General features: G+C 38.1%; 2 protein-coding genes and 2 long non-coding RNA genes across 6 annotated transcripts; 2 read left to right on the top strand and 2 right to left on the bottom strand.

The window, feature by feature from the left end:
• Nucleotides 1-26,166: 26,166 nt before the first annotated feature.
• Nucleotides 26,167-117,450, top strand: LOC149593696 (uncharacterized). 2 transcript variants are annotated; one of them, XR_016379522.1, is made up of 4 exons: nt 26,167-26,258; nt 26,323-26,505; nt 26,580-26,807; nt 117,335-117,450. It is a non-coding gene; the product is annotated as an uncharacterized LOC149593696 (long non-coding RNA). The 2 variants fall into 2 exon arrangements; XR_016379521.1 differs by lacking the exon at nt 117,335-117,450 and having other exon boundaries at nt 26,580-26,845.
• Nucleotides 80,711-83,353, bottom strand: LOC149593699 (uncharacterized). The gene is made up of 4 exons (XR_016379527.1): nt 83,234-83,353; nt 82,580-82,677; nt 81,016-81,110; nt 80,711-80,951 (listed from the first exon to the last, which is right to left on the bottom strand). It is a non-coding gene; the product is annotated as an uncharacterized LOC149593699 (long non-coding RNA).
• On the top strand, nt 86,310-92,206 carry LOC149593698 (uncharacterized). The gene is made up of 3 exons (XM_089861669.1): nt 86,310-86,710; nt 86,776-87,015; nt 92,047-92,206. Exons 1-3 carry the CDS (start codon nt 86,418-86,420, stop codon nt 92,204-92,206), a joined length of 693 nt encoding a protein of 230 aa, XP_089717795.1. The 5' UTR covers nt 86,310-86,417.
• On the bottom strand, nt 108,349-113,363 carry LOC149593697 (uncharacterized). Of its 2 annotated transcripts, XM_089861672.1 has the most exons (9): nt 113,006-113,363; nt 110,410-110,602; nt 110,116-110,331; nt 109,900-109,995; nt 109,802-109,843; nt 109,090-109,717; nt 108,949-108,990; nt 108,783-108,839; nt 108,686-108,724 (listed from the first exon to the last, which is right to left on the bottom strand). In XM_089861672.1, the coding sequence occupies exons 2-6, from the start codon at nt 110,600-110,602 to the stop codon at nt 109,257-109,259; spliced, it is 1,008 nt and encodes a 335-aa protein (XP_089717798.1). In that variant the 5' UTR covers nt 113,006-113,363; the 3' UTR covers nt 108,686-108,724; nt 108,783-108,839; nt 108,949-108,990; nt 109,090-109,256. The 2 variants fall into 2 exon arrangements, with proteins under 2 accessions (XP_089717797.1, XP_089717798.1); XM_089861671.1 differs by having other exon boundaries at nt 108,349-108,839.
• Nucleotides 117,451-144,179: the final 26,729 nt, after the last annotated feature.

Genomic DNA, 144,179 nt, shown 5'->3' with positions numbered 1-144,179 from the left:
TGCGAGTGCTGACAACCGATGCTGTAACAGAGTATATACAGATTAAGCTCTCGTTCGAGACAGGGCCGGAAATAAGCACAGGACACTGGACATTGTCCAATAAAATTTTAAAATGTCCCATAATTTTTTTGTAAAATAAGGGGGTCACTGGACAGTATGACCAATAAATTTTCAGAAGTTTTGATAGCTTGACTATGGAGATTCGACGCTATTTTTCACACTCCAGTGGGCAATGTCCTATAAATTTTCAAGTCAAACAGGGGGTCACTGGACGCATGTCCTATAAGAATTTTTTCTTATTTCCAGCCCTGGTTCGAGATAGGGAGTTGCCGATCCTATAGGTGAAAACCAGATTGGGAAATAGGGATATTTTTTAAACTAGTCCTTTGGACCAGTGACACCCTAGTGTCTGAAATCATTTACTGGTCTTCGGACTGGTCCCAGCCTTTGCTCTCCAATAGATTTGCAATTAATAAACTGGTCCCGAGGACCAGTAATCCCCACTTCTTGAATTAAAAAACTAGTCCAAGCAATTAATAAACTGGTTTTGGACCAGAGGAAGTGTGCTATTTCCCAGCCTGGTGAAAACCAACCGCGAAATACCAGCCAGCGTGGGAAATAAGGCGTTGGCACAGGGCAAGTGACCAGTTTAAAAATTGCGTGGATCAGTTTAAAAATTAAATCGCAGGGGGTCAGTGGTCCACAGGACCACTAAGAAAATTCAAAGGTTTCCAGAGTCCAGACATTAGCTAATATATTGTAATTATCCACTTCTTCAATTTAGCAGACGACGCGCCCTGGTCAGTGGTCATGCAAATAGAGCTTTGCGATTTTAAGGACCTTGGGCTAGAGCGATCGCTGGCCCAATGTCCAGTTTAAAAAAATCCTTATTTCCCACCCTGATACCAGCAATCTTGTTTTCCCAGTTACGACGTCATAAAGGGCACTTAAATTCCTTTTTTGATTGGTTGTTTGGTAATAGGAGAATAGGGAGCTAACAGTTCTGACCCTGAAACGTCACACCCTTCTATCTCTTAGTGTAGTTTCATCCCCCTAACGGTTGGAAACAGTATTCTACGCGCAAAAATGCCAACCAGAAGGGGGCTGCGTGACGTCAGACTATCTCTTCCCCCTTGCCAGCTGTTAGCTCCAGACTTAGAAATAAGGATAATTTTTAAACTAGTCCTTGGGACCAGTGACCCCCCTAGTGTCCTAAATAATAAACTGGTCTCCGGAGTGGTCCCAGCCTTTGTTCTCCTATAGATTTGCAGGACCAGTTAACCCCCACTTTTTGAATTAAAAAACTAGTCCAAGCAATTAATAAACTGGTTTTGGACCAGTGGACGTGTGCTATTTCTAAGTCTGGTTAGCTCCCTATTTAGGGAACTCTCGATCTGTCTGGGAAGTAAGGATAATTTTTAAACTAGTCCTTGGGACCAGTGTCTCCCCTAGTGTCCTAAATAATAAATTGGTCCCCCCACTTTTTGATCAGGCTTTTTATTTTATAACGCTGTTTAAGGAATTTCGCTAAGCCTCGGTCAAAATAGCGTTATGATAATCATGTTGATGTTGTTGTTATACGATAGGCAACATCAACTTCACTTATTTGGGATAAAAGCCAGTCATTAAGATTACTGTAGGTAGGTTAAAATAAATTATAAACAAATTAATCATTAATCTTACTGGTAGATGAATCAATTACTACATTGTTTTCTGTGACAGCTACGACACATTAATATAAGCTGTAAAGGTTACACCTCCGCTGCCGAAACTTTGGCGATAACTTTTCAAGGGAAATTATGACAAACAGAACTGTATAGATTATTTCATTTAATAACATTTTACATTTGCATTATTTACATTAAAATTCTTCATTCAAGGTAAAAATTATTGCGGTTTATTGAGTTCCCAGTTAGTTTTATACTCAGTGCCACCACACGGAATGAAATCAATTAAATAAATTTTTATTTTAAATGCAATTTTAAGTTTTTAACGGTAGTAAAAAGCACATTATAGCTTGGAAATTACGCATGACGTTCATGATGGATTTCCTATAAGCTTAACGATACAAACAAATATAACATTTCTACTCAAATTTTTGTGTTGAATATCAAAGATATTGTAGTTTTCTAATTAATCATTAGAAACACATTATATTTAAGAACATGTTTTATTAAACATTACAATGATTAACTAATGTTGAATTAATATATAAAATTGGTGTAAATCATTATAAAACTGCACACCATTCCCCCCCCCGCGTATGAATTAAGAAATTGGAATAATAGACCAAATTTAAATGATTAATAGAAAACGGATTTAGTAATTTTTCTAATTTTAATACAATGTAATTTTTTTACAACAATGTAATTTTAATAATTTTAAAAAAAATGTAATTTTTATAATTTTAAAACAATGTAATTTTAATAATTTTAAAACAATGGAATTTTAATGATTTTTACAAAATAAAATTAAAAAAAAACCGGTGAATAATGATCCTATATAAAACCAGAAGAAAAATTATAGTCTAAGAAGAATTTTATTGGAACACAGGAAATTAAATTAACCATATAATACTGGTAGAAAAGCCGGTAACAACTAATTATAAGGCTAGTTTGAAGTTTAAATTTTCGCGCGTATTAGCAACAGGTCCCTTCATTGTCACCCACAACGTCCTGGCTAATCCATAACTATGAGACTTTACTCATAATAGTACATTTTAGCCCTAACCAAAGTTTTGCCTATTCTGGAGAAATATGCTCAGAGTTTTAGGGCTTAAGAAGCTATATTTCGTCATTCATTATATTTGTACCTAAATTTTTTAATATGTTATATGATATTCATGTCTAACACATTAAAAACTGTTAACATTTTTTCCAGTGTCCCAGTTTAATATAATTCTTTACATTATTTCTAAGAACTTTAATTATTTATTTTACTTACAAAAAAAAAAATTAAACTGACTGTTTGGCGACAGCCTCCTCCTCCATTTGGATGACGACATCCTGGGGGGCGTTCTTTGACGCCCCCTCTCCTTTCTCCTTGCCCTCCTCCTTTTTTTCTTTTCCAATAATATAAATAGGCTATTAACTATCTTTATTGAATTTAGACTATCTGTTTGTTTACTAAGTCATTCATTTGGTCTAACAATTATTAAACACAAGGAGGATTCATACCATTTACACCTGAAGGCCAGGAGGCGCCTGGAGGAAAAAATGTAAAAGGGGTTTTTGTCTTCCAGGTAGCCTGCCCTCGTGGCGTAAATGGTATGAATCCCCCATATGTGAAAACTAAATATAGTTTAGGAACTAGAATTTGGATAAAAAAGGCCCAGTGTTTACAATTAACTAGTCATGAGAGATAGTGTTGTGCTGCCAGTCTTGCAACCACGGAGTTGTATCATTTCTTAAAATACATGCTGGTAGTATCAAGAGCAGGGTGGGAAATAAGGATTTTTTGAAACTGGACATGGGGCCAGCGACCCCCCTGGCCTGGAATAAATAAACTGGTCCATGACCATTGACCAGGACGCGTCGTCTGCTAAAATATCTAAGTGGATAATTCAAGCAGTTGAGATAATGTCTGTACTCTGGTTACCCTTGAATTTTATTAGTGGTCAAGTGGACCACTGACCCCCTCCGATTTAATTTCTAAACTGGTCCAGGCAATTTTTAAACTGGTCATTTGCCCTATGCCACCGCCTTATTTCCCACGCTGATCAAGAGTGAATTGATCTTATTGATTAATTGGCTCTAACTTGTTATAATATTTAAATGACACATATAGGGCAAATAATTAACTATATGTCTCGGACGACAGCTTATTCTGTATTATACTCTGTTACAGCAACGGTTATCAGCACGCTCAAAACTAGGTCTCTATGTATCGTAGCTTTGTACGTAATGTTAAGAGACGAAAGATTTCAGTAACTTCACGTTTAAAATATGCGCGAGACGCGAGTTCCTTACTTCCAGTGCACGCCGTCGCCTGCACGGACCTTTAGGCCTTGGTTTCAAATACGTGTGAAATTGCCTAAGGCCTAGAGGTCCATGCACTCGAGCTAAAAAAATTCGCGGATATTTTAAATCCTGAAGATTCTTATTTTCCTCGTCTCTTGTCAACGCGTAAAAAGCTACGTTACATATTGAGACTTAGCTTTTCGCGTTCTGACAACCGTTGTTGTAACAGAGTATATACAGAATAAGCTGTCGTTCGAGATAGAGGGTTGCCTATCCTATAGCGTGAAAACAAATTCCCTCACGCGCATTCTTTATTCATGGTCAAACTAACAGCTTCTAAAAAAAGGATCCCTACCTTTGAGGGCAGGGCAATTTCTAATTATATGCCCTGCTTCTTTGCAGAAATAGCATATGCGCGGACGCCCCCCACGTTTACCGCGACCGCCTCGACCACCGCGACCGCCTAGACCACCACGACCGCCGTCATTATTTGTAACATAAACGTTACCGGTTATATGCCAACTGTCCATTTTATAAGCCTTGGCCGGTTAACAAGGAATTAAAAAAAAATCACAATTAACGTTAGAAAGTGCTTACTATCTATTTTCAAACTAATTCATATAAATAAACCTTCAAGTTGTTAAATATATGACTTAGCTTAAAAACAAATAAAAGAAAATTAATTCTTAAATAAATTTTGGCATAGAACTCACTTTCGTTCCTTAAAATTTGAAAGTTGAGACACTGACTATAGCCCACTCGATCACGCACTCCTCCGTCGTGGAGCGCGTGATCGAGTGGGCTATGCACTGACAGTGTAAAATAAAAGAGGAATAATAATAATGATTAAAAATTTAAATATTTGTGTGAATGCCGAGCTCCATAAAGGAGCCGCCCTGTGTTTTTAAAACTATTATGGGACATTTTAAAATTTTATTGCACAATGTCCAGTGTCCTGTGCTTATTTCCGGCCCAGCCTATAAATGTTCTTGTGCTTATTTTCGGTCCTGTACACAACTTTGACTTTTTAACTAAGCCTTTTTTATGTCGCCACGTTTTCGGGCGCCTTCCGGTGTTTTGGACTTTTGGTACGTATTCTCCAACACATTTTCCTCTGACTTACAATTAATTTCATTTCTAATTAATCTTTTAAGGGTTAATAACTGCTTTTATTAGTTACATTACGTCCGTATTAAATTATTTACATTTTTTCTCTTTTTTAATTTTTATTCTTTTTTCCCTTCACGTTAAGCCTAATACTTTTTATTACATTTCACTGTATGTTGTTTTTATTTAAGAGTGTATATAATTGTACTTCTTTGTGGTTCCAAAGTGTTCTTTGTGCAACGCTTTATTGGATAGCTTTGTGGTTCCAAAGCGTTCTTTGTGCAACGCTATATTGGATTTCTTTGTGGTTCCAAAGCGTTCTTTGTGCAACGCTACATTGGATTTCTTTGTGGTTCCAAAGCGTTCTTTGTGCAACGCTTTATTGTATTTCTTTGTGGTTCCAAAGCGTTCTTTGTGCAACGCTATATTGGATTTCTTTGTGGTTCCAAAGCGTTCTTTGTGCAACGCTTTATTGTATTTCTTTCCGGATCAAAGGTGTTCTTTGTGCAACGCTATATTGGATTTCTTTCAAAGGTGTTCTTTGTGCAATAACTAATTTGGGTTCTTTGCAAACACAAGTTGAAAATTACTGTGTGGAATTAAGATCTGTTTCAAAAATACAGAACTGTGTTATATTTCTTTACGAATATTCGAAATGGTTTCTCGAGAAGAACAAAAGAAAATATATATGCGCTTAGTAATGCAAAAGAAAAGAGCGGAAGCCAAGTTAAAATCTCAAGTTCAGAGTAAATCATTGAAACATGGTAAAACTAACAAACTTAAGTGTAAACAGTACTATCTTTAAAACAAGGCGTTGTTTAAGAGAAATAGTGCAAAAAACTATGTGAAGCGTAAATCTCTACTTGAGACAGGGAAAAAACCTAAGATAACTATGCCGCCAGGTGGAGACGCTAATTTGCGCTCAAAAAATAGAAAAGCAAATAAACGGGATAAATTTGTCTTTGCGAAAAGACTCCTTAATGCGGGGATTTTCAAGACGAAAAACAAGAAATTTATAGCCGAAAGTTACAAACGGTTTCTAGTCACACGTTTAACTGAAAAGCTGGCAGTATTGAAGTCTTTTGACGGTGAGACTAGTAAAAGATGCACCAAATTTGTCTCTTACAAGCTAAAATGCCAATTGTTAGCTGGTAAAATATTGCATTTGAAAAGGCAAATGTATTCGGCATACCACGCCCAACTATCAGGGATGGTTAGCGAATTTAAGGATTTTGTCAAAAAAATCAAAGAAATTGGGTCAGTCACTTGTGACAATTTGACGGAAGTTGTGGGTGGGAAAAGGCTTCACAGTAGCCTAAAAGAAGCCTATTTTCATGAAATTACCTATTATGCAATTGGAAATAATGGCAGAATACTGAAAAATGACGAAGAGTCACGCTATACCAAAATTTTTCAATTGAATTCTGATGGTAGTGTACGAAAGGTTCTGAGAGACCGTGCTTCCAATTCGACTAAAGAACTGTTTGTTGATGAAATGGGAAATTTCGTTGAAATAAGAACAATGACAAAACTCATGTCATTGAACGAGTCTTACAAATTAATGAGTCGGGGGTTGTTACGAATCTTTTCAACGTTGTTGAGAATGAGGAGAAGAACCCCAAAGCAAATTTAGTGATCAACGAAGATGGGTTCATTGAAACCCAACCCAAAACAGTTTATTGGGAATGCAGTCATATTTGTAAAGTTAGAAATCAAGCCATTTCAAAAGTACTAGCTTTCGTAAACACAGTTGCGACTGCCAATGAAAAATCTTTGACTAATATTTTTGAGTCAGATTTGGACCTTTGCGAATTAAGAAAACAGTTTTGCGCAAAATCAAACGTGTCTATACCACCAGATGGGGACGAAATAGTCGTGAAAATAGTTCCGTTTCTAGGACACACTGCTTACTGCGCTGATAGCGAAGAGTGCCAAAGTCATTTGCGTTCTTTCGCTGAACTCGCTCCTCATTATTCGGGAATTAGAACTATTCTGAATAATATTTATCGCGTCAAAGCGTTGCTCAACGCTTTAACTAAAATTTCAACTGAAATTGAACATGGTGATTACGAGTCTCTGACAAAAGTCATGGCGGAATTGAGAAAAATCCTTGTCACACGTGGAAAAAATTTGAATAAGGAACAAAACGATGCTCCTACAGGAAGCGTTAACGCTCCTCGGCCGAGTCTCGATGAAAGTGAAATCTTGAGTCTTTACGAGAATCAATTCGCTCGGGCAATGCTACATACCAACGAATTTCACGATACACCCTGCGACTGCTGTTTAAGATTACTGAAAAAATCTGATTTAAGAGCGGTAGAAAAACTGGTAAACAGTGCCGTTTTTGATAACGAGGCCTATTTGATTTTAAGGGCTGGTTGGATAATGAATAATTCCGACACGAGAGAAGCAGATATGCTTCTATGTCGTTACTGCGCCACGGATTTGGGAAAGGGTAAAGTTCCCATTAGATGTTTTCTGAACAACTTGGCCGTTGACAATCCTCCGCCAGATGTCACCAATTTAAATATGTTTGAGAAAGTTTTAATTCAGCTTGTGAAGCCGTTCCACACTGTGGTGCGGTTAGGCACCAAAACCAATTCCAACATGCAGTTTGGTACGGTTAAAGCTTTAAAGGGAAGAGTAATTTATCTTCCAATACCCGTGGAGAAAAATTTGAAGATGATTCCTAAGACGTTGCCCACAAATCACGAACTGCATATCTTGGTAAATGGCGTTCCCACTGCGGACAAAAAAGTTTGGCAGCAGGTTGTTTGCCTCGAAAAAGTGTTGAAAGCATTCAGTGTGCTAAAAAAAATTAATCCATTTTACAAAGACATTGATATTTCGGCAATGAATCTGGATTATATTTGTGGGACGCAAAATATCGATGGCGGAGAAAATTCATTGACTCCCGATGAATTACTGAGCGTGACAGATCCACTAGCGCTGATCAACGATGGCTGTGATGCGGTGCCACGTGCTCCCGCTGCGCTTCCAATGGAAGCGGTGAATAGCGGGCACGACATGCAAGCTGGCCAAAACGCTTCAAATATGGGCGTGCAGGGTGAAAATCACTTGAACCTTGCAGCAGACGACGCCTACGCAATTTTAACGCAGCCCGATGCTTTGTTGCGAAAACTTTCCGAATACGAAGCCAATGATCTGTACGATCACTACTCTATTCATCCGGTGAACGTCCAACCACCGAAGGATTTATTGGGTACTTACCAAATGAAGCGCGTCGAAGCCGAGCCGGTTAGCACTTGGGACAAAAAACTGGAATACATGAGCTTCGTTCATTTGTTCCCTCAGGGTCGCTTTGGCAAGCACGATGGTAGACCATTTGGAAAAATAACGGAAACCGAGTATCGTTTATCCCGTCTTTTGAACAAAAGTCCAATTTTTAGACGAGATTACGCCTATTTGTTTCATTCTTATCAAGAATGCGAAATGAAAGCGATTTCTAACAGTTTGAACTACGTTCTTCGTGTTAAAAAACCCATGCCAATTGGAGTTGAAAATTTGCTCAGTCGGGTTGAATCTGGCGATAAAGAACTTGAGAGTAATTTAGCTACTTTCTTGGGCCATATTCGAGGTACTAAGGACTACTGGTATAAAGTCCTTAGATCCGTTCTAGCGATGATTCGAGAATTTGGCCCTCCAACCTGGCTCTTGACTTTTAATCCGGCCGAATATGATGACGTGGAACTGCACGATCACTTGAGAAAAGTGAATTCAGACGTTCCAGGAGTAGAGTCGATGACGGTGGCTGAATTGTTGAATTTTGATCCACTTAGCGTCAATTTGCACTTTCACAACAAAGTGCGGTCGCTGTTAAACAACTTTGTCTTGTGTAAGCAAAATCCAGTTCTTGGCATGATAGAACATCATTTTTGGCGGGTTGAATACCAATTTCGAGGTTTACCTCACTACCACATGCTTTTGTGGGCCAAGGACGCTCCAAAGATTGGAACTTCTTCGGCCGAGACTATTTTGGATTACGTGCAAAAACACGTCACGTGTTCGATGCCAAGCGCATCAGTGAGTCCGGAGCTGCACCGGCTGGTAAAAAAATTTCAAACTCACAAATGCACCTCCAGTTGTTATAAGAAGGTGAAAAATTCTAAAAAGGGATCAAAAGTGTGTCGTTACGGTTTCCCTCGAAACGTAACAAACGTTGCCACTATGAATTCCGTCAGATCAGTTACTCGTCATCGTAAGATGAAAAAGGTGCAGAAACGACTGTACAACTTGCCGAGAAAACAGCACGAAGAGTTAATAAATGATTATAATCCCACGCTTCTTTTGGCTTCCAAAGCCAATATGGATTTGCAATTTGTCGCTGACAAATCGGAAATTGTGGCAAACTATGTCACTGCGTACGTGACAAAGGGAGACCGAGCTGACATGGACCAAACTTTTGCCGAGTTAGGGAATGAAAGTTTGTCCAAAAAATTATTTGCCTATAGATTGAAATCTTTGACGTGCAAGCAAATAGGAATTTATGAAGCTCTTGATATGATGCTGGGCCAAGATCTTTACAACAAGTCCGACAGCACTAAATTTATAAACACTAACTTGAAAGAAAACCGATCGAGAATTTTGAAAGGTTACAAGGAACTCGCTCGTTTGAGGGAAACTGACCCCGAAAGCAAGGACACTTGCCAAAAAGGGTTCGTCGACGACAAGTATCCGAATCGTCCCGACAGCTTGGAAAATCTTAGTTTGCGGGAATTTGGTCAGTTTTACGATTACGCGAAGCACTCTGAAGGTGTCGAGAAAAATGCGAATGTAATCGAGTTGAAAAACAATCTGGGTTTCATGAGAAAGAGAATTAAGCCCTACATAGTGGAGCACTACATTCACGACCCGATAGAGGAGAAAGAAAAGTATTGTCACGCTCTACTGATCCTCTTCAAACCGTGGCGTGACGACACTGAACTATTAGGCGAGTTTGAAACTTACGCGGATGCTTTCGAAAACTCGCTTTCGGTTTTAAAAGATATGAGAGAATATCACGAGAAACTCTCGGTTTCCAAAGAAGTTGAAAAGAAACGCGAGGCTTCTAAAAAGGCGAAAGAGCCAGAAACCGTAATTTCGGAAGCAGAAAGTGACGACGATGAAAATGCGTTGCAAGGGAAGGAAATTGTTATTGAAGTTGAGAATGCGATGGCTGATGTAGAAGCTGCCATGGAAATGAATTTCGAGACTGATGTTGACAATGTGGCGTTACTAAACTCGGATCAAAGGCGAATATATGATCACATCATGGATCACTTCTCCCAAGAGGGGGAAAAATCTGGAAACAAGTGCCTTTTTGTGTCGGGACCTGGTGGCACTGGCAAATCGTTTCTTATCGACACTCTCGCCAACGCCGTAAGGCGACGCTTTCAAAATCCTGCTAGCGTGGCAATTGCCGCGCCAACGGGTTTGGCAGCGTTGAATGTTAATGGCGTAACATTACACAGATTACTAATGTTGCCGGTAGATCATGGGCGTATTGCCGAATACCATTCCCTAAGTTCTGACAATATGAGCATTATGAAAGAAACTTTGGGAAATTTAAAACTGTTAATTATTGATTCAATTGCATCGGAGGAAGTGATCTTTGGAAGTTTTTTAAATACGATGAACTAACGCAAAATGTTAGACAAGCCAACGACCAAAGTTACAGCGACATTTTAAGCAGAGTTAGAATTGGAAATATTTCCGAAGCTGATGTTGCAACCTTAAAAAGTAGATTGGTTGCTGACGGACAACACATCGAGGTGGCTATGGACCTTTTCATAAAGCTGTCCAATGAAGGGTTTCACCCAATTTGTTTGATGCCTAAATTAGCCATGTGCGAAAAATTCAACTGTGAAATGCTGCGAAAAAACGGCGAGAAAGTTGAAGTCATTCCTTGCCAGGATAGACTCGCTGACTACGGCAAAAAAATGAATAAAAACATTCTCAGGAGACTGCAAAGGCTAGAAAACGAACCGTCCAAAACGGGTGGGTTGGAGAGCAAATTATTTCTGTGCGTTGGCTGCCACATAATGGTCAGAAGGAATATCAGTTTTGAAGAAGGCGTTGTAAATGGTACGATGGGTTTCATAACTGAATTTAAGAAGGACGAACAAGGAAACGTTATTGGTATTTTTCTCAGAGTAGATCGCGAACCGAATAACGACGACGCTAACACTGACTTTTTAGTTGAGAAAATTTGCGTCAAATTTTTGCTCATGGCAAACATTTACGTTAAGCGCTCGCAGTTTCCCGTCATCCTTGCTTACGCTATTACGATACACAAAAGCCAAGGAATGAGTTTAAAATGCGCCATTATGGATTTGGGTCCAAATTTATTTGGAACGGGCATGGCGTACGTCGCTTTATCGAGAGTGACGACCTTAGCCGGACTCCATCTATTACAGTTCGATCCGACAAAAATTAAGGCGGATGGACGAGCCATAATGGAGTATAACAGGCTTCGCAAAAAATATAGGCCAGATCTGCCTGTTTTGGAAATAACGGAGTCGAAAGAAAGGCGCGGTGGGAAAAGAAGTGCGCCTACACTATCTAAAAGCCTTTTAGAAGGCGAGGAAGAGAGATGTGAAGAAACACCGAAGAAGAAAAGGAAAGCCCAACAGAGTTTGGATAGTTTTCCCTTGAAGGGTTTAGCTAACGATGATCAAGTAACGTGCTATTCTAATAGCGTTTTGCAACTGCTTTTATTAGTGCCGGAATTAAGAGAATTGGTTAAGTCTTACAATGGATCGTTCGTTGAAAAACCAGTTTTACGGTGCCTTCATAACACGATAAACGACATCGAGAGTTCTCAAGGAAGTTTCAGTCGTAAAGGGTTGGAACTGAGAATGGCTGTTGGAAATCATTTTACGCAAAACGATCAACAAGACGCCAGTGAATTTTTGATGATGCTCTTGACGACACTAAGCCAAGAAATGGAAGCCGATTACTCTAAGGCTCTAAAAGATCTTTTTTGGTCAAAGTCGCGAAACGTTACCAAATGCCCCGAATGTCAAGTTGAACAAAATTCGGAGAATATTGTTGAAAGCAACATTTTCAATCTTCCACTAGAAAACCGAGATAAAATTGATTGGAAATCTCTAGAAAAAAGGAGGGGATTAACAGAGGTGCCATGCGTATTTTGTAACAACCCAAAAATACAAGAGCGTGATGTATTGATATCCAGCGGGAAGTACGTATTTTTGTGTCTTCTCCGTGGCGATTACAAAGATGGTCGTCCAGTTAAGATTTCCACCAAAATATCAAGTTTTGAAAATCAAAATGTCACTTTGAGCAAGATGCTTTTTAAAACTAAAGGGGTGATTATTCATAAAGGTCAATCGTTAGCCGAGGGACATTATGTGAACTTTGTGAGAAAAGACAACAGCTGGTACGAGGTCAGTGATGCAATGATCAGAAAAAGGGAGAGATTCGTCAGTAACTTGACTGACGTGACTGTTCTGCTCTTGGAAAGGGTCCAGACACATTAAAGGGAATCTAACGTGCTTGAAGAATCCATATCAAATTTACCCCGCGTAAAGTCCAAAATTTCAATATTCGTACCAGAAAGGAGCATCATATCTGTCAAAGATATACTAATAGTTTCATATTCCCTTTAAAGTAATTTATGACTGGGTAAGATTGTTAATCCTAGAGGAAGTTTAAGGTTAACGATGGTTCTGGAGTAATTTTGATGTTGCCTACTATAATAACCGTGAAAGGGAGAGGAGGGAGGATTGTAGGGCCATGATATTGTTACGAAAAAAGGCGATGATTCTTGCATTCATTTTAGAATTTTCTAGTGAAGGGTTTTTAGTACTCTGTATTAGTCTTGCCCCAATGGTGTTTTATGTAAAAAACACGCTAAAAACGTAACCCCTGTTGGTAATGCTATGTGATTAAATATAATTCTTTAATAAGCTGGTGAAACTATTGAGACAAACTCATCCTATTAGTTAACATTGAACAGATTTTTTGAACTGAGATTTAGACACTCATATCCAAATTTTAAATAAATACTGATTAAAATTAATATATTCAAAGAGTTTTCTAAATATCAGTTCCGCATCTTCCATTTTTTTCTCTTTTAAGCGCGCTATTTTTTTTTTAAATTAAGACGCCAATAACTTTTTTACATTAACAATTTAAAAATATTCAAAAACATTAAATTAAATTAATTTAATCTAATATTATCCTGTTACAATATCAAAGATTAGCAAAGCTTTTATGTTTAAATATTATCTATTAATATAACCTTTTCTTTGTATAACTTATCAATAATGTGTACCCGACCCAATCTAATACCACTTACAAAAATCCATTTTTAAAACTATTTAATGGCCATATGAACTAATTAATTTGTCCCACTAACTAATATCCTACTATTGTTGGAGAATTTGTTTTTATAAAGTTTGAGAATTATTTCCCCAATTGCGTTTACCAATATATATATATATATTACCCTTGTAAATAAAATAACTAAACCATTTTTTTACAATTAATATTCCAAGAAGTTTTGCATATTCTCTATGTGTTTCTCACCAGCTGGAGTAGTCTGAGTGACGGGTGCCATTGAGTAAAACCAACAGGGGTAGAATTTGCAAAACTTCTGGAATAGGTTTTTTTCTTCAAAATTTAATAACCTTTTCATTGTCCCTTTGGTAACCCACGCGCAAAACAATAATTCTCATGTTCTAGCAGCACTGTTTCCAAACTTAAAGCTAAGAGTTACCTGATAAAATTTAAAAAAATTGACCCTCAAAATCTCATATATAAATGAACATATAATAGCCAGTAAATGGTAAAGTTTTCTTTCGCCTCTTCCCCCTCCGCCCCTTTACATATAACGAAGAACAAAATTATTTCGACATAAATGCTACAAGCAGTGCATATTTTCAAGTTTGAAACATGCAATTTAAAGACTATTTTCGTACAACTACAAGCGTATTGTATCAACACGTGCCAGCTGCTAAGCTTCAACAGAAAGATAATTCATCATAGCCTTTACCAGTATAATGAAAGGTTAAAACTACACAGCTAAAAAAAATTATCATCATCATTATAAAAAACAACACCACAAGACTTCGATAGACAGATCAAGAAATAAAATATTCAACTTCTATGCCGAAATAACAGACACTTTAGACTGGCGTGTGCAAAGAATGAGAGCGACTTTGGATTAAAAACAGCAAAGATATTCAAAGAAATAACCCTCGTATTTGTTGAGTGAGTGTCTATAGAACGTCAAGGTGTACCAAGGCCAAATAATACATGTCAATTATTTGATTTCCCTGCATTTATATAACGGCTTGGCAAGCCTTGCCTTCAAGTTCATCAACACAATAGAAGTTCATAATAGATATGAATTCGCCAAAAAAAACTTTTTTGAACAAAAGTTGCTTCAACGTTATTAAAATTTAGAACAGCAATGGTTTGTTACTAAAATTATGTACTTCACTATGTTGGGAGTTTGGGCGCACTCCTGTAAGCCAATTTTGAGGGAATAAGGGACTTGTCAGCATGCCTACCCTACAGGAACTGACTACCCCGTGTCCGCGGCTGGTGAAATACCCCAAATCCCCCCTCTTTCACCACCCGATTAAACCTCAAGTACTTCACTCATAACTCTAAAAACCCAACTGTGATTAACCACCTAATCACTTTGGACTTCAATTTAAATTTCCATCAAAACGCCTTATGAACGTTATTTTACGGACGTTTGCCAAACAAAACAAGCTCGATGGAATAAGTAAAATAAAGCTGCCAATTAATGACGTTAAGCAGTAATGCTATCTGAGTTCAAACGTAATAAAATAAAAAAAAATAAAATGGACTGGAGATGTCGCTACCAAACACAAGACACATCATTAACTCTCTGAACTAAATTGCAGATTCTACATTAACAAAACAAAATCACGCGTGATGGAGCTAGTAAAAAAGCTACCGATTAATGACATTAACCACTAACGCCATCTTAGTTCAATAGTGAAACACAAGGCTCCTCATTAACTGTGAACTAAACTGCAGACTCTACATCAATAAAACAAAACCAAGCGCGATGGAACCAGTAAAAAAGCTACCAATTAATGACATTAACCACTAACGCCATCTTAGTTCAATAGTATTAAATATAGAAAAAAAAATAAATCAACTGGATTGAAGATGTCACTAACGAAATACAAGGCGCTTCATTAACTCTCTAAGCTAAACTGCAGATTCTACACCAACAAATCACTACCCTTTTTAAAAAGGATCTTTAAGTATATTAGCAGTATTTTAACAAACTCCCCCTTCCCTTTTTTATACCTAAAATAATTTAACATTAAAACCCATGCTTACTATTTTTCTGGCTATTATATATTCTCAATTTTACAGTCCTAGGATTAAATGTGTATAAATATTTTTTCATTGAATTATTCACTTGAGAGATTAACAAAATGATTAACGTTTATGTTGAACTTTTCACACTTTTTAAATCCAACCTTCACGTATGACTGTCTTTGAACATTTTTTAATCCATCTCATGTATTCATAGTGAAACTTACATTTTAGATTCAGTTAAAATTAATTATAGTTATTCATAGCTTTTCCCTGTTAAGGTCTATTTTTTGACAGTTAGGACGCTATCACTAATTATTCTCAAAAGCCTTTCTGGTGTCCAAAATAATTTTCCTTATAAAGTTATGAATGAAACCCTTTAAAAAATACGCAACTATTAGCTTTAAACGTGAAAAACAAAATTTTTATTTACTGGAAAATAATTATAATGAATACCATAAATAAATAACAACCAGGGAAATATAACTCCAAATTGCATGCTATATATAAACGTAGCAATTATCAAACCAAATGTGTTTTTAAAATAATTTAGCACATTCCAATAAAATATAATCATGCGTGTTTTAACTTTTAAAAAAAGTTTAACTTAAATATTCTTAAAGCAATTTATTGTTTTAATGATTTAAAAGTAATTATTGAACAGCCATAACCTTAAAAAATTACAATTTATATATTATAAAATAAATAATACTATTAACCCTAACTTTTGTAATCAATAAACTACTGTAACTCTCATTTGACTTTATCAAAGGTAAAATAGTTACCGTTAGTTTCATAAATACTACTAAATAATTTGTTGATCCTATTATTTCCTATATTCAATGATAAATCTAAGCACAGTTCCATTGCCAGACTCCCGTAGTACGCTGGCTAATCATTTTTCATCTATCCCAATGGCTAAATCCAATTAAAATTGTACTTAAGGACAGAGCGAAAAATAAAATATGCCAAACTACCACACTATACGGAATAGAAAATCTTTTTAAGACGCGTTATATTTATATTATATAATTATTATGATATTGCCAGCTTTTCCAAAATACTACAAAACTGTATTTCTTTTCCCTCGATATATTGCCAAATTATTGCTAGTTGTCTTATTTAATGCCATTTTTAACAAAAAAATTACTATTTTAGTTTCTTAAATTAGGTTAAAGTTAATCACAAAAGATGGTATTCTATATGTTGAATCTCGTGTAAAGGTTAAGAGAAATATCCGTTCTGAATAAGATCTTATTGACACAATTACATTGGAAATGGGGTTCAAAATTAGCGTGGAAGCAACTGGTATATTCTGGTCTGGGTTCATCAGAAATAGACGAACTAAAATCTTTGTCATGACTTCACACCCTCGTATATCTACGAATTTCATCAGCTTAAATTAAGACTAAAAATATTGATGTGACGTCCCCTTAGCTACTAACTCTCAGTCTATTTAATCACAAACTATTTCCTTTTCTGCAGCTAGCGGGAATGAGCACTGAAATAAATTAATCACCACCGCATGTACGCAAAATTAATAAAAATTAAGACCGATGTAACAGATATTAATCAAAACGCGTCTTGGATTTAACCAAGACCTAAAAAGTATCGATAAGAACATGGTTAATCACTTGACTGAATGAGCAGATATTGAAACTTTTTTTTTAATTAAATCTTACATGCTTAAGAAAGTAATGTTCCATCACCCTATTCCATTGAATAAACTTATTTTACTGGTAGTAAATATTTTCCCTCTCAATAATTTGAAAAATTTACTTATCTCGGGTTTTCGAGCACAATTCCATTCCCCGAAAACATTTTATAACTACATTTATTATCACTTTTAAGAGTTTTCGTGTGGAAAATACCATATAACTACAACATAACAATGACAAAACGATTTAGTCGTAGTCTGCTTTAGCCTCTGCTGCGCCCGATACGAACAAGGAGGATGTATAGTTGTATACCCCTCTTGATAGAAGTACGCCTTGTGCCATTCTCATGCCTTGTCTTTCGCTGGCCTCGTTACCAAGGCAATAGCCCACTCAATTACGCATTAAACTGCTCGAGAATTCTGTGTGAATTACTTTTAAGGTATTCGTCAGCAAATAGTAATTGTTTTTGAGAGCATTCCTCGCCTTGAAATAGGACAACTACGAAATAATTCGACCAAATTGAAGTTTAAATATTCGAAAAAATTTTATTTTATAAATATCTTCTACCATTTCAATATCTATAAAACTGTTCTACCAAATGCATACAGAGTGCTACTAGAAGTCTCTGGGGCTACTAGAAATACTACATTTTCTATAGGAAGATTCGCAGCGGCAAGTTTATAAATCCCATTTTCCTTTAAAAACCGTTAATACATGTTCCTTGTTCCTGAAAATATACAGACTAAGTAGCGGAGTCGAGCCACAGCGTCCTAGATCACGCGACTCGGTGAACGCAGGCTATATTGCAAAATAACCAAGTCAGAATTTTCAGGCTACGACCGTGCTTAAGTTAGCAATTGCAACAAAGAAAATCAAAAAATTACGAATATCATGGACGCCCCTACTGCTTGCGAACCATAGAAACGCCATGGCATAGAACCGTGTGACCATTGTCTGTCGTACCGCTGCTACAGACCCTTTCTACGTAAAAAAAAGAGATGCCAATCCTCAGTATCGGGACATACCGGGGGGGGGGGTTTGACCCCTCGCCGTCTCTGCTCTATTTATGATCTTTCCATCGAGCGAGTTTGAAGGCTAAGTTTTACCCCCGTGTCTTTCCCTCTAAGATATGTCAAAGTGGTCTATTACATAATTCAGTTTAACCAAGAGCAAAAATCATAACGTCCCCATTGAATGTGCTGCCATTGTTGAAATTTGCACTAAAATTAACAAAAAGTTTCACTATGGAGCGTACAGGGCATGAACGGGGGGATATGTTAGCAACCTATTAACGACACAATGTCATACACGTACTCTCTTAAAAGTGATAATAAATGTAGTTATAAAATGTTTTCGGGGAATGGAATTGTGCTCGAAAACCCGAGATAAGTAAATTTTTCAAATTATTGAGAGGGAAAATATTTACTACCAGTAAAATAAGTTTATTCAATGGAATAGGGTGATGGAACATTACTTTCTTAAGCATGTAAGATTTAATTAAAAAAAAGTTTCAATATCTGCTCATTCAGTCAAGTGATTAACCATGTTCTTATCGATACTTTTTAGGTCTTGGTTAAATCCAAGACGCGTTTTGATTAATAATGTTTCATTACATCGATATAGGTTATATATATTATTGTAGCCGATTTTGAATCAATTCTCGCGAAGGTGACAACATGTTTCCCAGATGCGTCACTATCATCGACAACTGCTTTGGCGTTGCATAAGGCGTGTGGTTTTTCATACGCAAAAGTTGGACCAACCGGTAAATTCTAGACCCCCCCCCTAAACGGAATAACCGGTTATCTTACAAATATTCATGCTATCATAGGAAACCTCGTTAAACACGAAGTATACAGAGGGGTTGACGGAGCGATGAAATTTTTGAAAATGCTGTTGGTCGGATCTGATATTATTGTTAAAAAACTCAAGGAGAACATACCAATGCAGTTAACAGCAGTCGAGGAAGCTTCACATGAAGCTGCGACTCGTTGTTACGTATGTGAAGAATCCTTTACGGCTACTATAATCAAAACACGCGACCATGACCACTACACTGGAAAATATAGAGGGGGTGCGTGTCAAAGCTGTAATTTGAAATAACAAGCACCCAAATTCATTCCAGTCGTGATGCATAATCTCAGCAGGTAATTTAAGTAGTCATGTCTAATTAGACTTGATTATTAACTATCAATCACCGGATAGGTACGATGCGCATCTAATTATGCAGCAAATTGCGGTGATTCGTAAAAAAAGGATTGACTGTATAGCAACCAATAGTGAGACATACATTTCATTCACACTGGGAAATCTGCGTTTCGTGGATAGTATCCGATTCCTGCCTGCATCCCTCGAATCGTTGGTTTCAAATGTTGCGAAAGGGGGATCAGAGAAATTTCCGCTATTAAACGCGGTTTTCAATCCAACCGAAGTCAAGTTACTTCTTCGGAAAGGTGTATACCCATACACTTACATGGATTCAGAGAAAAGCTTTTCTGAAAAGCAACTACCATCAATTGAGAGTTTCCACAACGATCTCACGGATGAGCCACTCAAACCGGATGATTACGCCCACGCTCAAAACGTATGGCAATCACTCAACATTCGGAATTTGGGTATGATCATGATAACACACACTCGAGATGAATAATTACTAATATCAGTATTGTTTTTAAAGGAGGGTACCACGATTTGTATGTCCTGTCCGATATTCTACTCCTAGCGGATGTTTTCCAAAACTTCCGCAAAATGTGCATGACCCTGCACACTCATACACATTACCTGGTTTTGCCTGACAAGCCGCGCTATGTATGACAAAGGTACACCTAGACTTGCTATTGGATGAGAACATGCACCTCTTCATCGAAAAGGGGATTAGGGGAGGGGTATCCATGATAAGTCATCGCTTCGCGACGGCGAACAACAGATATCTAGATAATTACGACGCATCAAAACCGGAAAGTTGCATCTGTTATCTAGGTAGGATATACAGGATATCCTGAACTCATTTTCAAATAGTAACAATCAATTACAATTGATTGCAACAACCTTTATGGGACGGTCATGTGTGACGCTATGCCCATGAGAAATTTCCGGTCGGAGGAACCCAACCCCAACTCCGAGCGAGAGATTCATAGTTGTCCAGACGACTCACCGGTGGGTTATATCATCGAAGTGGATATGGAGTACCCTGAAACACTACATCATGAACATAACTGCTACCCACTGGCTCCAGAATCCATGCCAATAAAACCCCAGATGCTTTCGGAATACTCCAAGAACCAAATGACTTTGTTGAACATCAAAATCAAGGAATCCTTACCCAAATTAGTCCCCAACCTCTTAAACAAGGAACGATACATAGTTCATTGTCGCAATTTAAAATATTACGTGTCAATGGGGCTAAAAATCAGCAAAATCCGCAGAATTTTGAAGTTTGAACAAGGAGCATGGTTAAAGGGGTATATAGAATTTAACACTGAGAAGAGGACGAAAGCAACTGACGATTTCGAGAAGGATCTCTTCAAATTGATGAACAATGCGGTGTTTGGTGTGTAATTATAAATTAGAATAATAAAAAAAATTGGGATTAATTATGATTTCCTTTCCCCAAGGCAAAACCATGGAGAACCTTCGGAATCGCCAGCATTTCAAGCTCGTGGCCACTGCCGAAAAGGCCGTCAAAAAAGCTAGTTCACCGGCCTTCGAACGGTTTACAATTTTCCACAACGAACTAGTTGGAATTCATTCTGCCAAGAAGAAGCCGGTCCTAAACCGGCCAATATACACGGGGTTTGCCATACTTGATCTATCAAAACTCTTGATGTATAAATTCCACTATGACGTAATCCGGAAACAATATGTTGACAATGCTAAACTCCTTTTTACAGACACGGGTACGTTTCATGTGAATACATAACATCTACCTATAATAACCTTATGTAAAATTATAGACAGCCTCGCCTATCACATTGAGACTCTGGATTTATACGAAGACCTCGCCGCTCAAGCGGACAAGTATGATTTCTCAGGCTATCCACGTGACCATCCACTTCACAGTGACGAGAATAAAAAACGTCTGGGGAAGTTTAAAGATGAATTGGACGGCACCCCGATCATAGAGTTTTGCGGTTTAAGACCAAAGATGTACAGTATCTTGTCGAACAAGGGGGGAAAGAAGACGTGCAAGGGAGTTTGCAAGCGCGTCGTGCAGAAACGCGTCCGGCACGCGCATTACCGCGAGTGCTTGTTCAACCGCGAGCTGACCACCGCGGAGATGGTTAGAATTTTCAGAGACAAACATATTTGAAAAACTGTAAGACAAACCAAACTGTCTTAACCCTTGCGACGATAAACGTTTTATTTTAAATGATGGTGTTTCGACACTGGCCCACGGGCATATAAATACAAAATAAAGAGAAAAATTATGACAAATTTACTGAGTAATTCTTATACGTATAATCCGCAATGATACGATCATTAACATTTTCATTTTTAGAAAATCGTTTTATTATATCAAACTTTTTAACTCCCCTACATCTACACAATGAAAAGTAAATGCAATATCCACCACAAGTTTGACTTAATTCCCCCTGTAGTTGGCGTGAATTAAACGTAACAGTTAGGCTGTTTCGCTCTACAAAATCATAAAATTTAAATTAATCTGGAGGATTTCCATAGCTTTCAAAGAATTCAGTATTCTTTTTCCTCGAAATGTATATAACCGTCCAATGTTCTCCTCCCCCATTAGACGTATCAGTGTTCACAATAAACAGCGATGGAAATGTTTTAACAGTTAGTGGTAGTTTATCCGCCGAAAATATTCCTCGGAATAAATTCCTAGTGTATGGGTCACGCCTTAATATTCTCCCAAGTTGTCGAGAGTCCATTATGAGCTTTGATCGAATAAAACGGCTCGGTGTTTGTCAATTTCAATCAAAGATTGAAATTCAGAATAGTAAACGACGGCAATTGTAGCCGATAGCGCTTCGGCAAATATTAACTCCAATCGGACACTACCGTTCTTTATAAAGTTGAAACTTTCAGTCGAACTACCATTCAGGTCGGGGATCAAGTCGAATACTAAAAGAGCATTACCATTGGCGAACTCGTCACGGTCAATGAAATTACCCTCGTCGATATTCCATTGTCCGGTTTGAAGAAAGATCTCATACATAGGTTATTCTTAAAGTTGGGGTTTAAGGGTTTATGGGGTACGCTAACCCCATCAACGGATAAGGTGATTTGACTCAGCGCTTCATTTTTAAAATTAAAAGGCGACATTTTATAATCACCCAAAAACGCGTTCTGATCTACAAATCCAATTACAACTTTATTCGGTTGTTGACCGCTAAATAAATTGTCTTTGACTGCTATCTTACTTTCTTGAGATATGGAAAACGTATTACATTCCGTACGTGTTATGGGGTATTTCATCGTGGCCAATTCTAGGGTTTTCGCGTGTGATATCATAATCTCGGGGGTTAGTTTAACTCTTCTTATGAAAAACGAAGCGTGGGTAAATATAACTTTCGCTTTAATTCCATCCGCATGTAAGCAGAATTCGTTGGGACTTTTGATAAATTTAAAATTCCCATCGACCAGACTGGGGATGAAGCGATTTTGCTGACATATATCGGCGTGTACGACACCAATCAAGTCTATAACCCCATTTTGGGCGAATTTACTCCGTTTCTCAAACCCTTCATTATCGTAAAAGTCGTCAAAATGTCCCGCCGTATCTTTGTAGAATAGTGCCCCGGTCAAAAAACTCTTTTTCGCTGGACCACCGAATGTCAATAGCGTTTGAATCATGCTCTTGAATGCGTATTGTTGAGGACATGATGTAACTGATCTATAAATTTCTACATAATCCAGGTTACTTATCGCGGTGTCAAAGTTCATAGAAACACGCAATTTCCCATCCATTTAAACAAACTTGTTGAGTTTGGGAGGGGTGGTCAAGACTTCATCCGTAACAGCATTTACGGATGTTTGATTTCAATTGTTCTACATTACATTTTCTTAATAATGTGCGCACCCGATCCGCCTCGTTAAGAAATGTGACTACGTCTATATACGTATATATTAACGTCTTGACAAGGTAGTGTCCAACGGCGAATCCCTTCTTTGTCGGGAAGAACTTGCCGTACATAGCACCTGTTCCAGGGTATAGTTCCCTGATGTCTATAATCTTACGGTCTCGATATGTTCGCAACTCCACACGCTTCGTTTCGGAACCGGTAAAGAACCATGATGTCTCCGGGGCGTCGTTGGTTTATTTCTTGAATATTTCATCCTTCCTGTTGTATAGCTCATTTAATTCAGACTCTTGTAAAATTAGTCCCGTTGAACTTTCTTTGAACCCTAGTCGTACGTCTAACTTCGGGGTAACCTCAATTACTTTCTCATCTGATAGGGGAAATAGTACTACGGCAGACATTCTGTCAAATAGAAAAAAAACTAAGGTTTACTTTCAAACTATAATTTTAAAAATAACAAGTACACAGAAACTATACTTACATTGTACTTGGTGGCTGTTCCTTCCTTCCTCGTCGAGCTTGAGTGAGATTGTGATGGTGCCCGTACAAAAAATTACGGCTGCATTTTGCTCTTATTTAGATTTTTTAGAATCTGCAATATATTGCAAATAAACTGGAATATTCTGGAAAAATACTGGAATAAACCTGAAAAAGGTTCAACTTCAGACAAAATTAAGATGCATTCCAGAGAGCAATGCAGAACATTTTAGACGTTTTGCAGAAAAAATATCTTCCGTTGGAAAACTCAGTACAGCAGTATACAAAATTTAGCTACTCTAGAGTCATAAAATAGCTACCTTACAGCTAGAAAACAGAAGGGAAATAGTAACTACCGTAAGAAATCAGGATGTTTGTAGGCTCATTACAGGTACTGTACCTTCCAGATATATTGTATGCATGTTACAGTCAGAAATTGCTAAGTTTGTAGGATAATGGCAGGCGGGTTTCGGATACTTTTTAGGATAATTGCAGGTGCGTTTCATATACTTTGTAGGAAAGTTGCAGGCGCGTTTCAGATACTTTTTTAGATCATTGCAGGCGCGTTTCAGATACTTTGTAGGATAAGAGCAGGTGCATTTCCGATTCTTTGTCGGATAATTGCAGGTGTGTTTCAGATACTTTGCAGGATCATTGTAGGCGCGTTTCAGATACTTTGTAGGATAATTGCAGATGCGTTTCAGATACTTTGTAGGATCATTGCAGGCGCGTTTCAGATACTTTGCAGGGTCATTGCAGCTGCGTTTCAGATACTTTGTAGGATAATTGCAGCCGCGTTTCAAATACTTTGGAGGATCATTGCAGCCGCGTTTCAGATACTTTAATTTGTACGATAATTGTAGGTGCTTTTCAGATACTTTTAAGGATAATTGCAGGCGCGTTTCAAATACTTTGCAGGATCATTACAGGTGCGTTTCAGATACTTTAATTTGTACGATAATTGCAGGTGCTTTTCAGATACTTTGTAGGATAATTGCAGGCGCGTTTCAGATACTTTGTAGGATAATTACAGGCGCGTTTCAGATACTTTGTAGGATAATTGCAGGTGATTTTCAGATAATTTTTAGGATAATTGCAGGCGCATTTCAGATACTTTGTAGGAAAATTGCAGACGTGTTTCATATACTTTGTAGGCAAATTGCAGGTGTGTTTCTGGTACTTTTCAGGATCATTGCAGGCGCGTTTCAGATACTTTTTAGGATAATTGCAGGCGTGTTTCAGGTACTTTTCAGGATCATTGCAGGCGCGTTTCAGGTACTTTTTAGGATAATTGCAGGCGCTTTTCATATACTTTGTAGGCAAATTGCAGTCGCGTTTCAGATACTTTTCAGGATCATTATTGGCGCGTTTCAGATGCTTTGTAGGATCATTGCAGGTGCTTTTCAGATAATTTTTAGGATCATTGAAGCCGAATTTCAGATACTTTGTAGGATAATTACAGGCGCGTTTCAGATACTTTGTAGGATAACTGCAGGTACTTTTCAGATATTTTTAGGATAAATGCAGGAGCATTTCATATACTTTGTAGGATAATTGCAGGCGCTTTTCATATACTTTGTAGGAAAATTGCAGGTGCTTTTCATATACTTTTTAGGATCATTGCAGGCGTATTTCGGATACTTTGTAGGATAATTGCAGGTGCTTTTCAGATACTTTGTCGGATCATTGCAGCCGCGTTTCAGATACTTCGCAGGATCATTGCAGGTGCATTTCAGATACAGAATGGTTCACCCATAAACGTTTTTTGCTGTAATCCCTTTAATTACACCCAAAACCAAGATTTCGAGAGTTGAAAAAATTTTACATTAAGTATATTTTAAATTAAATCAGAAAAACTAATTGCATTGAGGACCCTATAGCGCCTGTATGGTGCTTTTCCGCAAAGCCAGAGAGAGTACGATACGTCACTCTCATATATTTATTCAGTCCTCCATCTTATTGGCCGAGGTATCAATAGGACAAGCTTCTACTAAAAAGTAAACTCGACTATTACGCGGTTGAGCGCTAGACCGGCGACAAGGTACGTTGGCAGCGCCCGTAGAGAGAGCCGTAGTCAAGCCCTTAGCAAAGGCCTAGCTAGTACACTAGGGAATCTGGCATATCGTAACCATTTTAATGCACTATAAGGGTACTTACAGTGATCGGGAACAGTATAAAAACTAACCGCACACCTAGTGTTAACAATGACAGTCTTTTATAATACAACTTGGCATTTTGGCAATTAATTTTGATTCAAATTGATCAACGAAACGACTAACGACGAGAGTTTAACATACTTGAAGACGAAATTGTCAGAGTCAGACTCAAAAAAAACCCGACCTAAATTCTTCTGCTTAGAGTGCTAAAATCTCATTGGCTAAACGCTATTTAAACCAGCCAGTCATCTGGCAGGTCTGGAAAAGCACGACAGTGAAGTTTAGAGATAGGGGTTAAGGGTTTTGTCCATATAAAATTTTATTTTAATTATAAAATGAAAACTATCGCTAATAATTTAATTTCAGTAGTACCACTATCTTTATAAAAGTACTATTGACGCTAAGAGACAAAAAAAGTTTATGGGTGAACCATTCCTTTAAAGAGGCTTACGCTTGAGTTCAAACGTCAACAATAGCTATGTTTAAAATTATTTTAGGAATAAAGTTCCTTAAAACGATTTAACTAGAATTAAGGTAAATTAATGACGATTAAATTAATAAATATCAATTATATTTTTTTTTTAATATTTAAAAATAGCCTCTAAATTGCGTCTCGACTTGGAGAGGTTTATTTTGGATTCCCAACTTGTACTCATCCCTTACAAAAATATTAAGCTGTAATTTATCTGAATACACGCTTTTCTGACTTGCTAAATTAACATCTGAGATGGTCCAACTGTTTAGGTACATGTACAAGTTCTTACCACATCTAGCTAAAAAGGTCTTTTCGTCTATCTAACATCCACAACATACACACTCACAGAACATAATCAAAAAAGTCTTTAAAACTTGTAGCTAAAAACCGATTACAACTGAAGGGAAGGGTCCCGACAGGCTTGTTTTACGTCTATTCGCAACCAGGAAAACTGCTGTAGACTTATATGATAGCGCTAAAGTACTTTGGTTCGCAATTTCCTTCACATTTCGAGCGCCATGGTGATAGTAGATCTTGTCTTAATCGGTGAAGTTGGACTGCAAAACCGAGTGTATTCAATTCTCGAGTCATTCTCGAACTAGCTCTCAGTAAGTCTCTAGCATTACGAAGTATAGGCAGTGTCATACTTATTGAAATATATGCTGATAAACTTTTGATAACTGTATATACAATACTGGCCCTTTTATGACCAAAAATGTTTCAATTTTCTATCTTTTATGGTGGTTTAAATATTTTTAGGATCGAGACGTGACAGTATTAGATCAAAAGATCTTATTGAGATGAATGAGTAAAGCTTTTTAAGATGCCTTTTTAGGCCTAACCAATTGTTTATTCAAAGTTTAGGAAAATAAAAGCAGTAATATTAATGCCTAACAGAAGCAGATAAAAATTTATGGAGCGCTCGAAGTTGACTTCCCCATACAAAAATTTTAAGCTGTAATTCATCTGCATACGCGCTTTTTTATCGCTACCACGCTGTAATAGGTATACATTAAGGCTACATTTCTGCAGCTAAAAAAACGGGAAAATTTCACAGCAATTCTAGAACTGCAAATTGACTGCCGTTTCTACATTTTCTGTTTGTTAACTGTTAACTGTCTAGCCTGGCAGAAATATGCAGCGCAATGCAATTCTGCAAACGCTATGCAAAAGTAGAAATACCAGCTGTTAGTTTAAAACTGTAATTTGACCGTTTTTATAGATATGTTACAGGTCTGAAAAAGTGATGGAAAAGTAGAAATCCGGCTGCTAATTTAGAACTGTAATTTGACCGTTTCAATAGACATGTTACAGGTCTGCAAAAGTGATAGAAAAGAAGAAATACAGCTGCTAATTTAAAACTGCAATTTGACCACATTTATAGACATGTTACAGGTCTGCAAAAGTGATAGAAAAGTAGAAATCCAGCTGCTTATTTAAAACTGCAATTCTACCATATTTATAGACATGTTACAGATCTGCAAAAGTGATGGAAAAGTAGAAATGCAGCTGCCAATTTAGAACTGTAATTTGACCATTTTATAGACATGTTACAGGTCTGCAAAATTGATAGAAAAGTAGAAATCCAGCTGCTAATTTATAACTGCAATTTGACCACATTTATAGGCATGTTACAGGTCTGAAAGAGTGATTGAAAAGTAGAAATCTAGCTGCTAATTTAAAACTGCAATTTGACTACATTTAAAGACATGTTACAGGTCTGCAAAAGTGATGGAACAGTAGAAATACAGCTGCCAATTTAAAACTTTAATTTGACCTAAATTTGCCATTTTTATACACATGTTACAGGTCTGCAAACGTGATGGAAAAGTAGAAATTCAGCTACCAACTTAAAACTGTAATTTAACCACATTTAGAGAGATATATTGCAGGTATTCAAAAGTAGGAAATTCTACTTTTGAATACCTGCAATATGTCTATAAATGTGGAATAGTTACAGTTTTAAATAGGCAGCTGGATTTCTACTTTTCCATCACTTTTTCAGACTTGTGACATGTCTATAAATATGGTCAAATTACAGTTTTAAATTGGCAGCTGGATTTCTATTTTTCCATCACTTTTTCAGACTTGTAACATGTCTATACATGTAGTCAAATTACAGTTTTAAACTAGCATCTGGTATTTCTACTTTTCTATCACTTTTGCACACCTGTAACATGTCTATAAAAATGGCCAAATTACAGTTTTAAATTGGCAGCTGGATTTCTGCTTTTCCATCACTTTTGTAGACCTGTTACATGTCTATAAATTTGGTCAAATTTCAGTTTTAAATTGGCAGCTGAATATCTACTTTTCCATAAGTTTTGCAGACCTGTAACATGTCTATAAATGAGGTCAAATTACAGTTTTAAATTGGCATCTGGATTTCTACTTTTCCATCACATTTGCAGGCCTGTAACATGTCTATAAATGTGGTAAAGTTACAGTTTTAAACTAGCAGCTGGTATTTCTACTTTTTCATCACTTTTGCAAACCTGTAACATGTCAATAAATATAGCCAATTGCAGTTTTAAATTGGCAGCTGGATTTCTACTTTTCCATCACTTTTGCAGATCTGTAACATGTCTATAACTGTGGTCAAATTACAGTTTTAAACTAGCAGCTGTTATTTCTACTTTTGCATCGCGTTTGCAGAATCGCGCTGCATATTTCTGCCAGTACAGATATTAACAGATAATAAACAGAAAATGTAGAAACGGCAGACAATTTGCAGTTCTGGAATTGTTGTTAAATTTTCGCGTTTTTCGAGCTGCAGAAAATGTAGCCTTAATGTATACCTATTACAGCGTGATAGCGATAAAAAAGCGCGTATGCAGATGAATTACAGCCTAAAATTTTTGTACGGGTATGCTATGGCTTGAACATCCTGTTTTTCTGATCGTAATGTTTTACTACTGAGCTATGTTGATGATATAGATGAAATAAGTAATCGTTAGGCTTATTTGTCAATGTTTTTAACGTCTCGTTTTTTGTCATAACTTTTGGTTTTCTGAACCGATGTTCAATTTGAAAACAGTTTTGGATTCTACGGGACAAAACGCGTGCAATGATAGCATTGTTGATCCATTTTAAGCATTATTTCATAATGTCGTTATCGGGGGGGGGGGCTTTACTATTTCCGCTATGGCTAACGCCCTATTAGCGCCACAGTGTCATTTTTAATTTTAAAATAATTTTGAGAAGTCAGCCTATTTAGAAAGTCCTATTTTGTTACTCTAGCTCAAATAGGAACAAAATGGCAGCCAAATGAAAATGTCCAGAAACTTTTGTCCGGGACTGTACACATAATGTCGGCAGCATTTTTTTAAATTTTTCCTTCAATTAAAATAATAAATCTAATTGACCTTGGTCTCAGAATTTTAATATGACAGGCTAAATATTTTTTTAAAACAAATTTAAGCTATTCCAAGTGAAAAATCAAACTTGCCAAATTTTCGCAAGTAAAATACAACTGATACCTGACTATCAAGGGTTCGCCTCCAATTTTGATTGAAATATGGATTCTTTGAATTTCTATCAAACTGAGTAGTAGGCGCCATCTACCATAAAGATAAAGGCAAAAGTAAGTAAAAAATGCCAAATGGTGGAATTTGAAAAAAAAAACTGTTTCTTAGTTTTGAAAACGGTTTTTAATAAAATTTGAACTTTAGATTTAGATTTAGTCCTTATCTCATTTTCATTGGGAAAAATTAATTTTAAGTATGTTTAGCTTTTATTTTTCAAACGTGACCGGATCTGCGAAGTTCAGTATGAATTATCAAAACCTTGAAAATACATACATATATTTTACATTTATTTATCAATTTCCGTTAAAATGTTTAGCGCGGTCACTGCAATAAAAAAATATATAAATTATTCTTTCAAAACAATGAAATATACTCAATGCCATAAGTAGCATAAAACAATAAGTATGACACTTAATGAAATTTGTTAAGGTTGATGCGTTTCCAGGTATAATCCAGTTTTGAAAAAAACAATACTTATAACAAGGATACAAACATTCTTTATGAAAACGTGTATTATCAGATTTACCTTACTTATGATAATTTAATCTTTTAATTAAGAAATTACGTATCGCGTCCAATAAAATTATTAACGATATAGACGAACAAACAAATTTAAGCTACTGATAAATTGAAAGTATTATTTACATGTGTGTTAATTATGAGAAATATAACATACAGGGTGGAAAGCTTGGCCAACAACCTCCTACTTCGTAGATGTAATGCAGGTTTAAAGGGTAGTGGATTTACAGGCCCTGTTAAGGTAATTAAACGAGTAGTTGAAATACTTCTAATTTGCATATGAAAACTACGAGAAAGCAATGTGAGTTTGACTGGGCGTTGATAGTCCAGTCAAGTACAGATAATCAAATTTTCAGATTTGAAGACATGATTAAAAACCGTGATGTATTTGAAAAAATTCTTATCATAGTTTTTTTAATCATAATTTCATTTCCTCAACATTGTTTCAACATGTATTTTGCTCTGAATGGTAGTTCTAGAAAAAGTTGCGTCTTCAAAAATTTTTAAAGGGTACTAGTGTTATACTAGCAAAAACGGATCTATGCAAGAAGAACGTTGAACGTAGCCAATTCCCTACCCATCCTAGACTACTTTATAAATTTTGATGGGAGTGGCTTTTAGTTTAACTCGCGCTCGCCATCTATCGACATTATCCTCTTATATTTTAGGCTTTAAATATAGATACTGCATAAGGCAAGTAAATAATAATAATAAGTTTTAATTGCCGTACAATAATAATTATAGTACAAAGAAATAAAAACCAGTACTTAAAGAAAATATTTAAATAGACATCAATTATATATATTCTTAACTTTGAAACTTAATTCCACTAAATCGGGAGTTATATCGCTTTGTTGTCCACTTAACTTTTTTACCACCGGCGCAATTTCGGAAAAAAATATCTTACCACGAAAATAGAGATAAAAATGACGAGAAGTCGCTATATACAAAATTTGTAGGTGGAGTCAAAATATAAGCAGACGAAGTTTCTCAATAAAGTATGCGAGGATGGTACCAGAGGCTAAAGCTATGATCCGACGTTCTTAGTACATAAATCCGTTTTTGATACTAGGTACTATTTTAGACAAACATTCGTTATTAGGGGGTTCAAATACTCGGATATCTAAAAAGTTGAGCTTGATTAGTTAAAATGTTTACGTTAAAAAATCGGAAATATTGCGAAGCGGAAAATTACATAGGCTGTTTTACTGCGATATAGTTATTAGTGTTCGAAAAGATCTGTAGGTTAATCGTGATCTTTTGTGAGCTATCAACGAGATTCTGTCCATTCGGCCCGAGATTCGCTCACAACTGGTCTGTATAGAGCGACAGATCGCTCGCTAAATCTGTAAAGACGCTTAGGTGAAAAAGAACAAACTTTTAAGCAGCTCCGGAAATGATGCGTATTATATTTCCAGAGCAGTCTGTGAACGATTGCTGGCGGATTATATTATTCAGTAGAGTAAATTGCGACCAGTAAACGATACACGCCATAAGTTGCGTACTATTTTCTAAAATAGTGGATATGATCGCTTCCGTTTTTTTGAGGCTGTGGCACCTTGAACTGAAAGTTCCGCTACCAATACGAGAAACGCCAAAGCATTTCCGTAAACCAGAATCTTGAATACAGCCTCCAAGGTTTTCAGGCTAAATCCTTTCACTTCGTCTGGTGGCATTTTCCAGAAAAACTGTCGCAGTTTGTAATTGAATTCGAAATCCATGGAGCCGAGTGGGACAGTTTCAAAGTTGTGAGCGCTCCTAATAAAACGTTAAACATTTATTTAAACTATAATAACTGGTGTTTTCACAAGATGGAACACTTGCAACTTCATGGAGAAGATTTTGTTATTTGAATGTTCTAAAGGTAATAATTAAACTCCAAGGGACGAGTCAACCTTTTTGTCAAAAAACTCTATTTCAAAAAGCTGCAACGTAAAGATCGCGAAGATCCGCAACAGATTATAAATAGAAAAAATTCCATGCCAGAACGCAGCTTTATCAATAATCTCTTTGAAGAATAATTGTAATTAACTCAGCCCAGGAGAGCAGCAAATAGAGACATGTACGAATCGGGTCATATCTAACATTCATTGCCACAAAAATGTCTTCGTATAACCGAAACATAAAATAGGGGTGAAATTGAATATAAGTAGTACAGAATTAGAGGTGTTCAAATCCGCTCACTCTACAGAGAATAAATTCGGCCTTGCCCTAGGCTCTTTATGTTTTTATTATCATTTGAGATGAAACATTCGACCAGAGAGAATTTATAATAGCGAGTAGAAGCACTTGTCCTTAACAGTGCTAAATACTATGTTGCTCATATTTCCGGTTACGTGACGCTCCTAGAATTTTTTAAGTTTGCCCTCAATCACTGTTGGTTGTACAATTTCCTAATAAGGGTTTGCGATTTCGAGTGCGACTGGCGCCACTTGAAGTTATTTTAGATCAGATGTTTCGCTTTCCCTAAAAAGGTAGTGTCCATCTCCCCTAGAGACCCTCCCGCATCATTCTAGAACCGCCCTAGAGGGAGGGGTCACAAACAATTATACTGGCCAGTTTTGTGGATCACGTGATTTCTGAGCTAGATAATACTCCTCAGTTTCCACTCCCTATTATAAATTCTCTCTGATTTGACCCAATGCCTTTAGCCGTACCACATCAAGTTGTATGATCGAAGTTGTGTTATTATCAAGTGGTATGCATTATTCCTAAATTATATTGAAAAGGTAAACAAATCCATATACCGGGTTACTATTTTATTGCGTTCAACAACTCACAACGGACGCAGCACTCAGCGTAACGGTGTAAGTATTTCTATAAAAAATAATTTACATTTCCGATTTGACGTCACTGTGCTTATCGGATCGTCAACGCCATAAACGGTTTTGTGATTACATTATTTTGTTTCACATCTGTTTTATTACGTCATTTGAAATGGAGACTAAAATTTTGTGGAGGATAATTCATGAAGTATTTCCAAAATTTACTGAATTTTGAAAGAGCTTTTATTAAAGAAATCAATCTAATTGGCTCTCAAAAATGTTTCGCCAAATTCTTTCAAAAGTGAATTTAATTTTAAAGAAATTCGTTAAAAATTGGTTCTCTGCGAGCTGTTTGAAAATGATGCAGCAGACGCCATTTGAATCGAAACTCAAACGCACCAAAAATGCATTGCAGAACTTCATGACGTAGTGTTGCCAAAATGAACGAAACTGTATTTTACCGTTGAGGGTTGTTGAACGTAGCCCTTTATCTTGAAATACCGAATCACTCTAGAGCTAACGATATTGTCATTATCTAAGAGTTTTGACTATTGAGTTACGATTTCAGACTTCTGATATTGAAAATTAATAATGAAGTGGGAAAACAAGTTATTATTAGTTTCCAGTAGGTCAGAAAAATATTGCAACTCACATAATGTTAAACGTTTCACGAAGTTTGTAGTCGTGATCGTCAGCGAAGGGATAGGTCATAACGAACACATACGAATTTGTGTTTAAAGCGGTTTCACTCATGTAGATCTTCCCAAAATTCTTTTGATCTATCTCTCCATCTTTATAAATAATTTTACTCCATGTTAATTTGAACTCACTAAGTTAACGTCGGTAATGAGGATCGAAGAGCGTTTTCGTTATTGTACACAAGAATAAGACTACTTAACTAAAAGAAAGTGCTAAAGTACCTTTTTAAAATTTATATGTAAAAGATAAAATATTTATTTATATTTCAAATTTGAAGTCATATTATCATCTGTAATATTTACGAATATACGAACAATTAAATTCTCTTATAATACCCTACATGTTAGACCTGTGTCCAAAAAATTACAAGAGAGGACCACAAAACTCTAAACAGTTAGGTGGTACCAGAAGTAGAATAAGGAACTAGAAGTATCGAGGTATACAAATTCTTCACTAGGCGAAAGTGAATATTCTTGATAACACACCACAGGTTGGCCCTCTGGTAATAGTGTCTGAATTTTCCCCCCAAAACGTGAGACACTCGCGGCGGTAGACGGCCGAACTCGATTCAAGCACCGGCGTCCGTGTTCCGCGGCTTTAGGTTCAGGGGAAGGGGGTAGGAAATATTTTTGCAACTCGACCAATTTTTTTCTCTCTAGTGTAGGCGCAATGTAAGTGGCATAAAATCCTCAAATTTGTTTCCTAGTGCCAGGATCTATTACCAATTGAGTAATGGCAGTACTTCGTATGCAAACGTCATACCCTTCTATCTCTTTGCTCAGTGTCACCCCCCTACTGGACGCGTGCAGTATCTCCTCTTATAAGAGTGCGCCCAGATGAAGGGATGGATACACAGTCTACGCCCCTCTCAAGCTACTAGTTTAGTCTATGCTAGAGCACTTTACTCCTAGTCCCTTATCTTACTTCCGGTGGTAATAGTAGTTTATGATCATCTGTCGTTGTCATCGTAGAATAATTTCTATTATCGTTTTTAAATTTTTAAACATACATATGGTTCTTATTTAAAATATTCATTATTCAATATTTCTTTCAAAAAAATAAATTAGACTGAAATTCCTCTAACTTTCGAATTTCTCCAAACCTTACCCTTGACCATGTATCCCAATGAAAGCATGATTAACTGGTAGATTGAAGCCAATACTCCTTTCTCTTCAAGTATGGTGTTCAAGTAAAGGTCTTGTCCGAGAAAATCAGGGACACTAATATAGCCTCCCTTTTTTTCACTTCGATCAATCAGACCCGTTATACGGGAATCAAATGGTTCCTATTAATCAATATGAATTATATTTTTAAAATAATTAAAAAATATTCAGAACTATTTTCTTAAACCACGTCGGAAACGTGCTTAATTGCAATACATTTGTCTGAAAATACTAACTCCATAACAATATATAATAGTATATTTGATCTTTTACTTTTTCGTTCGGTTATAAGTGACATAAAAATAATAAGTATTTCCGCAGCGCAAAATTTGTAAACAAGGGTAGTGCCGTGAAAATGACATGTACAATTGGTTACAGGATGTTACTGCTTTATGTTTACACCTATTGGCTTTGGCTTAACCTCTCTTAACGAGTTTCATTTTTATTGTTCTTTATTTTACTTATGGTTAGGATTTGGGTAAAATCTTGGTAGCTTATATTTCTTGCGCTTCTTTGGTTAGGATCTACGATCGAAATTCATGTTCAGCTAGCTAATTGGACCAAGTCACCTTGCGACTTATTGCCACTTATCTAACGCCTTTACAATGCATAGAGGGGTGGTGGCTAGCCCCTATGCCACAGCTAACCGACAGCGCCCTATACTAACTATTACCGTTAACCTCTGCAAGTTTTGATGGAAAGAAAAAACCGGGTTAGACCGCGGAGGAAAACTCCTTTAACAAGCGGGGAGATAACTTGCAAACTCTACGCAGAAGGATTTCTTCCCTGAATTTTCACCCGGTGCCACAGTCCGGGATCGAACTCGGGATCCTCTTGCTGCGAGGCGAAAGCGCTAACCGCAACGCCACCCCAAATTTCAAGACTTGAGTTTGTTAAGAAATGAAAGATTTGATACCTTGGAGATGTATTATTACCTGGGTTTTCAAATAGCGAATCTCCTGTGAGTTCTCAACGAAAAGCCCATGAAGATCCTTTTGTTCGATCAAATCGTCTAAAGTATCCACTTTAATGTATTCGATTGACGAAAATTCAGATTTCATGGTACTTCCTAGCACAATAACGAAGAAAAGTATGAAGGTAGACCAGAAACCGAGAATTATTCGCCTCGATATCAAAATCGGATTTCCAAGCATAGCTGAAAATATTGAACGAGGGTCGGTAAAAATTCTAGTAAACTTATGAATTAATTAACACCATTTGCTTCTTTCATAAAATAATTTTGTTGGAGTTACAACGAAAGACGAGCATTAAAATAATGTTAACAGTTTCTATTTTTCACATAACCATTCACTGAAAATTTTAAACAGCTTTTTCGTTTATTGTTTCGTTTACAATTTGAAAGTAACGAATTATTTTAATGTATTAACATAATATTCCCTAGCTCGTGCTGTTGACTTTACATTGACAGAGTCCAATTTTCCTATAGTTTATAGTATCCGTGGGCGTCTTACAAGACAAGAACTTTTACGCCCAAAATAGCTTATAGGATATTCTCTCAGAAACGGTTTTAATTATCGCAAAACTCAAAAAAAAATTTAAACTCCAAAATGCTTTGCTTTAACGATTATGGCTCTAATGAAACAAATACTAACGTTCGGAGAAAAAGAAGCACAAACATCTCCAACTAGTGTCGCAAATCGAGTATGAGAAGGATTTGAATGTCTTCCTGTTATTGGTATGAGTCATCTTCGGTTCATAGATGTAGCTCGGTATCATCCAGATTAACGATGTTACAATCAAAACAGATGGAATCATTATTGAAACCTTAAGAAGTTCAGAGAAAATAGCGCTATTTAATCCATTACCTTATCGACATGCGCTAATTATTGACTTTAAAAATGTAGTTTGCGAAAGAGAAATGGAAATAAAGAAAATACTCAAGATGGGGAATAATCATGTGAGCGAACCCCATAATAGTGGTTCTCATTACCGTGGTTCCCCAAACCGGGAATTAACAAGATGGCCCAAGGGCTGGGCCTTAATAGTAGCCACATCCTTATCTATTTAATAAGCACATAAATAAAAAGAAAAGAAATATAAAGACCAAAACACACAATTTCAAAAGTATCCGACCCCATTTATAAGTAGAGCCCTCCCTCATTCCCGACCCTTTAGAGATATATTAGAGGAAGAAAACTAGCCTCTTCTGTCTAGCCATCGTGGTACAGTGGTGTGTTACTACTGCGTGAGCGACCGGGGTTCAAATCCCGGCTGCGAGAAAATAGAATTTTAATTAAAATAAAATCTCTAACCGAGCTCAGCTCCCCCTATGAGTGGGGTACTATCGAATTCCTTTTAAGCTAAAATCTAACGGTAACGAAAGCGAACACCCCGACCACTACTACAACTACTACGGCTCGGGTCAAACTAAGAGCCTATCGTATACTACGATGTGGCTAAAAAGAAATAGTCGTTTATGATGGTGTAATTTGAGTTATTTGAACTAAAGGAATATTAAGTCAGGTAAGGTTAATTAGGTAAGTTTTAGATGTACTTGATAGGTAAGCTTAGGTTCGTTTGTACTTGACAGTAAAGGTTAGGCTGGGTTGTACTTGATAGGTTATGGTTTTTTATACAAAATAGAGAAGGTAAACTGTAAGTCTAATAATTTTTCAACTACTGATTCCCCAAACATCAGCCGCTATTTCCAATTTAGCATTTTTGCTTAAAACCGCTCTTTTTTAGAATCCCGGTTGTTATTTCGGGAACTCCTGTTACATGGTACACCCTTTAAGACGTACTCGAGGTCTTTCTTCATAGTCTTTTTTGGTCGACCAAACAGACCTCTACTTTGATATTACGTTATAATTTTCCTCTCTTCGATGAAAACTGATGGAATTTTCAGGCATATTGGTTGATTGAATATTTCTGATTGTATGTATGATAGTTTTTGTAGTCGCAACCTTGGAAAGGTATTTCGGTTGGCCTGTCTACTCGGTATTCATCCAATAGTTTTCACCTAATATACCACAGGGGCCAGAAATATTTTCCTTTGGCTGACGGACAACGAGAGTCATACGTAGCCCACCCTTTCCTTACAGCCTCACTTTCTGGTATTTCTGTTTGCCTTATATGAAGTGTTATAAATGTTTTGAACGACTTTATGTAAGGGTAGATGCTGCAAGTGTTTTACCGATGTTTGAAAAGTGATGACTTCAGATGTAGTTTTCACAATCTTCTCAGGTGTTCTGGAAAAAAAGTAGGTGTCGCTACTGCCATACACGTGACTGGGACACCAAGGGTACAATTTAGGCAATAGTGACAATTCAAATGGCGTTATAAAAAAGTCCACTTTCTGAAATTCAAATATTTTTTTAAATTGTAAGAGATAGTATTCTATAACTGATTTATTCAAGACCTAAACATCAAAATAAGCAATTTTTTCTATGTGAAAATTTTACCCGGCGAGCAGACTCTCCATACTTATCCTAACGCTTTTGATGTAATGGAGGGATAATTTGTAATGGATGAATAGCAGAAACATCTTATATATAGATGCTTGTACGTTCGCTTTTATGTTTATTCTTTATGCACACTCACAATTCGATACCGAATTTGAATGATAACAGTTACACCATAAGATCATAAGATATGTTCCATAAGTTTGTTACTGCTAACTGAGAGCTTGTAATGAAGTGATGTCGGTTAGGAAGATGGACCGCAAAACCAAGTATAGTCGATTCTCGCGCCGCTTTCGAACTAGCTCTCAGTAAGTCTCTAACACAAAAAAGTACAGGTAGTGCCATACTTATGGAATGTACGTTATAAACCTATGGTAACACTAAGTGACCGTTATGCAAGTCGTTTGGTTGAATTATTCTCAACGTTGGCTCCGCAAACCCCTAGTCATTAAGCCTCCCAAAACGTCATATCCTAGACCAGTAAAAGTTTAGGTTTATGATTAATTTCAAATTAGAAATCGGTTTAGAGATTTTCATAGTTTAAAAAAAAGTTCTTCCTTAATATGAAAAAACATCAATAGGTACAAACAGTATTTAATTTTTACTGTCTACATAGAAGGGAAATTCTTCCCGGTTGGTTGCTTAGCGAGTGTCTTTAATAGAAAAAACCACATGATCCAAACACATTTATACCCGGAAATAATGTGTTTTTAACACATTATATTCATTGTTTCTTAATGCCGTTCATATTCAAGCTTAATTTTACAGCTTAGTTTCAGTCGTATTTTACTATATTATAAAGAGTAAACAAGAAAACAAGAGCAACCTTTTGTGTTGATTGAAGAACTTTATTAAACCTGTACTGCGATATTTGATGGAACAGAATTGAACTGATCCCATAGCATTTAGAGGTATTTACTTCTACTCTCTCGAATTGCGCATGTAAATCCCGTACAAATTACCCTGCATATCACCAACGCTTTAGGACTCGGAGAAGCAATGAACGCAAACAGATACTCCCTTTGAGAAGTTTGAAAACTGGTCATAGGAAATAAAGTTCTCTGTCCCGTATTATAATATAGTAGAAAAACTTAGGGTTCATGTTCTGGAAAAACTCGTAGTTAACGGGTTCAAGATGAATACTGTACAAAAAATCTATAATTAGAATATGATATTTTTGCTTGCACTAAATACTACAACTTAAAAATCAAACTAACCTGGTATTGTACATCATGGCCAAATATTTTTTAGTTTCTCTTAACAGGATCATAGCGTATTCCACTATTTCTTGCTCCTAATATACAGGGTGTTACAAAAAGATGTGTCACAAATTCAGGGGCGCATTCTACGGGTCAAAGCAAGACTAAGTCACCAAAGAACTATGGTCCAAAACTGAACACCCGCGGAGATACGGGCCATCAAAGTATCACGTAAAATGCGATGAATTTTCCCTTCAAGTGAAGCGACGAATATGGCTTGAGCATATCTGTATCGTGGGACATTCTTCTAAGACGGATTCACTATCGGCCACGTATGCAATAAATGACGCATACGGCGACAAACGACCAAAGCTATTTCTCACGTGATTGTAATACTGTATGACGTGTAATCCTTCGAAAAGTAGTCGCTTAAGTACAGTGCTGCTAGTAATGATTGATAACTACACCTGCTAGATCAAATGTCAACTAGTACATTACAATGTTTTTTAAAGGGTGCAATGAGCATCGAGATAGTATTTTATTACTTAAATTTTACAAAATTTGTTCAAAATGTTGTCCTTGAGCTCTTACGCAAGCTTCGGCCCTCTTAACGGAAGACCCACGAACTCGTTCAAAGATTCCTGGTGTATTTCTGATGGTTTCGCATGCCTCAATGATCCGTCGACGTAAATCTTCGATGTTTGGAACTTCCGTTTGGTAAACCATGTCCTTCAAATGACCCCAAAGAAAGAAATCCAAAGGGTTGAGGTCGGGCGAACGAGCTGGCCAAGCAACAGGTCCTCCACGACCGATCCACCTTCCAGGATAGGTGGCGTCGAAATGTGCCAGAACGTCGCGCCTGAAATGAGCGGGAGCGCCATCGTGCATAAACCACATGTCGCGCCACTGAGCAAAGGGCACATCTTCTAAGAGTTCCGGTAGCGTTTCAGTTAAAAATTGGAGATAATGTTGACCGTTAAGTCTTTGTGGGAGGAAGTGCGGTCCGATTACCAACAATACCGCACCAAACATTTAAACTAAATTTGACTTGATGACTTGCTACCACGATGGCGTGCGGGTTCTCTTGGCTCCATTGATGCATGTTGTGAGAGTTGATGATTCCGTCCTGGGCAAACGTGGCCTCGTCGATCACTAAGACCATGCCTGGAAATTGGGGGTTCGTAACACATCGGTGGATAAACCAGTTTGAAAACTGTAGCCTCCTTGGATAGTCATCTGGATTTAAAGCCTGAACCTTCTGGTAGAGGTACGGGGGAAATCCGTGATTGTTTAGGATTCTCCAAACCTTTACATGATTTACATCAAGTTGATCTGCCACCTTGCGGGTACTGGTTCCGGGATCATTTTGTAAGATTTGCAGGACTTGGTTTTCTAAGTTTTCGGGTACATCTTGAGGTCTTCCATATCCACCCCTTCGCCGTAGTTGCCCTTTCTATCGCAAACGTCGATCTAGCAGCAATGTACGTAAGCGACTACTTTTCGAAGGATTACGCGTCATACAGTATTACAATCACGTGAGAAATAGCATTGGTCGTTTGTCGCCGTATGCGTCATTTATTGCATACGTGGCCGATAGTGAATCCGTCTTAGAAGAATGTCCCACGATACAGATATCCACGAATGTTCGATGGCAAACGTAACTTCCACAGGGGTTCGATAACAGACATGCGAGATTTGGTAATAATACCACGGTCTGGTTAAAAACGCCGGTTTTACTAGGTTCATGCCGTTGTCACGACACCTTTCCAATAACTAGGCGCTCTTGCTTACACGTAAAAGCGCTTTGCTCGTTGGCTTGACAAAGAAGTTGAATGAAAAACCAAGCCACTCAGCAACTACAGCGATCTGAAAACGCCAAATTAAAACACTTTGCCAAATAAAATGTTTAATTTTTTGGTCTAAAATGCTTTTAGCTCTGCCCCCAGAATCGATCGTTTCTTAAATATCGAATCTTTTTCAATTATGACCAATTAATTGAAAACAATATGGTCAAGCCATATTCGTCGCTTCACTTGAAGGGAAAATTCATCGCATTTTACGTGATACTTTGATGGCCCGTATCTCCGCGGGTGTTCAGTTTTGGACCATAGTTCTTTGGTGACTGAGTCTTGTTTTGACCCGTAGAATGCGCCCCTGAATTTGTGACACATCTTTTTGTAACACCCTGTATTGGCATTAGTTAATAAAAAGCTTTTTACAACATTGCATTATAAATGACGTATATTACGATAGCATTAATAATTTAAACGATGTTAAAATATAAATTTTACACGGTTAAATAAAAGGAGAATGTGATGTCACTCATCCGATACCCTAGTCTTTTAAGTGTAACCAGGAGTTCATAATAACCCCCTTTGGGGAAAAGTACGAAACTAACCATAGAGCTAATGGTAAAAATTGCGAACAACAAGATTTTGTCATTGCGCATAGAAAGGACTAGCCTGTTGATGGACATACAACTTTACAGTAGATTGTAGTGGTATCTATGCTCCTTGGTTTTGTTCCAAAACTTTCGTTGGCTGGGATCTCCGTCGTTAAGAAAATGGCGACTATGGTGGACGTAGAAACACGATGGAATTCATATACTAAAGATACTGGGAATGAATTTGTCCAAACCACGGAATTTCAAAACAAAACATTAATGATCATCGTTTAATTTTTTTGTAGAAAACTAGAAACCATCGAAAAGCCAGCTTCTTAGCCAATGCTTAATTTCCACCGCGCCGACAGTTGCGAGCCATTTTGGCTCCCAAAATCACTAGATAAAAATAGTGCTTAAGCAGAAGTGTGGAAGTTAATGCGCGTGGGTGCTAAAAATTCGAGTAACTATTTCTTTGGGAGTTAAGCGGTGTATAAATCCGCTGAGCTTCATGGCGAAACTTTGAGGTTACGGGCTTTTTAACCGGTTTCGTACTTCCCCCCGAAGGGGGGTTATTATGAACTCTTGGTTTAACGTATAGTTAAAGGACGGTCCAGTAGTTTTAAATTTTAAATTTTTCTCCTACAATTTAACCTAATTTAATTTTATTCCATCCATTTTAGTTGAAGTAGTTGAACTGCATTTAATTAATTATTAAAAACCGCGAGTATCAAGATGCAACCAAATTCAAAGTTCCAGTGATTATCGCTCTGTTCAATGGGAATAAGTTTTACAACGATGCAAGAAAGAAATTTCCAAATTTTTAGGGTAAACCAAATATTTTCCGTTAGATGTCACTTTAATAGAACAAAAATGAATTTTCACCTTTCAGCTTTTTATGGCACCTTCGCGAGCGGTTTTAAATACTCCGTTTTTCATGAAATTCCGTTAACTATCGTATTATACTTATATGCAGATTTGCTGTATAATTCATTTCAAGACGACACTCACTGCCAAATATCCAAGTCTTAATTCCCTGAGGTTCAGGAAACTAAAGAAAACGTATTAGATGTGGAAAATGTAACATGCTTCACTTGATCAGAGAGGTAACAAGTTGGAAAACCAAAATATTATCTATCCAAGGCGAGTGGAGGACTACCTACAAACTTTTGTAACTAGATATGTAATTATTGCTGTTTACTGATAAGCAAACTGCAGAAATTATAATTATTCATTCATTCATTCATTCATAACAAGGTTGGCGTCTAAACACTATCCTTTCGTTTTACCTCAACAATAATGGTAGTTTGCCAGCTTGAATACCAGAAGTTGGATGAGAACTAGAAGTTTTGGGAAACCCAATTCCTCGCTCGACATGAATTTTTATCTCCAAAAATATGGGTCACTCCAAGTAGAATATGGAGGTTGGTTCTCAGCACAGAAGAGGTGGAGATAAAGGTTTTAGGCTAAGTAACAAATTTTGGAACTCTATCAATATTATCTAGGTCTCCAAACACTCCAAAACTACTTCACAAGTGCCAGGATCTATTGCCTAGGCCTGTGCGAGTACTCGATTAAAGGCAAGTACTGGATCGAGACTTGATAATCAAAATTTTCGGACTTGAGAATTATTTCAAGTCCTCAAAAATCCTTAATATTATTGGACTCAAGAAGGACTCGAACCGAGGCTTAGTGACTTAGCAAGTCCAAAAATATTTACCTTGAATTCGTTGACCCGGAAGTTTTAGCAGAGAGCGGCATCTAGTGAGGTTTTATCAATTTATAATTTAGAGTAGACAGGTAATTGGACAAATATTTGTTCACAGAAATGCAGTTAAGCAAACCGAAAGTTAAAATTACTGTTTTTGCGTGTTGTTTTCGTAGGACTGTCCACTAGCCGAGCTGAGCGAGCTTTTTAAAAGCTCGACTCCAAAATGATCGAGACGAGCCGAGCTGGCTCGGTTAACAAATATGTTTATCAAAAATTGTTACTACCAACTTAAGACTTGAGAACGCTCGGTAAAAAGTAAAGAAATCGTTATATGTTCACGGTTAGAGGCGAGAGACAGCAAATTTTCTCATGCTTTATTTCATGTAAAAATACAACGGAACGCTATTGACGGAGAGGAGTAAAAGGAAAGCACCATTTCAGTGACTAAGCTCGCTATCCGGCTCGCGAGTTTTAGTGGCTCGATGCCTATCGGCTCGGCTCGACCTTATAAAAGCTCGCTCGTTAATTAGTCGAGCCGCCAAAGTGTCGGCTCGAACTCGGCTCGCTCGTCACAAGCACGAGCTGGCTCAATCTCGTGTACAGTCCTACGTTTTCGTAATTTTCACTATTTTATAAGTTATATACTTTTTTAGTAGATTTTAAATTATTCCTTTTTTTGCAATATAATTATGTAAAATTAATATATTAATAGTATAAATAGAAATAATTTATCAGAACTCGACCAGCACTTGAAACAATTTTCCAGGATGCGACACTGGCCTTGAAACCTATAGTTCTGAAGCTGACTTCAGGACTCAAGGACTCGATAGCATTTAGAAGACTCGACTCAAGATTCTATAAGAGCCTTTTTAGGACTCGAGACCCGACTAGAACCCTAAAAAACGGGTTTCGCACATGAGTATTATTGCCATTGCTACAGCCCTTCAACTTCTAGTCCTCACCCTACTTCTGTGAATATAACGGTGATCTATCTCTAACCGCACTAGAAGAATTTAAACTAAGAATTGTTAACGAAATTACAATCAGACGCTCCGTTATCTTATTGTCATGACATGTGGTTCTATTAAACAACCTAAAATAATTCCTTATAATGTTCGTTTAACTTTGGGTTCACTCTAAACCGTTAATACCTCTTCACAGAGAACATGAGAAATTCTAATTTCAATTCATCTCATATCGGACCTTTCACTATGATCAACAAACAAACATCAATGGAAGGGATGACATTAAGTATTACTCTTCTTTATACCTAGCAACATCTAAATCAACGTTAAGGTTATATATTAATAGCTTAATTAATATATAAAGACCCATTTCAAATATTAATGTCAAAAGATGCTCTTGGAATATCGAAATGAAACAGCTTTATAGCTACAAAACTAATAGAGACATCGAAATTCCGAAACACATTTTTGGTTTGGATTGTGAAAAATGAAAATAATAGGGTTCTGTAGGGTTCCTTGACATATGAACAAAATGCATAATTAGCAGTGGAATCTGCATAATTGGTAGGAATTATGATAGGCGTTCGATTATCTCAACAGTTCGATGTATAAATTTTCGTGTGTCGCACAGCAGTTTTCGTTGTTGATTTCTGATATTATGAAGAAAAAAAAACCAACATTCTCTACCTTAATTGACAGAGTCATGCGAGATAACTGATTTGCCGTTTATCCTGAATCGAAATCTTTTCTCTGTTTTATTCCAACTATATTGTTAGTTGTCTTATATTTGCTTTGGAGAGTTTCCATGATTTGTAACAAAACTATTAAATATATGTATTGACCATAAGTGGATCATATTACAGTTCTCCCAGAATCCAACAATTGGTAAGGGACAACTTGTCTCCATTCACGCTCTTCTCTCTCAAACCTTCCCTCGTTGGCTAACAACTGCTTCCGCTCGCTTGCCCCACTTAAAATTTATTTCGCGCCAAAATCATTCCCCCTGGTTTAGTTCACAATTTCACATATACCCTTTCCCTTCAATGCTGGGTAAGAATGCTGATGCACAAAGATGTTATATCGTCCAGTATATGGTATGACTTCATACGCAATCTTCATTACTCATCCTATATTATCTTTGACTAAAGAAGTTTCAATTAATAGATGTTAAACTTAATTCAATAAATATAGTTGGTATTAATTATTCCCCATTACCTATTACTTAAACAAATTCTTGTGAAACTATTTCAAGAAATCATATTCCAAATATATTGTATTTCTAAACTTCGCTGTTATTAATGTTTATAATTATTATATAATTTATTTATATATTTCAAATGTAACACTATTGTATTTCCATTTTTAAAATGTAACACTTTTGTATTTCCATTTTTAAAATGTAACACTATTATATTCCCATTTTTAAAATGTGGCACTATTTTATTTACAATTATAAATTCCTATGTGATGAAATATTTCACGTTGTAACATTCCTATGCGATTAAAAAAACTTTATTTTATATCTTAAATTTAGAAGTTCAAACGATTCTCTAAGATTCGAAAAATTCCTGATTTTCAATTTTAAAACCTAACCCCTCAATCTCGAAGTTTTGTTGGGTTAAAAATTTCGAGGGTAATTAAAAGGTTAGAGGTGTGTAACGTTCTTTGGTAAAAATATATAAAAATTGTCGAGTATATAATTATTTTGAGAAAATATAAGAAATTCTAAGTTTTGCAATAGCTCCAGATCTCACACGTTTATTTTAAATTCGGGTTTCAGCTGTGAAACATGATATATGGGTCGCCAAGTTTTCGGGTACTTGGATCCATGCTCGATAACTAAGCTTTTACTTGCGTACTGAGAGGGGATGACCTGCTGGACAGGTAGTCGCCGCCATACACATTTAGCGACATTTATCTCTATCTGAAGTATGGCTTTGTTCTAAAATTAAACCGTTACACCCTTATTGGGGCTAATCAGTAAATTTATTGAAACAAAATATTTAAAATCCTTATTTGGAATGAAACGCAAGAATATATTTTTAATGGTTTCTTCCATGGAAGTTTTACGCGCTTAAAATTATTTGTGTGCTTGCATTGTTTTATGTTATTTGTCGGTTTTAAATATTATGGTTCATTGGCAATTCAATTCGGACCCTTTTACTAGTTTAAGCTAACACACACAAAACCCCTAGACAACATTTTATAATATTTTTCTCGCTCAACCCAATAGTGAAATTGACGCGAGTTTCCGGGCATTTAATTAGTAGCTTTTAGTTAACACAACGTCTATTTCTTTTAGTTTTAAGGAGACTAACAAAAATCGATACAGGTTTTCAAAAGCGACTTCCATGCGTAGTGCCGAAATAAGCCAGGTCTCCCTACCCTGAGTACTCAGGTTTGTAATAATAATTTTGGCGAAGACGTGAAAGATACCAAAACTTATCTTTACCCTATGGTAACTAATGAAATACGAGGTGTGATAATGACCAATAGGTTCGAAGCTTTTCTTAAGAAACAATGTCTCATGTATAACCAACACTTAGCAAATGTAGCAATATTATATATATGAAATGAAATTATCTTACTTCCATTTATAGGAGTTTGATCTGGGAGTCGTTGTGTAAGAAATATTCACATCTATTGCGCTGTACTCGTCGTCCATTTCGGCGCCTGTTGCTCATGTAAGTGGCTCGCCAAATACCACTCGTATGTTCTTAATCTCAAAATTCACATTTCGACTTATAACGTTTGTGGGAAATAAAAGCTGTAGCATATACAAAGCATAACTACCAAATTGGCACACATTACTTATTCATCTAATACTTGCTTAGCACTTTGATAAACCCTTTATTAAACACGACTGAAACACAAAGTTTAGATCTCGTTGTTAAATATTTCCTTGGATTACATTACTGCAGTTTGTATGAAATTACATTTTTTTGTTCTATGAAAACAGCAAAACACAAAAACCAAATGCCTCGGACTCGGTTATTTGAAAATTCAAACGGATTTGGAAGGACGTTGCTGGCTGCTTTCAGTAAAAGAAACCCATCAATTGTAATTATATTTTGTAGGAGAGTGTTATATGAAGAGAAAATCTCCATTCCTATAACTTTGACTACGAAGTATTTCTATCATCTTCAAACTTTCGGTAGGGTCGATTCAAACGCCCCGATTTATTTGAAATTCATGCTATTTCTCGAGTAAATGAAATGAAAAACCAATTCCAAAAATTTCTCCAACGTAACAGAATTAGTTACGCTTTTACCGAATCGCGAGGTTTTCTAGGAAATATAGTCTACCAAAAACTATTTATTAAAATTTCTCATCAAAATTAGATTTATAAAATGAACGTTTCAGTACTTACTTCGAGAAGAACGGTTAGCTACCTACCGAGCATTTTTTACCAGCTGTCTCCCATTTTTGCCCTTTTAATGTGCTAAGACTACATCTGAAACCTATTCGATATAGTAAAATATTCAGTATCTGATGAAATAAATGTATAAGCGAGTAAACATTGAAATACGAGTGTATGTAAATGGATTGTTCCTGGAAACTAACAGCTAAAGCTAATTTAATAAAACGACTTTTCTACTTGAAAAACATTGGTATGAATAAAAAAAGAAGTGTACAGTACGTTATTTTCATGACTATGTGAAAGTTACGAGGCGCTAGAAAAATGTGTACTTTTTAACTACAACCCCTTTCAGACGATGCTTTTTGACTTAACTATTTGAGTAGAAAAATGGATCCCCGATAATAACCATATAAATAGAAGAAAATTATCATGGTAAAATCAGAACGACTTGGTCTCTCACCAAAGAGAGAGAGAGACATATTCCAGAATCTCTTGACACAGAGAGAATTAAGAAAGGAATATAATTCTCGGCATAGAGAAACTAACTGAATTATGGATCAGTACTTGTTACTGTCAACAACTTGAATATTTTATTGGAATTATTACACTGGCCACTGGTTCCTCAACAGTCATTGTCAACGAAGCACAATTCTTTCCTGAAAACGAAGTTCATATCGTGATACTGACCTTAGTAAATTCAGCAATCGAAGACGGAAGTCCTGGGGTTAACCTATTTACAAGTGTCATAGGTACCTTGAGAGAGAATGGATTTGGGAACGCTTAAATCAAGTATTAAACTATAGCCTGTTCATCGGATTGAATAACTCCCAAAGTGTACTTTGAAATACCAACTTTTCAACGAGAATTCAAAAAGCGGGTCTTTTTAGACGGAGTGCATAATGAATAAATAACAAATAACTTGTTGCAGGCTTTATCACACCATTAAACAATGCATATTTCATACATATAATTTTAAGTAGAAAATCACATTAAAAAACGCTTTAAAAAAAATTAATTTTGAACCTGAAGGTCGGGAGGTTATAAACCCTATTTGAAGGTTAAATAATCACATAAAAAGTCAAGCTTAAAAAAGAAAACTTATAAACAATCAATATTATCACAGGAAGATAATCAACATCAAGATCTTATATCCGTGTTTTAGCAATAGCCTCTAGTTCTGAAAGTTGTGACGATGAGCTCTTTTACATTCCCAGCCGAGCTCGTCTGAATTGAGAGAAAAAATTGTAAAATCTCGGCTACGACCGAGAACGAACTTTTGAAGCAGCGCTCCACAGCGGTGGAGACTCGAACTAACATAGGTGGGACCAATTTTAGGCTGAGCATGAAGTGTTCATCCAGGTTGACGGTTTTTACATTTTTTACGGCGACGGTTTATTGTGTGGTGTGCAAATGTTTTTCAAAGACGGTATTTAATTAAATATAAAGGATAAATTCTTAGATTAAAGATAAAGCAAAATTCTAAATTCATATTAAAAACCTTTAAAGGGAGGGTGAAGTGGAAAATCAAGTGATTTCTTATCGATTCTTCTTCTAATTATAAGACCAGTCGCATAGTCAAACATTCAGGAAATACTTCCGAATTATTTCAAAATTCAAATTAGGTTCAGATATTAAGGATAATTTGAAATTACGACCTTCAACCAATCGCGTAACGCCCTGCCTTTTTGTTAACAAAGTTGTCGTGGCACGTTCCGTGTCGAATGAAATTTATGGCGAGATTTGATAAAATTTGCGGGCGAGGTGACAATCGTGGTGCGAGACATGGAGCGAGCCAGGAGAATTTTGTCAACAAAAAAGCAGGGCGTTACGCGATTATTAGAAGGTCATAATTTCAAATTATACTAAAAATCTGAACCTAATTTGAATTTTAAAATCATTCAGAAGCGTTTCTTGAATGTTTCACTATGCAGACTGGTCTTATAATTTGAAGAAGAATCGATAAAAAATCCCTTAATTTTCCGCTTCACCCTCCCTTTGAGAAGTGAAACGTATTGACCGAGTTGCTCATCACATGCGGAACACACCTACATTCCAAAAAAATTTAATTTTCGTCTCTTTAAGGGGAGGGGGGATTTTTTTAAGGAGACCCAGCTTTACGTGGCAGACTTTAGTTTGGGCCGAGAAAATATATTAGGAGAAAAAGAAGTTTGGGTGTTCAACTGCCGTTTACTCTACAGTAAATACGTTCGGCTTCGCCTTGGAATGCCAACTTTTATGAACATTCGAGATGAGGCGTTCGTCAGCGAGAACCTGACACACAATACCCTCATTCGTAAGCTGGTGAGATACCTCCTTGTTGTTATGACCTCCTTGTTGTTGTTATGATCTCCTTGTCATATTATCAATAGCAAATATTCAAGACGTGAAAAGAATTGTCAACTTTATTGGAAACTTAAGGCAGTCCAAATCCAAATGTGCTTTTTACGGCTTAGTCCATTTTATCACAGAATGACTCGTAGCTTTCGTGAACGACCGGAAGCTCCAACGTAAGAGAACATGTACTAGCCTTCGGAACAGAACTTCCCTTCTGCGTGGGCTCGAGAGAACTCTCATCCGGATGTAAAAAACCTGTTGAAGGGCATCCTTCAAATCCTAATGGAGGAACTGAATCCGCGCCAGTTGTGAAAACCAACCATTCTGTGACTGATGATTTTGTGGCACCCGCCTCGCATTCGAAAATATAATCACGGAAATACGCCATGACATCCGTCTCTAAAATAAATTAACTTAGAGGTTCATCAGTGTAATGGATATGTCCAAACAACTCCAAAAACATGACTGCAGTAATTTTGCTCTTGCTATAACAAAATAGGGACTCAAACTGTTCTGGATGATAGCGGAGTTTCTCGTACAATCCCAGCGTTTTAAGGCCTTCAACAAATCGGCGTCATGGCTCAGCTGTTGTAGTGAAATGAAACAATTCGTTTAAAGTTATTTCTTTGTCTTCCATCTTAAGAACGGGTTTGGTTGATCCGGCCAAGTAGCGAAGATCTGAAATATCGGCAGCAAAATATTGTAACGAGTCTAAATTTTCACACCTTTCAGCTTTTCTTTGATATCGTAGTCAACTGCGTCATCTAAAGTAGGTTTTAGGTCTTTCGTCTCTTTGAAAGACATTCGTAAGATATTTTGGCTAAGCTTCTTGGTCCAGGACCGGCATGTACCAGTGAAATAGAGAAGCTTTGTCCAGCGTAGAAATAAACATCTTGTTGCAAGGCAGATGAATTTTGACTTATAATTTTTGCATCTACAGGACCCATAAAAACATGATTGTTGATTATTTCTTTAACCAACAGTCAAAGGAATTCCATAGTAGGGCCACCAGCCTCTGTAGTGTTGTGTCTGGTTTTCGAAAGGCAGTCAATGATGCAAAGTGGAATTTTGAATGAAGGGGCAAAGCCTTTCCTCTTAAATGCTCTGAGTGTGCCCTCAAGGAGCTTTTTGCTGTTGATAGTAATGTACAATCGACGGCTATGGTCCATTTGTTGCGCAAGCTCTTTTAAAATCTCTTTAATTATTGAGAATTCTTTGCTTACTATGGCTTGTTCTTTAATGTAATTGTCGTCGATGTTAAGGGTTTCGGATTCTTGGTTGTCTTCGAGTTCCGTGTCATCAAATAATCCCAACAATTTATCATAGTTCTCCACGGTTTGATCGCAACTGATGTGGCTCAATTTATTTCCCTGTAGTAACGGTTCTTGATTCCTCTGATGCAGGGCGTTTTATCCACTGGAAATAACTTCTTTTTCCTTACATGACGTTTGAACGTCGCAAAAACTAGTTGGAGGAATCGGAGACTGGTCAGAAAGGACACCAATGCTATCAGGACATGACTCGGTTTCTTGATTCTTTCTTTCATGGATTCTGATTTTTCGTCCACTTTAGGTGCAAATGGATCTGGAAGGCTATCACTGTCGCCCGAATTAAATTTGCGCGCCTCTGCATCTAATGTGTCTTCCCAGCTTTCTCATAATTCACAAAGTTTTGTACTTGGCCTTACGTATAAAGGCTTTTGTTTCCATATTCTGTGAATCAGAACCGCGTTAAGACAATCGCCAATTTCCAATTCTGCCTTCACTAGCTTGCCTCCACATGAGTTCAGAAGTTCTATCCTAAAATAGGTAAAATACGTATTTAAGTTTCAAAAGGCCCATGCGCTTGGACTCCATTGGTTTGAGTCACAGCCGTCAAAGGTAGAATTAAATGCCAGCCCATACGACCACTTTAATAGAATTAGATGGGTAAAATAATAAGAAATCCGTTGACAAAACCTGACAAAACTTAAAAGGAGTATAAAGACCGAAGTTTAGGGTAGATCACATTTTGGCACGAGGTTTACTAGTCTATGCAAATGGCAATAATACTGAAAATGTCATCAGTCTGAACGTTTAATATTAAGTTTCGGAACCACTTACTCTACAAACTCTTCCAATTAAAAAGCTCTCCTTATTTCACGTAGCACATCAGACTCTGACCACGCTTTGACGAAAGACTTACGTCTCAGTAATTCCTTAATATTTCCTCTGGGTACAGTTTTTATATTTGGTCCAGAAACTAAGACTAATTCTATTCGGAAAAAATTCGTTCTTGATGGAGCATATCAGGTGTCGCTTTTTCAATAAAGAAACAAGATGGCTTCGGCCATATTACGCTTTTGTGCTTGGCATGTAATTAAAATAAATTTCTATCCAACGGGCTGGAACATTTAATGTAAATGGCTTTCTTAATTCAAAATTGATACTTGTAGCATAATATGTGACTAGAACTAAAATTATTCAATGATAGTACTCTTATATAAATATACAGCCATCGCCTAGAATTAGCCCCACAGCCATATTTTTTCTTTAAAGTTGATACAATAGATATAAAATATACTGCCAAAAGAGAGAATTATAAGTCTGTAAATTTTGATTTGAAACGAATGAAGTTTGAACGACTTTCTTGAAAGTCCATCGGTGGACTGGGGTCTTGCGTCCTTCATTTATGAAAATTCCAATTGCAGTGTCGGCTTTACTATAAGTAAGTTACAGTGTTGATCTTGTAGTTCCATCTGGAACACTTTTTATGGAGGGCTCCAAGTCTAATATGCGTCTCTTTTACTAGGATCTCAAGCCTAATGTGGGTCTCTTTTTCTAGGATCCCAAGCCTAATGTGGGTCTCTTTTTCTAGGACCCCAAGCCTAATGTAGGTCTCTTTTACAGCTTCTTATGGTGCTGGGCGCTATAGCGGGTAAACGCATAAACATTAAAAAAGGCGGGGCTTTTGCACGACAAAAAAGGGGAAAAAAGAGGGGTGAAAAGGGAGAAAAGAGGGAAAAAATATTGTCCGTTTATAAGCTTACACCCTTTAATATCAGGGCGGCTCCCTCGTAAGGGGAGCGCAGCAATCAAAATAAAAAATAAAAAATTGTTCTTCCTCGCCTTCTCTCTCTCTCTCTCTCTCTCTCTCTCTCTCTCTCTCTCTCTCTCTCTCTCTCTCTCTCTCTCTCTCTCTCTCTTTTTTTGTTCTATTGGAACATTTACACTAAGAAAAATAAAAGAGCAAAAAACATTGCTTAGTACAATAGTAGACGAGTATCTTACAACGTAAGTTTAAAAGTTATGAAATTGGGGCTTGCCTATCATATCATATGCAAGTAAGTCAAGGCAGCTCTAAAAAATGTATCACACATCGCTCATATGCTAGGAACTATTTATGACTAAAAAAACTGTGCCTTTGCCAATGACATTGTACTAGCCAGGGATATACTCTAGAGAATAATCTCATCGCGATGCGAGGTAGTAGAAATATGAACTATGGGTTCCCGGCTAGTAGTAGTAGGAGTCTACCCTTTACCTCCCCATTTAGATGTCAAGGTATGCCACCTGGCCAAGATATGCTTTAGTGGCTTTGGGTCCCAACCGACAGTAGGGACGAGGCCTGTTAGTACCGGGAAGGGTTGGTTCTTAGTGTGGTCGCGCCAAATGTTGGCTTTCACATCCTGGTTGAGATAAGCACAATGACGAATGATATGAGTTGGGTCTTCCACCTCATGCCCACATAAATGGCAACCTCGATGCACCCCTGGAATTAATTCGGCCAGACGAGAGCCACAAAGCAAATAACCCGTTGGTAGTTGAAATAAAAGGCCAGAGGACCAAGTACCATCATAACATGATTCAGGGCTCGGGTGCTCCTTGTGGGCACCATAAACACCCACACTCTGCTTTTGTTTAACCTGTTCGCGCCTCTTCTACACCACTCATCAGAGCTCGAACACTTGCCGCGCTTTGTCGCAATATTTACTAAACCGTCGATCCTGGCACGTGATCCGCCTAGACCACTTACTGGAGTAACCGTTGCATCTTAGGAAATTGAACATCTGTTTTGCAATTCGATCATCCGGTAAGAACCGCAGCCAACCAAGGTATTTTATTTTGCTTCGCGCCTCACGGATCTCCATCGAGGACTAGCCTACTTCACCCTTAACCGCGGCCTTCGCCGCAAAAGCCCCAGCCTGCAATATGTCCTTCCCTACTTCATATTGGATGCGGTCCAGAAGCAACATTGTGCTAGAAGAATACACCAGAACTTCGTTGCAGTGTGTTAAAGCTGGAACCCCCACAGCTTTCCAGAGAGTGCGTCCCACATAATACCGGTTGACAGAACCCAAGGCAAAATTACAGACCATCCATCGCAAACGATTGCTCTTGGCCCTTATTCGTGACTCCATAGCGCTTACAATATGGTCACCCTGATTACTGATCAGAACCCCAAGGTAAGTGTATTCCGACTCAGTGGCCATATCCTTATTCTGTAACAAAAAACGGCATTGGGGCTGTACACTAAATCTAAGTATATATGATTTATTAAGTCCAAATTTCAAACCATGCTGCTGCGCGAAGTTCGTACATAGATCTTGGAGCGGCTGAATTAGCACATAAAACGATATCCTCGGCATAAAATAAACACGATTTTCGCATTGGTGGGCCATCAATAATTTTGCCCTTAAAGACGGCTCCGCATTCTGCGGATTCCAAACTAGCAGCGAGACTATCAATGAAGATAATAAAAAGTAGCGGGGATAGCGGGCAACCCTGTCCTAAGCCTATCTGACTCGGAATACTGTGCGATGATATGTGCCCCAACTTATAAGTATAGTTGCAGTCAACGTATAACGCAGCCACATCGTCAATAAAGCCCTGCGGGATTCCTTTACGTTTCAAACACTGCCACAGCCTGTTCCGATGCACATTATCGTAGGTCTTCGTCAAATCCAGAAATACCAGGTCAAGGTTTATGTTCTCGAGTTTAGATAGTTCTATGAGGTAGGTTAGTACAAATAGATGGTCCGCCATCCTACGACCTTTGCGAAAACCTCCCTGGGCTTCACTCAACAGAAAAAACTCAGTTTATCTCGTAAGAGAGAGGTATAGACCTATTAGAGTATCGACGTAACCGCAATTGGTCGGTAGGCATTCAGGTCCGTTTCGTCTTTGCCCTTCCCTTTATAGATCAAGGATACCCTCGCGGTATGCTAGTCGTGCGGAATAACTCTAGTAAGTTTGATCATGTTCAGAAGTGCGCAAAGGTGCAGTCTGGCCCCCGGGTCGAGAGCCTTGAAACATTCAGCGGAGATGCCGTCACTTCCCGCCGCCTTACCTGACTGCAAACGGAGCAGAACTCCCTTCAGATCCTCAATTGTAAAATCGGCCTGTAGCTCAGGGTTGACGTCCAAGCTGTTGGACCCAGCGAACCCCCCAACGGTATACTTAACTCGTGCCGCGGGGGAGGGGTCGGTATAATCCTGCGCCTCGCCTTGTGCAAAGCCGAGAAGTTCTTTTTCAGTCTCCGCCATGAACTCAGCCATAGGATAGGCGACGTCCCTGGGGTTGTATATAATCAACCCCGAAGCATCCTTGATCCCCTTGAACTTGCTTGTGGCGTTGTGTGAAGAACGGAGTTTTTTGAAGTACTACCAGAACTTCTTACCCATGGTCTTTCCGTCCTTAACAATTTCATGTTCCATCCTGGCGTTGGCCCTCCGGATCTTCAACGCGATAAGGGTTTTGGCAGATTTCTTCAAATTTAAGAAGAAGATCCATTTGGACCGAATGACAGCCGTGGGCTCAGACCGCTTCACAGCAAGGCGATGTTCGCGATTCGCCGCCCTACGTTGGCAGAAAGCGTAGCTAACCAATTTTTGGGCGTTATCCCATTACGTAGTTTAGTAGGGACAGTGCGTCGTTGCAATGTAAGTGACAAAGCTTGGTGGATATCAGCCACAAATAAATCATGAGACTCCCTGCCCGCGATAGCACGGCTTTCTCTAGAGAAGGCTTCAAGACCCGCCGCATCATCCAGCTTTCAAAAAAACTTAGGGTTGGAACCACTGTCGGCCCGTGGTGCAGGGGGAGGTTGAAAGTGGGTACCGATTAACTCCATGGAGATAAGATTGTGATCACTATCAATATTGAGGCACCCCGAATCTTCAATTTTCAAAAAGGATATACGCTCCACAAGAACGTCGCAGCATAACACAAAATCTATCGTGGAAACTGAACACGGGCCGGCCCCTGCCAAGTAGAAATTCCCTCACAGATGGGGAGACAGTTGCAAATATGGAGCGCATTTCTTTCAACAAATTTGTTTAGGAGTTTCCCGTTAACATCCTCCGTTCCAAATTAGGAAATATGCCCATTAAAGTCAACCATTATACAAATGAAGTTTCCTTTCGCTTTTTCGTCCAGGACATCTTTTTGGAGACAATCAAAGATACGCGAATTCCACTCCTGAATAGATTTAGCTGTACCCGTTGTACAGTATACAACCGCGAAGCTTATACCCGGAAAACCCTCGCATTGGAACCACACATATTCCAGACAGCATTTAGTTAGTACCACCGAACTCGTCTTGCGAGAGATAACGCCCAGGCCGCCACTCTTTTTTGCTTTCAGGACTCTATTCAAACCAATCCATTGAAACCCCTCAAGTAAAGAGGGTTCCTCACCATTTCTGACGTGAGTTTCAGCTACAGCCAGAAACGACATATCTTCTGTGATCCACAATTTCCTAAGTTCCGCCCATTTCTGTTCGTAACGACCTCCCCGAATATTCAGGAAACCAAAAAGAAAGGTCTTAGAGATGCGGATGAACTGTCGCAAGTTGAAGGTTTACTACAGTCGCACATAGATAGAGATTCGTGGACTAAGTTAAACGTGACACCTACTAAAATAATGCAGCAGCGTCCAGTTCTTGGAGAATTGTACAATTATGCCAATCCGAAGTTTGAAGATAAGCCTGAAGACGGAGATGCTGTAATGGAATGTTTTTTCTATCTAAAATCTTGCAACGAAATTTTTGAAGAGGGATTATTATGCCACAAGCGAGCCGATTCAATTGATTCTGCCCCAATTCAGTCTATGCTTAAGGGCCTGAGATATTTTGAAGATTGGGCTAGTGAAGTTATCAGGTGCGATGACAATATTGGCCAGAATAAAAGTTTTTTAGCCTGGCAGACGTGGGAGCTTCTCCGTATCTCCGTTAATGGGTTTGTCGGATTGGTAACCGATTTTTGCAGTAGACACAGAAATGAATACATCTTCCCTGTCAGAATAAATGGATCTGCGATAGAAACTGTATTTAGTCAGATGAAGTATATTGCAGGTGGTAAACTGATGAGTACAAATTATAGAAGCGCAAAACGCTCTCTATCAATCAAAGCTTGCACTAAAACCTCGCAAAATTGTGAAGCCTCCTATCGAAAGGTTGGGTTAGATATTCTTTATGATGGTGAAAATAGTAATAAATAGTAAAAAAACAAAACAAATTCAAAATAATTAGTAATAAATAGTTAAAAAAACCTAACTGAAAATGAATAGTAACAAAAGAAAATAACAATAAATATTTTCTTTAGATAGTAATAATAGACTTCTTGCAAATGTTAACAAAAGTTTACTTCAACCAAAGTTGTGTTTACAGCACTTATGTTTTTAAAAGAAGCACATCAAAATTTAATAAATAAAATCTTTGGCTAATTTTCTTTTGACGATCCTTCCTCTACGTGTTGATCTTAAGGGGGAGACGCAAGGTTTTGGCTTAGAAGTTGGAAGAGTTTCATCTGCAAGTTTGGAAAGCGTAGAGTTGGCAGTGTGGTTTTGAACAGATTCCTCTATCACTTTGTTATCACAGGTTTTTTAGGGTTGTTAATGCTTGCCACCATTACTTCCTCGCCACAGTTTGGTTTTTTACGATTATTACTGCTTGCTACAATCACTTTTTTATCACAGTTTTGCTTTTTAGGATAATTTTTGCTTTCTACTATCATTTTTTATCACATTGTTTTTGTGTTTCTGTATTGCTTTTTACTATCACTTTTTTATCACTTTTGGGCAACACTTTGGAAGAGTTTTCTTCCCTGTTTTTCTGGATAACTTTTTTCCCGCTATTTTTAAACTCTAATATTGAATTGGATTTTTTAGCTACTGTGGTTAAATTTTTCGTGATGTTATACAGCTTGCAGCGTAACGTTTGGCCTCCTTTACTTCTCTTGCCTCTAATTTCATTTCTAAGTCTTCGCGTTTCAAACCTTTTTGCATAACAGCCGGGATAGTTATTACCACTTCATGGAACATTTGTTTCAATCTCTCGTCACTAGTGACACGGGCCATTGTTTTCACTACAATTAATTAGGTCAGATATTAACATAATAGGTCAATATTCTAACATTAATTCTCAATAAATTACTTACAAATGCTTTTTGAGGGACTATTGCTGAGCATCCACTTCTTGTATTCTGCGACAACAATTCTGCTAATCTCAGTTACATACGAAATTAAAACTGTAGCTGGTAAAAACATGCCCCCACTGTTCAGCATAACTAACGAAGGTGTCATATCTGTTGGTAGGAGCTCGGTGTTTCTGACACTCAAACTCATTTCGTATAACAAATGAGCTTCGTCTCTTTGTTTTTGTGTTAAAGGCTTCTTTCCTCTTTTCAATTTGGCGTGAATTTGCATATTCCTTTTGTTTACTTTCCAAATTTCTCCTAAGGTACCACCTCCAAGTCTATTTATCGTGTAAAGGCGATCAGTCTTAATATGTCTTAAAGAAGACTTTTTAACTTCAATCTCTTTTGGATCCATTTTTCCACCGTCCACCCAAGATTGGGAAATATGAGGATTAAATCCAGGCCCTTCTTTTTTCCTTCTAACTATTGCCAATTCATCGATGATTCGGAAATTGAGCCAATGAACAACTGAGCTTAGCGATTCTTGATTAAAATTACTCAAATATAGTGGATTTGTCGCAAGCAGTTCTCCAACTTTGAAGCTGTTAGCCCAAAGGAATTGAGATGTTCCGTTTTTTTCTTTTTCATACTTGTTCTTTAGAAGAGAGTAATTCCTGTACAAATTATCGACTAATGTTTCTAATTTCCCAGTGTTGTTCAATTATGTTCTTGTGATCATCATTTATTTTAAAGAGACCGTCCTTATATTCGTTAATTAAGGTTTTCAAACTTATGCCGTGAGTGGCCATAATAACTAAATTAATTTTGATTAGTAAGAAATTAAATTTATATTAGGCCAAATTTCAAAATCAATTTATTACTTACCATTACTTGTCAAAGTTTTCAATAAGCCTTAACAAAATTGCCTGACCGTAGCAGACGCAACTGAGCCAGCTGACTAACACGCTCTGGTTGATGTCACGACCCGATTAAAAAAAACGCGGGACTATTTCTCTCGCGCGTATTAGCACAATAATTCGTTTTGAGTGAATAGGCAAGGGGGGTCGGAAGTGTTTTTGATAATGTTTGACCCCCTTCAAAATGGACGTCGCTGGTGGGGCTTCCTGATAGACACTTTGTGTTATTTTCTATTTTCTTTTGCTAATATCATTTGAAACTTAGCTATTATTAACGATTGACACCTATCCTATGCCTCTCCGCGATATTCTGGAAATAGCAATATATAAGTCAGACGATTCCCATCAAATGAAGGAAAAAAGCGCATTAGCGTGAACCTTTAATAGAGCCGACTGTCATGACGACAACAATATTGCGATATCAGTTATCGGACAATCATTAACAGTTATACTCGTTGCTGTATGACTAGAGGATATTGTTTACACGCCAACCTATTTGTAAATAGAGCTTCGAATAATACTTGAATAATTCAGTAATTTTAACTTTAGCGGTTGCTTATAAATAAAGAGCGGTAAATACATACTAAAGTAAATTAGTTTGTAGGTATTCATCGACTGGATTCGGAGAGGTAATATTTTGGTTTTGAAAATTCTTGGAATCGGTTCAGTAGTTCTAGAGATTGCCCACTACATACATTAAAACAAACAAACAAATTTTACCTTTCTATATTATTAGTACAGATAAGAATAACGAAAAATACTTAACAATAAAAAATTACAATTAAAAACTATATAAGTTTTAATTACATCGCGTAAGGTTCCCTACTTCATTAACCTATAAAATAGAGCCATGTGTCGTCAAGACGTCAAAGCGTCACATTATTCATTATATTCGATTCACGACGAATAGGCGAAATTTTTTCTTTGTAAAATACAGTGCTCGCCTTTTATTGTTTTGTGTTGTCGAATCAATGTTAACTCGATCCCAAGAAACAGAGATGTGTGACAAATTTTGAACGCATCTGTTTCTTTTTTAGGCTATTGGTACGATGATCACATTTAAGTTAAAAAAAAATCAAGAAATGAACTCATGATTTCGACATGGTTGTTATCATAAATAATGGGTTAAACATTAAACAATCTTAATAATTGCACAGATTATAAATCTTTGAAAATTTGCAAATAAAATGCCTTGGTTATGGGCGACTTATGTTTCAAGTTTTTATTTCGAAAGCTGTTTACGCCTATATTCGAAATATTTAACGCTGTTTCTTCTACCTTGTTTCAAGTTAGTGAGGAGTGCAAAGTTTGAGAAGAAATATTCAACATTCCACTCTCTTTTGATATGTTTTAATGTCAATGCTAGTGGTCGGCATTTGCTTAGGATAATATCTGTTTGTTTTATTCATAATTTGACATTATCCACGGGAAGGTTATGATTAATGCAATGTAATCACGAATCTGATTATTATTCATGAATAACTGATTAACCAAATTTCTGTGGATTATCTTGTCCAAACGCCGACCACTAGAAAATGCATATGAACCAATCCATTGCAGTTACAAGGAAATCAAAGCCCGTGATTCAACTGAAATATATATCCAGCTCCATTTCTCTGAGAGCTTGTTCTACCCTTGAATTCTTCCGCGCATACCAGATTTTAGCAAATAAGATAAAAATGGACAGTATGTTTAAAACCGCGAATAGTATAAACATGATGCTGATATCATGAAAGGACGTCTTCGAGAATACCACGCTTTGTTCTTTCTTCATATACTTTGAGCACCCATTCCCATGCATTAGATACTTATGTCGGATTTCATGTCCAGTTTCCCAATAATTCTGAATTCTGAAATCAGAATTAAAAGCACATTGATGGAATATGACGAGATAAGTTTGTTTAAGCAATCTAAAAACTATTTCTTATAGGAAAGATACCGACATTAAAAGTATTTTTTAAAGAAATTCACACAATTTCTAGTATGTTGCTGGGGTTAAATTACTAAACGTCCAGTTCGAGCATGTACAAGAAAGAGCAAGACGGAGCCCATGGGCAAACATGTGTATCCCGGTTCAAATTACACTTTTGCGCGCCTTCTAGTGACTAAAATTAGTATTACTATATTCATTATATGATAATCCCGGCCAGTAGCGTCGCTAGGGTTTGAAAATTGGGGCGAACTAGTTATTATAAGAACTTAATAAAAAAATTGCATAATGGGTTCATTAGAAAAGTGTAGACCATTAAAACTATCCGCAAATTTGTGTCAACGTGAAATTATTCGTATTTTAAAGATATACAACCTTTTATTGATAAACAGTACGGAACCGATTATAAAGGATTTTCACTCGTCTTAAATTTATTTTTAGTTTTGGTTAGCTTTTAGTCCACACTATTGGGACTCCCTTCGAAAGAACATGAAACATTTTACTTGTCTGCATCTGTTCTTTTCTTCAAAATTGTACTGTTTGATATTGAAATTCCTCTCTGCTGAGATGAAACTTAACGAATCTATCATTATAATTTTTTATATAGTGCTGCAGAATTTTAGGCTGCTAAAAGCAATTTTCTGGTAGGATTTACGGATTACTTTGGGGGGGGGCAAAAGCCCCCCAACAAAGGCCTAGCGACGCCACTGACCCCGGCTAATTTATAATTTTCGATTTTATTTTTTCGTTGGCTATAAAATAGCATTAGGCCTACTATTATGAACAAAATCAAGAGCTAGTAATTAAACTAGAGTATCTTTGGTTCATTTTAAACTTGAACTATAGTACCTTACTTTAATTAAATTACAGAATTATATTCATATAGTTACTTCCTCAATCGGTAAATTTTAAACTTATAATTAAGCTACATCATTAAATATAAAGTTATCATAAACTGCAGTATAATATTAATTAGAATACAGTATAATATTAATTAGAATACAGTATAATATTAATTAGAATACAGTATAATATTAATTAGAATACAGTATAATATTAATTGGAATACAGTATAATATTAATTAGAATACAGTATAATATTGAATTGAATTGAATTGAGAGTTTATTGTGCACGAAAAAAGTTGTTTACAACTCACGAGAACGGGCACATTTGAGTACATTGCAAAATATATACAAATCATAATTATATATACAAGAATGTTTATACAATCACAAATTTTAGATTAATGTACATACAGGGGTAGGGATGGTTATTTGATAAAAATTAGGTTTTTACAGTTGAGCTACGTCACGTAAGATTTGTTTCACTTGGAATAAAGTATCACCAAAGAGATCAATATCTGATGCAAATAAATTGCACCTATGCTGCATCCTTACAATTGGATTTATACTTTTACGGGGGTTATAGAAAGTCGAATTATGACGTGTATTTTTAGGAACTAAAAATTTGAGGGACTCTAGAAGGGTAGGGAGATGTAAGCTGACTTAGATGGGTTGATGGGAATATTGTTTAGCAAACACCAGGCAGAGATAGCGTTAATGTCCTCCTGCAATAGGTATCGGTCACGATCGGAATTAATAATTTTGCAAAGTTTATTATCGTCAGCGAATTGGAGGATAAGTGAGTGGTTAATTTTGAATTGGAGGTCAGAAATATAAATATTAAACAGTAGGGGCCCGAGAGAGGAACCCTGCGGGACCCCACAGTCAACCTTGTATGTGACTGACGTGATCGACCCATTGCATTTAAGGACACAAACACGTCCCTGCAAATAATCAGCAAACCACTGCGGCAGAATGCCATCTATCCCCAATGCGCAAAGTTTGTCCCGCAAAAAACCATGGGGAACACGGTCAAAGGCTTTGGCTAAATCTAAATAGATCACATCAACTTGACCTCGGCTTTCGACCACTGGGGCCACATAATTCATGAATGCCTCGTGATTTGTGTCTACGCCCCTGCCGGGGGAGAAACCATGTTGACATTCATTAGTGAAAAATTGGAACCACTGCTGCAAGTGAGAATGCATAACCATGTCGAATATTTTATCAAACACACAGAGCAGAGTAATTGGGCGATAATTACCCGGATCGCAGGCAGCACCTGATTTAAGAATCAGGGTAACAACAGCCCGTTTCCAAGTATTTGGGAAGATACTGCTATTAATTGAAACATTAAAAATGTGTTCCAACAAGGGCAAAAGGATGGCTTCACACCCCTTAACTATAAAGGTTGGGATACCATCCACCCCTGTGGAGAACTTGTTGGGAAGTTTCCTTATAGCCTCACGAATGACAAGTTGGGTAAAACCCTGGGTGTGGTAAGGGTTAACAGTAATCCGGGAATTCGGAATGGAGTAGCGGTCAGTGGGGTTGGTATTATCTACCGAGGCTTTAGAAAACTGCTCAGCGAAACGCTCAGCCAGACGAGTAGGGTCAGAAACCATGTCTTTGCCAAGTTTCAGTGTGATAAAATGGGAGTCCTCGCGGATGTTACCCTTAACATAATTCCAAAACTATCTCGGGTGCGACCGAGCATCATGACACACATTTGCGAAATGAGTGGCTTTATCCCGTGTGAGGAACCGTGTGACTACTGCACGCATGCGCTTAAATTCTATTATGTCAGCTAGAGCCCCAGTGCGTTTTTTCTTTCTAAAATAGTATTTTTTCGCTTAATAGCTTTGCGTAGTGCCAGTGAATACCAGGGAGGAAATCCAGGATGACCGCGGTGTACCCTACGTGGTATAGCCAAATCCATAACCGCCCGAAGACGATCGGTAAGGATATCCACACAATAGTTAACGTCCTGCGAACCGAGTAGAACGCCCCAATTCATGTCGCGTAAAGTAGAGTACAATAGATGATAATCACCTTTGCTATACATATAAAATGGGTCCTTGGGTGGAGGCGGCAAAGCAATTAGACCAGACATGGTAATTAAGAAGGGTGGATGAAAGGCATCGATGGGCACAAAGGGATCATTAAGACTATCAATATTCAAACCATTTATATTCGTTAGACACAAGTCCAACAGATTACCATGTGAGACTGGAGGGGCAACTTGACGGAGATTTAAGTCATAGCAAACGTCAATGATGTGGGCAGCTTTAGTACGTATAGGAGCAGAACAACCCCGAGTCCCGCAACTAACCCAGTCTACACCAGGTAGATTAGAGTCACCGAGCAAAATAATATCAGATGAGCCACCAGCTAAACCCTGCACTAATCTGTCTGTATAGAGGGCATAGGTCATGTCATCCAGGGAAGGTCGAAAATGAGCAGTACCAATTACGATTGAACGATGGGCTGACGCCTAAATTTCAATGAACACACTCTCCGACGTTCCCTCAATGTCATGACGCCGACAGCAGTGCAAGGAACGCCGAACGGCAATCAATGAGCCTCCACCCCGAACGTTATTAAAATTCGGATCTAAGCGATCGGACCGAAAAACATTGTAATGGTTAGGAAATAATCAGTAGTAAAATGAGTAGAATTAAGCCAGGTTTCAGTTAAGCAAATAATGTCAAAATCGTGAGTAGCAACATTTCTAAAAAATTCAATAAATTTTGTCCGTAAACCACGGACATTTTGATACGCAATTGATAGGTCCTTCATTGTTTGGGAGCAGTGTCAATATTGTCTAGTTCACTACTATGCTTGTTAGCATCACGGGGGACGCCATTGAACTCCGTGATGATGCAATTGATAGGCCAAAATGATAGATCAGATAGTTTGTCATAATCACTATCGTCCTCACAGGCGACATAGAAGGATGAATGATCGGCGTCAGGGTGCTTCGTTTTGAGTCGAATACAAATAGGTTTGGCAATGCCAGCGTCTTCCTTAAATGTAGCAATTAGGTCTTTCGAGAGCAGATCCTTGTCAAGGCGACTGACGAAAATTGCCTTGGGCACGGGGCCACGGCGACCTGACCCTCTGACGACTGCCTTCAGCCTAGAATTAGTGGCAGAGCCAGTCAAGACAGGTTTGGCAGGCCTCGGTGGGGGCGGTCGGATGGCATTCGCCGAATGGGAACCGAAAGCCCGAGGCATGGGCAAGGTACTCGAAAGCATCTTGGAGTAGAGTAAAGGACGCTGGATTGGTAATAATCGGTCAGACGGGACTGAAGTACTAGTAGCAGTACCGTCACTTTGACCGTCAGTGGTCACAGTGTATTCGCATCGGCTCTTTTCTAGTGCCGCTACTCTAGTGCAAAGTTCCTTAATATGCATGTCTTGAGCATTGATAATAGACTGTTGATTCACTAATTGCTGCTGGAGAGTATGGACCAGCGTCTCAGTGTTGTCCAATTTCGCCAGGATACGATCCAAGATGGAATTAGGATCGCGGGTAACACTATCGGGCTATAGTAGTTTATTGAGAGCTTCATGGATAACAGATAAGGGTACCGACGAATCATTGACCACCTTAGGCGAAGGGACACTGTTACCAGCCATCCCGCTGCTCCGACGAGTAGGACTCCTAGAAGCCCTAGCAGTCGTGGAGACCGGTTTGCAACCCCGGCAGGTAAAAGACGAAGCCAAGTGACAGTCCCCGTGTACGCGTGTCTTACAGCCCAAAGTGCAGTAAAGTGACTTCTGCTTACCGAAGAAGGGTACCTTACAAACTTGGCATAAGTCCTTGGAACCGGCCATAAGTCAAAGGGAATGCAGTGAGCATCAAAAATGTCGAACCCGCACGTTGAACTACCGAAATTCATAGACTAACAGACAAAACACGAAACTGGAGGTAGTTTTAGTAGGGTCTCAAACACAGTTATAGAAATAGCCCCGTCACGAGTCCTGCAGAACAAACGATACGAGCTTTCCTACAACGTTTAGCAAACCGTTGCCATCAGGTAAGACAGAAAGACAGCGAAAACTCGATAAATAGGTATAATCACTGAAAATCAAGTTTAAATACCGTGAACGGAAGACGTTAGAAGGCAATCGGTGCAAAAATACGGAGACGGAACGGTGAAATAACCGAAAAGCGAAAGCAAAAACCGGAGCGCGAGCTAAGCGGCTAACTGAGACTCAACGCGTCACGATAAGGACATTAGAATACAGTATAATATTAATTAGAATACAGTATATTAATTAGAATACAGTATAATATTAATTAAGAATACAGTATAATACTAATTAGAATATAGTATAATATTAATTAGAATACAGTATAATATTAATTAAGAATAGAGTATAATATTAATTAAGAATACAATATAATATTAATTAGAATACAGTATAATATTAATTAGAATACAGTATAATATTAATTAGAATACAGTATAATATTAATTAGAATACAGTATAAAATTAATTAAGAATACAGTATAATATTAATTAAGAATACAGTATAATATTAATTAAGAATACAGTATAATATTAATTAAGAATACAGTATAATATTAATTAAGAATACAGTATAATAATAATTAAGAAAACAGTATAATATTAATTAAGAATACAGTATAATATTAATTAAGAAAACAGTATAATATTAATTAAGAATACAGTATAATATTAATTAAGAATACAGTATAATATTAATTAAGAAAACAGTATAATATTAACTAAGAATACAGTATAATATTAATTAAGAATACAGTATAATATTAATTAAGAATACAGTATAATATTAATTAAGAATACAGTATAATATTAATTAAGAATACAGTATAATATTAATTAAGAATACAGTATAATTAATTGGTGTTAAACTACAGTAACTTAATCAATGAACTTTTTCGAAATATCATTACTTATAAAGTTATCATAAATCTGACTCGTGAAGATAGGTTAATTTTAATCTCAAATAAATTACAGAATAATATTAAATAAATTATGGTAACTTCCTCAATCGGTCAATTTGAAACTTAATTAAATTTCTGCCGCCAAGGAGGAAGAACAGGAAGAGTCAACGTAACCGAGCCCCGACCGCGATCATGGAACCTTGAATGGAGAGGATGGAGTTCAAATCTCTATACCATGTGGTGAAAAAAAAGCTATGTAATTTAATATTTTTAGTTCGAATGTTTTTATGTAAAAAATTAACTTATTATATATATATATAATATAAAAAAGCATAATAAAAGTTAGTTGATTCACGACGCTAGCAAGTTTTCTGTCTCTCCGATTTAAGTGCCCACAATTGGTGACCCCGAGATTTAGTTTATTTTTACGCCAGAATAAAGCAATACACGGAGAACGATATGTTGGGGAACGACGGCGACGACGAGGAAACTTCTCTAACTGAACAAATTAAGTATCCAAACGAGAGACTTAACCAAGTGATGTCTACTAAGGACTTCAACAAGGTGGAGAAGCCCGAAAGCCATAAAATTTCTCGTCTCTCAGTCAAGCTTCCTTTATTTTGGAAAGACAATCCTTACCTCTGGTTCTCCACGATAGAATCCGAATTAGCAGAACCACTACTGAACAAACAAGATTCGGCTACGTATAACAATCCCTGGAGCAAACCATCATTCCTTGTGTCGCTGACATCATCAAAGTGCATTCCGAAAATCCTTATACAGCATTAAAGAAGTGAATAATCTCTTCATTCTGCGATACGGACGAAAAAAGGCTACGCAAACTACTAAGCGGAATGCAAATCGGCGACCAGAAGCCATAACTCTTCCTACAAACGATGCGTCTTCAAGCTGGTTCACAAGCCAATGATGCTATAATAAAATCATTGTTCATGGACCAACTTCCTGAGCAAGTCCGAGGTATATTAGTCATGAGCAACGAAAGTAACCTTGACAAAATCGCCGCTCAAGCTGACAAGATCGTCGAGATCATCCGCCCAACCACAATATCAGCGATTACGGCAAATAACCCAGAGGCCGAAGATCCACCATCTGTTTGGCGCCTTGCTCAACAAATCAAGGAATTGAACCAAAAGTTTGATTCATTCACCAGGGGTCGTCCTCAGTATCATGACAGGGATCGTCGAGGCAGAGGACAAAACCGTTCACAATCTAGAGGCCGTTCTTACAATCCAAGAGGGAAGCTCTGTTTTTACCACTTCCGATTACGTGAAAAAGCAAACAAAGGTCAGGATCCTTTCGCATGGACTCGGAACCAATCCCCACACAAGCGAATGGACCCTGAAAACTAGAAGGCCGATCGGATTTGGCGACGACCGATTTCAATGGCCATAACTCGCATCGCCTTTTCATATACGACTAAACCTCGAAACCTAATTACTTACTCGAAACCGGCACCAAACAAGAACTATTCAATTCCAAATGCCATTTCAAGATATTTGCTGCAAATGGGACACAAATAAACACCTATGGAACGAAAATTCTTCATCTTGACCTGGGACTTAGAAGAATTTTCAAATGGACATTCGTCATCGCAGATATCGGCAAACCAATTATAGAAGCAGATTTTATACCTACTTTCCATCTTTTACCCGACCTAAAAACGAGGAAATTAGTGGACAGTAAAACGTTACTCGGGGAACTCTAACTTTTTAAGCGAGTTATCGCAAGTGATAACTATCGTTTAAAGGGTTGATGTCAACCTCGTGTGTTCTATGAGAACGCGAGATCTGAATAGGCTATTATTTATATGTGTCATCAAACCTTGAACGAAAAGTGGCGGATGCCTCTGAGTTCCCCTCGTGCTAATTTAAAAACAAGGTGGGCAAAGTAAAATTTTACCTTCTTAAATATTCACGAGTGATAACTTATCGAAAAGGTTAAACCTGGTCGATAGGTTATCGCTTGCTATTTAATCAAAGACGGTAAAATAAATAAACTTGCCCACCTTGTTTTATTAGCACGAGCGGAATTCACTAGACATCCGCCGCTTTTCGTTCAAGGTTCGATGACACACATAAATGATAGCTATTCAGATTCGCGCTCTCATAGACGGCACGAGGTTGACATCAACCCTTTAGACGATAGTTATCACTTGCGATAACTCGCTTAAAAAGTTAGAGAATTGCCCCCACTGTCAGCTTACTGCAAAGTTATCCGCCATCCTGCAACAAACATAACCACTATTTTCGAAACTACAGAATTCCATAAAGTTCTCGCTGAATTTCCGGAGATCATTCGCCACTCCGGACCGTTACAAGAGCCAAAGCACCATGTGTTTCACCATTTAGAGACTACCGGACCTCCAGTGGTGGAACGTTTCCGAAACCTCGACACGAAGAGACTCGCCATAGCCAAGAAACAATTCCAATCCATTGCTGAACAAGGCATCTGTCGACCATCTAAAAGCAACTTCGCCAGTCCAGTCCACATGCAACCCAAAGGAAACGGAAATTGGCGGCCTTGTGGTGATTACCGTGCATTAAACCGATGGGCTCGTCCAGATCGATATCCATTGGCATTATTGAGCAACTTTAGCGCGAATTTCGCAAGCTGTAAAATATTCTCAAAATTTGACCTGGTAAAAGCTCACGAATTGAAATTAACTACACGGACATCGAGGATTTGGACTTTCAAAAACTCGTCGAGGCCCAGGCATCCAACGTAGAATTAAGAGGTTTACTCGAAACGGAGACCGTTTTGAAACTTAAAGCGCTCGAACTCCCAGATGCACGCGCTGGTATTTGGTGTGATGTTGGAACGGAAAAAGCTAGACCATTCATCCCAGTACTTTTCCGGAAACGGGTTTTCAACAACGTTCATGGGTTATCTCATCCCGTCGTTAAACCGAACAGAAAACTTATCGCACAACTATTTGTATGGCCATCTATGAACTCCGACATATCAAAATGGACTCGAGAATGCATACCTTGTCAGAGAAACAAAGTTGGACGACACACAATCAGTCCACATGGTCATTTCTTAGGACCTACGCAGCGATTCTCAGACGTCCATGTTGACCTGGTCAGACCTCTTCCTCCATCAGAAGGATATTCTTACCTGCTCACCTGCATAGATCGTTTTACTCTATGGCTTGAGGCACTCCCGATTACGAGTTAAACTGCCGAGAATGTCTGCAGAGTTTTTTACGATGATTGCATTTCTCGCTACGGATGTCCAAATACCACATATTCTGATCGCGGACGACAGTTTACTTCCTCTCTCTTAAAGGACCTTGCAGACCATTTGGGGGCGAAACACCAGCAAGTAACGGCTTTCCATCCCCAGTCAAACGGAATGATCGATCGCTTACATCGACCACTTGAAGCCGCATTCGCCGCACATGGAAATAACCAGTGGACCAAGACGTTACCTCCGGTTCTATTGGGTCTTCGCACGCCGGTTCAAGAGGATCTACAATCTCCTGCTGCTGAAATGTTCCACGGTGAAACACTCAAGCTGCCTGGAGATTTCTTCCACCAAATTCCGCAACGACAAAATATTGAGGACTGTTTTAGCGCACAATCATGGAATCCGTCCGTCCAACACCTGCTTCTAATCAAGATACACAATATGTCTTCGTAAACAAAGACCTATCAGACTGCTCTCATGTTTGGAGTCGCGTCGATATGGTTCGAAAGCCTTTACAACCAAAATAAGATGGTCCCTATCAAGTGCTCGACTGTTACGAGAAATATTTCAAGTCACGTATTAAAGGCAGAACGGACACCGTAGCCATCGATCGCTTGAAACCGGCTTTTCCTGAGCAAGAAGTTCAGTTGCCAGCATCCCCGATAGTGACGACCCTACCAACTATGCCCAAAGTCTTAAAGAAAGTTACATTTGCAGACAACAAATCCTCAGATGACCATCTTACCCGTTCGGGAAAACCTTTCAAACCGCGTCGTTAGCACTGGAAGGAGAATAATGTGGGGAAATAAAAAACTATGTAATTTTTAATTTTTAGTTCGAATGTTTTTCATGTAAAAAATTAACTTCTAGCATTTTAGTTTTTTAACTTGTATGTATATAACATAACAAAGCATAATAAAATTTAGTTGATTCACGACGCTAGCATGTTTTCTGTCTCTCCGATTTAAGTACCCACAACCTATAACGTAGCTTCTCTACAAAGGAGTCCTCTCAGCATCCTCAGTGTTTTGGTACGGTGCGGAAACCTCTAGGATTCCCCTGTGTCTTTATAAAGAAGGTAGTCCCCATACAAATACAATGGTTCTGATGAGAAATTGCCTATCGTAGGGTTGGTGCGTGGCCAAGGTACGCTGAGAGTTTCATACTCGCAGATGGGTTATCGCCATAGCGCTATTTTTTCCCTGTTTGAACCGTCATCTTTTTTGCCTGTGAGCCTTTTCCAAAACATGATCAGTAGAGGTGCAAATGTTTTGCGAAACCTACTATGAATCTAGGACTGAAAACCTGCCCTCTGGTAATTCCCGATTTCTAGTGGTCATAAACACCGCGGAATTCAGTTCTTTTACACTCGGTTTTCACTGGGCAAATTTCTTTGCGTCAAGAATTTCGCTAAAAAAGAAAAGAAGGTAAGGCAATTTTTATCCATCTGTGTTCGGTTTCCACTGGGCAAAACCGTGGTGGAAAGGAATGTCTATCCGAACTGAACCGGCCCGAGTTAAATCCGCACTCATCTGCTTTTTCAAGATAGAGGATGACAGTATCGTCGAAACTCCAACCATGATTAAGTATGTTGCGTTCCGAATTTTTTTCTCTCTCGTATACGCTTTTCTAATCTCGTAGATCTTGGTAGCTCTCTTAGATAAGACTTGATACTGACTTTAATGTATAAGGGTAGTTTTTGATTGGCTATATTTTCGTATTATGTTAACATATTTTGAAAATTTCGATTGTACTACAATCCGACACCCTAAAATGTGGTTAAAATTTGAAAGAGATCATTGCAATAGTTTTTCTTCCAGAAAATAAAGTGGTCTTCATTTCCATGAAATAAATCACAGATTTCGACGAAAAACCGGGAATTTTCCCGTACGAATGAATAACATGAGAAAAATCTGCTGTGATAGCCGAAGTTTCTCGACCATTTTTTGAGAACTATATGCTCGATAGGTCTGAAAACGGTTTTAGATCAAAGGTTGAACATTAAATTGGTGCCTTTTGAAGTTTCTTTAAAAACAATTACGTACAAGTATTGTTTTTCATAGTTTTAATTACATACTTTGAATTGAGTGGTTTACCCTGAAACTGTGGAACACACGACTTTTTAGTGGTATGGGTTAGGTAGTCGTTTCACCGCGAATAAAACGCCCTTACACATAACTAAAGTAAGTTAGCTAGATCACCGACTGCTGGTAATTAAGCTAGTTTAGCGACTGCTGGTAATTAAGCTAGATTACTGACTGCTGGTAATTAAGCTAGATTACCGACTGCTGGTAATAAGCTAGATTACCGACTGCTGGTAATTGAGCTAGATTACTGACTGCTGGTAATAAGCTAGATTACCGACTGCTGGTAATTGAGCTAGATTACCGACTGCTGGTAATTGAGCTAGATTACCGACTGCTGGTAATTGAGCTAGATTACCGACTGCTGGTAATTGAGCTAGATTACCGACTGCTAGTAATTAAGCTAGATCAGCGATGGACGCACAACGCCCTAACACTTTCTCTCCTATGGTTTCCAAACAATTTTAATTATAATTAAGACTGAAGTACAGATATTAATAACAACTGTCGTTGTAGATAAAGACGGGAAAGTCTAAAAGATAAGTGTGGAAAATTGCCTGAAGTACAGATATTCAAATTTTCACTTTTGAAGACATAATTATAAAACATCAATTATTTGAAAAAATTCTGATCTTACTTTTTTCACCAAAGTTTCATTTACCCAAAATATTTTTCAACAATATTATCAAAATATTTTGCTCTCAATAGTAGTTCTATTAAAATGGCAATTTCAAAGAATTTTTTAAGGGATAATTGGTTTTACTTTCGTTTAACATTTGCTTTAGGACTGATCTGATATCTGAAAACATTAGCTTGATGATTTTACATTTAATATTTCAATATTTTAAAATTGGAAATACTGCGAAGCGGAAAATAATAGTAGTTCTATTAAAATGGCAACTTCAAAGAATTTTTTAAGGGATAATTGGTTTTACTTTCGTTTAACATTTGCTTTAGGACTGATCTGATATCTGAAAACATTAGCTTGATGATTTTACATTTAATATTTCAATATTTTAAAATTGGAAATACTGCGAAGCGGAAAATAATAGTAGTTCTATTAAAACGGCAACTTCAAAGAATTTTTTAAGGGATAATTGGTTTTAGTTTCGTTTAACATTTGCTTTAGGACTGATCTGATATCTGAAAACATTAGCTTGATGATTTTACATTTAATATTTCAATATTTTAAAATTGGAAATACTGCGAAGCGGAAAATAACATAGGCCTTTTCATTGTGAGGTATTTTTTAATGTCGAAAATATCTGTAGTGTTCGTGATCTGTGAGAGCTATACAACACGTTTATTTTCAACTTCATGCTCCCTCCTTTTTTAAATACATGTGTTTCCGCGCGAATCGTGGCGCCACCTACATGGTAATATCTTCGATGAAAACATTCTTCTGCACTGGTAAAGCTCTATCCATATTCTACGTCATTTTATCTTTATCCGCACTCGAAAATTATCCACGCAGAATAACAGTAAATGTTCTATGTCTTTATAGGTTCAATAGAAACAAAAATTATTTTTGTTTTCGTTTAGGCTTGAAGTGCAGTAAAGGTTTTGGAGAGCCCAACGAAACAAAAGGTTCTTATTGTCTCTTTAGGTAACTAGCAGAATACATTACCTTATGTTCATGACGTTTTTCATGAAAGTGGTTGCATTGGTTGACATAAAAAAATATGCAAAGTTCGGTAAGAAAGTGTTTTTTCCGTAATGTAAGGGCTTTCCCAAAGTGTGCGATCGATGGCAAATAAATTCCAAATAAGAAAGAGAGCCCAAAATGAGTGCCTTTCCTTTGTTGAAAACGGTAAGTTGAGGTAGTCCCCTGTTTTCGTGCAATTTTTCTAATCTTCGCTCGTATTCTTCAAAGAGCCTTTCATTAGTGCGCTGATAAAAGGTGAGTTTGAATTGTAGTCATTCATATCAATCATAAAATCAACTTAAGACTAGGTTGAAAATTTCTACCTAGTTTAAAGTTGATGGAAAATTAGCGTGATGCGCGAATTTATGAATTTAAAGTCGGATATCGAAATAAACTGTCGCCACTATCAATGAATTTCCGCCTACGTACTTTTGAGTTACTTGGTCATAACTCATCCTACATTTGATACGTCACAACCTCTCGCTACTTTGTACGTGCTTCTTGTTCACCGGCTACGGATTACGCGAAATAATTTTAGCACTGTGATGGGCAGGGTTTTATAGATTACCCGTAATCACTTTCCAATGTACCGTCGTGTACAACGACCACACTTAGTGACCAGCCCCTCGGATCTAGCGGCTGTCAAGCCATAATCATGGCAAGGATATCATTACTCGTTCTTAAATAACTTTGAATATTTTCCATGATTTGTAATTCAATGGGGACACGTCTTAATTACTCGCCTTATATTGACTATGAAATATGTCGGTTTTTTCTAACAAAGCATTGGGGTCGACATTGTCACACGAACACCTTAGTCTAATCGAGCGTGGGATTCAGATTTCAAAAATGTGGGAAAGAAACGGTGTAACCATTTCAATCGAAAGGGGGATCCGATTCATCCTCGCTAATATTATTGGCGAATAAAGAGCTGGAGTTTAAGCATAGCCCACTCTATCATGATGGAACATAAATGTTGATAATTAATTTTAGAGATTGATTCCACGGTGTATATTCATTCTGTAACGAAAGAGAGCCATTCGCACTCTTAATGATTTCGTAACAAAATTAATGTTAAATGTGACGTCACCCATTTGTCTTGGACCTATCAGAAATTTAGAAACTCCCGCCTACCTTTGGAGTGTGACGTATTTCACGGACCATCCCTCGACAGATTTTTGAAAAGTCCATCAATAATGAAATAGCGTGGTTATTGGGCCCAACTGACTGGAAAATATCAATGAACATGGGGTGCACAACATAGGGTTACGAAGATATATCCCCCAAACATTGACCCCTATAGCAAAGAAAAATCCAACAATGTAAAGTACGACTTTAAACCGAGTATCCACCTTGTTTGAACTATTAGACAATTTCAATAGCCTTCAATCTAAAAACATTTAGTACCTTATCTGCGGAAAGTTATGAAATGTGTAGAAGCATGCCTACGACGAGAATGTTAAGCCAATCCCAAGTTTCATGGTGTTTAGCTAACTAATTACCGCACAAAAATAAATTCAAAAATTGTTCGAATGCAATGGATGCTGGGAGATTATCAAGCACCATGAAACAACATTACCGTCGAAGGCATACATTAATACATTTTATACCTTTCTGCTGAGCAAAGGTACAAAACGTTTTTAGATTGAAGGCTATTGGAATTGTCCAAAATTTCTAAACAATCTGGTTACTCGGACAAAGTCGCACTCTACATTGTTGTTGGGGGCCAAATCTCCGTAACCAAATGTTGTACACCCCATGTTCTTTGATACTTTCCACTCAGTTGGGCCCAATAAACACGTTCCTTCATTATTGATGTACTTTTCAAAAATACCCTGTATTTATATGTTGTTTAAAAGCATTTCGGGTGGCCGTTGGAAGCAGAAATCATTGCATCAACAAACGAGTATTTTCTCTACCTCTAGAACCTAACTATTTCCGTAGTATTTAATGAGTATCAAAGTCACCATTTTCTCTGTCAGACTTTCTCTCCAGTTCAGGGAACCGAACAAATAAGAATGCGCTTATCAAAAAGCGACATTTTACCTCAATGAAATGATAGAGTTCAAAGTCATTAGGTTCAAATAAAATGGGCATGTCGGGATATTTTAAGATATCGTTTAAGTTATTTATGTTGCGATCAATGTCCACGGTCAGTTTGGTCGACAGGTTGGCTTTAAAGTTTTCCACTAAAATGAAACAACCCATAAAATAGATGGACAATACAATGTTCTTGATAGTTTCGCATTTGTCAGAGACACCAAGGAACGCCCGGGGTAGTTGCGGCACGAATTGTTTTGCAATCGCAAAGATGAGTTTCCAAAGAGTGTAATTCAACAAGACAATGAAAATCCACACCTATAAAAATACGCCTACGGGTGTGAGACTTGACTTTTCGGTTTCATAGCAAGTTCGAGCCGTCACAATTTCTTAAAGGGATAGGATCAACGTTTTCCGACTAGTACAAGATGAGGGCAGTTTTAGGTAAAAAAAATGTGCCTAACATTATGTGTGCCAAAAAAAATCGAATTAAAACGTTTAAAATTAAGAAAAGTACGTTAGATATTTTGAAATTCAAACTAGCCGCGAAATACTGCCCAACTTGTTTTTCACACTATGACGTTGTAAATGTCTCTTGATTCATTGGTTGTTTGGAAATAGGAGAATGTAGGGGAACTCAAGTTGAGGATAGTAGGTTTTTTTTCCGTCGTCTGCTACAGGAGCCAAATAGAAAATGTCATCGTCGACGTCGAGTCGTAGCTCGGAATCCGAAATATCAGACGGGCCTGACTCTGTAGTAGAATCCGATAGTTTAGACTCGGTTGAATCTTTCGAAATTCGTGAGTCAAGTGAGGAAAATTCAAAAATTCGGATAATTCGTTACTTGGTAGACTATGAAATGACAGAGATTTGTCCGAGTCTGTATTGGTACAGTCAAAAACAACGCACTTTCTACGACATTTTGGCAAAGGCTTAGTTTCCATGATCGATTTTTTTATTCCAAGTGGCCCTAAATTCAAGCTTTTAAGATTTATGTTTCAAATTAAATGTGCTAAACCTCTTACTTAAACGATTTAATTGCTATGAAACTATTTAGCTTCTTTCACGCCTCTCAAAACACGTAAATCGAAATAAAAGTTAAGGCCAAGTTTTTTTGTGATCCCAAGTGAAATAGTATGAAAACTACTGTTAGTCGTAAAGCTACCATATCTTCAAATAAGAGAAGCGTATGGAGGGGTGGGTAGATGTTTCAACCGTGTTTTTGCCAAAACGACACAGGAGGGGGTAGTGATCGGAGTTGTCCCAAAAAACAATACTTTTAAAAATTAATTAAAAATTGTTAAGTTATTAAAAGTATCAATATATATATATTTTTGAAAACGTAATTTTAGGTTCTATCTGATTTTAAAATATGCAATCTTTTCATTAGTAGCCAAAACATCGATTCTATCCCTTTAATTCCAGTATCAAGTAAATGTGATGTTGCGTACTCGAACCTTTTTCACAAGTCAAAATATTTTATTCGAGTCGTAAAGTGAATTTGAAACATTTAAAGAACTTCCTTATATTAATATATTTGATGTTTCAAATTCAGTTTTGTTATTAGTACAGGCAGAAGTCCATTTATTTAGCCTAGGAAGTAACCAAAAGCGGGGTTTGGGTCTCCTCTCTCTTGTGTAGCAATCCTGAAGAAGAGCGACACATTCTCCACCTCGCGATAACTTTTCTCAGATCTCCGGTTTAGGTGCGACACGTACGCCAAAATTTTCCCTATAGAGAGAGAAACCGCCATTGGCTGAAAATGAACGTTGGATCTCTAAAGGGACCGGAAACGACCTCGTTCCATTATAAAACCGAGCCCAGAGTCAAGGCATTTCAGTTTTTTATAATTCTTCATAAACCTTTTGAAAAAAAACCAATTTAATGACCGGGCCCGTTCCCTTCTCTATTTTTTTATAATGCAAATTTGCTGTATATAGGAATCCACCCCATTTTCCGGACCCTTTAGAGATCCAGCATTCGTGGGCTGAAGAAGTCACGCCCCGTGAAGAAAGACTTCGAGATTTCAAACAGGGTTAGGAAAGGGGGGAAAAATAACCCCCATACACGGAGTTAAAAGGAGTTCTTACCCCAGAAGAGTCGTACGCTATACCAGCTATTGTAATTGCTTAATTTCTAGGCTAATTTAGTGGACTTCTGGTACAGGAGACTCGTTTAGAAGTAAGAAATTCAGAAATATTTCCGTAAGGACAATATTCACATTTTTCATAAGCCTCATACATTTTCAACTTTTTCTGCCCTTAACATACATGTACTACCTTTTTCTAGAGTCTTTGTCCGTTCCTTTTTTTAATCCTTCGATAGCTCAAGCACTATTCAGCATAGAGAATTGATACTCGAGAGTATGATACATAATATAGTTGCCCATCAAAATAGACTCAATATGTAGTCGAAATTCCAGGCACGTTTCATAAATTTTATCTCTAGTAGAAAATTATTATGATTTTCGATGTCAGTGGTGCCGATTTATATTATAAGCTTGTCTTTGTTTACGGGATATTTCAATTTATTTAAAGAACCTCGCACGGTTAACCATAAAATGGATTTCACTTAATTTTCTACATACTGGCAAACCAGATAAAAACTATGCTTTATTCGTGGACCGAATCTTGAGGAACTTATCTGAACAAAATATTAAACCTTCCTATGGTGTTAATGATGTAAAACATGCAGTTTGTCAAATTGTCAACGAATTGTGACTGTGCATAAAGCAAAAATACAAACAAACAAAGCTCTTTTTTAAGTATTTGTATAATTAAACTTTATTACCTGTTAACTAATTCGTCATAAAATTAAAAAATAGGAAGAAACATCCTGCATGGAAAAATCGTTTTAATTTTCCATTTTTGTGGAACTTAGGTGATTCTCAATTTTACAAATATAAACATTGCCTACATTTTTAACAATACAAAGAAAACCTAGACACTATCCAAGTAGAAATCCCCTTCGCTGATAACGATAATCAATTTCACATTATTCAAAAGTTAATATTTAATTATTAGTAAAATTTCAAATTTGGGAACATTTCTCCATTTTAAATACGACTTTGGACTTTTGACTTCAAATTGGTTTTCTTTTGATGGACAAATATATTAAGTGTCATAGCCTCAGGTATCATTTCTTTATGCTGAAGAGATCTTAAATTAACGAAAATATTAGAAAATAAATAATTACATAAATAAATAAATTAAAACAACGGAAAATACATTTGAAATGGAGTGCACGTAAAATTTAGGAAATTGAACTACAATGGCATTGTGCGAAGATCTCGATGGCTTCGTTATTTAGATTTACCATCTAGTTTCCCTTAAAGGGATAGAATCGGCTTTATCTGAGTTGGTCACACTAACATTGGTTTTCTATAAATTAACCACCCCTAAAAACATGGGGGTCAGTAGAAATCGCGAGAAAAATTTATTAATTAAAATAAACGTGAATAAAAACTAAAATTTTGAACGCCAGATTTAAAATCGGCCACCATTTTCAACCCATTACCTACGTAGGTAAAGTTCGGCCTCTGATTGGTTGGTAGTAGTTGGAATGAAAACGGTCGTTTAAGGAGTAAAAAGTAGTAGGAACGAGAATCTAGGTCAGCTTGCCTGGTGAATCGTCGTCTGCTTATATGCTTAAGAATGTCAGACGAGAAAGTATTTCTGATCATTCCGACCTGAATCTGAGGATGAAAGTTCGAACTCTGATTCTTTGGATTCAGAAAATTCGGAACAATTTATAATAAACGAATCTGAGGGTAGTTCTTCTGAAGTAGAAGAATTTGGTGTGCAGCCATACCAATTCCCGTCAATCTGTATCATACTGCGCTCACAGAATGAATCCCCCTACCAGTAGGAAAAACACTACGGAGCCTTAGAGACTTATGAAGTCGAAATTGGTAGAGACGAACTAGTAACGTTTTTCGGTGGTTCGGCTCTGTGTCACCAGGTGCCCTCATGATCGCAAAACAAGAGCATTTTGGATCTTTTAATCGTAATTTAAAAATCATTAATTAAACTAAAATATAAAAACATATATATTTTCAGAATCCTTATTTGTCTATCTATCGAAATAAATTAACCTTATAGGGATTTATTGCAATGAAATTAAAAGAAAGTATCCCTTTAACAAAAACCACTAAATTTCGAAGTAGTTGGCTAGCTAGTACCTGTACCCTCTGCGATTAGGAATTTTCCTTCAAAGAAATATACGACTACTCAAAGCACCTTGAACTTTGGCTTCGAGTCTTACTCGAGCCTAGGCTCATCATTTTCAAAGGCTCGATACCTAACTCGAGACTCGAGCTCAGCATTCGCACATTCCTACTTCTGCCCATAGTTAATTGAAATTCTAGATCATGCGCATCGACCCTCTGACCGGCAAATAAATTATAGTAAAAAGACATACCTGAGGATGGAAAACTTCAAATAGTCCGGTTAATGATACTTGGTATTCAGCTTCGCGATAAATTGACAGAACGTTCCGTTCGTAGAGCTCAAATGGGTGAGTGTAGGATTTGTTCGGGGGCATCGGAAAATTAAAGGTCGTAGAATGCATCCAAGGTGTAGAGGCTAAATCGCCGTACTAAAACAAAACAAACCTTAAACCAATATAATATACCGTGTGTCGTGTAGAAAAACAATACTTGCCAAGTCGATATGATCGACGACAGGTGAGTACGTTATGTTAACCCTAAAAAAACTAATAATTTATCTCTAATGTTTACATTATTTTGAAAAACGCTGGAAAAAATTACCGGCCTGTCGGATACAAGAGAAACTCATAGCAAAGGGTCTCTCCTGGATGGTATTTACTGAAATCTAATGTTTTCGTAATAAAGTTGAAGTGATTCTAGAAAAACCAAAAAGGAGACAACAAGTGTTGAAACCAAAATTTAAACTCTTCAAGCCGAGTCAAACACTAGCTTCCCAATAGTTTCACCCGAATATGCAACGCTTTCTGCTATTTAATAATAAAGAACTGTGGTTATTATTATTCATGCGTTATATATAGATCTCTTTACAACTAGTAGCTTATTTACACACCATTATCGAGCCATGTTTAATAAATACTCCAAGTATTTCAACGTGATTCGTCTTTTTTTGGGGGGGTTGGAAAGTGCGTGTTATTTTTTCATGTATTTGAAACTAAAACGCCACGTGATATTAACATAGCTAGCGACCCTCACCGCGATTCGCGTGACCTCTGAGCGCCAAACCCAAATTTAAACCAATTCTCTTTGCGTGTGCTGAACTAGTATTTAGGGTTTTTTTAAATAAATTTTTTTGTTCCTATACATGTGAAGAGCGAATGAAAGTCGAGGAAGGAGGCGCAGGCTGTTAAACAAATTTTCAAGCCCTTCCCCTAACATTCACTCAGTTATTAGTATGGGGTCTATGGTCTCTTATAGATTCCAAGAAGAAGATATCTATTCCTGATGGAACTTATAGTTCTACGTTAGTAGCAGTATTAGAAGTATTAACAAAGGCAAATAGAAAGTAACAGAAATGAGGAAGTAAGTAGGGAATCGGCGACGTGTGGTTCACGTTGCCACGTTGCTAAAGTAAAATTATTCCCCTCTCACTGGTATAGTGGGGATTTTTCACGAGAAGTAAATTTATTATAGCGAGAGTACGTAAACAATGTGGCCTAATCATGGGCTACATTATTTTCAGGTATATTTTGTGATATTTACAAATATTAAGATTTCGAATTATAAGCCTCGGTTGTCAAATTTAAATTTATACCATATATACAGTGTGGTCGAGATCAGACCAACACCTTCCTTTGTGGACAACCCTCAATACTTCCAACGGATGACATCTCTATACTAAATTGCACAGGGTGTAAATAAATGTTTGGTTTCATGTTTTATTGTATGCAGGTGACAACAAGTGACAAGGTACAAAAAGAATACTGGAGAATATGTCTGAATACAAAAAAAATGTTTTAAAGCTCAGTCCAACGACTAGTCTTAGAACTTAGACCTCAAATCACAACCTCTAATCTGTCTATAAACACTTATATACAGAAATATTTGGCTTCTTGAGTTACATTTAGTAATTTGGAAACTTTTTCAAATTTTAATGTCTGTTTCTAATTATTTTTGTCTACTTCATTCACACTTCCTTTTTCACGTTTTCGTCTATTACTATATTCTGGAATCTTTAATTCTCTATTGAATCTGACTCACAGATACAAAATAGGCTATTTATGATCTATATGAAAAAACAATGAACGCAATTACGTTCTTAATAAAATATAGCGCAACTTTACTCTGGTCAATCTCGATAAGTTCAATAATTCAGTAGAGTACTTACCACTAACACTAAGACTTTCATTAGAGTTCTGGGATCCATGATGTAGACAATAATATATAATTATATATGTTTCGAAAGACGCAAGTATGATGGACACACTAAATTTGGGAATAGAAAATTAAAAGAAAAGAAAAACTATTTTTTAGGCTTCGTAGACAATTTTTAAAAGCTTCGGGACACTGAACAAGATGGTCGAGGCACACCGTAGCATTATTGCACACCTAATAATTTTAAAGGCAGTGACCCCCATAGGTTTCTAAAATTTATCTTATTTCCGTCCCTGCTTAGAGGATTACCGACACAATAACTCACTCAGTAAAACAAACCTAAGGTAGCAACCCTTTTTTCTCCTTTGCGTGCATTCTCTTTACTCTTTATTTTATTTTACTGATTTTCTTGCAAATAAATCGTTTTCTTATATTTAAAAGTTTTCATTATTTGAAATAATAGACAACCTACTAAGAAGGGACATTCTATTTGAGCGCGGAAAACTTGTTAATTTTCCCTTAGCATTCGCCTAAAGTTCTTTAAGATAATCGGTAACATCTCAGTAACACCCTGCCCTTCCGTTAAGTAAATGTGAGTTATTTTCATCAAAAATCTGTTCTATTTATCAACCTTGGGAAATCTAAATTATAAATGAAAGACATTTACCCTTACTAAAATCCTGGTGGTCCAATTTGGTCGTCAAAAAGTGGTACCAAGATCTCTCACAGAAAATTGGCATTGATTAAAATTAATAATCGAAATTCTAGTTCAATAATGTATTGACGAAATAAAAATTTATGTTTTCACTTCTATGTTTAATCTCTGAACTTTTATACTCGACAGTAAAATATTCCTATTCGCGACTTGAACCCGAAATGCGTAGTTACACGTACGCGTTAAAATATAAAGTGTCAGAAAGATAGCAATCAGCTTTTAAGTGCTATATAACACGCGATCTAACATTGCCACCTTTCAAGCTGGTTCGCATCTCATGAATGTTTTCAGGGTTCGTGTTTTTCTTATCTAGTATTCTCACTTGTGCAGGGGTGAAAGATTAAAAACAGAACAATCAATATTCATGATGTAAATGAATTTATCCATTAATCAACAAAGGAATCATATCTGAACTCGTGTTATTCTACTTGTGATTTAAAACTTTGCTAATGATCATTTTAAAACACGGAATCCTCAAGCGATTTCCAAAACATTACCTAGTAGAGGGAACGAATACTTAACAAATTGGATCGATTTTCTAAACCCTTCTAGTAGAAGATAAACAAGTTAGAGAAATGAACATTTTACCTCACCGAGTCAAAATGAGAACTATCTTCTTACTTATCAACCCAACTGAAATATTGATAAGCATTAGCCTGTGCTATAGCTTAAAAAACAAGTTATTCAAGTTTTATATAAAGTTCTATTCACAACTCGGATGCTATGAAAATACTTTCCTCTCATTATACCTCAATAGACAGAATAATTGCCAATTTTTCTAAATACTTCAGCTGAAATATCTCTTGCCGCAAAAAACGAGAATATGAATAAAAGAATGAAAGTATTGCTTGATCAAACCTTTCGCTACAACGAACAAGTTATGGTAATGTCCCATGACTCTATTAATATACCTAGAACTATTTATTTAACACCTTTCAGTGTCACATAGCACCTTTCAGAGTGTAGCATAATATCTTTAAGAGTGAGGCATAATCAGGGGGTACTGGTGTGTCAGGCCCTCTCTGCAGTTGGTTTGGCCCTCCCTATGAAATTCATGGGGGAAAAATATGGAATAGCTGGCCCTAAATATACTTTTGGTAGAAGACAGAACATTTAATTTCTGCGATAAAATGTTTAATGTGATGTTACGTCTTGGAATTTTTAAAAGTAATTGCAATTCTGATTTAAGCTAGATTCCCACTCGACGGAAAACACGACGGAAACCCGGCAGAAAGGGGTTCGACCGAAAAATCTTTACGCCGAGTCCGACGAAATTTCCGTTCAGTCGGGCGTAAGTTGTGTTCTATTTTTTCGGACGTGTTCGGCGTTACGCCGGTGTCTCAGCCAATGAAATTATCCCACTGAACACGTCATAAATTTCAAGAGCGCACGCACACGCGAGTCGATTGATAGCCGCCATTTTTTTGTGGTTGACCAAGGCTTATCGGAAACATACTAACAAGAAAGCAAAATTAAACTAACGGAAGTAAAATGAGATTTGATGTTAATAAGGAAGACATTACTGAGGAGGTTAGAAAATATCCCTTCTTATACGATCTAAGCGACAAGGGGACAAAGATACCAATTCAGAGTGTGAAATGGATGTTGTGGAAACAACTCATATCTGTCACGTTACCCAAAAATATCTACCGCCAAACTGAAAATTCAGTCGTAGTGTGAACGGTCTACCGCCGGATTCCGGCGTAAGTTAAAATGTCTTCCGTTGGTTGCGTGATTTCCGCCGGGTTTTTTCGGTCGAGTGGGAATCTAGCTTAAAGATAGATTCTCACTTGGCAGCCATCAATCGATCTCGCGTGTGGGTGCGCTCTTGAGGTTTATGACGTTGTCAGTGAGATAATTTCATTGGCTGAGACATCAGCGTACGCCGAAGACGACCGAAAATTAGAACACAACTTACGCCCGACCGAACGGAAATTCCGTCGGGCTCGGCGTAAAGATTTTTCGGTCGAACCCCTTTCAGCCGGGTTTCCGTCGTGTTTTCCGTCGAATCTAGCTTTAGGCGTTAAAAGTAACGCTCTGAAAATAGCCCTTTTCGCATGTCGGAGGGTAAAAGTGGGGGAAAATGCGAGGCGCATGCGTGTTAGTAACAAAGTGGATAAAATAGCAGACTAAGGTCTTAGCCTCCGCGTATTTCCTCATTATTTTAGAGGCATCAACTTTGCCATTAAATCTGATAATTTTCGATACATTTTCTTAATTTTTTTTCTAAGAAATTTGGAAAAATAGTGTAATAAAATTCATTTGAGCCAGTGGTTTTTTAGTTCGTTCAATTTTGTAGCATTGTTCAATTATTTTTTTCATATGATTCTTAAGCCTTTGCACTATGCCTGGATGCTGTGTTGTGGTAGTCGGTGGGATGCAAGAATCAGTCGTATAAAGTAAAGAGGGATGGTAAAACAGTGGAAATTAAATTTCACAGAATTGTTGTGAAAAGGAGAACGAGTTATAAATCGAAAATGTTGGAACTGAAAAGACGGGGATATGTAGGATGCATTTCGTTAGTGGGTATAGGACCCTGGTCGGGAATCGGCGGCCCTCGCGGGGAAATTGCTCTTTTTTGAGCTAAGGTCAAATCATAATGGGCGTGAAATGTTCTTGGAAACATCTGGCGTGGCTTATTTAATGTTAGAGACGTCATAGACTGACGAAATACGATTCTTTCCCGCTTCAATACTTTCATTGGCTGCCTAAAAAAGTGAAAATTATTCTGCTAACTTCACCCTCTATCCGCTCGGTTCCTAGTTTGAAGCGAAAAGACATTTACCGCCTTCAGGAGATGGCTAAGCCGACGATAGGGGAGGAGCTACTCTTTAAAAAAAAATAAATAAGTAAATAAGGGCTCGCCATATGTTTCCACCATCAAGGGAACAACGGGAGCCTTTTTAGCCATTCCAACCCCTCCATACATTCCTGTTGATATTAAAATTAGCATTATGACAATTAACTATAGGGTAGTCATTTATCATTCAAAAACTATGAAGCTCAAACTTAGTGTAAACATAGAACTAAAGCTCCAGAGATTGAATAACGTTGTTAATGATTTTGAACATTATTATTACCGAAAATGGAAAATGCGGAACGTTGGTAATGATTTTGAACATTATTATTACAGAAAATGGAAAATGCGGAGTACTCTCGTCTTCAGAATCGTGATCGATCGGATAGTCGATACTTGAAAAGAATTAGGCATTTAAGATATTTCCCCATAGACTTGTTTGTCAGTGGTGCAGGTGCATTTTTTTACGAGAGGCAAATTTCGTCATTCCTTCTGTATCATTTGCGAGATGATCTCAAAAAATATGATAAAAATAAGTTTTACATTGGAAAAAACAATTACGAAGCTGTAAATTCACACTACATATTCAACAAGAAACTGCCAAGAAGCATTCTCGAGCAACTTGACTATTTGTAATATACTAAAAAACCCAAGAATTGAATGGTTATCATAGCAGTTACGTCTCGTATTTCTACAGGTGTTTGCGATTTGTGGAGACTCGACAAGCTACACCTAACGAACGGATATACACCATGAAAAATGCACCCTATATGCTTCCTGAGTCATCGCAGATTGAAGACTTTTCGCCCTTGTCAGTGGAATTTCTGTTCCGGGCCTTCATTGTCTACTTCTGCGGCATTTCGACTGCAACAATTGTCGCCATTTGCGAAGCCTCGTCCACTTTATTCCATGCAGGCTTATTCTATGGTAGATCCTGGTAAGTTTATGCAATTCTTGAAATATAGGTTTATGGTAGGTTATTCTATGTTGCTGGTAGGTTTATGCTATATTAGATCTTGAAAGATCGGTTTATGCTATTGTAACCTTATTATGTTAGATCCTGAATGATTGGTCTATGCTATAGTCTGTCAAACGAAAGAAGAGCCCTGAGAAATTTGTCCAAATTGGTGTCGCCACCATCGACCCCATAGTACTTCATCAACTGGTTTTGTTTTGTCAATAGTCGTCTGTAATAAAGTCTGCGATAAACAGATAGGCTTAATCGCAATAGAACCAATACATTTTGCAATATATATTTAATATGTTTATGTTTCATGGTTTTTTACGCTCATCGAGTATTAGAGAATATAAAACAAAATTAACGACAAGACACCAGTTTTATCTTTGTTGAACTAGTATTGCAATATATTTTAATGACATAAGTTAAAGTACTTGTCCATAAGTAGTTCAGAATCAAAGCGTCTTCAGTCCAAGTCTTCATCAGAGTCTTCGCTGTCTTCTTGCATATTCATTTTAAGAGGTTCAATTGTGGTTTCGATGATGGAATCTTTTTCCCAATACTCATGCATTATATTCTTGACGTAAACTTTATGAAATAATAAAGCGTCACAAGTCCAGAACCCTGAAGTACGAAATTGACGAGGTTTGTAAAAGTAGAGGTCACGCGGTAGTGAGGATTCCACCGTACCATTGCCAGTTTAACCCGATTGAACTAATATGGGCACAAGTGAAGAACGACGTTACGAAGCAGAATTCTGGTTTCAAAATCTCGACGGTCAAAGATGCAACACTGAGGGCCATTGAACGTGTGACGCCAGAGAATTGGCGTAAGGCAATAGAGCACGTCGAGAATATAATGCATGAGTATTGGGAAAAAGATCCCATCATCGAAACCACAATTGAACCTCTTAAAATCAATATGCAAGAAGACAGCGAAGACTCTGATGAAGACGTGGACTGAAGACGCTTTGATGCTAAACTACTTATGGACAAGTACTTTAACTTAAAATATATTGCAATGCTAGTTCAACAAAGATAAAACTGGTGTCTTGTCGTTAATTTTGTTTTATATTCTTTAATACTCGATGATCGTAAAAAACCATGAAACATAAACATTTTAAATATATATTGCAAAATGTATTGGTTCTATTGCGATTAAGCCTATCTGTTTATAGCAGACTATATTACAGACGACTATTGACAAATCAAAACAAGTTGATAAAGTACTATGGGGTCGATGGTGGCGACACCAATTTGGACAAATTTCTCAGGGCTCTTCTTTCGTTTGACAGACTATAGGTTATTCTACGGTAGGTCCTGAAACACATGTTTATGCTAGGTTATTTTAGTTGTATAGGTGGAAGAATCAGAGTTTGTATTAGGTTTGAACATTGAACACGCATGAATACTGATTAAAATACTAGCATTTATGTAATACCATCTAAAAAACACCAATTTTACCATGCACCAGTGTCTTATTAGAAACTAATACTGAATTTCATAGGAATTTTACTAAAATACCGGCACTAATACAATACTACTTAAAAAACACCAATTTTACCCTGCACAAGTGGCTTATTAGAAACTGATACTGAATTTCATACGAATAATACTAAACTACTAGGGATTTATATAAAATACATGCAAAAGTTATAGCTGAATACTGCTTAAAATACACATGAATAATATTAAAATACTAGCATTTATATAACACCACCTAAAAAAATCACGGTGTGCCGTGTCTGAGAGGTGGGAGTTGTGTATCGGAGGAGATACATGATTTTTTACTAGCCTTTTCACCAACCTTTTAGTCCAGAATTCAGAATTGAAATTACTCTCCATAGCTTTCACCCAACCACCAGGTGTAAGTTATATGACATTAAGGGGGAGGAGGAGGTCGAACTTGGTTCATAACAAAGGAATTTCTCCCCATCTGTTTCTATTTATATGTAAACACGTAAAGGGCTTAGGGGGGGCGTGGCAGTGCCACTAGATTCCTTGCATTGCTATCAATGTAATTTATTTTTCTTTAATTGGACCACCCAACAGGTTTTATGACATTAAAAGGTAGTGAACCTTTAAACCCATCTATTTTTTACTTACGTAAACATATCCAGGCATGGGCTTTGGGGGGAGGGTCGAACCATTTGTATTGAATCAATGGAATTTATATTTGGAGTGATTTATAACTCACACAAATGTGTTATGTCCAAGTTTATGTCATTGAGCGGGGCGGTGACACATCCTACAATGGGGTTCAAACATTTAATTGATTACAGGTGGTTGCCCTGAGGGCATTAAACGGACAAGTCTCAACAAGTTTAAGATGTTTCCGTTGCGTTAACAGAAAGGCAATAGATCATTAAATCGAAACATTAACCTAATACGTACTATATTTATCAAAATTATCGGCAACGTAATCAAAAATCTGTGGAAAACGTAAAACGGTAATGAAAGAAGCATCATTCATAACTCATTTCGTGTTAGAAGTAAAAAACAATCGAAACGTTTTTGATCACTACCTTACAATTGACCGATACCAAAACGATCATTTCAAATTCCTAAAATCCCATAGGAATACTTGGGGAAATGAATAATCCACCGAAACGAAAACAGTCATGTACATTGCATTTTAGCAACACGAAACGAGTCATTTGAAAAAATATTTCAATTGTTAAAAACGTTTTGATAAATTTTAGCTAAATTTATCAAAATTACTCTATGTTTCACCAAAAACACTTTTGATTTAGCACAATTCCACCAATTTTATTCTATTTAAATAAAAATTTATTACCTCTTGACCCCCCCCCCCCCTCTTAGCAGAAACTAGTATAACAATCTTTTACTATAACAAAGACTAAGTTAATTAAGTATTTCTAGGGAAACGTCAATCAATTCGAGCACGAGTATTGTATATGTTTACAATGCCGAATCATTTACATAGTTTCACACTAGAATTTCACTGCTATTTACAATGTTCTAGGGAAAAACACATATTTTAACTAACACCTTTAGAAAAGACATACATCCCAATATACTAAAGCAGAATATAGGACCAGCGAAAAGTTCAAAGTACAACACAGAGTGTCATTTAGCTAATGTCAGTGCATGAATCGTGGATTTCTAGCAATAGAAAGAAATATTGTTCGCAACATTTTTCTAACATATAAAAATGCTTATTTGGGTTTCCTAAATTCCCCAAAGAATTGCATACAAAGTATGAAAAAGTACTGACTTCAGTTAATCCAACTCACTTTGTTTCTTTAGTTGCCTTAAAATGACGAAACGAGTCATTTGAAAAACAGTTCTCATGACTAAAAACGTTGCGATGATTTTCGCAATATTTATCAAAATGATTTGATGAAAAGCATATTTTCATTTATTTCAGAATCATTAATTTCAATACATAACTAGATGGTGTTGCAGACTTAAGGAATTTAATTCTCTATACCTCAAAACTAGCTTTACTCTTATAGTTCCAATTTATTTATTTATTTATTTAACAAGAGTCGAGGGATAGGGGCGTGAATCCGCCAGGGCTTGGGTACGACCCCCCCCCCTTCCATGGCACAATACGAGAGTATATACAGACGGGGAATATTACAAACAGAAACGTACAAATGAACTAACAAAAGAGAGAAATCTTACGAAATGGTTAAGTTTAAACATTCAATTACGTCATTAAAAATGTTCCTTAATAATACATTTGAATATCATGAAAAATACTGGTTTTTACACCAATAGTTACAAAATTTGACGCCTGCTTTGACTAAATTTAATATGGTAACACTAGTATTAGGGTCGCTTATTCTTGAGATGTTCAGACTTTAGGGTGGTGCTTTCCTCGATTGTTGTCTGATGTTCATAGATTTTTTAGTTACATTGGAATTTGTCCTTTCTTTAATTTAACCACCCACCTTGTTTTATGAGGGTTAGGGGGAAGAGGTCGAACTTGATCCATAACAAAAGGATTTATCCCCATCCGTTTTTATTTTTACTATAAAGACGTGTCTTAATGGGTTTAGGGGCATGGCCAAACCATTTGTATTGTTATGAATGGAATTTATTTTGTGATTTATTGCTTTTTTAGTTGGTGACTCTTCCTACCACGAAACATTTAATTCTAGGTGTTTGCCTTGAAGGCATTATCCTGACAAGTTTGAAAGGCGTTTTTGATGGGTTAACCGAAACCATGAAAATATATGAGTATTTTTCCAGAACTGTAGACTAGGAGACTAATTTCGTTCTTTTTTAAAGGAAATAACGCTCTTTTATCATCTTTAACGTAGCAAATAATGTAACAAAGCTATCCTAAATACCCCATTTTACCTTCAATCTGTCAGTTAAATCAAAAACTTTCAGTGCTTACATCTCAAGTAAACGCTGTATCAATCTAGGATTAATCAAAACACTTGTTAAAAAACAGTACATTTTTTAACCTTTTTTTATCGCAAACCATACAATATATTGTGATTTTCTCGCTCGATGAAGTCTCTTAAGCCGATCTTAAATACTGGTTGGGGGTTCAACATTGTTAACAAGTTGGGTAGAGTAAAACAGTCCTTGCCAGATATTTACGCCTATACAGAACTTGGCGAGATTAAGAATACTTCGGTAGAAAAATCATGCTCAAATCCTTGTTTGTTTCAGTCATTCTCACAAAGTCTCTGATTTTTTTGTGAGGTTAACAGGTTTATTTAATTAGGGTTTACAAATAAACGTTAGAAGACGAAACGTTGTTGTGTGCCGTTTTTATTAATGATTGATAAGAGAAATCCCTTGAAAATCCCTTGACTCTATCGTCCCCATGATACGAATGCGTCAACATTTTTAAAATTTAGTGCTTCAAAGTCTTAATCCCTCGTTAGACGGACAGTGACGTTTTTCAGACAAAACCATAATTTTATTTTGGAATACTGGAATTATTTGTCCATATAGGACCAAATTGCTCTGGGTTTAGCTTTCTTTATTTACAAACCTTTCACAATCAATTGTGTCCTTTTTAAAGGTATTACAGTTCTATCAGTATACTAGCCAGTAGCGAAAATTATCATTGTACTATGAAATTAACCCAATCAATAGCATTTCGGAGTTATACGCCTTTTGTTATGCCAGTTTTGTATACACATCGGTGGAGAAAGGATTTAATGTTCTATTCCTGCGAATGACGTCTAATGTTTGGACTTGTTTTGAGAATTTTGATCCGCAGATAAACCTTTTCATAACGAATACTAGCTCAGTAGCCACTGTCTCTTCTTTAAAAGTTTAGAAATTTAGCCTCTTAAGGAATTAAATACGTTATATTTAAATGTCTAGTTGCTAGCTGGTTGATGAAATATTTTATTGCCTATTCCGTAAACATGTTCAGGCAAGGGCTTTGGGGGGGGGGGTTGGTCGAACCATTTGTGATCATTGGAATTTACTTTTAGAGTGATTCATTGCTTTTTTAATTGAGTAGGCCTACTTCTCGCCTACACAATCATAGTATTATTCATGACGGCGAGAATATCTTGTCATAGGTTAGCATTTTTCTTTGAAAAGTGTACAATGTGAAGATAACAAAGGATATTTTCACAATTGAGAATCACTAGAAACGTTTTACGCACCATGTTTTTTTTTATTTATAGCCCCAATAAAATTGTCCCTTATTTGCGGTGTTTGTAGCAAAAATCTATTTATAGGCCACTTTCTTGTTGACAAGTTATTTGGCATAAAGCAAAGCCAGCGTTCTTTAGATATAAATTCGGTAAACTGCTAAAAGGCATGGGTCCGAAATGCATTGTGAGATAAAATCTGGTGACTGTTAAGCAATAAATCAGGTTATTGTTAAATTATTGAGGAATGTGGGCGTGTTTATTAAGAAATTTAGTATAAAAGCGGCTTAGGAAATGATCAAAATACACAGTCGATCTTCAAGCACCGAAAGATAAACATGGATCCTGAAACTCTCCGTACAACTTTGAACGAACTGAATATAAATAGACCTTGGCCGTTACGTTTAATATACGAGTTTTATTTCTATCTGTGCGACTATCTGAGAATAGATCCTTTGTACGGACCTCAGACTCTGCCACAACTCGTAGTACGTGGTGGCTTAAATGCTATTCGAGCTTGCCTCGACTTACTCGAGTATATGAAAACAGTCGCTCGAGTACCAGAGGACTGTACTACTATAGATGAATTGGAAAACTTAAGGAATCTAATTCCTAGTCCCTTAATAACTGAATATGTAGATCGCCTGGCGAAACGACAAGCAGAAATTGAACGGGATATACAAGAAGAAGAAACACTTATCGCCGACTTCAACAACTCGCAATATGACAAAGAGATAGCCGCGTTTTTAGACGAAAAGGGCCAAGAACCACCCGTAGAGGAGATACTATTGAACGATACCTTACCGAGGGAGAACGGTTCTGCAGAGGCGCTTTCTGACGAAGAAATTGATGTACAATGGGGAGCAGGAGCCCAGGATCCGCCCACATCTATTGACACCGTAACCTCTTGCGAGATAATAGGACAAAGTGAGAGATTTTACAAACATTTTAACATGTATGGTAGAGAGGTAGTTCTTAGAATTACTGAAGATCCCATAGCTAGTGTATGTACCGTAACCAAATGCATTCTTAGTAATACCGGCGGCTCTTCTCCGGCGATTGAAGGCCTACAACGGAAGGTTTCTGACCGACTGTTGGCGGTGCCTGAAGTCGTTCGATGAGAAGAGCACCAGACGCTGGATCTTCCTAATTGATGGCTCCTCCATGGAGGCCATCAAGGAAGCCGGCTTCGAGGGTCTTACTGGTGTAGATGTCGGGACATTTAAAGTCCTGAATGCGCCAAAGGACCCTCTCCAGAATGCCTCTGAGGCTTCTGAAGAAGAGGGCAATACTGCAGCCAGCGTGAGTGGGGAGCTGGCAGCAAATATTGCTAGTATTAATTTAGAGCCATCCCTTCCAGATTGCTCAGACATTGACCTCGGGACAGAGTCCGACTTCTTGAAGGACTCTGATACCGAGAGGACCTGCGCTCCTGTTACTGGGATGGAGCTGGGGGCCGAGGGTGCTGCTGGTGGTGGCGAAGGAGATACCGGTCCTGGATCGGGACTCCACGCTACCGCCAAGCGGTAGCCGGGGCCGCCTCTCTTCCTAAGTCATGAGCATCAAGGTGATCCAGATCAACCTGCATCACTGCAAAGCAGCCTCGGCAGTTCTCTGCCGGAGGTTTGCCTTAGAGGGCCTGGATGTGGCCCTCATTCAGGAACCTTGGATTCATAATGGCAAAATCCTTGGTTTAAAGAATGCAGGTAATATCTCTTATGACTTTACCTCACCCAACCCCAGGGCGTGTGTTCTGACCAGGAAGGGTCTTGACCAAGGGGGGCGCATGCTAAGAACGAGTTTTTGAGATTTTTCGGATCGCGCCTGGAGAGAAATTTTTTCCATGGCAGTGACGTCATACGTGGGCAGAATTCGTAGGGACTCGCATTTCTTGGTAGGCTTATTTTTACAAAAACATGTCTGTCAGATGCTTAACAATAGTCGAAAAAATACACACTATACTTCAGAATATGATGGCACTATTTAAATTTAATTGGGATTTAAATATATATATGGGTATATATGGATTAAGGAACATTATTATTTTTATTGTATAATTAGAGATGTGAGTCTGTAATTTACCAAATACTGCGTAAATTACCGATTTATATCTTACCGTAATTTTAGAATGGTAATTTGCCAGCAGGTAAATTACGTAAATTACCGCGGCAATAAGCCTGTGAAAACAGAAAATACAGTATAAAGGCAGTTTTGGTTATTCCAAAATTTTAATCGGTAATTTACAAGGTAAATTACCATTTTTAAAAATTACGGTAAAACTAACAAGAAAATGTAGAAGATTATCTTTTACAGGTAGCCCAGCCAAAAATTTAAATTCCTTATAGAAAAATAGGATTCTTTTCTGGAATTAAAGGATTTTATAGGAGAAAAAAATGTGTTTTTATAGGAAAGTATAGGAATAAAAATGATCAAATATAATACTATTTTGGCTTAAACCATGTAAAAGATCTTATAACAAATTATAAATTGTTTACTTTGAAAAGAGGAACTTATTTAAAATAAAATATATAAAAACATCCTGAGCAAACTCCGCTATTTCGTAGTCTAGTCAAATGTAATCTCCAAAAAATAGCTAAAATTTTATAAATTTGAGGCTAAACTGTACGAAAACATTGACTAAGTCGGCAACCGTTTGACTTCGGCCGCTTTTCAAATCGCCATCGCCATCTAAACGGAAAAAAAAGCTTCGGCTCCAAGCCCGACTCCGGGCTCCCGAGCCGAGTCTGGGAAAGCAGAGAGGGAAAGAGAACGCGACTCTTGTTGCTTGCCCACGTTTGACGTCATAAATCGGGAAATAAAGCCTCTCCATCCCCCCTTCGTGAAAGCAGATTTTGCTGCTTTTAGAGAAGCGGGAATGCTCCAACCTAATAGTGCATTTTTCTATAGTAACCTTGGGTCTTGACATCCTTCCGCTTCCGAACTACCTCACTAGGGATACTGCTGTGATTAAGGTAATGCCCTCCTCTTCTGGAGAGGCAACTGGCCTTATCATGGCGTCTGCTTACTTTCCCCATGATGCCACTGGCTCCCCTCCACCACAGGAGGTTGTCACTCTTGTCGACCGCTGTGAGAGGCAGGGGGACAGGCTCATTCTGGGTTGCGATGCCAATGCCCACCATGTCACGTGGGGCAGTAGTGACTGCAACAGACGTGGTGATGAACTGCTAGAATATCTGGTAGGTACGAACCTGCATATTCTCAACAGGCACAATGAGCCAACCTTCGTTACTTCTAACAGAAAGGAGGTCATTGATGTCACCCTGGCCACAGGCAATATCAGTCTGTCGGTTTCTAACTGGCATGTGTCTAATGAACCGTCTCTTTCGGATCATAGGCACATCTGCTTCTCGGTCGCGGTCAAGTCAACTTCGGTTAAGACGGAACTGCGTAATCCCCGTCGGCTACAGGGAGGAACTTTGCATCCTACTCAGAGGTAATGCTCCAAAGCTTTCCTCGGTGCTGGAATTTGATTTGGCAGTGGATCTCATGCAACAAGCCATTATCAATTCCTACCACCACAACTGTCCGGCGAAGCCTGCCAGCCGGCCGAGGCTCGTTCCTTGGTGGAATACGGAACTTGGCAAGCTTCGCAAGCTCACTCGTAAACTCTTTAATAGGGCTAAGAGGACTGGGGATTGGACTATTTATAGACAGACCCTTAACAAGTATAATAAAGCCATCCGGGAGGCCAAAAGGAACTCCTGGAGGGACTTCTGCGGTAGCATCTCTGATGCCCCCGCTACTGCCAAGATCATGAGGATCCTGGCTCACGATAACACTCACCAGCTCAGCACCATCAAGGTGGCAGAAGGTGAGTTTACCAAGTCAGGGACTGACACCCTTAAGCATATGCTTAAGGTACACTTTCCGGACTCCGAGGCTTTTGACCCCACAAGCACCGACGCTCCCCCCGTGCACTTTCGAAGAGCACACAGGGCGGACTGGGGCATCGCCAATAAGATAGTTACATACTCTAGACTTAAGTGGGCTGTAAATTCGTTTCAGCCCTATAAGTCCCCTGGCCCAGATGGCGTCTTTCCCGCCCTCTTTCAGGAAGGCATAGACGCCATTGGCCCCTATCTGTGCAGGATATTTAGAGCCTGCATTGCTCTGGCGCATATTCCAGATATCTGGAAGCGCTCGAAGGTTATCTTTATTCCCAAACCTGGGAAGACGAGCTATCTTGAGGCTAAGGCATTTAGACCTATCTGTCTTACCTCTTTCTTCCTAAAGACTTTAGAGAAATTGGTGGACAGGTATTTGCGGGATGGTGTTCTTTCCCACATACCCCTGTCCACTTTTCAGTTTGCCTATCAGAAAGGCAAATCTACAGAGACGGCGCTCCATGGCATCTTGAACTGCCTTGACAGGGCCATCGAGTTCAAGGAGATGTCTTTGGCCATCTTCCTTGATATTGAGGGGGCCTTTGATAGGGTCTCTAGTGAAGTTATCCTTCGCGCTGCGGAGCGGTTTGGTATTGACGACACTTTGTGTCGTTGGATAAAATCCATGCTCACGTACCGTAGGGTGACGGCGTCTCTTCTCGGGGAATCCTTGGAGATCTCCACCGACCGTGGCTGTCCTCAGGGAGGGGTTCTTTCCCCTCTTCTTTGGTGCCTGGTGGTGGATGAGCTGCTGGGCCGACTCGGGGAGAGGGGTGTCACTGCTTTGGCTATGCGGATGACATCGCAGTGATTGTTACAGGGAGGTTCCCTGCAACTATCGCTGCACTGATGAAATCTGTCTTACATGATGTTGAGGAATGGTGTAGGGAAGTTAACCTCACCGTCAATCCCAATAAGACTGTCCTTATACCGTTTACCCGGAAAAGGACTAATGACCTCTTCAATGATATTTCCTTCTTTGTACAGGTTTTAAAGAAGTCCTCCGAGGTCAAGTACCTTGGCGTGACCCTTGATGCCAAGCTTACTTGGAAATCCCATCTTGATCTGAGTATCAAGAAAGCCAAAGTTCTATTTTGGCGTTTAAGGAGTTCAGTCAGCAAGTCCTGGGGTTTAAGCCCTAGCGCTGTAAACTGGATTTATACTAGGATCATCAGGCCAGTGGTCTCCTATGGAGCCCTTGACTGGTGGCCCAGGGTTCGCCTTAAGACAGCCCAAGATGAACTACGCAAGCTTCAAAGGCTGGCGTGCATCGGTATCACGGGGTCCATGAGGACAGCCCCCACAGCCTCTCTGGAAATCCTTCTCAATATGCTTCCCCTTCACCTCTTTATTGAGGAAGAAGCTATTATGGGAGCCTGTAGGCTCAACAACCTCGGCTGGTGGAAGCCCAAGCACTGGGACTTCAGTCACACCAAGCTTTTCAGTGAGTACAGCAGTACTGAGCCATCACTTGCGATGGTCTCAGATAAGTCTGTTATATCACACCACTTCGACAAGCCCTTCAGCGTACACTTTCCCAGTCGCGCTGTTTGGGAGACCACCCCAGTCCTTGGAACTGGGGGGGAGTCCGTCTGGTTCACGGACGGCTCTAAAACGGACTCTGGAGTTGGTGCCGGGGTCTACTGCTTGACCAAGAAGTTTGGTTTTTACGAGAGCCTTGGCAACTTTGCCAGCGTTTTTCAGGCGGAAATCATGGCCATTTGCTTATGTGCGGATTTCTGCAACAAGAAAAACTACCGCGGACGGGCGATTCAGATTTATTCGGATAGTCAGGCCGCCCTCAAGGCGCTAAATCAGTGCCTTGTCGATTCTAGACTGGTGCTCAGCTGCCTGGATCTGCTGAGTTCTTTGGCTGCCCGCAACAAGGTTCAATTGCTGTGGGTGCCAGGGCACTGCGGATACCTGGGCAATGAGAGGGCTGATATGTGTGCCAAAAGGGGGGCTGAGGCGAAGTTCTTCGGACCTGAGCCTGCGGTTCCCATCCCCCATGGCATCATTCGCCATAGGATTCACTGCCGGATGTCTGCACTTCAACTGCAACTCTGGCTTGACATGGATGGGCAGAGACAAGCCAAGGAGTTTGTCCCGGGTCCTTCTATTACTAGGGCAAAGGAACTGCTTGCCCTTACCAAAAGCAAAATTAGGCTGGTCACCAGTCTCCTCACTGGACACTGCCGGCTGAATAGACACCTGCACCTACTGGGCATCGTTGATGACCCACTCTGTAGGTTCTGCCGGGAGGAAGAGGAAACCTCCTCCCATATCCTATGTTGCTGCGACTATCTCGCGGCCATGAGGTTTGAGCATTTCGATATGCATACTATGGAACCTCACCAGTTCTCTACTGTCTCGGTCAATCGGATTTTCCGATTCATCGAGGCGACAGGACTCTTCGCAGTCTAACCAGTTCGGGGCGCACAATATACCCTTGGTATCGGTGCTCGACGCGGCGACGCGTCACCCCCTTCAACAATAACAATAGTAAGTACAGGCCTACGGATTGCGTCCAAATCACTTTAAAGAGTGCGGCAAACATTTGTAGGTCCGAACTAGAATTCTCTTTTAGAAGAGCAGATCAAGTCGACCCCAATATTCTTTTTCACCAGCTTAGTGTTATGCTTTATGATGACGAAATGGAAGCATTTTTCCTAGGTCCTGTTAAAATTATTTTTAGCATTGTACGATTGCCTGAGGGCCAAGAGCGCTCTGAAGGCCGAGAAATTAAACCTTTCAATCTATTTTGCAAAGATAGGCGAGGTATTGTCAATTCTGACAACCTGTGTTTAGCCAAATCCCTTTGTGTGGCTATAGCGCATAGAGCTTATGTTGACGATACATCGGGTGACAAGACTCTAAAGACCCATTACGAATCAATATCTAAATCTAGATATGAGAACAAAATGCAGAAAGAAGCTGCTTTAGAACTATGTCTTATGGCAGGAGTAAGGTCTAGTGAGTGTGGGACGGCTGAGTCTTTTCAAAAGTTCAAAATTTATTTAAATAAATATTCGATTTTCGTGTAAAAATTTGAAAATAGTGTTCCTATCTTAATTTTAGGTGAAAACGATCCCGATGATACTAGGCCCCGCCTTTATTTACTAAAGGAAAATAACCATTATAACGTTATTACAAAATTAAAACCACGTTTTAATCACGACCGATTCTGTGAAAAATGTCTCGTACCTTATTGGCGAATACAGTCCCATAAATTTAATGACTTTTGTTTTAGTTGCATGAGACACACTATCTGTCAAGGCCCCAAGATAGCTTGTGAGTCTTGTTTACGAAAGTTCTTAGGAGCTGATTGCTATCAAAGCCACTTAGCATCTTCCAGCAGTAAAATCCGCTATGTGAGCGTCTTTTTCATTGTAAAGAATGTTTAAATATTATTGATTTTGAAGAACCGAAACGCATACGTGTGGGGAGATATTTTGTCAGGTCTGAAAGAAATATCAACCCAGCAATCACTTATGTTATATCCAGCTTATCCAAGATAAACCTCTGAAAGTGTCATCTGTTAAAAAGCCTAGGCCTAATCAGCCTAACCTTATGTATATTTTCTTTAACGTAGAATGCGTACAAACGAAGATGTGTCAGGAAAAGTTAGGAGCCTATGAACACCAGCCTATCCTGTTAGTCAGTATAACCGTGTGTGAGTTTTGTATAGATGAAACATCCCTAAATTTTAACTGTATTATGTGTAGTCAGTTTGGTAAGCGTAAACAGCAATTATCAGGCGGTAATCCTATAGCTTTATTTTTAGATTATTTAATGCTATTGCATGCCGTCAAGAACGTCATCATACTGTCTCACTATGGCAGCAATTATGATAATCTGTTACTAATTAGAGAAATCATTAATAGGGTTGAAAAATTTGTTCCATCTTTGAAAATTAACGGAACTCGAATTTTGGAAATGAAATTGTTTAACTTGTTATTTCTGGATTCTTATAATTTCATCCCTGTAGCTTTAGCAAAGTTTCCCGCTACTTTTGGTATACCCAACGCCGCCAAAGGGTATTTCCCACATTTTTTATTCATTGTAATAGAACACAATTTTGATGTAAATAGACCGAATGAAACCAACTATGTTATAGAAAGTAATCTGTCCCCTATCGAAGCGTATGGTTGTCAATATTTTACAAGGAAACATTTAGATGCCTTCTTAAAATGGCATAACTCAGCATATAGTAAAGGTAAAGGTTTCAACTTCCTGAACGAGCTCAATTATTATTGTGAGAACGACACAATTTTACTATTCCTTGGATTTATAACGTTTCGTACATTACTCTTTAAAGTAACAGGCGTAGATCCATTTAATTGCGGCGCAATTACTCTTCCTGGCGTTTGCTCTTACGTATTTCGCAGGAATTATCTTAAACCCGATACTATAGGTATCATACCCGCTAATTATTATAGACTTAGCGAAAATTAGTCGATAGGGGCTATAGAATGGCTAGAGTGGACCTCGCACAAACAAAATATATCTATCAAATCATCCTTTAGAGGTAAAGAAACCAGAATACAAAAAGTCAAAGTAGACGGATTTTGTGAACTCAACAAGGAAATATTCGAGTACTGGGGGTGTTTCTATCATGGGTGTAAAATACACTTTCCCTTAAACAGAAACAAGCCGTTGCACGGAGACCCTGCGCAAACTTTGAATTCTAGATATATTAGAAGCATGATCATGTTAGCCAAGTTAGAATCCCTCAACTATAAAGTAAATGTCAAATGGGAGTGTGAATGGCAGAAGGAAAAAGTAAATAAACCAGAAATAATAGAGTTTTTAAAATGTAATGATATTATGCCTAAAATAGTAAAACGATTAGACCCCCGTGATGCATTCTTCGGGGGGAGATGTTGCGCAACAAAACTATACCATAAAACAACAGGATCGGAGCGAATTCACTACGTGGATTTCACAAGTCTATACCCATTCATTAATAAAACCACCAAGACATCCTGAAATCATATTAGATAACTTTCCCGACATATTTTCATTTGATGGACTTCTTAAATGTGACGTCTGGCCCACACAAAACCTAATTCATCCCGTTTTGCCCGCTCGTATTAACGGAAAACTAACATTTCCGTTATGCTACACCTGTTGTAAAACCCAGTTTCAAGGTGATTGCGAACATATTCCTGAACAAAGAGATTTGCGTTGCACATGGGTGGTCGACGAGTTACGCCATGCAGTAGAGAATGGTTACACAATCACACGAATGTACGAGGCTTAGTCATACAAAGTGACGCAATACGATCCCAGAACAAAACAGGGAGGACTGTTTAAAGATTATGTTAATACCTTTTTAGAGTATAAAACCCAAGCCAGTGGCTTCCCTGCAGATTGCCAGACTCAAGAAGATAGAGAGAACTACGTTAAAGGTTTCAAAGACGAAGAGGGTGTGGAACTGGATATCACTGAAGTAGAGAAAAATGAAGGTCTCAGATGCCTTAGCAAACTTATGCTCAACTCTTTTTGGGGTAAATTTTGCCAAAAAACAAGACACACCTCTACCGAATTAATCAAAGATGTCCACAAATTATACGGATTAATATTAAATCCTGATATAGAGGTTTAAAGTCTATTAACAATCAACGAAAGCTCAGTACTTGTAAAATACGAACACATTCTTGAAAACGAGATTGTGCACAAACACACAAACGTAGTTATCGCTTGTTACACAACAGCTATGGCCCGATTACATTTACTAAAACATCTTGAAAAGGTCGGTGACCTTTGCTTTTATTATGACACTGACAGTTTAGTGTACCTTTCAACAGACGGCGCTCATTTGCTACCCACAGGCGATTATTTGGGGGAGCTCAAAAATTAATTTGAATCCTATGGACCAGATGCCTATATTTGTGAATGGGGGAGTGCTGGACCAAAGAACTATTCTATGGACATTCTCGACCCTAAAACAGGCACTAAAACTAACATTATCAAAGTTAAAGGATTTTATTTAAACGCCTCTACTGAAAATTATATAAATTTTGAAACAATGAAGAAACTACTGGGAAAAAACAATGAAGGTGAACCTCTAATGAACTCGGTTCAAGTCCCTATTGGCCCTCAAATCAGACGTCTACAAGATCACACTCTGATCACGATCAACCAGACCAAAACATATCAGGTCGTAGTGGATAAAGTTAGAATGATATCTGACTATAAAACTAACCCATACGGTTATATTAACTAGAATCCTTGACATTTTCCACATAAGTTACAGTATCAGTATTTTAATTAGTATTTCAAGTATTATTTATAGTAATATTAACGTATTTAGACTAGTAACATGTAACAATATTTTAACGAATACGGAGCTTTTTTGGTAATATTTTTTGCATTTAGTAAGCTTTTTTTAATTAGTATATATTAACACTTTAGTTTAAAAATTAGTATTGAATTGTTTTGTATAAGTGTAATTTTTATTTTTTGATGATAATTATAGTAACGTTTTTTTAGTAATATTTCGATATTTTTATCCTTAATCGTATATCAGTATTTTAGCGTGTATAGAAAAATATATTTTTTCGTCTATCCTGTGAACATTTTAGTTTAATAATTAGCCTACTATTTGTACTAAAATCGTATAATAACCATTGTAGGTTTTAAATCATATTAAAAATTAGTATTGCTATATCTTCTATGAAGGTACATGGGTATGTATGTACTTAATAATCTCGCGCATAGTTATATTGTTCTATTTTCTATGATGGTAAATGTTTATGTGCTTAATCATCATGTACTACCATTTTTTTGAATTGGTATATATTTTGCCTCTTAGTGAATTTGTTTGATATCAAAACCATTGTAATTCGTATTTTCTAATGATGGTTTTTTTAGTAATGATTACGTATATCAATATTTTAGCGCGTAGTAAAATATATATTTTTCAGTCAATCCTATGACAATTTTTAATTTAATAACTAGTATTGTGTTTATTTGCCATGTATTCTATGTAACCCGTATTTTCTAACGTTTTTTTTTGTAATTTTTCGCATTTTAACTCCAGTAATTGTACTTATACTCCAAATTCGTATTAAAACTAATGAAATTCTTATGTTCTGAGTTTTCTTAGCAGTACTGCTTCATTTTAACTTCTAATCAACTACCAAACTGTGCAAAAACTGCCGGAATACCACGTTTATGGTATTAAAAATGTACTATTGTTCTAACCCTGTATTTCGTTTCCTAACTAATACACAAAATAGGAGAACACTTAGAACCGCATCATAGGGTTAGTTGAACCTTTTGCAATGTAAACCATATTTCAATTAAAATTAGTTCTTTAGTATGACATAAGCCTACATGGAGAGACCTTAAAATCGTACAAAGAATAACATTACGGGAAGGGTGGGTGTAGAAAGGGTCTACTGAGCCTATAGAATTACCAATAAATCATCCACTAAATGTATACAAAATCCTAAAGATACACCAAAATAATACCACTGTGGACACTGAGCGCCGTCACCATCGATAAGTCACGTGACGTCCTACCACTATATAATGAAAAAATCCCATATAAGTTCAAATCTCGCGCCATCACCTTAATAATCAACTAAATCTCCCGCCACAACTAGGGGGCGTTACAGTTCAAATTTACCGCCAACAATATCACGTGATACGTGACGTCATCAATTTCACCCCCCTACAGTGGTGGGCAAAACAGGAATGACATTCGCGGCGCGAATGAAATAACGTCATTCTTTTTCTCTCATTCCCCGAATGGCGAACGTTTTTTGATAGAGCGACACTTTCTCCTCCCACTCTATCAATTCCAACTACCGAACTCTATCACCCCTTCTCAAAATTGAAATGTCTCACCCTAGGAATGAAAAATTCCCTTTCCACAAAAGTCTTTCTTCAAACCGGAATGAAAAAAAAATTCCTCCTCTCTCCAAGGTGTAGCCTATACAATTACCGAGTGAAAATAGAGGCCTGCTCGAAATTATATCTCCGTTTGGGAATGAAAATTTCTTTTTTTAACCCGGTCATTCTCATTCCTGATTTCCGAATGTGGTCAGGACCGAATAACAAAATCATTCCTTACGCGACTTTTGTCGGTAGATGGCAGCTCAGTGATTACGGTTGTACTCTGAAATTGTATTAGAAGTAGTTGGAAGTCTTATCTCATCCTTAAACGACCGTGCGTACATATACTGGTTGCGCGTATATCTCTCGCTGATGATTAGAGAAGAGATTGGGAAAAGTAGGCTTTCATGCGCAGACTTTTTAAGATAAAATGAGGAGTGAGAAGAGATTTTTGGGGGGGGGGGGTCTTTTATCAAGTTCCATTGCAAGCCTCGAGGAACATTGATTTTTAGTCATATATTAATCATTAATAATCTCGGTTTCTTAAGGGCGGGGTGGGGGGTTTGGTGATGGTGAATTTTTACCTTTAAGGCCTTAGGAAATTATAATGAGGGTATGCCTTTCTCGAGGGGCTGGTCGCTCAATGTAATCGGTGTACATGGCTGTAACTTTGGGTGCATGAAGTGATTACGCGTAATCTTTGAAAGCGGTGCACTTGACAGTGGAAAAATAATTACACGTAATCCATAATCAGTGTACAGGGAAAGAAGTTATGATAGGTACAGTAGTACAGCTCTATTATAAAATCCAAATACGAGAAACTATCGGTTGATGGTTTTATTCCACCAAAGAAAAATGTTTGTTTGTGAAGATTGAATCACTGATGACTACCGAACATTCTCAATTTATTACGTCAGTAGTATGTAGAAATTACAATTAAGCTTTATCTACTGATTGCACTTAATAACTTTAATATTAATCATTTTATTACGGATTTTAACATATTAGGCATAAAATTACCTATTTTAATATATTAAGCATAAAATTACGTATTTTAATATATAGCAAGCATAAAATTACGGATTTTAAAATTAAGCATCAAGTTATTAATCTTATAAATAACGGAATTTCATCTTATTAATTGTAAGCTTCTGTGTGCTTGTTGTGTAGGCAGTTCTAGAAATTTTGGTTTTAAATATTACATAGTAATAAGAACATGTCTTTGTTGCTGGTGCGTGTCGGATTAGCCTTTTACTATTTTTATTCTTTCGGTATGTATCGATTCGACGATTCTTAGATCATAACAAAAACAGGCAGATGGTCTTTACTTACACCCAAATATCCTCACCCGTGGTCACTATCGTAAACTGTGTAAGCCACTTTTCGCCAGGCATACTTTTAGAATTATTTGTATTTTACGGAACATCCCATAACTTCTTACCTACATTTTACGGAAAAACCTAATTCATAGGCCCATCACGATAGAACTGATTCAGTCGGACTGACGCCACCGCGTTTTTTTACCATCTACAGCATTTAATCAAAGACTATAAAATAAGGAATGAAGACTGTTTCCATCCCTCGAACTTAATTCCGCAGATATTCTATTGTCGTGACTAATAACAATAATTGTGGAAGACAGGAATATGAAAAGAGTACAAATGAGTTTTGAGCGTTTTGTAAGGTATGAATATTTGTAGTCAAGACCAGATTTTAGAGCAGTAGTCATATATAGGGACAACATTCAAAAAGAGCTTTGTTAAGGATTTCGGGAAACCAACTTCCTGTAGACTGTGATTTGTTTAGCTGTAGTTAAAGCAAAGCCACGACTGTTTACCACTTACGTGACCTTCACCGGAAGTCGTTAACCAAACTAAACTAAACCACGACGTCTGCATTCCTTTATTTTATATTCTTTGATTCAATCGCCCCACAGACTTGCCACCCCCTCGACCCAGCCCGATTTTCACTGTCTCTCCTAGCTTGGAAACGGTTGGATGGTTTAAATCAGTATAGGCTAGAGGAAGAGATAGTCTGACGTCACGCAGCCCCTCTCTGGTTGGCATTTTTGCGCGTAGAATACTGTTTACAACCGTTAGGGGGATGAAACTACAGTAAGAGATAGAAGAGATGACACTGACCTAAGAGTAAAGGGTATGACGTTTGCATACGTAAAACTGACATTACTCTATCTTAAGGGGGAAGAGTACCGACCAATGTTTCGAATGTCGCTCAGGTGAGCGGGTGTGGATCCCGTTCGGATTATAGGGGAAAGTTTGAATTTTTCTTCGTATAAGCTATCCCACAATCGGAGTTCAATTCTTCTTACCGAAAAGATAACTCTATCAATGCTATTGATAATAATTGCTTTGAGCGATGGGCGACGCTGAATTCCTAGGGTGAGACACAGCTGTGACCAATGTAAAAAAAGAAGAAGAAAAAAAAGAGGCTTAGTTGATTCCTCAACCCGAGGGGCAAGTCACTAGTGAAATGCACCAGTTTAAACAATGGAAGATAAATTTTAAACGCTGGCGCCCGGCTGTCTCTTTTGACATAGACTGACTATACACGCTATATGAGGGTAATGAAAATAATAATAAGGAAAAATATTGCGTAATCTTATAGGAAATGTTTCTGTTGAATTGTCTTAAAGTTAAAAAAAAAACATTACGGCCATTAAACGATTAAAAATTATGCCATGTAGAATTTAAGTTATTAAACCCAAGTTAGCGAACAGTGAAAAATCATGTTTATATCCAACATCATGAATACGATTTTTAGCTTGGACATAATTTAGTAAGCTTATATTAAGGGTTTGCGTGGCTTGTTTAAATGTAACTATTGATTAAAGTGTCTTTCAGTTTCAAGGCGGAAAAGCCCAAGTTTTTTTTATTTTATTAGTCGAAAAAGTAAAATGAGCCCCTGCAGCAAAGCCGAGTCGGGCCGACTAGTCGGCTGGCAGTCTCCCCGACTTTCCAAAGACTGGTATTGATTGGGTCATATGGAAAGCCCCCGCGGAGTCGAAATGTCCTACCCGCCCCACAGTCGGCCGACTGCTTTTGTTTGAAACAAAAAAGACTGACGGCCTACTAACATTGTATTATCTACCGGACTTTAAATATCCATGAAACGTATATCTTAGCCGACCTTAGTACTCTAGGTTTGCCTACTGTTGGCCGTCCGAAATTAGACCTTGTGACCGACCTTTAAACAACTTTGGAAAAGCACTTTTGCTGGCTGTAACATTGCTTCCTAAACCACTACCTCCCGACCAAAATTATCTTGCGCCCGACTCTTAGATAGCTTTCAAAAAATGTGCACTGATCTCTAGAAGGTGACTAGTCCCATAAACGTAGGCCCAAGCTAAGGGGAAGACTTAACTTCCCATTTTTTGTCTTACTACAACATCAGTGAACAAAGTGACAGCAATGAAAATGTTTATTCTTTTATTTGAATATAAAACCACTTGTTTCATATCACTGTTATGCTCTATCACAGAAGCTTAAGTGTATAGAGAAAAATAATGGACCCCGCACGATTAAAAATGAGAAATGGTTTCGATTAATTGAGTCGAAACTATGAATACCATGGTTAAATGTACTGGGTCCATGTCCAAAACAAATGAAAGTAATTTAAATGAAATGAGGAATCGTAGTAATTTTCTTAGTCTTCATCGTCATCATCTGTCAGCTGTTGACGATTTTCTTGACTTCTTCTGTTATTATTTCTTTGCCCACGTCCTCCATATCGATCTTTAGCATGCTTTATCCAGGTTTTCATGACTGTTTCCACCTCGAACTCTTTGGTGTGTTTAAGTTTTTGCGTCTTTCGTACAGCATCTTAAAAAACATGACATTGTTTATTAAATGGTGATAATTCCCTTTAAGACACGAATTATTTACCAATAACAATATTTCTAAGGCGTAGGTTTTGAAAGGAAATTTTTTCATTTCTACCATTCCAATTCATTTTCAGGACAACTTCTTGTGCGAGAACTGTTTTCAAGATTCGTCTTGTTGTGTCCGATACTTTTTACCTCCATAGCCTCCAAGATAAGCAACCTTGAAACAATTTTTTAAGTTTACATAACGGTAGTGAGCAAAACAGTGACATTAGATAAGTACTGCTTTCTTATAGTTCTCTTTGTTTTCCACGAATTCTTCAAAATCGTTTAAATCATCTATTGATGTCAAAGGGAAATTTGGAAATTCAGAATTTTGAGCTGAGAATGACAGGTCCTCATTTTCCAAGTGCTGATTGGTCAAAATTTTATCCACTTTGTCATTTAAATCTGACAACATTCGAAAGACGGCTTTTTGGAATTTCTCTTGAGATAAATTATCTGAAATAGATTATACATATAATTGGTTTTCCTGAGCAATTAACATCACGCATTTAACCTGATGATAAGGCACGACTTTTAGTTGATCTTTTAAAGGAGACGCTTTGATGTGGAGCTATAAAAGGAGGAAGAAATTCTACCATTAAACTCTTCACTTAATTTTTTGACCATATTGTAAATAATTTCAACTGTCGTTGGTTTTTAGAATGATCAATTATAGTTACCTCGTATTTCTTGAAGACCATCACTCAACTCGTTATCATCATCTAAATCCAGTAAATTTTAGTTAATATTTTTTTACAGAACTGATATAAATACAATATTTTGTCGACTTATTCTTTCTGTAAAAACGTTTAAAATAATACCATTTCTGTCAGGTACATTAGAATCATCTTTCGGAATGTCATCAATGCATGGTTCAAATGCATCTCCTTTATCTTGAGCGTGTCTGTTATCTGTATATAAAATTGTTCAATTTTCAAGCTGAATGAATTTCTGATGCTTGAAAAGTAATCCATTAAAAACACAATAATTAAATCAAATTACCCGACACTTCTTCGCCTAAGAAATCGTCGCGAATATTTTCAAGTACTGTTCTCTGACGCTCTGCAGACACCGTTTTAGGAACTGTCGTCTGACGCTCTGTAGACACCGTTTTAGGAACTGCCGTCTGACGCTCTGCAGACACCGTTTTAGGAACAGTTGTCTGACGCTCTGCAGACACCGTTTTAGGAACTGTCGTCTGACGCTCTGCAGACACCGTTTTAGGAACAGTCGTCTGACGCTCTGCAGACACCGTTTTAGGAACAGTCGTCTGACGCTCTGCAGACACCGTTTTAGGAACTGTCGTCTGACACCCTGCAGACACCGATTTAGGAACTGTCATTGATAGATCTGCTGTCAAATTATTTGGACTAGCCATAATTAAGTCTTCTGGCACAGTTTTTGGAGTTGTCTGAGTTTGGTTCGTAGTAGTTTTGTTTTGGTCAGCAGCTTTGTGGGAAAAAGTTTAATTAAAGCTTGATGATGGACAAATGAATACATAATTAAACTGATCCTTTTATTTGAAAAACGTACTGCGAGAATTTCGGAATGTTGCATTAAATTCTTGAATAGGTTCTTAAGACACAAAATAAATTAGATTATTCTTCGTTGACAAAAACCATATATCTTACCAGGTATCGGATTGTTGGGCTTGTAAACGGGAGGTTTTGGCAGTTTAAGCGACTTTCCGAACCGTTTTGAAGTGAGTTTTTCCTTTTCAGCTTTATCTACGAAAATATAATTTTTAAGGGAGGCTAAATTGAGATGGAAAGCTAATCAAAGCAAACTTTTGTCAAACTACGGCAATCTCTAAGAATAATTTGGTGCTATAAATTAAATGGTTTAACCTTTTTTTCCTGATAGTTTGACTTTTTTTGCTGGTCTAATACTAGTAGTTGAGTCATCACTGCAGTCTTCACTCTCTTGCTCACTACTCTCATCAAATCTTCTAATATTACGTTTCTTTCGTTTCCCTCTTCCGGTGAACTTATCAGGGTCGTCAGTACCAAGGTCGGAAGTTACCTCAGCTTTGGAGCAAAGTTCTCTAGCATGGCCATATGTTTCTATATGATAACAATTAATGAGTATTATAATCTTCAATATTAAGTGCTTACCAATCGAAACTGTATATCTGATATTACCAGTTCTACGGTATATTTTCACAGCGAAGTCCATCCAATCCTGTTCAGGATCACAACCGTTCTTTATCATCCTTGTAATATCTGAAGATTTTGTTCCTTTACTAGGCCACTTGCATAACCTTTCCGATATGCACCATGATGAGGGTACAACTTCAACCGAGTTATCTTTTGTAAAGTTTACAATTGCATACATCTACATAGATTTATTATTCATTAGACCATTTTCTACACTACTTTTTAACACAGAGTGGAGTAATGTTTTTCCGTCATTAACAGTTATGAAGCAATGGAATGAGAGTAACAATATCTTTGTGGTTTGGGAGAAGCATGCATTTTTGTGCTATAGATGACATAGGATAAATCTTGATTTCATGTTGAACTTTCCCATTAAATATTCCAAGCTTTGAAGATTCCAGAGGATAATCAAATAAATCATGGTCAAACAAGCAAATTTTTCCAAATATAAATATTTCTTCGCGGTCATTTTGAAATATTCCTTTAACTAAAACCACCTCTTCGGTTTGGAGTTTGAAACAATTGTCACCCTTAAAGCTCGAAATAACAAATTTATCTGTGTGAAGTTTTTTGTAGCACAGAGAATTCAATGGCAAGATAGGCTCGTTGCATTGATAAGGGCGTTTCAACAGCTTTTCCACAATCCTTTCTTTTTTATTTAAAAATATTTCAGATTCTCCCATCCTTTTTATGACTTGCTGCAGAGGCTTATTTGGTGTGCGTATGGATTTTTTCAAAAATTGTAAAAAAATTTCAAAGGGAAATGCACTGTAACCGTCTAGTTTTCCGAACTTTTTAACGTCATTCGCAACGTGGGTTAAGGCATGAACGTTCATTACCATAAACTCAATTCCATAAAACCCTGGGCAGCTCTTAACAAATAAATCTAGTAACTCATTAGCATAGTCGCTATGAGTTTTATGTAACACAGGGTGAGCCAAAATATAGGCTGCACAATGGAATAACCTAAAGTGATTAAGCACATCATCTTTAACGACATTCATCAATATCACTGGCCCTGTGTATAACATAAACTGCCGAAATTCCGTTGCTTTCCATCGGTCTACGTGCTTCAGAGATCTAGGTTTCCGTGCAAATTCATTTGGGATGTATTTTCGGCACCGTTCAATTTTATCATTTAGAACCCCAACTAGTCGACTTCCAATTCTAACCTTTAAATTTCCGCTTAAAAATGCATGTAACAATTTTTTGGTCACACCCAAGCACATAAGATGCATATAGTCTAGAGGGAACTGGTGTACCATGTCAATTTCAAGAGAACTTAGAGGAGTGAGATTTCCTAGTAAATGGTGACCATCATCATCTTTATTCCTGAATGTGTCATTGAAACGAGGCCTAGCACAGTTTTCTTCGTCAAAAAATAGCGTGCGGTGGTTAATTCTTACTCCTTCAATCGTGCATTTGTCACAAGAACTAAAGCCAGTGTGGCCCTTCGTTTTTTTCACAAATGCGCGAGCCGGAGTGTCAAGAATTAAAGGCCCTTTCACATCACACCCGAATATTTTCCCATGATACATAAAACCGTTGGTGTCTAGATCCTTCAGATCTCTAATTAATGGTCCCAAATATTCTTCTAAATTACCAGGCTTTGTGTCTCCACAAAATATTCCAACTACGAATGGTCTTCCAATTATACCCTCCGTAAAACAGTATATTGCAGCCAAAATTGGCCAAAAGTTTTTAAGAGAGCTATTAAATAGCGGAAGGCCATCTATATTTATAGCAAAAGATATAGTCCTCGTATAGTTTAGATGCTTCTCTAAAAACTGGGAAATGCCTTGATCAAATCCAACATGGTGATACTCGCCATTTTCTATATTTGTTGTTGCGGCATGTCTAGGAGTTTTAAGAAGAGAACGCGTGTCTTTTGGAAGGTTATGGCCATGGTTTCTCAGAATGTTTAGAAGAGCATTTGCTGTAGTGTGGGTTACATTGTGAGTTACAACCCTGGTTTTAATGTCATCAAAAATATTGGTAGGTCCTTCCTCATCGGAACTTTCATCTCGTTCACTATCAGAAGGAAAAGGGGAGGGCGGATTTCGTCCAGAATCTGAAATGTCTTCACTACTACTAGCCATGTGAAAAGATTCTGCCCCTATATTGTAAGTTGATGTGTCCGAAGCGCTAGAGCCTCTTATTTCTAACATCACTGGGCGATTTTCGGTATGATTAGGGTTTTGAGCAGACGTTGACTGATTGCTATCGGAACTACTTATGCCTTCCAATACATTTTTGATATAATTTGACCTTTTCCTACGCTTATGTCTAGGTGTGATATCCGATTCCTTTCGATACGAAACACGTTTGTTACATATTTGTTCCATTGCTTCACAAATTTACATGAAGCTTGTAAAAACAAATATATTATAGTTGAGTTTTATCTTTCTCTGTCCAGGGAAAGATAGCTGCTTAAACTAGATTGGAATTTCCAGGCCTCATAGTTTAAAAATGCCGAGCACGTTAGAGTCAAAGCATAACTTAAATGGCCGTAAGCCCGTAGCCGTAAGTAAATTGGTTTATGGCAAGGCTTAGGTTTCGAAGGTAAATAAAATCTACGTACCTTTAAGTCCCTATTATTGAGATGACGAAACAAAATTTCCCTGGTTTTATGGAACTTTTCCTGAACGTGTCACGTATGCTGTCTTGACACGATTTCTTAATTAAAATTACACTCGTTTGTTTCCCGCCTAAAAACAATGCGTTCGTTTCCCGCGTAAAAACCACGCCGCTCGAGCACCCGCGCTTAATCCGTTCCGCAGCCAACAAATTTTCTATTTCTCTCCGCCGCGAATGGTAGGCTGACGAAATATTCTCCTTGGCTGATGCAATCGCTCTCATACGTTAAGAAAGCCCTCTGGCGACGGTTGAATTTTAAGCGCAATAATTTCTATGATTAAATATCTATATCTAGATATTTATATCCAGCAATATCAAGTTTTTCCTGATAGCTAAAATAACGAATCCCATAAAATTGATTGGAACATTAACTATCTTGCTAGATGGCACTTATAGTTTACAGACTAGGAGTGTTCATACCATTTACCCAATGAAAACTTGAATAATACATTCAAATATTTAAATCCTCCTAGTCTGTAATCTCTCTGAATTTTGATTGATTTAAATGAAAAAAAAAGTTACAATCGGCCTAATTAAAAGATTACAGGCTATGTGTGATAAAAAACACAAATGGAGAGTTGGCCATTCTAGTGAATAAGATCATTAAGCATTGACCATTAATCATATTGTTGGCCGACTGGCGGATTTTGGTGACTAAAATCAAAACCTGTGACCACAAAAAGAGTGTCGGCCGACTGGCAGATTTTGGTCACAAAATCAAAACGTGTGACTACAAAAAAGAGTGTCGGCCGACTGGTAGGTATTTGGGACTACAACAAGCAAATATGAGACCACTAAAATGACAATCGGCCAACTGTTTGAAACAAAGGACAAAAATCAACAAATTTATGACCATTAAAAAGCGTGTCGGCCAACTCTATATTATGGGGGTAAATATAAGTATATTGAGAGACAACAAAATTCCCTGTTGGCCTACACCTAGTTTTGGAGAACTTTTTTTTTCAAAATTTTCCGCCTCTTGCCCGACTTCTGAGACTCTGGCCCGACTGATATTGGGACGTCGCGTGCTACAGGGGAGGTTACAAACATAAATTGTGTTAGTCTTGTTAAACAATCTTTTAAAAAGTTAAGTCAGAAAAGATTGTTTCAAACATAGGAGAAAAGCGGCCGAGTGGACGTCACAAATCAGCAAACTGGTTCTACACGTTCTTTCCAGAGGGATGTGCGGCGATACGCAGGAATGTAATTTAGCTTTAAGCTTTGACGTGGCAGCGTCAAAGTTTGAAACTACATTAAATTCCAAGTATCAAATGCGCAAGGTCTTAAAAACGAATCCCAGCAGTGGGTGAATCCAGAACCATTCACTGACTGAAAAAAAAAGAGTTATTTGGTCTTAAGCCGGGCGTGACGGTGTCCTTCCTTAAGACTAAAATTTAGTCGGTATGTGATATTAGAAAGGCAATTTTAAGCAGGTAATGTTTCAAACCTAAGTTTAAGACGCCAAAATTGTAAAGTTGTAATCCAGAGATGAGCATCCAAGAAAAGAGAGAAAAAAATCTACCCTATCGTTTCCACGTCACCCATGAGGTACGATAGAACCGAGTAGTTTAATCATAAGAACGACGTGGCGGCGTAGTTCTTAAGATTAAATTTACTCGATGTATGACGCGTTTTTGTTTGGAGGAAGTGTACAAGTTACGCGCTTCACTCCGAGGGGTTTCGCCAGTAGCCCTAATCCCCTCTTTACGCCAATGCGTGACTCGACGACGGACGGACTCCTAAAGAGAAGATAGAAGATAAAAGATAAGCTCTTCGTTCATTTCTAGGGATATCCTGTCTGCTAGTGACACTTGAACTGTGATAGAGTAGGTGTATTGGCTGTGATATACTAGTTACTGGGTAGTCTTTTGGTTAGTAGAGTGCGAGTGGAGCTTGATGTTTAGTTAGTATCTCGGTTACGGAAGAGCAGATGACAGGATATAACGGGATATAATGAGAAAGCGAGAGCGAGTCTTTATTACATAGTAAGGCCTAATCTCTTACAATTTCATTGAAGTGCATGCATAATGAGGGAATCGAAAACTCACCTCTGGCTCATCTATTTCTCTGTCATCAGGCTGCTATTTTCTCGAAGCGTCAACATTGCAGCCACGCGCTTGACCGTCTTGCTCTGAGAATATACCCCGCAAATAAGAACATTCTCTCAACATCCTTCTAGCCAATTTGGCTAAATAAGGGACTCTATTTTCCTTCAGCTTCCAAAACCCCAGCGGCGAAAACAGGTCCTCATCCTCGAGAAGTGGCTCCGCTAAGTAGTCTTCTAGATTTTATTCTGCACTGGGCCCAGAATAGTCTGGCTGCTGCAGTTCAGGGAAAAGATCGTGCATGTCATTTTTCGCTTCTGCTATTGATTCAGCCAGCGCCGTCAGTATTGTCTTCAAATGCTCTACTGCTCTTTCTTTTGTCCAACATTTAAAGTTTGGATAATCATCTATCCATTCAGGATTTTGGAAAGGCCTTTTTAAAAGAAAATAATAGATTCAATTGTTGATATGTAAGTTTAGAATGTTTACACCTTACCATCAAAAACTGAAGAATTTATTCCTGGATGAAGGAGGCTTGCTAGGACGTAATCGCTATCCGACACCTCTTCCTCGAATCTCTTAGCCATGAGCTTCAAGAGCTCAGATTGTAGTTTATGCAAGTAAGGACTCCTCATTTCCCTTACTTGCTGAAATACTCCCAGCAGGGTTGGAATCATTTTGGATGCCACGGGGGCCTGCGATTGGAAGAGGTCAGTCGACCACTTAAACGGACGAAGAAGAGCCAACATATCTTTTAGGATATAAATATCATTTTCACTGGGCAAAGTCAGATGGTCAGGACCATTTCGGTCCGACTTTGCCAGTAGGATTGTAGCTCTTAGAGCTTCAATCATGCCAGGCTTTTGAAAAAAAAAGAAAACAATTATATTAAATATGTTACGTCACACTTTCATTAAACACAATATACCTCAATTAGTCGTTCTATAGCCATAAAAACGGAGTTCCATCGAACACCACCATCCTGCGTCAGATCTCGCCCTCCCGGCGATCGTGACTTAAATGAATCGGTCCATTTCGGTGAACGGCGAAGCCATGTGATCCACTCGTTGACTTTTTTGACCATGCGTTGTGATCTTTTGCAGTTTCTTAGTGCTCCATTCACAACTAATTGTAGGCTATGGGCGACGCATGTTTTTCTTGAATCCGCGGTCAAAAAGACTACATCTTCTGAATCGTCCCATCCCTCGGAAGAAGCCTGAGATGTTGCATCCAAACCCATCGCGCCATTTAAGCCTGTTATGTTTTGGGAATGCAGCCATTAGTGACGGAGAAAACTATCATAGTGCAAAAAAATAAAATTACTACCTTTATCAAGAACTACAATTTCATCCTCACTCTCAGACTCAATCTCATTCGCCCTAACTAATGATAGGTTTGTGGGCCACGGATCGTTAAAAACCTTATCCATATTCAAGGCTAGGGATATGTTCGCCGCGTTGTCCGCACAAACGCAGAAGACCTTCCATGGAAAGCATAAACCTTGTCAAAGTTGGACATACTTTTCAAAATATCAATATCAAGAGAGCTATATTTACCTTGTGACGTTCATATCCTGCCTCCTCGCTCATCTCCTTCAATTTCTTGCTGATGGCCTCTCCGGTATGCTTCCCCGGAAAATGACTAAAGCCGACCAGATGGTTTCGGAAATACCAATCTTCATCGATGAATTGGCATCGTAGACCCAAGAAGGAATCCCTGGTCCTACTACTTTATATGTCAAGAATTTCATGGATGTCTTGACTGGCAATATTCCCCAACATCTCCTGTAACGATTCTAATTTTTAAAATTCATAATAAAATTCCAAAATTTAGTCAAATAGCCTACCTTAACCAAAAGTTGAAGATGGTTGGCCTGTGAGTCCATATCCCGAACAAGTGTCCTTCTTGAGACATCACGACATTGGGGATTCAGCGTATGGCATACATCCCTAAAGCCCCCCTTCTCCACTGTGAGGAATGGCGCGTGGTCTTTAGCCACCATTTGCACCAATTTTTTTCTAAATACAAGGTATTCTTTGCCCCTAAGAGACCATCGCTTCGCTATCGATGGGCTGGATTTCATGCTTTCAATTCTACCACTAGTCCGCGGCCGTTTTCCTTCCATATGCACGAGGGTATATCCACTAAAGAAATTTCAAAATAGATCCCGAAAAAAGGATAATGGATGGTAAGTGAAATATTACATAAAAAAGACTATGGCTATACAGGGTGTTTCTGATAAGTCTGCCATAAATCAAGGGGCGTGTTCTTTGGGTCAAACTGAGTGCAAAGTGTCAAAGAACATGGGGTGTACAAGAATTTGCAACGAAGATATGGCCCCCCAAACATTGGCCCCTAAAACAAGAAAATATTCGAAAATGTAGACTAAAACAAATTCAGCCTTATCAACTTGTTTAGAAATAATGAGACAATTTCAATGGTTTCCCTCTAACATCGTTATTGAACTTTCACCTGGCAGAAGTGTATTAAATGAGTAGAAGTATGCCTACTCTAGTAAAGTAAATTCAAAGTATCATGGTACCTTTCGGTTGGTATTACTTTTATTCTTAACAAGTTAACATGGACGTTACAGGTATTGTTCAAAATGTTCACCAACGGCGTTAAGACAAACATGAACCCGTCTTTCGAAAGATTCTTGGACATGTTGGAAGATTCCTGGCATGTTCCTGATTGTTTGACAACCTTCAATAATTCGTCTTCGCAAGTCTTCCTCATCACGGACTTCATTCTTGTACACGATGTCTTTGAGATGACCCCAAAGATAGAAATCGCACGGATTTAAATCCGGAGATCTGGCTGGCCACGCAACTGGTCCTCCACGCCCAATCCACCTCAAATTAAACGTAGCATTAAGATGTTCTCTAACTGCACGGCTGAAATGTGGGGGTGCCCCGTCGTGCATAAACCACATGTCACGAAGTAATGCTAACGGTATGTCCTCGAGTAGTTCAGGTAAAGTGTCTCTTAAGAACGTGAGATATGCTTCACCATTTAGTCTGGGTGGAAGAAAATGCGGACCTAGTAAATGATTACCGACAATGCCGCACCATACGTTTAAAGAAAATTGCTGTTGGTGACTTCTAACACTAGTTGCGTGTGGGTTTAATTGGCGCCATTCGTGGTGGTTGTGATAGTTCAGAATTCCATCCCGGGAAAAATGTGCCTCGTCGGTTACTAAAAGGACCCGTGGAAATTGATTGTCCTCTACTCTGGCCAAAAACCACTCGCAAAAGTCGATGCGTCTTGGATAATCTGCCGGGTTAAGAGCTTGCACCTTTTGAATATGATACGGGTGAAACTGATGTCCGCGGAGAATTCGCCGGACCAAAACGTGATTAACATGTAATTGTCGTCCAACTTGTCTGGTACTTGTCGAGGGGTCCTCATCGAACATGGCAAGGACGTCTTCCTCGATTTCCTCCATGTCTTCTGGAATGTCTCGCTCTCGAACGTTGTTGGGTTGTACTTGTCCGATGTCCCTCAAGCGCCTGTCAACAGCCTCGATTGTACGACGATTTGGTATGCGTCGTTGCGGAAATTGTTCCTGGTATCGCCGCTGTGCTTCCACTGAATTGCCCTGCGCCAGTCCATACATGAGATGCATGTCTGCATATTCTGCATTGGTATACGCCATACTGTACTACCACACGTTCGTTCGAAGTGATACTGTGACGTTATCAACAACATCGCGTTACTTTATAGCAAACCACCGTTTAGTTTTTACGTTTGCGTCATGACTGTCAGCATTGTTTTTTATTCACAAACGTAAACAATAAACGGTGGTTTGCTAAAAAGTCTTTGGGGTCATCTCAAAGATTTTTTTGACATCGTGTACAACAATGAAGTCCGTGAATAAAAAACAATGCTGACAGTCATGACGCAAACGTAAAAACTAAACGGTGGTTTGCTATAAAGTAACGCGATGTTGTTGATAACGTCACAGTATCACTTCGAACGAACGTGTGGTAGTACAGTATGGCGTATACCAATGCAGAATATGCAGACATGCATCTCATGTATGGACTGGCGCAGGGCAATTCAGTGGAAGCACAGCGGCGATACCAGGAACAATTTCCGCAACGACGCATACCAAATCGTCGTACGTTCGAGGCTGTTGACAGGCGCTTGAGGGACATCGGACAAGTACAACCCTACAACGTTCGAGAGCGAGACATTCCAGAAGACATGGAGGAAATCGAGGAAGACGTCCTTGCCATGTTCGATGAGGACCCCTCGACAAGTACCAGACAAGTTGGACGACAATTACATGTTAATCACGTTTTGGTCTGGCGAATTCTCCGCGGACATCAGTTTCACCCGTATCATATTCAAAAGGTGCAAGCTCTTAACCCGGCAGATTATCCAAGACGCATCGACTTTTGCGAGTGGTTTTTGGCCAGAGTAGAGGACAATCAATTTCCACGGGTCCTTTTAGTAACCGACGAGGCACATTTTTCCCGGGATGGAATTCTGAACTATCACAACCACCACGAATGGCGCCAATTAAACCCACACGCAACTAGTGTTAGAAGTCACCAACAGCAATTTTCTTTAAACGTATGGTGCGGCATTGTCGGTAATCATTTACTAGGTCCGCATTTTCTTCCACCCAGACTAAATGGTGAAGCATATCTCACGTTCTTAAGAGACACTTTACCTGAACTACTCGAGGACATACCGTTAGCATTACTTCGTGACATGTGGTTTATGCACGACGGGGCACCCCCACATTTCAGCCGTGCAGTTAGAGAACATCTTAATGCTACGTTTAATTTGAGGTGGATTGGGCGTGGAGGACCAGTTGCGTGGCCAGCCAGATCTCCGGATTTAAATCCGTGCGATTTCTATCTTTGGGGTCATCTCAAAGACATCGTGTACAAGAATGAAGTCCGTGATGAGGAAGACTTGCGAAGACGAATTATTGAAGGTTGTCAAACAATAAGGAACATGCCAGGAATCTTCCAACATGTCCAAGAATCTTTCGAAAGACGGGTTCATGTTTGTCTTAACGCCGTTGGTGGACATTTTGAACAATACCTGTAACGTCCATGTTAACTTGTTAAGAATAAAAGTAATACCAACCGAAAGGTACCATGATACTTTGACTTTACTTTACTAGAGTAGGCATACTTCTACTCATTTAATACACTTCTGCCAGGTGAAAGTTCAATAACGATGTTAGAGGGAAACTATTGAAATTGTCTCATTATTTCTAAACAAGTTGATAAGGCTGAATTTGTTTTAGTCTACATTTTCGAATATTTTCTTGTTTTAGGGGCCAATGTTTGGGGGGCCATATCTTCGTTGCAAATTCTTGTACACCCCATGTTCTTTGACACTTTCCACTCAGTTTGACCCAAAGAACACGCCCCTTGATTTATGGCAGACTTATCAGAAACACCCTGTATACTGAAGGGGATATCCACTAGAGAAATTTCAAAACACCTCCCTAAAGTGGATAATCGCTCGTATATTGCATAGTTTATGTTAAAAAATTTAAGAAAGACCATGGAATATGCGCAAGGGGATATGCACTGATGAAATTTCAAAATATCTCCCGACAGTGAGTAAAAAAGGGGATATTGTTAATCTGATTACTGTTATTATTTCATTTATGTACAATAATGTATTAAAGTAAATTGGCTTCACAGCCTCTTAATTATACGATAAATTTAGTTTATGGCAATCTATTTCCTACTCAGAATTATTTCAAGGATGTTTCGCTATGAAATAATCGCTAAAATAACTCAATTTTCCGTTTCACCCTCCCCTTAAAGAAATTTCAAAACATCTTGAGGGTAGATAATCCTTGGTTTTCGCGTATTTTGGGTCAAATAAAACATACTGTAAAATTACTAAACCCGAGCCCCTCGTATATCGCGTACATTGTATCAAAAAGGTAATGAAGGTTAAATTAAAAATATAAGTATAGTCTATGGGATAGCTACTAGAGAATTTCCAAGATATCCTTAAAGTGGATAGCCCCTCGTATATCGCCTAGATTAGGTTAAATAGATAATACTACGGAACATAGACTAGGGAATAACTACTAAGGAATTTCCAAAACATAATTAAAGTGGATAGCCCCCGTATATCGCCTAGATTAGGTTAAATGAATAATACTACGGAATATAGACTAGGAAATACCTACTAAAGAATTTCCTAAACATAATAAGAGTGGATAGCCCCTCGTATATCGCCTAGATTAGGTTAAATGAATAATACTACGGAATATAGACTAGGAAATACCTACTAAAGAATTTCCTAAACATAATAAGAGTGGATAGCCCCTCGTATATCGCCTAGATTAGGTTAAATGAATAATACTACGGAATATAGACTAGGGAATAACTACTAAGGAATTTCCAAAACATAATTAAAGTGGATAGCCCCTCGTATATCTCCTAGATTGGGTTAAATGAATAATACTACGGAATATAGACTAGGGAATAACTACTAAAGAATTTCCTAAACATAATTAAAGTGGATAGCCCCTCGTATATCGCGTAGATCGCATCAAAAATTAAGGTCAAATAAATTATAGGTAATAAAGTCAAGGGGATAGCCACTTAATAAATTCAAATCCAATCTTGAAAGTGTTTAATTGAATAAAAATATAATGAAATTCGCTTACCTTCAAATATGTTGGCTCCAAAAACGTCCAAAAAGAGGTGCTTTCTCAAAAATTCAAGTTTGAGCAACTTAAATTACGCCGAGCTCGCGCGCTTAAAAAAATTCAAGTTTAAAAAAAACTTGAAAATCACTCGTAGTTCGCGGACTTTCTCAAACCAAAAACTCGAGTTTTAAAATGAACTTAAAAATTACGCGGAGTTTGCGCGTTTAAAACTAAATTCAAGTTTAATAAAAAAAACTTGAAAATTACTCGGGTTCGCGGACTTTCACAAAAAAGAAATTTAAGTTTTTAAAAACCTAAAACGTACACGATGTACACAAATTCAAGTTGAACTTGAATTTTAGCTTTGAAAACAGCTGTTTTGAAACAGTTCAAACGCTGTCGAGGAACTTAAAGTCTTAAAAAAACTGGGATGACCAATTTTTTAAAAAGGCTTTGAAAGTATCTTGTCTCGGAGGAGAAATCGCAAGAGAAGAGAATGGTCATAGGAGAGCGCCGAGTACTATTTATAGGTTTTAAACGACTTGAAAACCGTTTTTTTCGACCAATAAGGAGGATGGAAAATCTGGAGAGTGAGCCAGTGACGGCGTGGGTTTTTGCTATTTTCCAACCGAAGCCATCTCTTTCACCTTCCCAAGGCTTCTCCATGAGCATTTCGATTTAGTTCATCATGATTAGATCGAAAATTAGTTCGAGGGAAGCTTTATGGTTCCATTTCTTACCCAGCAGATCTTCCCTTTACATAAGCTTAAAATCATATTAATAGAAAATAATACACAATATACAGGTTATTTCAAAAAGGGTGGGAGGACCGAAGTACTGTGGGTTAATTTAATTTCACTGTGCATTTTATTTTATTATGCATTTTAATTAATTGTATACCTATTTTTATTTTAGCGCGGATTAATTCTACAAACGTATGAGTATTTTTGTCCGTTAGAGAGTATTTTTCAAATGCGTTCAAAAGCGCTTATTATATTTCGTTTAAAATCTAAATATATGTAAATTCTAGATTAAGATTTCGTTTAGTCTGACTCAATTATCCAAATTATAAAAAGGAGTGGCTTTTTTAATACGTAAATAAATGCTTCCTTCAAATTCAATGAATGAATATTTATTCTCTTTTCACATAGGTGAATCCCTTTTAAATCAGGGAGGAGCAAGTAATTGCTCAAAAGTAGTACTATTTACAGTTTTTATCAAAATTGTATAATTATAAGAACAAATAAAACAGAAATAGAAATAAATGTGCACGGTGCAGTGAGGATAAAGCATCCTTCAGGCGCCCACTGAAGAATACGTGGGATCAAATCGGATTGAAAACTCTTAGAAGTATATAAATATTGCACCAAAAAATAATAATAATAAAGGTATCATTAATTTAATGAACCTAAATCTTGAGAGTTATATACTCTCAATATTTGAATTAAAATGTAGGAGACGCGAGCCTTAAGAAAGGCTATTGCAAGAAAAGCGAGATTTTTCCGTAATAGGGAAAATCCGTTGAAGGGTCGAGCTGCCCGCCCATCACGTGTCAAAAGAGGAATGACCAAGAGTTCTTTTTTGAGATAACATTTATTAGACTCTTGGTCGGCAGTTATTCGTATTATATCGTTCATTTTCCAAAATTTCGTATTTCTACTTTGAGTTAGAAAGGTTTAAAACAAAACTTTATCTGTACGAATGGTGCTAATAGTGCAGTTCATATGCACTTAGGCATACTTATCTTGAAAAACCAAAAACAAAAAAAAATAATGAAAAATTCCTGTTTAATTAAAAGGTAACTAATTTTTTCCACCAATTTAAAGCTCCGGTGTACTGAGGATAAATCATTCTACAGGCGCTCATAAGAAATACATAGGATGGAAAACGCCTACAAGAGGGCTATAAGTTTTAAAAACATTATCCCTAATTAAGGTTCCTGAAATCATTTTTTTTTATTTTTCAAAATTTCTAAAAGCCATAGGCTGGAATTGAAATCTATAACACGAAGCTGTAAGCGTTTCACGGGGAAAACCGAACTATTCCGTGGATAGGAAAAATCTACGATTGACAAGCTCAATCCGCTCATCCCATTGAAAACAGTTCATTGCCAGTTTAAGATTAACCCTTTGGCGCCAGTAATTCTCCGAAAAGTTCGAACGGGCTTCTTCTCTCTAGAAGGTTAGGTATTCAAGGCGAGGGGGATGGCTTTTAACTAGTTTGTCAAAAGAATGGGACATTTTTTTGGGGATTTCTAGAAAGAGCGGGAAATTTTGCTTGACAATAGACACTAGAAAATGGCGGGAAAACTCAGAATTATAAGCAAAGTTTGTTCTGTAAGAAATTTTTTTCCAAACATTTAAGGCGATTTTAAACATATTTATAGCGTCTATAAAATTACATCGTTCAATTGGTACGATTAATGAATTGATAATTATTTGCCATAACCGACAAACGATGAAAACATTCGGGAAAATTAAAACATTAAAGTGGTTTTCATTTCGCATTTCTCATTAATTTAATTCTGCGGTGTACTGATGGAAAACCCTTAGACAGGCGTTCATAGGAAATACATTTCCATTGAATGTAGTTTCAGCGCGTTGTCTCTCTCGTAGGAATTAACCTTTCATGGATTAGCTAACTAAAGTTTATAGAAAAAAAATAACTTAATTATTGTATAAGTGAAGATTATTAAACTCCCAGTTTCTTTTTCTTCTACGCGACAGAATCGAGGGAGTAACCACTCCCAAATTTAATTAAGACATTTCCGTTGACCAGGGAGAGCTAGCTATTTTTATGTTATCCGAGGTACGCATATAGGCTTAATTTAATATAGGTGTGTGTGTGATTGCGGTGTGCAAGATTTCAATACATTTGTTATGGAAACCTTTAATTTTTCCCCAAAAAGTAAATAAGGCCCTTAAAACAGCCTTTCAAGAACAGTTTAAGAACCTCTTGTTTAGGAGGAAAAATTGCGGAATTCTTTTAATGCTCTCTCCACTTCCCCTATTTCGTCCCCCCCAATCCTCTAACCCATATATCGGCTTAAATTTGTAGCTCACCAATCATACGGCTAGTTGAAGTACCTTACTCTTTCCTCGGAGATGCGGACGGAAACCTGGAGTCGCCTCGTGAGGAAACTTAGCGATGAGATTCATTTAGCACTTTCGAATCTTTGAGAATGGCTGCCCTTTTCTTGCATCCTCTGAGTAAAATTCAAGCTGATGTTTTTTTCATTGAGCGCAGAGTCTTTCGCACGATTAAAGTCATCTCGATCACTGGATTGTGTAATATGACTTTGGAAAAAGTAATGGCTTCTGACCTAAAAAAGATCTATTGCGCCTATCGTGTTGATCTAGTGCCCTTAGATACTAATGCTTGCACACTCGAACCTGAAGAAATTTGGGAGGGGGTGGTCGTTCATAGAATTTTCGAGCATTCTGAGTCCTTGGGGGAGCACCTTCAGTCTCTAGTGAATCGAATGATTCTGAATCTTTTTTTGATAATCGTAATTCCTATTCTGAAATGACGATTACTTCAGATAATTCTTTATTTGGAGTAGATATCATTCCAGCAACGGAGTTACAATTGCCAAAAAATGATAGAAAATCGACTGATTTGCAATCATTTTTGGATGATTTTATCGATTCTGAAATGACGGCTAATCCTAATAATTCTTTATTTGGAGAGGACATCATTCCAGCAACGGAGTTACAGTTACAAACTAATCATTCAGAATTTGTAGATTCTTCAGATGACGAAGGCAGCCCACCAAAAAAAAGAAGGCCGAATCTTCCTACGTTCCAGAATCTTTAGCGTTAGATTCTGAATGTCTAACTTTGGTTGAACCCAAATTTGGATATCCAGAACTACCAGACCCTGAATTCGCAAAAACATTTGCTTGGATTTTAAGATTCGATCGACAGTCCTGGGCATGACATTTTAAACTGTATACCAAAAAAGGCCCTTTTAAGGGCCACCTTAAATATTGCTTAAGGTTTCGCCGCAAAGTGTATTGTTACAATTGGTAGTTACATTACGTCATAGCATAAAGCGTGATTGATAGAAGTACAGTTCATAATGTTACGTGTGTTTGTGTTTTGTATGTGGTGGTTGAATACATTATAATATATATTTTTAGCTAGGTAGCGCAAGAAAGTATTGTATCCCAATCGGTGGGCCATATTGAGTTAGAAAACGTGAGTACATATTTAGTTATTAATAAAAACTGTCATTGTAAACAAAGACGCGAAAAAGTAAAAGATAAGTGTAGAACATGAATTGTCTGAAGGAACAGATATTCAAATTTTCTCCTTTGAAGACATGATTATAAAACATCAATTCTTATCTTAGGTGTTTTCACTAAAATTACTTAAGTAAAAATATTTTATCATGATTCATGAGCATTAGTTTAAAAATAGTAAGCGTTTTCATTTTATTTTCTCCCAAAAATTTAGAGTGAGGTTGAGTATTCGGCCCTACAAAGAGAATAAATAGACAGAAAATCTTTTATAGCTGATAAAATAAAAACCGTATGAGAATTTAACAAAACATGTTAGTTAATTTTAATATTTTCGAATCTTAAAAATTTACTTGTTGTATAGCTTCAACAGATCACGACAAATCTACAGATCTTTTCGAATTTAATAACTACATCACAGCCAAACTGCCTAGGTTATTTTCCGCCTCCCAATATTTCCGATTTTAAAATGTAAAAATTTAAAAGCTCGATTATTAAGATTACCGAGCATTTGAACCACACAGAAACAAATGTTAGTGGAAAATCACCCTATTATCCCTTAAAAAATTCTTGTTGATACTCTTTTTCTTCCTAGATCTAATATTGAGAGCAAATACTTGTGTAAATGTTGAAAAATATTTTTGGGCAAATCAAATTTTGGGGAAAAAACTAAGATAAGAATTTTTTAAAATAATTGATGTTTTATAATCATGTCTTCAAAAGAGAAAATTTGAATATCTGTTCCTTCAGACAATTCATGTTCTACACTTATCTTTTACTTTTTGCGTCTTTTTTTACAATGACAGTTTTTATTAATATCTGTTACTTCAGTCTTAATATTAATTAAAATTGTATGAAAACCACAGGAGAGAAAATGTCTTAGGGCGATGCGCATGCATTGGTTAACGCGTTTGAACTAAAATAAATCTATTATAGAACTGTCAATTCAGACTGCTTGACTAATCGACGCCCAGTGAAAATAAAACTGCTTTAACGTCATTTTCACATGCAAATCATAGAGGAAGTCGTAGTTTTACCCAAAAAAATGGACCTGTACACAAAAATATTCTCTAGACCTATGCTCAAAACGAATCCGTTGACCTGTACACACAACGATTTTTAGACCTGTGCACAAAAATATTTTTTTAGACCTGTGCGCAAAAAGGTTCCGCAGACCTGTTTACAGATTAATTTAAATTAACAAATACCGAAGACATGTGCGCCAACACATGTCATAGAGTTGTACACACACATGTCATAGAGTTGTACACACATGTCATAGAGTTGTACACACACATGTCATAGAGTTGTACACACACATGTCATAGAGTTGTGCACCGACGCATAGAGTTGTGAAAAAACTCAGATCATATAGTTGTGAAAAAACTCAGATCATATAGTTGTGCACCAACGCATGTCATATAGTTATGCACCACTTCATGTCATATAGTTGTGCACCAACTCATGTCATATAGTTGTGCACCAACTCATATTATATAATTGTGCACCGACACATGTCATAAAATTGTGCACCGACACATGTCATAAAATTGTGCACCGACACATGTAGAGTTTTGCACCGACACATGTAGAGTTGTGCACCGACACGTGTAGAGTTTTGCACCGACACGTGTATAGTTGTGCAGCGACACATGTAGAGTTGTGCAGAGACACATGTGATATAGTTTTGCACCGACACATGTCATATAGTTGTGCACCGACACATGTCTTATAGTTGTGCACCGACTCATGTGTTATAGTTGTGCACCGACTCATGTCATATAGTTGTGCGCCGACACATGTCATATAGTTGTGCGCCGACACATGTCATATAGTGTTGCGCCGTCACATAGCTTAATTAGCTGTAATCGCTAATATGGCTTAATTAGCTGTAATCGCTAATATGGCTTAATTAGCTGTAATCGCTAATATGGCTTTATTAGCTCTAATCGCTTATATGGCTTAATTAGCTGTAATAGCTAATCTGGCTTAATTAGCTGTAATAGCTAATCTGGCTTAATTAGCTGTAATAGCTAATCTGGCTTAATTAGCTGTAATCGCTTAACTAGCTCAATTAGCTGTAATCACTAAACTAACTCAATTAGCTGTAATCGCTTAACTAGCTCAATTAGCTGTAATCGCTAAACTAGCTCAATTAGCTGTAATCGCTAAACTAGCTCAATTAGCTGTAATCGCCAATCTGGCTTAATTAGCTGTAAACGCTAATCTGGCTTAATTAGCTGTAAACGCTAATCTGGCTTAATTAGCTGTAAACGCTAATCTGGCTTAATTAGCTGTAATCGCTAATCTGGCTTAATTAGCTGTAATCGCTAATCTGGCTTAATTAGCTGTAATCGCTAATCTGGCTTAATTAGCTGTGTTAGCACCGTTAAGAATTGCGTGATGTAGAAGCACGCGCTATTTTTTAAATTGTATAATCTCGTGTCGCGTGATTTGACTCGAGCGGGTTCTTAAAAATGTTTTGACCCTAACGGTCGTTATTTTAAAAGCGGTAATAGAATTAACCCTAAACGGAATAAACTGTGTGGTTCTTACATATCAGAAGTGGGATAACAAATCGTGTCAAAAGCATCTATAGAACTTTCAACTAGGATCGGAACGGAACTGCAATGGTCTAGAAGAAACGAAAAATAGAGCGAAATCCTCGACGCATGGAACGGAATAAAGACTTACGAACGGCTATAATAATTACGGAATAGAACGAAATAGGCAGAACGTAAAGTGCCAAGAGCGATTAAGGTACTTGTTTATTTATGTATAGTGAAGTTAGACGTAGTGCACGTATAGCAACGAGAAGAAGTCTGGGAACGGAACTCAGAGGGCGAATTTTTAGCGAGAACGACATATTGATAAGAGAAGAAAGGGCAATTAGCAAAAGCGACGAAAACTCAACGTCAGGTGACGAGTACGAAAGCAGCGAAGAAAACAGGGAACGAACCAACGCTGTGAATAACTTAACAGCCACAACGACGATGGCTGACGAGGAAAACGAGGCAGGCGTAGCCCTTTCCCGAAAAGAATTTCAGAAAACGATGAGAGACGCCATCGGCGAAGCAATTCAACAGGCAATAGTTAGTGTCGCAAACTTGAATGCCAGCGCTACGGCTCAAGGTGACAACGCGCGTCGTCACTTCGGCAATGAGGGAGATGTCATACCGGAGTTTGACCCAATTAAAGCTCCTCAACAAACCATCGACGTATGGATCCGTAAAGTTGAAGATGCTGCCAGGACGTATGAATGGAATGAGCGGGCCATTATTCATTTTGCACTATCAAAGCTGCAGGGAACAGCCAAAATTTGGTATCAAGGTCTGGATTCAATAGATCATGACTGGGATGAGTGGAAGAGTCTTCTCAGAGAATGGTTTCCGTCATGAAACAATTACCAACGTCTTCATCGAGAAATGGAACAACGAATTTGGCGAAACAATGAACGGGTGGAGGTCTATTTTCACGAAAAGGTGGCAAAAGCAAATCAATGTGGTCTGAACGACGATCAGATGATCGACTACCTGATTACCGGATTGAACGACGAATCCGTTATAAACGCTCTGAGCGTAAGAACATTCCATTCGCCACAGGAATTGTTAGAAAGTATCCAACAACTTGAGGAACGTAGACAGTTGTTGCATGAAACCCGAGCCAAGAATAAGCCATATTTTGAACGAAAAACAAAGGAAATTGACATACGAAACACCGAACATAAAAACAACGAACCAACACAAACTGCGTGTCCAAAATATAAACCACGGAGGAACGAAAGGGGCGAACTTCTTTGTTTTAAATGTCTGGAATATGGACACCTTTCGAAAAATTGCGCCAAACCGCAAAGGAAGCCACGTTGTTCAAAATGTGGAAGAACCGGGCATACTGATGGAGAATGTAGAAGACGGAACAACCAAAGCACGCAGAACGTTGCAAATACGAATCACTTGGACGCTAGACATCTCGACGGGGGAGAGAATGCGAGAAGCTCCAACGAGAAATACATTAAGGAGGCGACGATAAATGGGAAATTGATCAGATCCTACGTAGATCTTGGAAGTCAATGCGTTATGATCCAAAAGAGTAAAGCCGATGAACTGGGTCTGGAATATGAACCGACAAATTTCATTATCAGGGGTTACGGAGGTGCAAGAACTAAACCGCTTGGAGAGTTCACAGCGGAAATTCAGGTCGACCAGGCATCAGGAACGGTTCCTGTTTACGTAATGCCTGATGAAGCTCAGGATATACCTCTACTAATTGGACAGCCGTTAACGGAACAGCCTCACGTAACAGTAATTCGTAGGAAAAATACAGTCCGTTTATTCAACGAAGAACATGAGAATGATCACGATGATGAGTGTTTGTCGCGAATAAATATCCCAGCACTACCGAAACCACAAGTTAACTTGTGGGCGAAGGAAGCCGTCGTAATTCCGCCTAACCACGTTGGATTTGTTGGAGTAATTACTAAGGAAGTGGATATCGCTGGGAAGGACCTCTTGATTGATGCTCAGATGAGAATTTGGCCTGGAAAAGAGCATTGCTTACCTCGAAGCATTGTAACTGTTGATCAGCAAGGATACACTGCTACACCCATCGTGAATGTATCACATCAAGAACTCACTATATTTGAAGGTCAGAAGGTTACTAAAGCCGAAGTATGCGAAGAAGAAGAGTCCGAAAAAGAATCAATCGGAGAAACGCTACACACATCGGAGATAAAACTAAGCCCAATCAATCTAAAGGACATCAATGTCGGTCCCGACGTCAGTCACGAAGAACAACAAACTCTCTGCGACCTGTTGAACGAATTTCGCGATTGTTTTGCCGAAAATATTGACGAATTAGGACGAACTGACGCAGCCGAAATTGAAATCGAATTGAATTCCACGAAACCAATAACGTTTCGACCCTATCGACTCTCATTTGCTCAACGACAAACTGTTCGAAGAAAAATTGACGAGTTATTGAAAGCTGGAATTATCGTAGACTCCAATTCTCCATACGCAAGTCCTATTTTGATAGTGAAGAAGAAAAATGGTGATGAACGTCTATGCATTGACTATCGTGCATTAAACCGAATAACTAAACGGGACGCTTTCCCTTTACCTCGCGTGGACGAACAGTTGGAGAGATTGCAAGGGAGTAAATACTTTTCATCGTTGGATCTCGCGTCTGGCTACTATCAAATTCTAGTAGCTGAAAATTCGAAGGAAAAGACTGCCTTCATCACGCCTGATGGACATTACCAATTTGAAGTCATGCCCTTTGGGTTAACAAACGCACCCGCGATTTTCCAGCGAATGATGAACGGAATTCTTGCTCCATTGCGCTATTCTATCGCTATGGCATATCTCGATGATGTCTTACTACCTGCGAAAACGGTCGATGAAAGTTTCCAGAACTTACGACAAGTTTTAGAAATACTGCGTAACGCAAACTTAACGCTCAATCTGAAGAAATGTTTCTTTCTACAACAGCAAATAGAATACTTGGGTTTTGAAATCAGCCCTGATGGCATCAAACCTGGAGAAAACAAGATAAAGTGCGTGAAATTCTTCCCACAACCGAAGAACGTCCACGACGTAAGAAGATTTTTAGGATTAGCAAGTTTCTTCAGACGATTCGTGCGGAACTTTGCTCACATAGCTTCACCTTTAACGCAACTATTAAAGAAGAACTCTTCTTGGAAATGGACACTAGAAGAAAACCAAGCTTTCGAAACATTACGTGAACGACTTTGTGAACGACCATTACTTACGGACGCCAGTAAGATTGGATTGGCTGCAGTTCTGTTTCAGAAGGGAACGGATGGACTGCTGCACGCTATACATTACTCCAGTCGGCAAACAACCACAGACGAGCAACGTTACCATTCATACGAGCTGGAGACATTAGCCATCGTTTGGGCCTTGGAAAAGTTACGACCTTACTTACTAGGGAAAGAATTTACCATCGTTACCGACTGTATCTCAGTACGGAATGCATTTTCAAAACGGGACTTGGTCCCTCGCATCGCTCGATGGTGGTTGAAAGTCCAGGACTTTAATTTTGAATTAATTCACCGATCTGGAACCCAAATGTCACATGTGGATGCACTTAGCCGAGCACCTGTTGGTGAACCTGAAGAAACTGATGCGTCAGATGGTCTTCAAATACTTGCTACAAACTTGTCTGTCGAAGATTGGCTAATAACCGCACAGAAGGGTGATGACCGAATAAAGTTAATCATCGATACGCTGAATAAAACCGACAATCTTTCGAAAGAAGATATTGAAATTAAGAAATATTACGAACTGAAACAAGGACGGTTGTTTCGACGACTCCAAACCAAGGAATGCGAAGAACCTAAACTATTATGGGTCGTACCGCAACGTGCGAAATGGCAAATCGTCAAAACTTGCCACGACGATATCGGACATTTTGCTCTCGACAAAACGCTAAGCAAAATCAAGAATGACTACTGGTTTCCGGGAATGAAGCGCTATGTACGAAGATATATCGCTGCATGTCTACCTTGCCTATATCACAAAAAACCATCTGGACGACAGCAAGGTTTGCTACATTCAATCGACAAAATCGGAATACCATTTCACACCGTACACATGGATCATCTTGGACCGTTTGTGAAAAGCTTGTCCAGTAACACCTATTTGATCGTAGCGGTGGACGGATTTACGAAATTTACGCTTTTGAAAGCCGTACGGAACGCAGGTATGGCTCCTGCCGTGAAGTTTCTTGAAGACCTCATAGCAATTTTTGGCGCACCACGGCGCATTATAACAGATCAAGGAACTGCATATACAGGGGGAAAATTTCAAGCCTGTTGTAAGAATGCAGATATCGAGCATGTCATGAATGCCACAGCTACACCGCGAGGAAACGGGCAAGTCGAACGTTACAACCGCACAATTACCCCAGCAATAGCGAGTTCTTGTACGCGTGCAGACGAAAAGGACTGGGACACGAGGATTTCTCAAATCCAATGGGGAATCAACAACACCATGCATAAAGCCACGAACACAACCCCATTTGCACTGTTGCTAAACTATCGTTCAAGAGCCCCGACCGGTAACGCAGTTGTCAATGCAGTTAGGGACACGTTCGACGATGAAATTATGAAAAGAAGACAAGATGCAATCGACAAAATTCGGCAGGATCAAATTAAGCAACGTGCCCGGTACAATGCCCGCAGATCTGAAGCTGACCAGTACGAACCAGGCGATTTGGTCGTTATTCAGAGGGACCCAATAGCCACGGGTGGTCCACGCAAGACTGGTGCGACGTATCGCGGTCCCTACGTGGTCACTAAAAAACTTAATTACGATCGGTACGTTGTGGAAGATTTACCCGAATCACAACGCTCTCAAGTTTTCTATAGAAATACAGTACCAGCTGACAAATTGAAAAGATGGTTTATTTTGGACAACGACGAACGTAGCGAAACTTCTGACGAGAGCGAAGTAGAAGTATTGAACGAAGACTCAAACGAAGTTGTAGTATTACCTCGTCGGAGTCAACGGTTACGTAACAAGAATCATCCCTAAGTGTGTTTATGTACACATTTTACTTTAGTTATATTTTGCAAAAAAAAAATATAGAGTTTTCGAAACAAGTAACAAAGAAAAATTTAATCAGGGGATTAATAGATAGGATGGCCGAATGTTAGCACCGTTAAGAATTGCGTGATGTAGAAGCACGCGCTATTTTTTAAATTGTATAATCTCGTGTTGCGTGATTTGACTCGAGCGGGTTCTTAAAAATGTTTTGACCCTAACGGTCGTTATTTTAAAAGCGGTAATAAAATTAACCCTAAACGGAATAAACTGTGTGGTTCTTACAGCTGTAATCGCTAATCTAGCTTAATTAGCTGTTATAGCTAATCTAGCTTAATTAGCTGTTATCGCTAATCTAGCTTAATTAGCTGTTATCGCTAATCTAGCTTAATAAGCTGTTATCGCTAATCTAGCTTAATAAGCTGTTATCGCTAATCTAGCTTAATAAGCTGTTATCGCTAATCCAGCTTAATTAGCTGTTATCGCTAATCCAGCTTAATTTGCTGTTATCGCTAATCTAGCTTAATAAGCTGTTATCGCTAATCCAGCTTAATTAGCTGTTATCGCTAATCCAGCTTAATTAGCTGTTATCGCTAATCTAGCTTAATTTGCTGTAATCGCTAATCCATCTTAATTAGCTGTTATCGCTAATCCAGCTTAATTAGCTGTTATCGCTAATCTACCTTAATTAATTGTTGTCGCTAATATAGCTTAATTAGTCATACACTTTTGCACTAACAGAATTCAGAGATGTCATAAATTAGATTTGAAACAAGCTTATGGACTGCTAACTATTCAAGATATTTTAACTTCAATAGAGCATTTTATTCATTAAACTTGAAATAGAATCACACCAAATGTTATATTAAACCACTAAACGCTAATAAAGGCGAGTTTCGAATGTGTTGTCAATTTCTAATAAAACAGTGTATCATTGAAAAAATCGCAAATCGAGGTATTTTTGAAAAATTTAAACAAAACATACTTAAGCTTAATTTTTGTGAATAAAAAGTAGATAAGGACCTAATACAAAGATCATACGTTCATTTAAAAGCGTTTTCAATCCTAAGAAATGTATAGTTTTTGTAGTATACGTTCCACAATTTGGCCTTCTTTTTCAAAAATCCCATGTTATTTCTATGGGAATTTTGCAGTTTTTTGTCAAAAAGGCTGATTAATTTTATGTAAATGAAAACCAAACTTAGCAACTTTATTTTTTATAAAATAAACTATTAGATGAATCTCTCTGAAATTTAAACCACATATTCAGGACCCAGATTGAAGTTCTGTGGATTTATTTCAAAACAATTAACCGTACACAAAAAAAAAGTTAGAGCCAATCAAATAACCTTCCTTATACATTAGAGGCAGTATGAAGTCTTATCTAAGAGAGCTACAGCTCTCCTAGAAAAAAAAAGAGCACTAGACTACTTGGCCCGGCTTTCAAGTAAACACTACTTAAGTGACTAACAATATGAGGATGTGTGAACCACTATTTTAAGCTAGAATAGCCGCATGAACGAACGGGAAATCGAGGAAAACGGAATCCGAAGCAAGTAAGAACATCGTTTTAGTCTCTGGAAGGCTAGTACACTTCGTTTCACTCCCAGAGGTTTTTATACTCTGAGCAGAAAAATTTCAAAAATGTTTGATAACCCTTACCATTATAAAATTACGGAAATTTGGTAAGTTACCATCTCACATTTCTACTAGTACGAAGTCAATTGTTAAACTAATAGCTGAAGTCAACCAAAGATATTTGATCTGTTCGGATCACAAATCAGATAACTGTGTTCGGTTTATGTGACGTTATGTCTATTATTGATCTATTGTTTAGTCTAATGTTTAATCAGTTAAAAAGTAACCTTACAGTGTTGTATAAATAGCCATGTTTTTAATCTAATGTTATGCATTCCTAGTTCATCCTTCATGTAGTTAATAAAGATATTCTAAATCTACTTATTTACGTATGCTCAATCAAGTAACAAAACATGCTGTCAGAAGTCGGTCTTTTCTAGTCGGTTTTTTCTTTCGGGTCCGTATCCTTCCAGTCACGTACGCGCCCCTATTACTTAGGCATCTCGCTATCAGAATCATGCAAGCCGCCGCCGTACCTACAACGCCTCTAGTCTCGACGTCTTTTCACGTTGACACGCCAGCGCCTTTCAACTTCACGTGTCCACATGACTGGCCGAAATGGAGACGTCGGTTTGAGCGTTTACGGTATGCCTCTGGCCTAAGTGTAAAACCAGAAGAAGAACAAGTGAATGCCTTGATATACTTGATGGGTGACACAGCCGATGATATTTTCCTGTCATTCTCTTTTGGGGACGATGCCGAAAAGAAGGAATATGCCGTTGTGATGCAGAAATATGAAGATCATTTCGTCATAAGAAAGAGTGTCATTTACGAGCGGGCCACGTTCAATTCAAGGGTCCAGCACGAAGGAGAACTAGTGGAAGAATTTATAACGGCATGCAGAGCACAGATTGAAAAATGCGAATACGGCGCACTGCAGAACGAACTTTTACGAGATAGGCTTGTCGTGGGCGTACTGGACAAAGCGTTGTCCGAAAAGATGCAATTGGATGGTACCCTGACTTTGGAGAAAGCCATTTCAACCACCCGCCAGGCATTAGAGATTCGGAGACAGCAAAAGGTTCTATATAGCGGAAGTACCGATAACGGAACTCCAGCAACAATAGAAAAACTCGAATCTCGATACAAGTTCAGTTCCAGAAAGGAAAAGCAGCCACATGATCGATAATATCAGTTCAATCAATTTAACGATGGTGCGATAAATTCTTCTGTCCCAACTGCTTTCAGGAAATGCGGAAACTCCGAGCAGCATAATCGGGAACGATGTTCAGCTAACAGAGCTAAATTCCGAAAGTGCGGAGGAATGGGACATTATGAGCGTGTATGTTCCGGCAGAGCTGTGAATTTCAACCGGGAGATCACAACCGAAGATACTATCGATGGCCTGGGAATCATCCAGGCCGACATACTCCTGGGCGCGATAAAAGCCACTATTAGTCAAGAACGATGGATGGTAAACATCGCAGTAAACGATCGAGAAGTAGTGTTCAGGTTAGACACCGGTGCGGACGTCTGCGCCATTCCAGCAACCCTTTACAATAGACAGTTTCAAGATATGCCATTGCAGAAGTCTGATCGACGTCTATTTGGACCGTAGAAAATGATCCTCAGTTGCGAAGGACGAATGGTAGCCGAATTGTCAAGCGGTGACATCAGCATGGAAGACGAGATTTACGTCATAAATGGGTTACAAGCACCTCTATTAAGCCTCAAGGCGAGTGAAAACCTGCGGAAAAATCAACGTCTTGATGAAGTACAGTTGACAGAAGGATCGAAAATTCGTCCTAAAGATTTTCCTGGACTTGGCAGAGTCACACGTGAAACAAAGATACAATTGGAGCCAGGAGCGACGCCGTATGCAGTTGCTATCCCAAGACGTTTCCTCAGAGAGTCGACCAAACGCAATGAATCACTAAAACTCTCTAATTTGCCAGAACGTTCATGGCATACCACATCAATGGATATGTTGCACCATGTCGGAAAGCACTATTTGGTAATCATTGATCAGTATTCCAAATTTATCGAAGCAGCCCCGATGGAAGACCAAACTACCGAAACCGTCATCAACATAACAAAAGAGGTTTTCACACTGCATGGCATCCCGGAACTAGTTAGAAGTGACAACGGCACCAATTTGTCAGCCACCAGGACCAGGGAATTTGCTGACTATGCAAAGGCGTTTCGATTCAAATCGATCACAAGCAGCCCCGAGTGCCCCCAAAGCAATGGATTTGCAGAAGCAGCGGTGAAAGTCGTGAAAAATCTTCTCAAGAAATCACAAGATCTATCACAAGGACTTCTAGCGTACAGATCCACTCCAATGACAAATGGATTCAGTCTCGCACGGCTACTAATGAACCGACGGTTAAGAACCAGGCTCCCAACGACGTCCATATCATTGAGACCACATATCCCTCCGCAAGCAGTTGTACGAGAGAAGGCACAATCCCACCAACAAGCCCAAAAACGAAATGTTGACCGTCACCATGGAGTGAAAGACCTGCCCGAATTGCAACCAGGGTATGGATAATTGATATGCCAAGAGAAGGGATAATTATAAGAAAAGATGAGGAACTGAGGTATTATATAATTGAGACAACGAACGGCAACTTGCGAAGGAATCGTTTCCATCTAATCACCTTACCATGCAGAAGAACAAATAATATATCGTCTTCGCTAAGTCCTCAGGTTTCTGATATTGGTCCAGAAGACATAAGCCCGAAATCAGCCTCTACTATCCGCGATCCTGTCATGCGTAGCAGCATTACGGAAGATCCTCCACCAGTCAACAGCCCAAGGAACAGAGACGTCCTTCAATCGAGACACAGACCACGCGGAACGGATGAAACAGAAGACATCTCCAGCCAAGACCGTTCTGACAATGTCCAAGTTGCAGCCACTCAACAACAATCAGCAGTCACGGATGAAATACGCAATTACGGCACAAAAACAAGAAGCGGTCGCATTTCAAAACCAATAGTTAAATTCGGACAAATGGACCCAAGGAATAATCGAGCATAGATCAAGAAAAGGGGATGTGACGTTTTGTCTATTATTGATCTATTGTTTTATCTAATGTTTTATCTGTAAAAAAGTAACCTTACGACGTTGTATAAATAGCCTTGTTTTTAATCTAAAGACACGCATTCCTAGTTCAGCCTTCATGTAGATAATAAAGACTATTTTAAACTACTTATTTACGTGCACTCAATAAAGTAACAAAACAGTTAGTCTGGGCTCCTATGCTAGTGTGTTTCAGGCGGAAAAGAAGTTCCCCAATGCCCAACTTAGTGGATTACTTGTTCATTTTATGAAAATCAGAATGTTATCATTCCATCGTTTCAAGAAAATATTAAGGAACAACCCCAAGTGGAAAATGAAAAACAAAAGATAATGACCATTGATGAAGCCAGGGCAGAAGAGGCATCTAAACAGGGTGGTCATGAAACTTTAGCGTCTATTCATGAAATATCTGCGCTTGAATAATACAGCCTCAAATACGAAATGAAGAAACTTTAGCTAACGAGTTTCCGAAAGATATTGCCTCTCTGCTTCGCGACTTTTCATTACCACAGAATTGGTCGTTAATGCAAAAGTCAAATGGATTTAAAATTCAAAAACTAAATGAAACTTGTGGTTTAACGATCAACCATAGCTTTTCTGTAAGGTATGAGGTTTTAGGGAAACCTTTAAATGACCTTGTTGCTCTTGGCTCATTCCGAATGAAATAAGGGACATCTCGAGCTTATTGAATGTAATACCTAAAATGGAGATAATGAAATACCGAAAAAGAGTACGTTCAAAATTTTTCAAATCGTTTGAAGGCTAATGGATACAATAATAATAATAAAAAATCATTGTATCATTACCATTGAACTATTTTCATACTGTATTTCACTTTGTATATAATCTGGTTAATTTTACCTTACAAATGTTCAACAAATTGTAATGTTATGTACCAATTGCTTGCGAGACTGTAGTGGCTCCTCCCAGGTTCAAAAGGGATCTCCATATAGAAAGCAAATAAAGATTCATTCAATGCATGTAAACGTTGTTAGGGATTTACAGGCGCTATTACAGAAATTAAATGAGTAGTTTTAAAACCTCAAATTAGGGGATCCATTCAATTCAGTTCTGTTAAATCTCGCTACAAAAGCTAGCAAACAATGCAAGTTCTGGCGTTTGCTAGTGATTACGCAGTCATGTTTAAATATCAATCAGACAATGGCTGGTCTCCAATCGTACAATTTTACCTTGCAATTTTACAGATTACCTTGAAATGTTTCTTATTTACGGAGAATGTCAGAGAAACGCAAGGTTGGATTCTAGGACCTTTGCAGAAAGGTTTCCCAACCGACCAAATCCGGACCATCGCGTGATTTTAAATTTGAGAAAGGCACGGTGGTTCCACACAATGTCCCAGTGCGAGATCGACATCTTGAGCCACATGTACAAAGGGTTGGACGTTGGGCGGCCAGACGAATTGAAGTAATGAGTCGTATTGCGGAAAATCTCCATACTAGTTCAAGGGCCATCGGAGCAGAATTAAATTATTCCCATACGGAGTTATTAAGAATTCTGCATGGAGAGGCATTTCATCCTTACAAAATCCACCTTCACTAACACATCAAACCACAAGATTATAGGCCACGTGTTGACTTTTGCAGGTGGGTAATGAATCAAGTTTAACTGGATGGCGATATTTTACGCCACGTGCTTTCAAGTGATGAGTGCATATTTTATCGGGACGGTACAGTTAAGCGTCACAACATGCACTACTGGTCGATGGAATACCCCCATTGGCTAAGACCGCACCATCATCAAGAAAACTGGAGAATTAACGTTTGGTGTGGATTGCTTGGTCACCGAGTGATTGGACCTTTTTTTGAAGAGAATCTGAACGGAGAGCGTTATGTGAATCTGTTAAATACCGTGGTTTCTGATGTGCTAGATTATCTTCCCCTAGCAGATCGAAGACTTGTCTGGTACCAGCACGATGGTGCCCAAAACATTTTGCACGCGTTTCTCGCAATTGTCTTGACGCCAAATTCGGTCCTCGACGGATAGGTCGGGGTGGTCCAGTCGCTTGGTCACCCCGTTCGCCAGACTTAACGCCACTGGATTTCTTCTTTTGGGGGTATGTTCAAAGTTTTGTGTATGCCACCGAACCAGTCACATTGAATCCAACAAGCTGCTGCCCTTGTTTCGCCCGATATGCTAGCTCGCACAAGAGAAAACTGGGCAATACGCTGTCGCCAATGTGTGAATGTCCACGGACGGAATTTCGATCATTTACGTTAAAAACAGTTTGTTATTTCATTATGCACAGTTAAAATGTCGGTGGCATACACTGCTTAGCTGTTTTCAGTCAAAGATTGCGACTTCTCTTTTAATTTCTATAATAGCGCCTGTAAATCCCTTACAATTTTTAGCTGCATTGCACCAATGCTTTCGGAGCAGCATCTTGAGGTATATTGGACCGAAACCGCTTTTTGGTTTTTTATGGAGAATATATTTAAATTTCCAGCCCAATGGCGGGTTTCTGCTGAATGGGAACCTCTACTAATTGGACAGCCGTTAACGGAACAGCCTCACGTAACAGTAATTCGTAGGAAAAATACAGTCCGTTTATTCAACGAAGAACATGAGAATGATCACGATGATGAGTGTTTGTCGCGAATAAATATCCCAGCACTACCGAAACCACAAGTTAACTTGTGGGCGAAGGAAGCCGTCGTAATTCCGCCTAACCACGTTGGATTTGTTGGAGTAATTACTAAGGAAGTGGATATCGCTGGGAAGGACCTCTTGATTGATGCTCAGATGAGAATTTGGCCTGGAAAAGAGCATTGCTTACCTCGAAGCATTGTAACTGTTGATCAGCAAGGATACACTGCTACACCCATCGTGAATGTATCACATCAAGAACTCACTATATTTGAAGGTCAGAAGGTTACTAAAGCCGAAGTATGCGAAGAAGAAGAGTCCGAAAAAGAATCAATCGGAGAAACGCTACACACATCGGAGATAAAACTAAGCCCAATCAATCTAAAGGACATCAATGTCGGTCCCGACGTCAGTCACGAAGAACAACAAACTCTCTGCGACCTGTTGAACGAATTTCGCGATTGTTTTGCCGAAAATATTGACGAATTAGGACGAACTGACGCAGCCGAAATTGAAATCGAATTGAATTCCACGAAACCAATAACGTTTCGACCCTATCGACTCTCATTTGCTCAACGACAAACTGTTCGAAGAAAAATTGACGAGTTATTGAAAGCTGGAATTATCGTAGACTCCAATTCTCCATACGCAAGTCCTATTTTGATAGTGAAGAAGAAAAATGGTGATGAACGTCTATGCATTGACTATCGTGCATTAAACCGAATAACTAAACGGGACGCTTTCCCTTTACCTCGCGTGGACGAACAGTTGGAGAGATTGCAAGGGAGTAAATACTTTTCATCGTTGGATCTCGCGTCTGGCTACTATCAAATTCTAGTAGCTGAAAATTCGAAGGAAAAGACTGCCTTCATCACGCCTGATGGACATTACCAATTTGAAGTCATGCCCTTTGGGTTAACAAACGCACCCGCGATTTTCCAGCGAATGATGAACGGAATTCTTGCTCCATTGCGCTATTCTATCGCTATGGCATATCTCGATGATGTCTTACTACCTGCGAAAACGGTCGATGAAAGTTTCCAGAACTTACGACAAGTTTTAGAAATACTGCGTAACGCAAACTTAACGCTCAATCTGAAGAAATGTTTCTTTCTACAACAGCAAATAGAATACTTGGGTTTTGAAATCAGCCCTGATGGCATCAAACCTGGAGAAAACAAGATAAAGTGCGTGAAATTCTTCCCACAACCGAAGAACGTCCACGACGTAAGAAGATTTTTAGGATTAGCAAGTTTCTTCAGACGATTCGTGCGGAACTTTGCTCACATAGCTTCACCTTTAACGCAACTATTAAAGAAGAACTCTTCTTGGAAATGGACACTAGAAGAAAACCAAGCTTTCGAAACATTACGTGAACGACTTTGTGAACGACCATTACTTGGGCTGTATAGCCATGAAGCTACGACAGAACTTCATACGGACGCCAGTAAGATTGGATTGGCTGCAGTTCTGTTTCAGAAGGGAACGGATGGACTGCTGCACGCTATACATTACTCCAGTCGGCAAACAACCACAGACGAGCAACGTTACCATTCATACGAGCTGGAGACATTAGCCATCGTTTGGGCCTTGAAAAAGTTACGACCTTACTTACTAGGGAAAGAATTTACCATCGTTACCGACTGTAACTCAGTACGGAATGCATTTTCAAAACGGGACTTGGTCCCTCGCATCGCTCGATGGTGGTTGAAAGTCCAGGACTTTAATTTTGAATTAATTCACCGATCTGGAACCCAAATGTCACATGTGGATGCACTTAGCCGAGCACCTGTTGGTGAACCTGAAGAAACTGATGCGTCAGATGGTCTTCAAATACTTGCTACAAACTTGTCTGTCGAAGATTGGCTAATAACCGCACAGAAGGGTGATGACCGAATAAAGTTAATCATCGATACGCTGAATAAAACCGACAATCTTTCGAAAGAAGATATTGAAATTAAGAAATATTACGAACTGAAACAAGGACGGTTGTTTCGGCGACTCCAAACCAAGGAATGCGAAGAACCTAAACTATTATGGGTCGTACCGCAACGTGCGAAATGGCAAATCGTCAAAACTTGCCACGACGATATCGGACATTTTGCTCTCGACAAAACGCTAAGCAAAATCAAGAATGACTACTGGTTTCCGGGAATGAAGCGCTATGTACGAAGATATATCGCTGCATGTCTACCTTGCCTATATCACAAAAAACCATCTGGACGACAGCAAGGTTTGCTACATTCAATCGACAAAATCGGAATACCATTTCACACCGTACACATGGATCATCTTGGACCGTTTGTGAAAAGCTTGTCCAGTAACACCTATTTGATCGTAGCGGTGGACGGATTTACGAAATTTACGCTTTTGAAAGCCGTACGGAACGCAGGTATGGCTCCTGCCGTGAAGTTTCTTGAAGACCTCATAGCAATTTTTGGCGCACCACGGCGCATTATAACAGATCAAGGAACTGCATATACAGGGGGAAAATTTCAAGCCTGTTGTAAGAATGCAGATATCGAGCATGTCATGAATGCCACAGCTACACCGCGAGGAAACGGGCAAGTCGAACGTTACAACCGCACAATTACCCCAGCAATAGCGAGTTCTTGTACGCGTGCAGACGAAAAGGACTGGGACACGAGGATTTCTCAAATCCAATGGGGAATCAACAACACCATGCATAAAGCCACGAACACAACCCCATTTGCACTGTTGCTAAACTATCGTTCAAGAGCCCCGACCGGTAACGCAGTTGTCAATGCAGTTAGGGACACGTTCGACGATGAAATTATGAAAAGAAGACAAGATGCAATCGACAAAATTCGGCAGGATCAAATTAAGCAACGTGCCCGGTACAATGCCCGCAGATCTGAAGCTGACCAGTACGAACCAGGCGATTTGGTCGTTATTCAGAGGGACCCAATAGCCACGGGTGGTCCACGCAAGACTGGTGCGACGTATCGCGGTCCCTACGTGGTCACTAAAAAACTTAATTACGATCGGTACGTTGTGGAAGATTTACCCGAATCACAACGCTCTCAAGTTTTCTATAGAAATACAGTACCAGCTGACAAATTGAAAAGATGGTTTATTTTGGACAACGACGAACGTAGCGAAACTTCTGACGAGAGCGAAGTAGAAGTATTGAACGAAGACTCAAACGAAGTTGTAGTATTACCTCGTCGGAGTCAACGGTTACGTAACAAGAATCATCCCTAAGTGTGTTTATGTACACATTTTACTTTAGTTATATTTTGCAAAAAAAAAATATAGAGTTTTCGAAACAAGTAACAAAGAAAAATTTAATCAGGGGATTAATAGATAGGATGGCCGAATGTTAGCACCGTTAAGAATTGCGT

The sequence above is a fragment of the Phalangium opilio genome, unplaced genomic scaffold (assembly GCF_054372755.1).
Source record: "Phalangium opilio isolate 3A_F unplaced genomic scaffold, DU_Popi_V2 ptg000487l_1, whole genome shotgun sequence".
NCBI lineage: Eukaryota > Metazoa > Arthropoda > Arachnida > Opiliones > Phalangiidae > Phalangium > Phalangium opilio.
This window is presented reverse-complemented; position numbering and strand designations above follow the sequence as displayed.

What these genes read in the sequence shown, in the direction of transcription:
- LOC149593698 (XM_089861669.1), top strand. Translation starts at nt 86,418, where the DNA reads ATGGAAAATGCGGAGTACTCTCGTCTTCAGAATCGTGATCGATCGGAT. An exon ending in CTCGAGCAACTTGACTATTT is followed by an intron (nt 86,711 to 86,775) that starts GTAATATACTAA and finishes GTATTTCTACAG; the next exon opens with GTGTTTGCGATTTGTGGAGA. An exon ending in TTATTCTATGGTAGATCCTG is followed by an intron (nt 87,016 to 92,046) that starts GTAAGTTTATGC and finishes TCCTTTTTAAAG; the next exon opens with GTATTACAGTTCTATCAGTA.
- LOC149593697 (XM_089861671.1), bottom strand. Translation starts at nt 110,602, where the DNA reads ATGTATGCAATTGTAAACTTTACAAAAGATAACTCGGTTGAAGTTGTA. An exon ending in CAAACTATCAGGAAAAAAAG is followed by an intron (nt 109,996 to 110,115) that starts GTTAAACCATTT and finishes ATATTTTCGTAG; the next exon opens with ATAAAGCTGAAAAGGAAAAA. An exon ending in AACATTCCGAAATTCTCGCA is followed by an intron (nt 109,718 to 109,801) that starts GTACGTTTTTCA and finishes TTTCCCACAAAG; the next exon opens with CTGCTGACCAAAACAAAACT.